We start from the raw sequence: 114,420 nt of genomic DNA, 5'->3' as shown, positions 1-114,420 counted from the left end.
TCTCACCGTTACCCTCTTTATCAACCGGCGTCACGTGGGAGGAAAACTCTCTCTCTCTCAGAGCACACGTGTCCACTATCCTTTTGTGAGAGAAATGCAGGGCGGTCCAATTGGGACCGGGGGGGACTTGAGTCTTGACACTCGTGATAATGAGAATGACTATATATATATATATATATATATATATATATATATATAATATGCCCTTTGATTGCAGAAAAGACGTAGATTATTCAGCTTAATTATTAAATTTTCCAAAATTGAAAAGGCAGTTACGTCCTGTACTTATGGTACCCTAAATTACGTTTTCCAAGCATAATCCATGATTGATTATCCGCATGATATATATTTAGATAAAAGTTAGAGGAATGTCACGTTCTTCTATCTCAAGTAATTGGGAAATGGTTGCCCCAAAGGGGATAGATTTGCTGTGAATTTAAAGAAACTTTTATTTGGAGGCAGATCAGGAAGCGGCCTAAAGATAAAAGAAAAAGAAAAGGGAACCAAAAAGATTCAAACACCGGACTTTTATATATATATATATATATATATATATAGCTGATTTTTATGTGTGTGTATGTATATGTATGCATGTGTGTATATATAGATACACATACACACGTAAAAGAGCGTTTTCATGAAGGGGTGGATGGCTTATTAAAAAAAACCCTATCTTTAGGAAACCGGCCAGCTGCATGCATGCATGCTTTGCCTTCAAAACATGATTTTAAGCCATGCATGCATTCACTGTCCCTTTCCTTTTCCTGTGGAAATCATATGCCGCCCTGTGTACCGCTAAAGATCAGAAACGTATGCATGCGGGAATATATAAAGATAACAAGATTAGGGTCTCTATCTATATATAAAGTAAGCGTGGAACGGAATATATATATATATATATATATTTATATATATATATATATCAGCTACTTGCATTGCAGCTTAATTCCCTATCATGTTAAAAAAAAAAAAAAATTCCCTATTGCATATTGCGTATCGTTGTGAATACCATATAATATCTATGCATATATGCAAGTCCATGAGTCTGAAGCAGCCCTTTCCTTTCCCTTCCAACCTGATCACAACCAAATTAACTTACTGCAAAGGCATTTTTCCTCTTCTCAATAGTCCAGCATGCGCAAGAAGTTTAGGCTGCTCTTCCATTTCATATGAGATGGATAGTTTTTTGGAGGAGCCCACGTACTGTTTTCATGAGATTACAGATCAATATGCACCTAAGCCAAAAAGCATGAATTAATGATCAAGGTCATCCATGCGAGGGAATCAAGCGCGCTGTACTTCCGGTCCGAAATCATCAAATTAACTTTTATTTTTCTTGATTTCCGATCGAGTGATCTAGCTAGTACTAAAGATATTATGCATGTTGCTCATGTCCCGTAATTAACAGAAGTATCATGCATCTTGTTTTAATTAGTGCAGTACCTGAGTCAATAATTAATAGCTAGCGCCAGTCTTCTTGTGATATGTTGTCAATTCAGTCGATCGATCCTAATATAAGATTAACGGTAGTGCATGCATGTTGATCATGTCATATACTGTAGTACAGCTAGATGTAATCAATTACTTTTGATGTGCAAGTGATTGATATTTAATAGTAGTTTCATGTTGCGCAAATCATGTATTTTCCATATATATATATCTATTGACTTCATCATCAGCATGAACTCCAATATTCCGCTGCATCGGTCACGTACCTATCTGATCTGTTGAATCATGATCAGTTGGAAATCCAATTCAAGCAATTGATCAGAAGAGATTCCCTGGCATTTGAAATTGATGATCACATGCATGCATGGTTAATTACATTAATAGTCACGAAATTAAGATCTTCGAACTGTTTCTTCCATTAGTATTGAAGCGTATTTATCCAGGAGCCACTATATATATATATATATATGAGGAAGTATGGTTATAAGTGGACTTGATATGCATGGCTTCTGGTTTGAATTTTTTTATTTTTTTATTATTAATTTTCATGCCGTGACGGTTTATATATATATTAATGCGGCCTTTTCCTAGAAAGTTTGCAATCTGCATGCCTTTTCGGGGAGAAAATGAATCTGATCTGCTAGCTAGGATGCATGGAGGAAATACGTCAATATTATATATTTATATGCACATATATAATTTCCGCACCAGACAATTAGTACTCAAGTTGAATAGATTTTGAAGAGTAAATAATTAGTGAAATTAATTATATTTTTTAGTTCCGAACTATGGAATTACTTCAATTCTTGATTGTTTGTTTTTTTCCTCTTAGTCTAATGATTGAATTCGTGGTCATTAATTTACGGCCATTTGGTGCACAAGAAATAGAGCCTGCGGTGATCTGTCTTGGGTGTATCTCTTCAATAAAATTTATGCATGATTCAATGTGGCAGAAGGTTAATGATCACTGATATTCTGGTTTTTACCTCATTAATTGCTAGTTGTTTGTTAAATATTGATTTAATCACTTTTCTTACCTTCAGTCACGTGTTTCACATTTAGAGATTAATGAGTTTTGGTAGTGAATGATCGATCATATTCAATATTATAATTCAGGATAGCTCTTAATAATTATTATCTAAAGCTCCAAATATAACATTCATTAATCTTTTTAGAGTATGACTCAAATGTGATTTGTATCTTCAATGGAGCGCTATAACGAAATTAATTAAGAACTGCAATCGTTACTAGGATAGACAATAAAATCTTACAAAATCATTTTTTTTCACTACAAGAAAACTGTTTATTTATCATGATCAGTTATTTATAGCGAAAATGATTATTTCCTATCAAAATAAATTTGTTTTTATCACAAATAATCGTTATCGTCGCAAATAATCCAGCACAAATATTTTTTTTTTCTTATAGTGCTTTCAATCTATATTAACACTAACTAGTAGCATCCGGCTCTCCATTAATGATTTGATACCGGATTCAAACAACTACTTACATCATTAGTGGGAGATCATTTGAAAACCACTTAATTTGATGGTTAAAAATGATCAAGTGATCAGTCTCTTTGATGCTGAGAATCAGGTTCACGTACGATTCAAGTGTGTGTGTATAACAACAAAGCTGGGAATTGGAGCTCATTACTTTCTCTAGAGAAACATTACCACCAAGCTAAACATTTTTTCCCCATTTGTTAAGAGAAGGGTACTATAAGAGAGATGGTTCCCAGGATATATAGTAATCCGAACTAATTAATTAGGTCTGCAAGCTAGCTAGGTTTTTGGAGAACCTGCATTCTAAGAGTACTGTCTAAGCTGTGCAATGCATGTGTGCTGCATGCATGGCTATGTAAACCTGGGAGACTGGCAAGAGGTGGAGACCCACAGGGCGAACCTGGACTTAGCTGAAAATTAGCATTCATGCTAGAAGTACATGCAGAAGAAGCAAACTATTCCCAATCCAAGAAATCTCATGACATCTTTTCATTGCTAGCAGCAAGTGTGTACACGAAATAATTGGACCCACAATTACTTTTGTAATCATGCTAGCTTCGGCTAGGCCTCCAGTTTTCTATTTGGTAGCAGCCGTTTGGATTAGAGGTAAATCTTAAAAATGATAAGCCTCTATCTGGTTTACAAACAGTTGAAAATATAATATAAATAATTGAATTTAGGAACTCTTTTATCATGAGATCAATTTTTAGAAATAAATAATAATTTTATATGATATCAGAATAGAGATTATAAATTTGAAATATGATATTACATTCTATCTATTTAATTAAATATTTCAAATATTAAATCTACTAATTGAAAGAATCTGATCTACACATAAAAAAATATTAAAAATAAATAATTAAATCTATCTCTTACTCTTAATTTAAACTATAGAAAGAGATTAAAAAAACCCACCATGTAAGTGATTGCCCCCATGTTACTTTTTTCATGCTTTCTTTGCAGAATTCTGTACTTCTTATAAGGGCCATTTTCTTGTCACTAAAACATTGCTACACCCTTTAATAATGATGTTTTTTAAGGGGGAGTATTGTCCCACCACCACAAAACTGCAATGATCTTTTGGTCTCTGGCCGCCCTTCATCATGTCTAGGTGTAATGCACCGCCCATGGTTTGCATTCCATGGACATGTCAGTTTGTCTGCACCATCATTTGATGTAATCTCATCCTCATGACTGGTTTGTTTTTGTCTTTATCTGATCAGGCTTTAATTTATTACTTCAATTCCCTCCTTTTGCTGTCTTACTCGTTTACCTATATATCAATGACTCGTTAGACCACTCACAAATCTTAAAACACTACAAAATATGGGAGTAGTTTCTATGGTGACGATGGTAGTGCGCGCTGTTTATCCGGATCGAATTTTTTTCGTATTAATCCGGAATCTATAAAACCAGATTTCAATTTCGAAAGTCGGAATTAGGATTGCAAAACTCGGATACACCCACTTTATATACAGGGTTGCGTTTTTTTTTTTTTTTTAATTTCCTTCAATTTGAATGTTTTGATTTTTTTTTTTTTTTTCCTTTCAATTCATATTCTGATTTGTAATGCATTGCTTGCTTGTGTCAAGGCTTGGCATTTGGAAGTGATCAGAGAAACAGCCAAGGCTCTTTACTTCTGTTTTCATGGTAGATACTAGCTAGCTATGTAATGTATATGTCAATACATTGTATTTTGTCTTATCTAATTACTAATGTGTTTTTATTATGTGATTAAATAAGGTGATGTGTGTTGGCTTGATCTCAACCGTTGAAGATGATAAAGCAGAATTATAAGAGGCATGTGAGAAGCTCGTGGCTTCATTCTTAAGGGTCTTACGCTAGCCCGTTGGATCACTACACGTGACAGCATCTATTGTAAGCTATAAATACATCCTTATGCAATGTAACCCTAGTAGAGTGATTCATTTCTGTTTTACGGCTGGCTTTGAGAGAGAGAACAGAGAAGGGAGTGATTATAGGATTTGTTAGGGTTTGCTTATAGAGAGAAGAAATCTGTGCGATTTCTTGTGATTTCAGTGAGGGCATTGTAACTCTAATGTACTGAAACTTCTCTGTGAAGTACTATACATCAATAAAGATCTCTGTGGCTTTTCTGAGGCCCTTCCTGCCGTGGATGTAGACCATTAGGATCGAACCACGTATATCGGTGTGTTCTTTCCTTATTTCTCTATATTTTCTTTTACTGAGTATATTTCTTTTATTCTTGCTTACTGTTTATGATTCTTGTTAAGTTCCATCCTTATGTTGTTCTATATTGTGATATATTAGTAATCTGTTCAAATCTTGTAATATTGGTATTTTTTTGGTTGTGATTAATATTAAACTGCGATCCTTGTGATTATATTATATTTTCTGTTTGGTTGAATAAAACTGGGAGTTTTATTTCTAAAGAAACAGAACGTTTTTTATCACAAAATATTGAAAGTTATTCTTTATAAAACAAATCCTTTTTATAACTTTTATAACAAGCTAGATAGGGGAATTTAAGATTGATAGCAGAAAGAAAGCATGTAGAAATGAGAGTTGCTTTTGCTTTACTTTGGATAAAACATTCAAACTGGAGGGAGGAAAAAAAGAAAAGAAAAAGGAATCTAGAATGGGTTTCGGCCCGAGTTTGAAACTCAGGTTCTCGGGCCGGAATCTGGATGAACAGTCCTAAATGATGACCCTGATTATTCAGAAAAATAATGGCAGTTGCAGAAGGTAAATATATTAGATTCAAATACATAATATACAAGTTTTGCATAAATATTTTGTAAAAATGTATACCTCACATTTTTTTACAAAGACTTGCGTGAGACTTATTTATTTGAGACATATACAAATCATTTTTCAAATATATATGAATACCTCTCATCATGCTACAGTATTGGCCAAATAATTCATTCTCCTGTTACGTTTGATACCCACAATTAAAATTGACATATTGCATACTTATTCAAGATGAATAAGAAAAGGGTGATGCAGTACAATCTTAGTGGTTAGATCTTAAGGAGGATTCAAAAGTGTCAATTTACGATAATTTAGTCATGATATAACATGTCGGTTTTGATAATTTAAATTACAAAGTAGTCCAAAATCTTAAATAGTTTGAGAGTAAAATATATTATCCAAACATACTTTGAACCTCACTTATAATGTTACCAAATTATAGGTGTTAATTGTACACAGGTTATATTAGCAACTAAAATCTTTTATTTTTTTTAGGACGATGCATATATAGTAGTAGGTCATTATTACAATAACAATGTTGGTCAGCATTATAAATTACCTCAATTATAGATGACATCCATCAAAGCTTATTTTCTTCAACAATTCTATGGGCAACTGGGGTGCGTCCCCGCTGCAACATTCGAGGCTGACGTGGCATGTGGCCGCACATCATTTTCGCTATTTATATAAAAAACAAAAAGCAGGAACCGAAATGAATATTTCATTCCCGAGCTTCGTCTTCGAGTTTTCTTCTCCCTCCCGAGCTTCATCTTCAACTAAACCCAACTTTGTCTTCGACTCGTCTTGTCCCAAAAATCTCATATTGTTTGGAGCTTCATCTTCTCCCCCGAGCTTCATCTCCTTCAAGATTTTGCACAAGTGCGTGCGTCTAGAGATAAACAAGAAGGAGACATACTCACCACTCATCGAGAGAGGATGAGAGGCCCGACGGGACAGTGAGCTGGACAATGATCGACGATGGTGAGCAGGGCGGCATGGCACAAGAAGACAGCCGAGAAGGGTGGAGGAGGGTTGGGCTTCCATGGTGGCGTGAAATCCTGTGGCTGGTTGCGTCAGTGGCCTACATGCAATGGCCATGCGACGGTTATTTGCATGATGGCGATGTCGCTATGGGTTAAGAAGGCAGGCTGTTCCAGTTCCACGTACACTTCGTCCTCCTTCGTTGCGAGACGTAAAAATAAGGCTTTGAAATGGTGCATCCTCTAGGTTGTGGCCATGCGTGGCTGAGAGAAAGTGTTTAGTACCTATTCAACTTGCTCTGTTCTTAGTTATGAAAACAGGGGATGGTTGGGGAGTGAGCGGAGATGGGTGGTACTAGGCTGTCCGTGGAGGCTGTGCCGAGTATGGTTTTTTTTTCTTTTCCCTGTGAGCCACAACGACCAATTTTTCATCAACGTGGGTCTTCGATGCCGTTGGCTAACAGTGGTTGTCATGGTTTAGTAGTGCTGCAGCTTGGAGCAACAGCGGGAAGAGGAAGCGTAGCTAGCGGCTTGCCGTGGGAATGAAACCACTTACGGTGGTGCATGTTTATGACAGGCGACAAGTGCATGCTCTGTTTTAGGTCATATAAAACAGGGCTTTCGTGGCTCAAGGTTCATGCTCTAGGGAAGGTTGGAGCGTTCTCTATTGTTTGGTTTGGCTCGAAAGCTGGTGGTGTTTGAGTCTGTTACGGATGCCTAATGCAGGCAGTGGAGAGGGACTAGAAGCAGGGATGCCCATAAGGGTTGGAATGACGCCGCGAAGCTACTGGGTGCTGCAAAACCGTGGGTTGTGAGCCTCGTTTGTCGTGAGAAGGGCTTTCTTGGGTTGGTCGTGCGGTGGGAATTTTCTGAGGTGAGCATCACTTTGTGATGACTTGGGCTGTTTTGTGGTTTCTGGGTTGTTTACGGCGAGATGAGTCCCGAGAATGAGAGGTTAAACAACGAATGTGATTTCCAAGTGAGCAACGTGGGAGAGATGGTGATAAGAGAGAGTCCATGGGGGATCGACGTGCATGGGCAATGGTTACTGAGTCATTTGCCCAATGGCCAAGGGGGTAGGTTAGGGTTTCGAGATGGGTATTGGCGAGAAGGAGAAGATTTGGTAAAGGGGAAAACTAAGGCATCGTGGCATGAAGAGGAAACAGACTTGTGAAACTTGAGGAGACAAAAACAGATCTTGATGAGGAAACTCAGAGGATTAGAGGAGATGCGGAGATCTAGAAGCTCAGAGGAGACGCGGAGATGGAGAAGATCAAAGGAGATGAACCTGACAAAGATGGAGATGGAGAAAATCAATTTTAGAGGAGGAAGGATACGAAGAGATCAGAATGAGAAGATGAAGGTGAAGGAAGGAGGGAAACGCTTTGTGGGAGAAAACTTTGTCTCTAGGCTACGAGGAATTGTCATCACAGAAACAAAACAAATCGTTCCATTATTTGAAATGAACCATTTCATTTAGCCTCCAGCTAGGACACGGTTACGTCCCCAAGCCGGTTGCATTCACCATTTTACTATTTTCTTATAGTGATTGGCATGTTCGAAAAGTTCATCAATTTCAAGAATAATATGCGTACTCAGTGGCACTATGGACAAGATTAATCTCTCTTCTAATTGTTTGCCTTTAAATATTCTACTGTAATGTATTTTATATATTAACAATGAAAATGTTGTTTTTTTTTTCAAATATGTTTAAAATTTTTAAAAAATAAAAAAAATATCAATATACTGAGAATTACTTACTTAACTGTTAAATAAAAAAATTTATATTTTTTTTAAATACATAAACAATTAAAATGAGAAGATAAAATAAGAGAGCATAATAATATTTTAATACCATATCCGGTTGATTAGGGAAAAAAATAAAATAGATATAATGTTAATATTTTTTTTGAAAATGACTTGGCCTTAATTTAGAAGGGTGGAGAATCAAATATAATTTTTACACGTGTTAACCAATCAGCAACCTAGCTTTTTCTGTCAGAAAAAGCTTTTCACAATGAGAGAGACGGCAGGATATGCAGGAAGCAAACAGCACCAGAGGTACACAGCCATCAGACTCAGCAGAGACTGAAAGAAGGAAGGAAAGTTCCCTCTTCTTTTTAGGAAGCCCACAACCTCACCCGTCGCCATTTCTCTCTGCCACCACCGGGGTCTAACTGACACTCCTCTCCTATAAACACTGACCGCCATGGATGTTGACTTCAGGGCTTCTTGGGTCCACCCTTTCAAGCACTTCTCTACCTTCCAAGCTGCGCGCATTCCCACTGGTTCATTTCTTCTTTTATCGCTTTTGATGTTTCTGGGTCTGATATAGTTATTTTGTGTTTGCAAAGGTTTCAACCTTTGTTCTGTTTCATTGTTTACGTTGCATAATGAAATGTTCGTCCAAAGTTTTGGGGTGGGTTGGAGGATCTCGTGGATGTTAAACTTAAGTTGTAATTTTTAACAAAACAGTAGCCTAACGTGAGAATTTTCAGGGAATGGGCTTTGAAGATTTTGAACAATTTTTATGAACATGACATTTTTTTATAGGTCATGTAGTTATCGGACAACATAAGAAGAAAGGTTTTATACATAGGCTGATGTTTTCAGGAAAAATTACAGATAAGATTCTAATTGTTTGTCTAATTATAACTCTAATTAAATTTCTTGATGATGCTGAATTTCTAATGATATTTATTTGTTTTTCACTTTTGAGACAATAAGCTGAAATACACGATTTTTTATTCTCAGCTATTAATACTGGAATAATCTCAATACTCTGCTTATTTGTTTTTACCTTATACGTCGGTGTTGTTACCGAGTTATAAGACCTTGAATCAGAGGCTTTAATCAATTACGGTGTAAGAAAGATTATTTAGGTTGGAGGCTAGTCATTCACTTGAAGTGATTTTGTTTTCCAAATTTCCCCAAGAATGACCGCAGTGAGATGAATCAAAATCGCAAAACGCAGTTAGAGGAGATGGAAATGATTTGTTAACACTTGAGAGGTCTATGAACCATCTAAGAACACATTGGTGATGTTGAAGAACAAAGAAACTACTACATCCAAGTGTTCTGGTTCTGACATACTTGAAATCAGCAGGAAGATGTGAATGATTAATATATTGACGAAATATATGAAGCTGTGAGAGCAAATCGCTTAATGATTTGGAAACACAAACTGATTTTATATGCACGTGTGATGAGTTCTTGAAGGAAAGATGATTGCTTCTTCCATAAATACTGTTTAGAGATCAACTAAGCTTGCATGTTTTCTCGATATTATTATTGGAAAGTGATTAGTAGTGATCGAGATGAGTCGTGCCTGTCCCAAGAAATAGTTTCTAGTTTGAATGATGAAGAATAAGCCAACAAAGTCCACTCTCTCTCTCTCTCTTTCTTTTTTTTTTTACATTTTCTTTGTCCGTATATACTTTATGTTTCTCTCATGCATCCATTGTATCTATTTGTGGAATTATGGGTTTTGTTGTCCTTTAAACATATCTCTTTAGTGGTCATTCATTGGTACTAGATTGCTTTATGTTATGTCTGACAGTTCCTCTCCTCATTCCCATTCCCAAACAGATAGTCAGTTAATATTGGATGATTCAGATGGGGAGGATGATGCAAGAGCTTGTATTCCATGCCCCTTCTGTTACGTGGACATTGGCTTGTCTATGCTCTGTAGCCACTTGCAAGAAGATCACTGCTTTGACTTAAAATGCGCAGTATGTGATTCTTTATCGTATGTGATTCTTTATCTGATTTTTATTTTTCGTGTATGCTCTCAGTCTCAACGCCTGGATGCTGCTTCCTACTTATCTGAAGTTAAAACTTGATATATTTACTTGATACAGTGCACTTATCCTTCATCCTGATTATCATACAAAATTAAAGCCATTCAGCATTAATAGCATTGGAAAAACAGAAATAAAAGTCTGGAGATTAAGAAATTGCTTGTGTTTCTTTTGATTTTGTTTTAAAATGATTCCACCTTGCTATTGCAGGTTTGTCCTTTGTGTGCTGCAAATCTTGGGAAAGATGTGATTGGGCATTTTATAGTGCAGCATGCAAGCTCCCTAAAGGTACTGTTAATTAATTATGTAAAATATCATTTTACAGAGATAGTATTCTTTAAAGCATATAATGTGTGTTGTAACCAGAAAATTATATTTTCTATTCTTTGCAGCGGAGGCAGAAATCTGAGAAATCCGGCTTCTTGAATGGCAATTCTGCAATGCTTGGCAAAAAGCTTCGAACAAATGCTGTGGTAAACAAACAAGAATTTGCACCTGATCCACTTCTCTCACAGTTTATCAATGGTATAAATGCTTTGGACCCTAAAGGTATCCAGCAAGATGAATGCTTTGGAGATGATGCTTTTGATGTGAAAAGGTATACTCCTTTCTGGTCAGAGTTTAGTATCAGGGGTTTTCAGTTCTTTTAGGAATTGCATTGTAAATACAATTTAAAGTCTAAGACATAACAATGAACGATGCTGATTAAGCACATCAGTGGTGCAAGTTATTGAAGTTCCTCCGTCTTGGGAATTGGGTTAGTCAGTAACTTAGTTGATTACAGTAGACTTCTTAACATATACTCCGTGGATTTTTTTCAGCTGTTATGACTGTTTTTTAATACAAACATATTTAAAACTATTATGATATGAGGTTCTAAGCTGTCTGTTGAACAGAGAAGAAAAATTCCTTATCAGGTGCTGTTTGTGACTGAAATCCCCCCAAATATATCTGTCTATATATATATATATATATATACAGGGTGGGGTGCACCGGGTCTTAGTGCAATGCATGGGTGACGCTCAAGAACCCTGGTAGCAAGCTACTGTGATGGGCTTTCCCCCTCAAAAAATTAATTTAATATCATGTGATCCAATGGGCCACATATATGTATGTTTGTATATGTGTTTGTGTGCACGCACGCTCTTGTGTGTGATTTAGTGCAGCTCTATAATGCAGTATTGAGAACTTTTTGCCTATTTCTTCTTCTCTGGTTGTTAACCTTGCTTTATTAGCTCAAAATGATATATAATTTACAAGTTACCCTTGCTTCATCTTGACTTAATCATTTTTTTCATCCGGTAACTATTGAGCTCTGTGTTTAGGAAGTGGCTCTTAAATTTTTGTGTCTGTCACTGCTAGGGCTTGAATAGACACAGTTCAATGTCTTTCACTTGATTGAAGAGTCCAATCGTTCACTTGTTTAGATTTTGTTCCTTTTGTTATGGTCAATCTCCTTTTTTCAAATTGGAGAATTAGGGAGCCATTTTCAAGCCTAGTTTTGTCATTTTCTGTTCTTCTTTAATGTGCTAGAATGGATATTAAAAAAAATGGCAATCCCTTGGTTGTGCCATACATGTGAATGAAAATGCATATTTTGTACATCATTATGTTTTTATTGAAGTCTCATCTGCAGTTTCATTCAAATGCTTTTAGGATTGACTTTTAACCTAGATTAGAACTACTCTCCCAGTTCCCGTTGATTCAGGAACTACTGTCTAGAGATGTGATGATTAGGAAATAAATTGTGATTGGTAAATAATCATATACGATTGTTTAGGAGAGTAAAAAAGTACATACTTGCATGTATGAGAATGCAATCCAACGTAGAATATTGCTGATGCTTTATGCTTGTGCAGCATTGAGCCATCTTCAATGGATGAAGGTCGCGAACAAGATATCGAAGAGCGAAGGCAGAAAGCAGCTTTCGTCCAACAGCTGATCCTGTCAACCATTTTCTGAGACCTATCCCCAAGTTCCTTGAAGCTCAGCAATTTCCAGAAGATGCAAACAAATTGCTTCACTCGACGATTGAACGAAATGTTTTCAACTGGTGTTGGGTTTCCATGTGGTGCATGGTTTTAAGTTGCTAGAATAGTTTGTAATTTGTGCTGTCTAAATATTTGGTCTGGAAATGGCAAACTAATTTAAGGCAGTGTGATAGTAAATATTGGTCTGGAGAATCAGCCTGTCCATGTACTAATGGGGCAGGAGCAAACGTTCTGGTTATGGAGCTGATTAAATCTAAATTCCAGGCACAAATTTCATGCAAAAATGGACTTTTATTTTTTGTACAAAACGATTAGATTTAGACTTTGGACAAAGAATCAGAAGAGGAACGCTGGTGGCTATTAAATTTGAGGTATCAACTTGTTAAGACACCTGACTAGGATTGCTGCTATATGTTTGATACTAACAAGTGACAACATCGACTCTTTGCCTTTACTTAATGAACATCCGAAGTGAAAAACAAAGAAAATTTTCATGTTCTTGCAGACCTAATGATGCTAAATTTGGACTTGGACTTGGACATGCTTATTTACATGGGATTATTGGGACCAGCTCAAACTTTTAGATAAATTGAAGACTTCTACAGGCTGGTTCATTTCCGCTTGTATTGAGGATATCTATTATCCTGGTTCAGTTCAATCAAAAGGTATTAGGTAAACCTTTTTTCGGCCCGGTTTATTTTGGGCTTTAAGCCCATCGTGCTCTTTAGGCTTGTGCGCCATTTTTTGAATTATCAAGTTAACCTATGGTTTGTTGAGTTTGTGGAGCTTGGTTTATTCTTATGACGATTCGATTTGATGACCCGATGTGATCAAGACTCATTACAATTTTTTTGTGAATTTTCAATGAGACTTGGGCTATGTAGTTCAGACAAAATATTCGCTCAACATTCGCGCTACTGATTGCTTGAGCAAAACTATGTCACTCAAGTGAACATCAGACAATGAGTTTGCTCGAAACTCACTCGAGCAAATAACTTGATAATTGAAAAATTAGGGCTTCCGCCATTTCATATATGCATTTATTATGAATGGTCAATCTGAAAATTATAATTTCGCTCCACAATGTACTTTGACATTGCTCAAGAGAATAAAATTACCTACAGTTCCATGAACATAGGCTTATTACCTAATCACATAAATATTTGTGTCGTGTCATTAATTTCTTGTTTTATTTTATTTTCTTGCATTGTTTTCGCAACATGGGTTGCAGTCTTCTAAAGCTGAGTTTCTTAAATGGCGAAAGCCGTTATCAGGTGTCATGCAAAGCCAACTTGATCTTCCTGCTCTGGTTCGAGGTCGTTCGAGGATGGAGAAGGGTGGGATTGCTTTACGTACGGTGCAAATAAAATTTCTACAAGATGTTTAGCCTATAAAGAAATTCTACAAAATAAAATTTATAATTTATATAATTTTATATAGTTCTTTAGACTATAAAATTATTTTTATTGTAAAACAAATATGACATCACACTAAACTATATTAATTTATATATTTTTAGAATTTCTCTAGAGAGCTATTACTTCTCAAATTTTGTTGCCGGACAGCCTTTGGAATACGGTTTGCTCTCATCTTAAAGAGTGGTTATTATATGATTTTCTTTTAGTGCATTGACATTGGATTAATCATCTCAATCTTCAAAATTTGACTAATATGTAACTTTTTTACTTTTAGCTAATCACTCAAAACTTGAAGTCTATATTAGATTAGCCATCACATTCTTTATATAATAAAATATTATTATTTTTTATTATTTATATTTCTTTAATTATTTTTTATTTTTATTTTCATAATCTCCAATAGCCTCTAACAATCATATTCATTTTCATCAATTGAATCCAACAATCTATAAAATTAGCATCTCTAGTTGACAGTTTTTGTAGATGTTAACAGAAAAAATTATTATGCGCATACAATCCCATATGCAGTCAACTAGAGAAACAGTTTTGGATGCACATTCATTTTTTATACATCCAATCTGTAGGCAGCAGCAACAGATGTGTGCATAATAAAAAATGTGTGCATAACCTGGATGTATAAGAATATGAAAAAAAGCATTAAGAAGCCCATTAAAGCATTAAGAAAAGGGCATCAAGCTATACATCCAAGTTAACAGCAACAGCTTCCTTGAAAGGGTTGAAAGAAGAATTGGGAGCTTATTTTAGAATTTTTTATGGGGTGGTAAAGGAGTTGAAAAAAAATTTCATTTAGTTAGTTGGAAGAAAGTTTGTCAATCGATTGATTGTGGTTGGTTGGGGATAAAAAATTTAAAATTGTTTAATAGAGCATTGTTTGGAAAATGACTTTCTTCCCTCTCTTTTCAGAATTGCAATGGATCAAAATGCAGCTGTAGGAAAGTTTTTCAGTTGCATTGACAATAATATTAAGTGGAATGTTATCTTTATCAGGGATGTTAATGACTGGAAGTGGATGATGTTGAGGCTTTTCTGGAAAGACTTTATAGTTCAAAGTTAATGCTAGGTAGGGAGGACATCATGTTGTGGATTTCTGCAGGAAATTCTAAGTTCTCAGCCTCCTATTTTTATAGAAAATTAACCAATCACAGAAGTTGTGAATTTCCCAGGAAAAACATATGGAAAGTGAAAGTTCCTTCCAAGGTTGCTTTTTTCTGTTGGGTGGTATTTTTGGACAAAGTGTTGACAACTGAAAATCTTGAAGGAGAGGTATGTACATTGCTGATTCGTGTGTCGTGCAAGAAAGATGGAGAACCTGTTAATCACCACTTTCTTCATTGTGAAGTTGTCAGGTTCTTGTGGAATGAAGGTTCTTGTGGAATGAGGTTTTGAATCAGACTGTTTACTTTGGGTAATGCCCAAGGAAGTGGTGGTTTTATTGGTAGGGTGGAAGGGTTTGAAGGGTAGCAAGAATGTTGTTCATGTTTGGAAGATGATTCCTTGTCTCATGTGGTGCCTATGGCTTGAAAAGAATGAGAGATGCTTCGAAAACAAAGAACGTTCATTGGGAGAACTTGGGGATTTTTTTCTTTAATACTTTGAGTTGGTGGGCTAAAGCTTTTGTAATGGAAGATAATTTCCAGAATCTGTTTTAGTTTTCCTTTCATTTTTGGAAAGTAGTAGGTATTTCCTTTGTACACGTTCTTTGTATTTGGGCGGGCTTATGCCTACCTCTTGGGAATACATCTTTTATTACTTATCAAAAATTAAAAAAAACCAGCAACAGCTTCCTCTTTATAAGAGCAAAAGCAGCCCAAAATCTGAAAAAACCACAAAAAAGCAACCAATAAAAAAGGTCTCATACCACCATAAACAGATTCTGTAACAGTAATGACATTTAAGCTGTAATGACATTGAAGCTGTAAAAACATAGTAATAACAAAGGGTGCAAAGTGAGAAGTGTTCTTAAGCCAATAAAAATTGTGAGAAGTGCAATGGAAATACAATAGAGCTGCAATGTGACAGTAATGAGCTGCAACAAAGAATCTGCACTTATATAAATGCCATTGAGAATCTTATATAATTCACATTTCTTATTAAATATATGGAATGGACATGGTAGATGTTCTGGCTTGAAAATACCTCTCGATGCTCTTGATGCCAATATATCAGATTTAACAGTATAATATATTTTTAAATGGCACTTAAAAGGAAATGGAAAGAAGCATTAGCATCTATTTCATTGCAACCAACAAGAACAAGGCACTTAAAAGTTAGTGCTTGGATTTATTAGCTTGAAAGAGACATCAATTTTCAGACAGATAACACAAGCATCAATTTCAGTGCACTATATAGACAGAGAGCACTATATAGGAATCTTTCTCAGTATACTATCTAGGTGTATGGTTCTTATATGGGTTGTTTGGTTGTAAATGATGAGACTGTTTTGTTGTGAATAGGAGTACGTGCCAGTGCATAATGGAGCCATAGTCAAGGCAAGGTGGGAGGTTGAGTTACCACAACAGCAGCAGCAACAACAGGTGGGGGGTTCAATGCCACTACTAGGGAGACGGAGAAGAAACTTTGACAAACATACAAAAAAAATATTTTGGGCATTTTTGTATGTTTCTTAGAAAGAAAGGCTTATATCCTGGGTACTTGGTTAAGTTTTAATCATTGTATTTTGAAGCTTGAATTGTGTAAAAAGATTATTAAAAACTAGCATGTAGAAGCATCCAGCTTTATTCTCTCCATTTGATGTTTATACGGAATATTTTCAGACACTAGCATCAATTTTCAGACATCAATGGCACAATTTTCAGACATCAAAGGCAAGAACAGAGATCCACTATCTATTGCAAAATAACACAAACCAAATCTATTGCACAGTGAAACGAAAATAACACCAACGAAAATAGCTCAAAGCAACACCAACCCATAGCTCATTCATCTATTGTAAAAAGACAGAAACCAAAATACCTCATTCTTCTTTCCTAACCCAAAGAAACCCAAAGATCTGACCAAAATAAAACCCAACGCTAATTCTCTCCCACATTTAGATATGACCAAAATAAAGCCCAAAGAAACCCAAAAATGGAGGAGAAGAAATTATAGAAATTTACCCTGTTGCTTCAGAAGACAGTTTCTGGAGAGAAGCTCCGAGGAGCTGCGGGAAAGAGCTGCCGATGACGTTGTTTATGGCGATGGGCACTTGTCTTCGATGGAGCTGTTTATGGCAACGGGGAGGAGCTGGAGAGAAAAAACACAGAGGGAAGGGAGAGAACGGTCGAGCCACGGGAAAGAAACGAGGGGTTTCGGGAAATAATAAAAAAAACAGATGACTTAGCTATAGTGCAACTCATATATGACTTAAGAAATGAATTTACTGTAGCTGATCTGTTGGATAACTTTCATTTAGCTAATTCAATGTGGCCTCAATTCTAGAGGAATTAGCTAAATTAATAGCTACACTGGCATTTGGCTAAGCCAATGCTAGTGCTCTTAGTCTATGATTAAAAGAAGGCGGGCCCAACCCTGGTCTCAATTCTAGTCGGTCAAATTCAAACCAGAATTGGCCTAAAGAATCTAAAATGTGCACATGGTTATGGAGTACACATTTATATGCACATTCTTTACCTAATATTAGCTTATTCTCATTAGATTGTCCAAGAACCACACCAGCATACACCTTTCTTGAAACCTGCACACAAACACATAGGCTGTCTTCAATTTCATGGTTGAGTAAATAACTCAAGAAACGAGCTACAGCCTTCCCACAGTCTTGAATGCATCCCTCACTTGAGACCTTGATTGGCCGTTCAACTATGCTTCTCCAAACTCTCACCTCAAGAAACTTTCTTTTAATCACATTTTGTTAATACAAACCCTAGCCGTAACGTGCAATAGAAAACCCTATGTGAGAGAGAGAACCGCAGCACTCGTGCTACCACCTCAGACCGGCAAGTGACCCCTCACCACCGGCACAGATAGGGTTGACGGACTTTGGCGACCCCGCTGAGGGTTGTCTGGCATAGGTCCTAGTGCCGGCGACCTGGTTTTCTTTTTCGCAAGTATTCTGTCATTTCTCGGAGATGACGTCTACCACCGGCGACCCCAACACCGTCCCAGACAAGGTCGATGGGCCTCGGTGATATTGTTGAGGGTCGTCCGGCGTAGGTACTGGTGCCGGTGACCTGCTTTTTTCACAATTGTCTCGGAGCCATTGACCACCGGCGAGTGAGTTCTCACCATCGGCCCAGACAAGGTCGACGGGCTCCGACGACTCTTTGTGGGCCTTCCGATGTCGGTTCTCCTCCGGCGACAGGGTTTTGAGTCGGCACAGTATTGGTTTTTCGAGTTGCGTTTGCCTGCAACCTGCTTTTGAATTGATCGACAGAATCCGTCGACCAGGAGTCCATTCTGTGGGCACAGATCTGTTTTTAACTTAAGAGGATGAAGCAGGAGCAGTAGGAAACAATCGGCACAGATCTACAGTGGGATTTGGCAATGACGACGCGCGATGTGGAGTCATCTCAGTTAGAAGGCGAGAGGTGGTTGATAGTGGAATAAAAAACTTTCATTTTTACGAAAGAGGGAGGAAATAATTTTCTTATTTCTGAACGTAGCAAAATGATAGCTAAGTTCATGTATCTAGGGGGAATGACAACTCCGTGGGTGGCTAAGGAGATTGAGGATTGTTTAGAACTTAACTGTCATGAAGGTTTCTCCAGAGAGCTAAGGATGGGTAATGGAATTTTTATCATTCAACATCATGCTAACGAAAAGGGCAGCTTTCTACAACTCTTAGAATTTCGGAATGGAAGGAGGAAAGGTTTATTGGTGATTCCGGAAGACACAAATGGCATTGGATGGATAGACTTTCTACAGTCCATTTGAAGTGTTACAGAGTCCAAAACCACTATTCCTAGTGGGGAGTTTGTGGATGGAAAAACAGTGGGAAGGTCGTCCTCAATCAAAGGTGCTTCGTACGCTACAGTGTTGAGGTCAATGGAGAGTAGTCCGACCGAGGTCAGCTCAGCAGCAAAAAGAAAGAGTAAAGCACTTGTAGGAGACAAAGACTGTCAGGTGATATTGGGAGAGGTGGAAGGGGTATTGTGGGATGTCAAAGCTCAATTGAAGGGAATTATGAAGTATGTGAGAGATCTATGATTAAAGTGGATAAGAGGTTGGACCTAGTCGTGGGTATTGGTGTGCCGGCAAAAGGTGTCTCAACACCGTCACAGATAGGGTCGTTGGACGCTGGCATCTTTGTCCATGACAGTAGGGGTGATAAACGGTCCGGTCGGACCGAACGAACCGACCGGACCGAGACTTAGATCGATCCGGTCCGGTCCACGGTCCAGGGTTATAATAATTGTACAATTAACAATATAAATTTTTAAATATATTATTAATACTTGTTAATATTTTATAAATTAACAATATTTTATATATATCTTCATCTAACTTATCACTATTAACAATATAAAATTTTAAATATGTTATTAACACTTGTTAATATTCTATAAATTAACTAATATATAATATCAATTAGTTAATTATATAGTAATTATATAAATTAATAATATAATTTTCATCTAACTTATTATCATTGACCATATAAAATATTTTTTTATTGAGTTTGTTACATAATCCACATTAATAAGTCACTTAATTTAATTTAGTATTTTTAATAATTTTTTTTATTAATTATTTAAAAAAAAAATAGGCTGGACCAACTGGTCCGGTCTGGTCCCTTTGGATGTTCAGTCCGGAAAAATGATGGATCGAGAATTCTGTCCATCGCCAGACCGGACTGGACCGGACCATTTGCAACCCTACATGACAGTGTCACTATGCCTCCTGAGGGACCTGTAGGGCTTCAGGCACCAAATGCAGCTGGGATTAGTACTTCTATCCAGGGCTCATCTTTAGTTGAAGACGGGGGTCCCTCCAGGGTCTCGAGTACTTTGGAAGAAACAATCAAGCCTTTTTTAGAAGATACAAATGGGGTTACAAAAGATGCAAACGGGGTCTAGAGTACTTTGGAAGAAACAGTCAAGCCTCTATCAAACGGGTTTACAATAAGGGTAGACAAAGTGACACGGTAAGGATCGTCGAGGGGGTGGTGCAAAGTCAAGCAATGGTGATGGAGGGGAGGAACCTTTAATGGTGACAGAAACAATGAACAATAACCATATAGCTGTCGAGCAAAAATATGGCGGGAAGGATACTGGCGGTTTGTCGTTGGTGTCTCATGTGGGGGAAGGTTTAGAATCGGGAGTGCAGTTGGGTACTATGGTTAGGGATAATGTCGTTCCCTTGGTTTCTCTTCCTCCTTTAAACGATATAGCGGGTTCAACATCGGATTGGGTTCTAAATAAGGTTAACGAGTTTCAACAAATCCTAGGGCTTTCATATGAAGAACATGGAGCATATGAAGACCAATTTAAAACTTTACTCATTGCGATTGAGGCAAGTCACACGCTTGAAACTAAATCACATTTTAAAAAAAGCAGAGAGTTAAAGCATCTTTCATGTGCAATCAACTACAACGCTAAGGGACGTAGCTCAAGTCGATGGAAGAATAAAGGAAGGGCATTATGAAGACGATCTCGTTGTGGGATGTTCGGGTAGAGGATTAGTTTTATGGAAACAAGGGGGGGAGGTGTTTTGGGCTTGATGTATTTTGGGTAGGTTTCATGAGGTTTTTGGGTCATTAGGGGCTTTCTTGTATGGGCTAGGTGTTTTCTTATATACATCCAGTGTACTTGTTTACTCTCTCTTTTTTTTTTTTTATCGGTAAACAAATTTTATTGATCAAAAGGGTGACAAAAAGAGCCCAAGTATACAGGACATATACATGAACACATCAATGTCTAGTTTACTCCTTTTTTGATAAGTCAGTGTACTTGTTTACTCCTATTGATAAATAATATTAAATATTATTACCTATAAAAAAAAAAAAAAAACTATGCTTCTCCAAAGCCTACCAATGTGAGAGCGTTCTTCAAACCTCACCAAAAACATTTCTTCCTTACATAACAGACTACATTTTCTTGAGACAAAAACAAAAGCGTAACCAGTGCAAATATAGAACCACAAAGAAACTCTCAAAGGGCTTTGTAGTCATTTGCCATCAATTTTCCTATAGCAAAATGATATACAACTCTATAGTCTGCACATAAATCATGAGCATGGTAACAACACTAGTCTTCAAGAAACATTACTAATTTAGGGGAAAACATACTTACAAATGTTTCCAGACCAACTCTAAGTAGTGACACTTTCACGCAGTTAATATGGCAAAGCGACCTGTTGCTCACTAAGTGGTACTTCAGGAGCAAATGATACACATCTTCCGAGCAAGTGATCCTGTAAATTCAAGACAAACAGCAACGCAGAGCTCACATGCAACAATGGCACTTTGCTTGTGTAGAGCATGACTGGGCAGAACCATCTCAGGTGTGGCTTATCAGGTTGTAGCTTCCAAAACAAAGTTGAAGGACAATAGGCGAGCCGTAAAGAGAAGCAGCGTTTTGTAGAGGGTTCAATGAAAGATTGAGAGATGTATAATCTTCAATCAATATCAAGAAGTAGTAAAAGCAACAATTCATTTTCATCCCCCATTATCAAGGTTGAAAATCAGCCTCAACTAAGAGAAGGGTGGCACAAAGCATCTGGCAATCAAAAGCAGATTCTGAAAATCATGTTATGTACTGTATCTGCCTCACTCCCGGCATTATAATACAAATGCAGGAGAAAATACAATGCCGGAAGGATTCAGATCTATGAAAATTCAACTGTAAAATGGACGTCATTAGATTATAAACAATTCCAAAAAAGGACCCATATCATTTGGTAAATGCAAACTATATTCCTAGCTCCCACTTATGTGCATTTCTCACTTCAGAACAGACATAATAGCAAGTACTTTCGGTAGCACGCAAGATGAAGAACAGAAAAAGCAAAAGTAACATTTGATCATCACAAAAATGTTATCCATTGATGCTAGATATCAGCATAAAGCAAAAGAAGCACAAGCCTAGAAGATATATGACATGGGACAGATCAAAGTTCAGTAAAATGGAAAAACTAATTGCATAAATTTGAGGATAAGATGTCATTTGCCACCACTCAAAAAAGTAACGGCATTTCCTATCAAGAATGCCAACGGCAAAAGCGTCCCAGTTTCACTCAATGATGGACTGGATAACACCAGCTCCAACAGTCTTCCCTCCTTCCCTGATAGCAAACCTCATTCCTTGTTCACATGCTACAGGCATTATGAGTTCCACAACCATCTTCACACGGTCGCCTGGCATGACCATCTTAGACTCCTCATCCTTATCATTCATAATTGAGGTCACCTTGCCCGTCACATCCGTAGTCCTCATGTAAAACTGCGGCCTATAACCCGCAAAAAAGGGCGAATGCCTACCACCCTCTTCCTTCTTTAACACATACACAATGGCAAGAAACTTAGTATGCGGGGTAATCGTGCCAGGCTTAGCCAAAACCATCCCTCTCTGTATATCAGCCTTCTGAACACCTCTAAGCAACAACCCCACGTTATCCCCGGCCAAAGCCTCATCAAGAATCTTCTGAAACATTTCCACACCAGTCACAGTAGTATTCCTAGTGTCCTTCAAACCCACAATCTCCACAGTTTCTCCAACCTTAACCGTACCCCTCTCGACACGGCCCGTGGCAACAGTTCCACGACCAGTAATCGAAAACACATCTTCAACAGCAAGCAAAAATGGGAGATCAGTTTGTCTCTGTGGGATTGGTATGTAACTATCCACAGAATCCATAAGTTCATAAATCTTATCAACCCATTGGTTGTCCCCGCGTTTAAGGCTAGGATTAGCCATTAAAGCCTCCAACGCTAACAAAGCGGAACCAGAAACAATGGGCACGTCATCCCCTGGGAATTCATAAGAGGAAAGCAATTCACGCACCTCCAATTCCACCAGCTGCAAGAGCTCCTCATCGTCGACCTGGTCCTGTTTGTTCAAGAACACCACCATGTTGGGCACACCCACTTGCTTAGCCAGCAGTATGTGCTCCTTCGTCTGTGGCATTGGGCCGTCCGCACCGGAAACGACGAGAATCGCACCGTCCATCTGGGCGGCACCGGTAATCATATTCTTGACGTAATCAGCGTGGCCGGGGCAGTCCACGTGGGCGTAGTGGCGGTTCTCCGTCTCGTACTCGACGGTGGCAGTGTTGATAGTGATTCCACGAGCCCGTTCTTCGGGGGCGGCGTCAATCTCGTCGTACTTCTTGGGTGCGCTGCCACCCAAGGAGGCCAAAGCCATGGTGAGCGCGGCGGTGAGGGTGGTCTTACCGTGGTCGACGTGGCCAATGGTGCCGATGTTGACGTGGGGCTTCTTGCGCTCGAATTTACCGCGGGCAGCTCGGACTGTGAAAAGGCGGCGGTGAAGATTCGTTTTGGTGGTAGAAGAAGAGGGAGAGAGGTGGAGGATGGTGGAGGGATTGAGGAAAGAGGAGGAGAGTTGGGATATGGCGGTGGGTCTAGTCAGTTTGGAGGTGGATTTGGGGTAGAACGTGAGGGAGGAAGTAGTTGGGGAGGGTGGGGAGGCATATGGGCAGGTGAGCTTGGAGGAAGCTGAGGCTGAAGCTGCTGCTGAGGAAATTGCAGCCATGACGAGAATGGCGCCGTTTGGGGAAGCGAGTGAAGAAGAAAGAAAGGGAACGGAGACTGGAGAATGTTATCTATTGGAAATTTGGAAGACGAAGGCGGTCCTCATATCATACCGAGGAGGGGTTTATCCAGACATTGCCCAAGGTGAGTGTTTTGGCCCTTTGGGTCGGGATTCCTAGTAATTTTATTTTTATTTTTATCCATATAGATAAAACATATAATTTTTATCATATTTATTAATATTATTTAGATAATATTTAATATTATAAAATCTATAAATTTTGTGTATCTCTTCTTGAGTTGTAAAAATTATTTGCACAAGAGAATCTTCAGCCTATTTTAAATGAACCAGTATGGTAATATTAGATGCATGCATCTATGTGCCTAGATTATGGATTTTCTGTGAAAATATATATCAAATGAAAAATGAAATTAGTTTTTGGTAAGTAATAAGAGTTTATTTAATTGAATGTAAGTTTTTTTTTTTTTTTTGTAAAAGTTCTAAATTTTTTAAAGAGAAATAAATTCTTTAGATTTTTTGTGGAAGTGAGAATCCATTAAAAAAATGTTGTAAATTCAAAAAAAAAAAAACTTTAAAATATATTTTTATTGGAGTTTAAAATTGTGATGAGATCAATCAAGATTCAGGGCTTATATTCTCTCCCCTTTGTGGTTGAAGTCATTCACAAGTAAGTGAAAGCATGATTTAAGAGAGGCTGAGTCCCACTTCCTTGACTACAGGTGTGGGCAGTCATGGTTTTAGGAAACCAGTAATCTATCTTTTTGTATTCAATAACACGTGATAATGTGATACATTTTACATATCTACTGCTTCAACAAAGATAAACAGAATTGAAACCAAGTAAATAATAATGCATATCTACAAGTATACACTGAATGTTGATTACTCGTATCAAACCGATTTCTCTAGGCATACTCAAATACAGGGCTAATCTGAGCAGTCTCACCTCATCAGCATCACTATGTCAATGTGCATGGATCAATTCTTTGAGCTAGCCCATCGCAAGTCACTCTTGAAAGTATACTTATTCAACAAAAATGATTCCCAGGCTTATAACTTTGCACATCATCGTCTCTCAATACAGCACCAATACCCGTAGTTTTATTCGGCATTCCCCTTAAACACAGTTGAAGTCTATTTTCAGACGCATCCAGCAGAACGATCTTGACGAAAATCACATATTTGCATCTGAGTAATCATGCTTCCTGAAGGATATTTGAGCTTCATGGAATATATAGTATCAACATGTGAAAGATGATTATACCTTCCAGACTTTCTCCGGCCTTCCAGGTATATGTGTTCCTTTGTGTGAAAAGTGAGTGGATTACCTAAACTTTCAATCAACGTCAAGCTGGGAAAGCGAGACAACACCACTCCCAATTTGTATAGGGCCTCAAATCTCTAAAATGCTAAGTATAGCTGTGTGTAGCACTGTGCATTTCGTTGTTGGAAATTTTCTGCTTACACATATTCAAGACCTTTTGATAGATCTCTGGAGGAAATCCCTCCATAAGATTTGATGTGGCCAATTCATGCTGCCTGTTCAATTCATTTAGCTCCCGTTGCTGCTGCTTTAACAGATTCTCAAGTTTTCCAGCAATTATCTTGATAGCTGCTGATTCAAAATAGTTCTCTTCAAATGGATAACCTCCATTGCTAGAATGTGAATCTGGATCTGCACTATTTTGCTTGCCCAATTGTAGGTCAACAAGTAAATTAGCTTTCTTCTCTTCACTATTATCATCCTCATCATCAGAAACACAGTCATCCTCAGGTTGTTCAAGTAAAGCACCAAAATTAGGATGGTCTCTGTCTTCATTAAGGTCAGGAGAGTTTTCATTATTGCCAGTCAAGCTAGCTCCAGCAGAGACTGAATCAACCAGCAAAGACAAGTTTGAAGGGCCACACTGCACTGGAGAGGTTTCACTAGGTGCCTTGGGCGAGTCAGACCAATACTTACGGCCTGAAGGCAATCTTTCCAATGCAAAACCACTTGAAGAAGGGGTAGGCTCATTCATGAGGGAAGAAGCGTCATCCTTGGCTTCAGAGGTACAGATATCAGGACTTGCAACCTCTCCACCAGAACTATCTCCAGAGAGTTCTCTTGGTGTCCAATGTGGGATGTGTGACCGAATTTCTGAGTCAATCATTTCAGCAATTGCTGAAACATCTTGATCTGTGAGGTCCAACTCCTCAACCATTTCACTTGCAACAGCAATTGCAGTGTCTGCCTCAATATCAAACGGGAAGTGGATGTTGCGATAATGACCTGCTCCAATATTGAGAAATTCCAACTTAATCCCTGTAAATGCTAATGAAAGTATCTTTTTCTTTGTTTAAAATTTGAAGAATTAATAATAAACAAAGAGAAGGATAGACAACCTGAGGAGTCTGCTATTCGTAGTTTCACAAATATGGTGTTCACATCTTTCCTCTGACCTTGAACTGTGAAGTCTCTTGTCTCCACAGCTGAATCCTTACCATCTCTAACAATATCAGACTGACCATGATTGCCTTCTGTCTTTGACAAGTTAAAATGAGAGGAAAAACATAAAGGCCTTTGATCTCTGTAGAAAATACTGAAACTTACCTGAATGATGGGTCTTGTGTCGTAGAGAACGACCTATACTTTCATTGTCCTCATCTGACTGGAGAAAAGGATCCATTAAAAGTTCCTTGGCGGACAAGCGTTCAGAGACATTTGCAATACATTTTTCTATAAATGCTCTAACTGCAGGGTCTTTTACTTTCGCCAATGATGCTGGCTTTCTTCCCTAGAAAGAAAAAGAACTGACATGAAAAGTTTACACACCAAAAGTGAAGTTTAATGGCGTTCCTAGCACTGAAATTCGAAAAACTGAGATTTGGGTTTCCAAACTCCAGTGCTTCAAGCCAGATTGCAAAATTTCACAAACATTTGCAGGTCCAAAAAATTAGAAATGTCAAATTGAAGTGCTGAGAAGATTTGAAACGATGAGCCTCATTAACTATCTATCTTTCATGTCAAAGAATGTAAACATGGAGATGCCACTTTCTTGCTTTAGAATGGGAACTTGAACTAACATAGATATCTTGCAGAAGCTGAACTTTCTAGAGAAACTACGGAGTCCAAAGAATCTGATCACCATACTATTAACCATTCCTTACAGGGCTTAGCTTTATCAAGACTACAAAAGCTTTCGAATATGAAATGGTGAAACAAGGTAAGAAAATAAATATATTTTAGAAAGAAATTGCAATAGAATAGTAATTGAAATGAGCCAAAGATTGCTAAGGCCATACCGATGTCACTTTCTTGTATATTTGAGCCGCATTGGCACATTCGGCATATGGGTACTCGAAGGTCACCAACTCTATCAAACACATGCCAAAGGCATAAATGTCTACAAGCTCATTGTATTCCTCCTCGTAAAGCTCTGGTGCCATGAACTCCGGAGTCCCTGAAGTCAAAATAAAAGTAACACCATCGCACTGGTAACTGAAGTTCCCATAAAAAATATGATCTCAGAGGAAAACAATGACAATATACTAGAATCCTCACCAATGACACTATGAGCTGAACGAGCGTGGCGAAGAATTGCAGCCAGGCCTAAGTCACCAATTTTCACCTCACCTTGATTTCCATTGACAAATATGTTATCACACTTCAAATCTCGATGAATAACTGGCGGGTCATGACTGTGAAGGTACAGAAGGCCCTCAAGAATCTGCCTAGACCATTTCTTCAATGCTCTTGTATCAACATATTTATGTTTTTTCCGGTACCTTCACAATATCCAGTGACAGACAAAGCCCTTAACAAAAAGCCAGAAAAGAAAAAAAGAAAAGAAAAGAGATAAATGAAAACCAAAAACCTGATAATAATAGCCTAGCAGAATATAGAACTCACTGTCGTAATGTTCCAGAGGTGAAAATCTCAGTAATGAAGTTAATATTCTCATTTTTGGTGTCGATCCACGAATTATAAAACTTAATTATGTTCTTATGCTTCAAAGTCTTGAGTAAATGAACTTCTGAATATAGACGCTCCAACTCTTCAGAGTTTCGCAATAGATCTGCCACCTTAACCTGATTCCAAGCTACTTCAATTCCCTCCCATTCATCAAATGCTCGATATCTGAAATTCCCACATTTTGATCAAGGACGCACAAATGTAGCCTTTACAATTCCAGTCTCAAAGTCATTTTAGTCACAGTGCAGCAGGTGGAAACTTGTGATCTATAATAGTATAAACTCAGGATTAATATAGCAAATTGAACAAAAGGATACACTTTCTTGAAAGCACCTTTTCCTAGAACCTCTTTATACTGCAAAAAAAACCACCATAAATTCAAACAAAAGCACAACCATTAATAGACATAGCAATTATACATATATGTATATGAAACAAAGTTTTCTTTTTTAACTAACATTATCCAGCGCGTCATTAATGAAAGAGACAAAAGAAAAGAGAAGGATTTACTATTTTCCTAATCTAAACTGAAAACCAACTGGAATCAGAATAAGAAGAAAACGAATAAAAATTAAATTACAAGCAGAAACTGAGAATTTCGGATGGAAAGTAGACGACTTTGTCGTTAAACTGACCCGACCATATCGACTAGTGGGATCAACCTCAACGAACTCGATGTCGGAATTGTCCGGGTCCTGTTCGAACAAAAAGTCCAGTGGCATTTCTCGTATCTAATATTCGAGCACACGCAAAACTTAATTCCCACCAAAATCTCAGATCAAATTCAGAAACCACACATCGAATTCGGAACGAGCCGAGTCGAATCCGGACCGGCGAAAGAGAAGCGGGATTGGGAGATTCAAATGATACCCAGAAACCAAAAGAGACACCTATGGGTCCTGAGAATAAATCAGAGGAAGAATAAGAGAAGCAGCAGCTTGTGAGAGAGAGGAATTTCGTGCAGGCGAATCGGCTTGAATGGCTGAGCGTATCGAACTGACTCAGCATGAACTCGTTTTTGTTTATCCGATTTTTGATTTCGTGTGTTTAAAAGGTCAGCCCTTCGGGCTTCATGGAATGGAGAGCGAGGGTGGGACCGACAGAAGCCGGCCAGTCTCCATCATCAGTAATTTACGTGGCATCATGTTTCAAGTTTTTTAATATTATAATTAATTGATGTTGTAATAATATTTATAATAAAATATTATTAAAATATTATTTTTAATATTATATTATTTATTATATTTTATAAATTATAATTATTAAATAAGATAAAATGAAATGAGTTAATGTATCCAAACAACTTCTAAAAAAGAGCAAACACTATGTGCACTATAACCATGAATTAGAGAGAAGCTCTTTGAAATTGTAATGGTTACACAGATGAGATGAGATGAGATGAAATAAAAGTTGAAAGTTGAATAAAATATTGTTAGAATATAATTTTTTTAATATAATTTTTATTTTAAGATTTGAAAAAATTAAATTATTTATTATATTTTGTGTGTGAGTTTAAAAAATTTGTAATGATTAGATGAAATAAGATGGAAATAATTTGTATAACTATACGAGAGCTTAGACTTGTACTATTATTTTTTTAATAATTTGTGAATAGCTTGATAAAGAGTATCTAATCTCACATACACAAAAATTATTTTCAAATATTTGATATTATATCATGAAATATAAAATGATAAAAGAATATACACAAAAATACATGTCAATTAATATAAATGAGAAAAAAAAAAAAGCAGTAACAATTTTAAAAAAAAAAACTATGCGACTTTAGTGCACTTTATAACCTGTTGCTTTGAGATTTATGGAAGATAATAAACACTTTTCTAGGATTTTAACATTGTCAAGAGATGATCAAAATATGGTAATAAAAAAATGATGAATTATACTTTAAAATAAGGGGGCCTTAACGTTATTATATCTTGTTTGTGTAATCACATGATGAAACCTTAAAGCAAGCAATTAAGCTAAATAGGTATCTTATAACATCCTTGATGACTTGATGACCATAACTTGTCCAATTTTCTGAACAGCTATTTATGTCATTTATTACATCAGCTAGAGCATCGCCTTAATTCAAAGATGGCCGAAGAAAATCTCATTTAATTCTTGGTATACTTCCATTCAGTGGCGGAACCAAAATTTATGGAAAATTCAAAATAGTCTTAAGATTCTAAGATTTTATTCTATATAATTTTTTAAATATAGAAAATGGTCCTCCCAAAAAATTTATAATCCCCATATACTTCTAAAACTTTTATAGAATTTCAATATACTTAGAAATATCTCTATCCAATTTTTTTTCTTATAGTTCCTAAATTTTGTATAATTTCTATATAATATCTATTTTCAAGGGATGTGGTGGTGGTCTCAACAAAATTAAATTAAAATTAATAAGAGAAATAATAAACTTATTAATTAATATGGATTCCAAAATTTTTTGTTATACAATAATAGGCTTCTTGCTTATTCAACAACTGGCCTGAAGCTAATTTCCCATATGATTCGAGCACTTGTTGTACTTTAATCCACTCAGTCACTTTTGATTTATCGAAGATAATGCAATCATCTGCAAACAACAGATGACTTATTTTTGTGCCTCACCTTGCTGCTGCGCGCTACACCCCTTAAGTCTCCATTTCTTTCGGCTGAATTGATTTATACCTCAAATGATCTTCATTTATGCCTCATAAAGTACTTTTTTAATTTGTTTTCAAACAAATGTAGCATGTTTAAAAATGCTTTATATGTATAATTACCAAACAGTAAATAATTTTTTAATAATAATAAGTTATATATAAGTTATAAGTTCTAAAAATATAAGTTATATTTTTTACCGTAATTTCAAATATTATATATATATATTATATACACGTGCATGTATGTGTATATATATATATATTAGTATGAATTATATTTTTGACAATTCAAGTACTACTCGTGTCATGACCAACCAGCTGTCTAGAGATCATTAACCAGCCCTAACAGCAGCACCTTCAACGCCAACCATTCAAGATATGACCATTAATTTTAAGTCAAATTGTTATGCATGCAGTCAAGATGTGTAGGAGGATTATAGTCCAATCGTTCCAGACAAAAGATAATGTTCATCGGAACAATGAATCCCATATTAATCCTTCATTAATTAATTTGTTTTATAGAAAGAAGCCAGAGAGGCCTGCATGCAGCCACGCATGATCATCGATCTGCATCATGTATATATATACATATATATATATATATATATATATATATATGCATGGCATGCACCCATTTCTGCACTAATATATAATATATATGTCAAGACGTTTCTACGCATTAATTTGTTTTTTAATTTTTCTTTTCCAAATAACTTTTGCAAATCCATTCAAACTACTTATTGCCAAACAGTTCCTAATTTTCATGTGGATAAAACTTTGACTGTACGTGATAACCGATCGAATTATATCCTATATATATTTTTCATGAAAATAAGTGTGTTTCCAAAATGCATTGGGTAACCCTATCCTAGCTCGCTCTTTATAACATTATACCTATTCCAATTGCAAGCTAGCTTAATTAAACCCGGCCCGGCCAGGCCATGAACAACAACCATCGAGTTGCATTAATTCTTCTTCCTATATATGATCTAAACATGAATTGAAGAAAAAAGCAATGAAAAATAGTTGACAACTCAAATTAGGAAAATCGACAATAATTATAAGATCTCGACACTATTTTTGAGCTTTAAATGCTATATATATATATATATATATATACTTACAAATGAGTTGCAAAATCATTTAATAATCACAGTACACAACGAAAAGGTTTATTTGGTGCAAATTAATTGCAACTTGCAAATTTCAATACACTAATCATGTAACCCCACTCATGCGGCCTTAACAAAGAAATTCAACGAATTATAATGATCTATCGCCTGATATATGATCAGTATCTATCACTTATATCTTTGCTCGCTCTTGATCCTCCTATATATATGCTAAGAACAATCGACCATCAGCAAAGCAAAGGACCCCAGGGCAACAAGTACAGGTCAGACGTCCACTTAATATTTGGTGCAGAAAACAGGGTTCTGCTGCTGCATGCTTTAGAAAGATCATATGCACATCGTGTCCATATCAAACTGCAGCTTATATATTCTACTTGATCATGTCTGCACTAAACAACATGATTGGTGATACATCTGTAAATTAACTAACTTTGAACATGATCACATGAAATTTAACAATTTTGCACTGTATCTGTCTCTTTGGAACCCTAGCCTCATCTCTTTCAACCTCCTCAACGAATTATAACCCTAGCCTCATCTCTTTCAACCCTAGATAAATATTATTGATATAAATGAAATAGACATAGTCCGTGTACACAAGAAATATACAGAAGAATGCCTAAATACATTCTAAGAGCAATAAATTAAAGACAAGAAATTATGAACATTGTTTCCATTTAGTACAATAACGAAAAACTAAAGCAGTAAATTAGTGTGGAGAAAAAAATTCTTCAACTCTACCATTGTGCATCCCTCAACATTCTGGAAACACCAAGAAAATATATATACCAAGAAAATTAGTACAGAAGTTAAAAGAGATATATATCCCAGCTTATCAAAGCAAGCCAGCCCCACCATTTTTTTTTCTGGTACATTAATTATTTGATCTCCCACTACCTATCAATCTGCTATATGATAATATTGCTTCTTAGATGAGTTCATTTTGTCCCTCAAACAGTAAAGATTGGCCCTCCTCACTTTCTAATTGGTGTACATGATGCAGTGCTTTTATATTGGTTGAATATATATCTGCAAAGCATTATATATCACCCTATCCTTTGGCCATTATTTGGAGACAGACAGGCATTATTAATTTAAAATACTAAAGATTTAAGATTAAATTATTATATTGAAAATAGACTTGTATTGATCAATATTTGGAGGTTCTGTCCTCTTTTTTTAAAAAAAGAAAAAATTACAAAGTAGATATAAATTACAAAAGAAAAGACACAAAATAATTACTACCTTTTTTTAAATATATTTCTATTTTCAGCTCGATCAACTATCAAAATGGAACTGATCAATGTTTTGATCTTAGATTCTGAAAACCCTCAATGAGTGAGTTTTTTCTAAATTTCACAACAATTTCTCGTCTGTATCCAACATCAAAGAGCTGTACGTGATCGATCAGTACTTAGAAACTGATCATCTGTGTCACATAAATTATCATAAGAAAAATTATCAAGTTTTTAAGAATTATATATTGAGTTTCCAAAGCCAACAAATAAAATATAATTTGGGCTCTACAAGAAAATAGTTATCAAGATTCATAGATCAGCTTTTGGAAAAGAGAAATTAAGTTTTAACGGGAGAAATTATAAAACTTTAAAAAATATCGTCAATTTAATTAACTAATTTAGTAAAATGATAGCCACCGGCCCACCAGTACCCAAGATTTTCTCTCGAAGTCTAATTAATTGAAGATCATTAATTACAAATTAATAAATGCTTAATTAATTTCACTGTCTCGTATTTTTTTTCTCTCTGCAGTCCTCCTATGCTGCTTATACATCCATTAATTGTGCATATGTTTTCTTCTTGATCTTGATCGATCTTCTCCTCGTTTTTTTTTTCTTCTGGTTTTGTTTCTGTTTTTTTTTTATAATTTCCTGATCAGAGCTAGCTAAGAGTACCTATAATACAGAATTAATCTCCTATTTTCGAAAGTTGTAATTAGATATATACATCACAATGCCATGCTACTGCTCCGGGATTATATATATATATATATATATATATGTAATTTATTACGTACACACCTTAATTATTACTAAAAATGACTGTTTTCACCATATATCGATCAGTTGTTGATTTAATGAAAAACATGCTGCATATATGCTTCTCATCATGTGGAAGGCCGTAACCAGTCAAATTGAAGGGCAATATTTGTAGTTTCATGTGATCAACCACACCAATTCATGGTGCACCGTAGTGGATCGATTTACATTCTCCCTGCATGGTGATGGTTTTGATCGATTTACCTTAAGTGTCAAGAGACGTCACATCTCATGTTTAACTCAATGATCAAAAGGTACTTGTGCTTCTTGTCAACTATTGCCTGTATTACTCTATAAAGAGAAATAATATTTGCAGTCGTGAGTGTACAAGTGTCGTGTAGTCACTTTGAAAAAAGTGAATAAATATGAGACCTACATGAAAAGAAATTAATTTTTTATAAGTGGATCTCACTCTTTTTCAAAGCGACTGTACGACGTTTGCACATTCCACAACTGTATGTAGCATTACTGCTCTATAAATAGCTAGGAAGTACTTTCTAAGTGTGCATAATTTGCACTCACTCAATTCTACTGTGATCAATTAATATATCAATATGTGGGACAAACACCCTAACGAAATTGTTACATACACCAACAATATTTAGTTAAAAAGAGATCAACAAGCTAGCTAGGAATTAGTCCGAAATACTTCTAATGAGTACTAGTACTACAACTTGCGGGAATAGAGATTGATCAACTTCGACCCCAGCCACTAGCTAGACTCCTCGCAGCTTTGAATCATGTAGTACTAATATTAATAAACCATCGTATATACTGATATTGATTGCTTGCATGCATGCATCTTGCTATAACAATGCCTACTTTCCAGAAATATTCATTAATCAGAATCTGTCTAGTTTTTTTCACAACATGACATCTCATTCTGTTAAGATATAAAATAAATAATAAAATTTACATATTTCCATCAACTTAAGTTTTTGAGACAAATGATGATTTCACATGATATCAAAGCAGAGATCATGAGTTCGAATATTGACTCTACATTCTATCTCATTTAATTAAATATTTTACATGATGGGTCACTCATTGAGGGTGAGTCTGACCCACACATGAGGGGAAGTGTTAAGATATAAAATAAATAATAAAATCTACATCTTCCTATCAATTTAAACAAAAAATTAAAAATTAAAAAATAAAATAAAAAATTCTAATGATAATACCAAGCAGTAAAAACTGGTGCTGAGAATATTATTTTTCTTAAAAGATTACAAAGAAAAAAGACACTACTGCCATAGTTGATTGCTTTTGGTGTGTTTTTTTTTAACTTTTTTTATATGTATTTTTTAATACTTTTAAATATATTTTTTTAAAAAATTATAATATTATTAAAAAAATACTTCTTTAATTACGAAGTAAAAAAAAAAAAAACAACAAAAGAACAAAAAAAAATAATAATAATAACGAACGGTGAGGCTAGCATTATTCCTAATTATCTGGAATTTGATATGAACATTCCACCACATGGTTCAAAGTAGAGAAAATATATATTGCAGCATACTGTGTGTTGCAGCCACAGCACACTCTACTGATTGAGTGTAAAAAAAAAAAATACAGAACGGGTGTACTGCGGCTACGGACTGATGCCCAGAATAACTCTTCAAAGTATATATATAGCAAGAAAACACAGGCTGCTTTGCAGCCTGGCTAGTAGTAGGGCCCAAGTACTCCAAGTAGCTCAAGCCCATGCATCAAGATGATCATAAAATAAAACATTTAATAAGGAAAATTCAAGTGACAATTAGTACTTGAATATTGATAAACACCAGCTGGTAAAAGAGTTCGAAACCTCATGCTGATGATTTATGTATTAATATATTTGAAGTCATGACTCATGGCCCTTGTAATTACCCGCGGATGCGTTTGATCAGCGGGAATACTTCACGCGTACGAGGGGATTAATATTGGATTGACATCCTATTCTTCAATTTTTTTTTTAAATTTTAATTAATATATAACTTTTTTACTTTTAACTAATTATTCAAAACTTAAAATCTATATTAGATTAGCATCACACTTTCTATAATAATAAAATATTATTATTTTTTATTTTTATATATTTTTGATTAATTTTTATTTTTTGATTAATTTTTTTTTAATAATCTCTAACAATTATATTCATTTTCATTTTCACAATCCAATAAAAAAATGAATATTATTATATACACGAAATGCTTTAAGGAAAAATGAGAACAATGTGAAAAACAATTTATACCATATCAACATCCAAATATAAAAGTTTCATCATTGCCCACAGTACAATATTTATATATAGTTAGTTGCTGCCCACATTCTCAAACACCCATATTTGTGATCCAAAATAACAAAAAGCCATAAAATAACATAGGCTACAACCCCAAAACAAATACAACCTCAAGATAAAAACAACCCCAAAACACTACACCAACAAAAGGTTACACATTTTCAAAAGATGAAAATAGAGATGGAGATGAAAATCGCTTCCTTGATTTCTTGAAAACCTCTTTTGAAGATTCAAGAAATACTCTTGCTGCATTTCATTCATGCCAGCAAGATCCATCTTCATTATCTCCATATCGATCTTCCTATTCTTCGTATCATTCGTCCTCTTTTTCACCACTAGTAATTTAGCCATATTAGCATCCAATTTATTGGTCGCTTCTCTTCTTTAAGACATGAAGACAGCTCTATCATTTGTCATGCAAGTTAAGGCCTCAATAAATTATGCATCTTAAGATTCTGCAGCCTTCATTTTTCTCTCCCTTTCTTTCTCAACCTTCTTGTCTAGAGGTCTCCAAAAAATGACCTTTATGTTGTCATCTATCGTGTTATCTCCTAGTGGAGTTGACTCTGCCATATCAGGGCATTTTCCATGTGGTTTCATTCTCATTGACAACATGGACACGTGTTGCTGCTATTTTGGTTGGTGTCTCAATAGACACCAATAATATTCCATGTTGTATGTGGCCTTCTCAGTCTCTCTATACATGGTTTTAGCTATTTCAATCTAAATATGCGAATGTAACAACAATGTGATAATAGAATTTCAGCAAGAAAATTTAGAATGAAATTTAGTTAGAAACACATAAAGAGAAGCAAAAGAGAAAGAAGAGAAAAAAAAAGTTAGAAGAATCCAAAGAAGGCAGAGACGCGAGAGAGAAAGAGTGAAGAAGAGAAGAAAAAAGAGAAGCTTGAGAGAAAGAGGGAAGAAGAAGAAAGAAGAAATCGCAGGAGAGGGGGCCGGAATTAATAAACAATCCATTTAGACTTAGTACAGTTCTTTTCATCTTTGAAAAAAAAGATCACATTACTGTAGATCAAATTACAGATGAAATGAGTTTGGCTAATTCAATGTGGGCCAACTATTGATAAAATTAGTTAAATTTGAAGTTGAAATGGACTTTGAAGAAGTCGATACGGATGCTCTAACTCAATAAGGGGGCCAGGTTGCTATAGATATAAAAATATTATATAAAAATAAATATATAAACTGACGAGATTTTATAGGATCTGTTAAATATACTTTATAATAAAATTAAATTTACAAATATCTCACGTATTAGATCAAGTCATATCAATTTATGATTTACTTTTATTTAATCTTTTTGTAGCTAAAATATTTTCCGTTCGGAAATCTCCAAGTGCTTGAAAGGTTTCTACCCTTGGCACTTCTGTAGTTGACAAAACAATTAGCACCAAAGCTGTCTATATATTCTGAGTAATGCTAGCTAATATTCATCATTTTATGATGTTGTATTAAATGATTAGAGAGTATTTATTATATTTTACTTGTAGACTTATAATACCACATAAAAAACGATTAAGAGAATAATGATAAAAATGATGATAAATAAATTTTGCCATTCCATAATATATTTATGAAGTTTTGCTACTTAGTTATCGTGAGATAAAAATATATAACAATAATAATAAATTTCAAAAAACATATATGTTTGTGTGCAACTTGATGTGATAAACTTGCATATCAAGAATGTGTTTGATTGGTAGCATTTTAATAATTTGTAAGGAAAAACTTTTATTATATTCATGATCTCTTTCAAGGACAAACCACATTGATTTAAGCTAGAGTATGATATTGTACTGTGATTACGAGTCTTTTTATCTCTGGAACAATCGAGTTCATGACGTAAAAATGCATCATTTTTATTCCCTCAATAGATAATTAATATACATTTGCCGAAATTAAAAACTTAGAAATGAATTAATTTATTATTATATATAAATAGTAAAATAATGATCTCCTTATAATTAACTATGATTATTTAACATTAAATCGTTCCAAAAAAAAAAAACTTATGTTTATTTACATATAATAATTTCTTTGCTACTGATTCTTTGGCCAAATAACACGGCCTCTGTCCATTTATTATTAAAAGTTTTTTGTTAATTAATAACGTTTTTGTTGCTGTTACTATTAAATAATGAAAATAATATTATAATATCCACGCATCTCATGTCACGTGTTTCTGTCACATATTTTAATTGGTACCAATATTTAAATATTCTTTTATTATTTTTGGAGTTTAAAAACTATATTGTCATGGACCCATTGTCTTTACCATTCGTCTTTGTCAATGATATCTTAATTTTTTTATTTTATTTTTACCTAGCATTTTTCTAAATTATCTTCTGATATCTATATATCAGATTATAAACCTCATGTAAATTAATTACTATATATTATAATTCTCTAATTCACCCAAAAGCACAATATATAAATAATTCATATATATAGTACGCCTATTAAAATTATAAATTATTGAAAAACACAACAAAAGATCAAGTTTGGATGCCCACAATTTCCTGAATTATTACTAAAGGAAATTAAAGGATTTGGAACTAATATAACTAATAAATCTAGCTTTAGCTTCTTTCATTATTTCCTTATGACTTATGTTATTAGACAAGAGCAATGCTATTGTCTATTTTAAATTTTATTATTTTTAATTGCGTTAATTAACATGTCATACTTTAAATGAGGCAATTAAATATGAAATATCTTAAAAGACAACACATCATGACTATAAATGCATACAAATGTGAAGAAAAACCTTTCCCTTACCGATAGACATTAGATAACTCATTAGTGTAAATAATCCTTTGGATCATATTTATGGTAAAAAGTCAACAATTTAACCAATTTCATATAGAAAAATTTTAGAGTTACAAGACCGGAGTTTACTCTGCAAGAATAGGTCTGAAGGGTTCCGCCTTGTAGAGGTTCCCGACATAATAAAAAAACAAAACATTAGACAACCATGCAACATTCTCCGATTTTCATGACCAATTGGACGTTGCTTCGTCCACAGAGAATTTCTCTACCGAACACTCGAACACTTTTTTTTATTTTATTTACTTTTTCTTTGATCATTTTTTAAACTACTTAGATATTTTTTTAAAATAAAAAAAAATCACATATTTATTTAAAAATACTTATTTAATCATTAAGTAAAAATATATATATATATATATAATTTCGGTCGGTAGAAATTTTCTGTAAGAATAGTATTTTCCATGACCAATGACCCATAACTTGGAAATGCAAATGGTCAAATCTCTGTAATTATTTTGCAACTAGCAGCTTTGTATCTTTTCTTTTTCTCACAATTTTTGAACTGGAAAGTCATTTTCATTGTTGATTCATGATTGATGAACTTTTTCCCGTTTAGGTTTTCGGAATTTCCTGCAAAATTGAGGGTTGCTGGTTCCTACAGCTATAAAATCTCATTGTCAACCAAACTCCAGAACACAGAGAATTGGACAAGATCTGCTGCTATAACCGTAGATTCCCGTCCTTCACATCTTTGAAGAAAAAGTACTTGAAAAGGTAGAAAGCTAATAAATAATAGGAAGACTACATTGGAGTACCAAACTCTTCAGCATCTCTTTCTCTGATCTAGTTTTGACTGGTCATCCTTTAACCCACTTCATGTGCTGTCATGGTCCAAGAGTCCAATGTACTGCTGTGTTTGTAGAAATCTATACACCAAATCTGGTGAAAAATGGATTCTCTGCTTTTAACCATCCATGGAAGTAAGTATTTTAAGTGTAGCAGAAGCAAAACCACCTCGGGTTCAAAAATCGTTATTCACAGGGATTAAAAAAAAAAAAAAAATAGAACAAAAGAAATGAGAAACAAGTATAATTAAAATCCAGGCAAGAGAGGTTGGGCAGAGGTGCAGATAAATTGAATATAAAAAGGGTTGTTCTTCGCTCACTCTCACTCACTGCCAGTCCATACGCCAGTTTGGAAATATTATTCTTATTCCATCAATGCTCTGGCAGCATCTCTGGCTCCATTCATCCTGTAAATAAGATCTCTCATAATCTCCATATATATGTTAGAGATCTCTCACTTCTTGCTCTAAACTGGGCTCTGCCCATTTACTAGTTAAAGATCTCACCCTCACCCATTGAAATCGACCATCTTTCAACAGCCATGCAAGACACTATTGGGATTCCTGCTTGCTTCTCATCCAGCCAGAAAATATCCGATGAACACACGGCTGTAACCAGGTCAGGTCAGAGTGTTTTCATGTCCATATACCGTACAAAGATCGCGGATCAGTGCTGCTTAATCACAATTACATGGTGCAAAAACTTGCTACTCCATGGCCTCTCAGTTTCAGTGCAGGGTCCGGACGGAGAAAGCCAGTATACCTGCAAAGTTGAGCTGAAGCCATGGTATTTCTGGAGAAAACAAGGTTCAAAACGCTTTATGGTTGAAAGTAAAGTTGTTGATGTCTTCTGGGACCTTAAGGCTGCAAAGTTCAATGGGGAAACGGAGCCAAACTCCGATTACTATGTTGCAGTCGTTTGTGATGAAGAGGTCGTGCTTCTTCTTGGGGATCTGAGGAAGGATGCCTACAAAAAGACCGGTTGTAGGCCAGCACTCATAGATCCCATATTGGTTTCAAAGAAGGAACACATATTTGGTAAGAAAAAGATCTCTACAAGAGTCAAATTCCAAGAGAAAAGTAGCTTCCATGAAATCTCAATCGAGTGCAAGAACAGTAGTGCTGGTGGTGGGAACATTAGCAATGGAAATCCTCCTTTCACTGGGATAGAGCCTGAGATGGAGATTAGAATTGATGGACTTTTAGTCATTCATGTCAAGCATCTTCATTGGAAATTTAGAGGTAATGAGTCAATACATATCAACAAAATGAGAGTAGAGGTATATTGGGATGTCCATGACTGGCTCTTTAGCCCAGGTTTAAGGCATGCATTGTTTATTTTTAAGCCAATTCTGTCATCCACATCTCTATCATCAGTATCATCTTCATCATCACCACCACTATCATCTTCATTAACATCAACACCATTGTCATCCCAAGCAGAGAGTTCTGGGTCATTAGAGGCGTTCAACAGTACAAGTGGGTCTTCTGAGTTTTGCTTGTTTCTTTATGCTTGGAAGGCTGAATGAGAGAATATTTCAGTAGCCGCCCCCATTGGTATATAGTGTTAAATCCTCATCAGAACAAGAAGAATAAGGTTGGAAAAGGAAATGGGTTTTCATGGTATGGGCCAGCATGGAATTGGGGTGATGCAGACTAGGTTGGAAGATTGGGTTGAGAGAGGAAAGTGGGGTCCAAGAGTGAGGTTGGAAGTTACTTACAGCTGGGGTTGAACTAGTGGGCATAATTGGACAAGACACATTATCTCATACATGCCACAATAATTCCCCCTTCTAGGCAGCCCCCATGATTTTTATTTTTATTCAAATTCTCTTTCCTCTCTCTTGATCTGATCTTGATAAGTGAACAATGTTTCTTTCGAGTTGCAACTACCAATATGTATTTTTCTACATGTAATGTACCTAAATGTTGATAATATAGATACTGGAAAAACTGCTGATGCATGTAAAAACGGGTGCTGATGATGAATTAAGATGAGGATGTAGTCATGATTAAGTGCAAGTAGTGTTGTCCACCTCATGCATGAATGTATGACTCTTCTTTTTTAGTAATGTTATATATAGTCGTAAATTGTGCAAGCGTCGTACAGTCGTTTTAAAAAAAGATAGAGTTCATTATTAAAAAATTAATTTTTTTCATATAAGTCTTATATTTATTCATTTTTTTAAAAATAATTATATAGCGCTTACACTGACTGTAACCATCATTTCTCTTCTAAAAATTCTGTGAGAGTTCAAATCCGAGTGGGATATATTGTACTTCCATATATAGATGTAAAAAGCAGTTTGCAACAAAAATCTTTTATAGAAATAAACAAAAAGACAAAAAAATAAAAATAAAAGAAAGTGGAGCACGGGCTAATGTCACGCCGAGAAGTATGGAGGCCCTTTGTTTCTATGCACATTTTTTTCCTGGAATAATGTTAGAGATCAATCTACTGTGCATTACACTCTCTACACATCTCATATAATTTTTTTTTTTTCAATCCAGCACGTTAGGTGTACTGGGGCTTTCACCAACAGTAGGTTGTGAAGAAGATTTTTTCTTTTTTCCTGATGATTTCAATTTATAAGTGACCGAACGAGGATAACGAAACACAATTTAAGGGTTGTTCAATTTTAGGCTGCGTTTAGATGTTAAATTAAATTAAGTTGAGTTGAATTGAGTTGAGATAATAAAATATTATTAGAATATTATTTTTTAATATTATTATTATTTTGAGATTTAAAAAAATTGAATTGTTTATTATATTTTGTGTTGAGATTTGAAAAAGTTGTAATGATGAATTAAGATGAGTTTACTTACTAAATTGAATGTCAAGCACCTATCTCAAATCAATTATTGATGAGACTCACTACTTTTTCAACTTTTAATAAAAAAGTTAAATTCATCTCAATCTACTTCATACATATAAATACATATCTCAACTTATTTACATTTAAATTAGAGATGTAATTTGTCTGGTCCGTGGGGGTCACAGACCGAAAATCTCAATCCATCATTTTTACTAGATCAGACCATTAGCTATAAGTACGGTTGGTCCATTCGGTCCATAAATATTTTTCTCCTCGTTTTTTTTATAGAAAAGTAATACAAAAAATTATTAAATTAGTAGAATTAAAATTAACTAATCTCTTTAACATTTTTATATAAGGTTATGAATATTAAATAAATTTATTGTATATATAATCAATGGTGATGATTCTTTAGATGAAAATTACATAATTAACTTATATAACCACTATATAAAATAATATATTATATATATAATATTTATATATATACACACATTTGGTCGGTTTCGCTCTTGGTTTTGGTCCGGTAAAAAAAAAAAATCACACCTCGAAATCGATCAATAAGACTATCGGATCGGATTGATAGACTTACACCCCAAATTAAAAAACATCTTAATAAAATTTATAAAATACTACTACTCATAAATCAATTCAAATTATCTGAAATTATCTTCACATCCAAATAAAGCTGAGTTCAACTGAGTGCAAATAATTGTTGGAACTCGGATGATGGGTCCTGTAATAATGACGTATTTAATGGTAAAAGTAGGCTACTAGAAAGTAACCTAGGCCTCATTCAAACATAAAGGTTTGTGTATAAAATTTATTCATGCCTTTATTCTTAGGGTCGTGCGACTTAAATACTGCATATAGCTTCCCTACAAGATCATTACATAACAAAAGAATAAACATGACAAGAGATAAATATGATACTCAATAACATCCTAGCTATATTCAAGAGATAAAGATGAATTTAAGCTACTGTGGATATAATCATCTTATTAACAAACTACTTTATTATATAAGACTCTAACTCTTGATTGTCAAAGACTTAACTTTTAATCCAAAAGCCATATGATTATTGTATATTAATTTGGTTAAACCCTTTTAACACTCAATATTATAATAAGACCTCGTTTGTTTTCACAATTATTCTCAATTCATATCGTCTCATCTAATCATTATAATTTTTTTAAATTCTCACATAAAATAAAATAAACAATTCAACTTTTTCAAATCTCAAAATAAAAATAATATTAAAAAAAATATATTCTAACAATATTTTATTCAATGTTTAATTTTAATCTCAACTCATCTTATTTCGTTCGCAAAAACAAATGCGCCCTTATTATGGTTTAAAAAATTCACTTAAAAAAATAAATATTGTAAGATGTATTTCAAGTGTCTATCTCTTTTATTCTAAGTCCTAAAAAGCCAATAATAAAGAGAAAAAAACTCCAAACAATTCAAATTCCAAATTACCTGAAAGTCAAATAATACATGGTTGCAACTTGCAACTTGTGCTGTCCGATTGGTGCATAAATTTGCTAAGAAAATAGTGTTGGGTCCGGCTTAATTATTGGGCCTAATTGAAAAACTCAATTACAGTCTTACAAAAGGAATAATAATGATGAAAGAGTTGAAGATGAATCGGCATGCACTTGCCTCAGTTTAAATCTTATTCCAATGAGATTTGATGAATAGGAAATCACGTTTTAAATTTCTGTTAGAAGAAGGATTGATCTTCATGATATATTATCTCGAAGAATAATGTTACTATGTCTTTTCAATTTATTTTATCATTTTGACTGCTTATATATTTAATTTTTTTTAATGATTAAGAAAGTGATTATTAGTATATTTATATATATTTTTATTTTTTAAAAATATTTAAATATGTTTAAAAAATATTTAAAATTAAAAAATATATAATTTATACTAGAAGTGAACACATGCAGAAGGTAGAGGACCACCACTCTATCTTGAATGGTAAGAGTGCACCTGTAATTATTCCCAAACAGAGAATTCCAATCATTGATCATCATTCCCCTTCCTTTTTTCTTTGATTCAAAGTTGAAAAGGAATTACAATCTCTTAAGAAACAAAAACATCGCAAGTCAAAACTGTGTTTGGTCCGCACACGATTTCTTTATTATAAAAGAAAGTAGGATATTAGTGACAAGAGGGGCCAACTTGTTCATGAAAACTGGCTTTTGGAAAAATCTTTGAAAGAAAAATCTGCAACTTGGTAATACTGTATAGTGTATTTTCCTGAACTGTAAATGGTCGTGCCGACGTGCCTTCATCCTAGTTGCTGAGTCCTGTTTGCGTACCCTTTCCAAGACAGTAGGGGACAAACCAAATCTAAAAAATATACAGTAATTGAAACAAAGAAGCGTAGAACTGGAAGCATAGAAAACTAATAATTAACAAAACAAAGTCAATGCTTAAAACTAAACCCCAAACACATCTTCAAATGCTTCTCTCTTCGATGTTAATCGTCAAGCACATACCGTAAAAAACTCCACCCCTTCGACATGTTCAGGAGCCATTTTCTTAAAATCTAAGCGCCAGCAAAACACTTTTGGACATTGACTTTTTCTGCTGATCACCTTTAAAAATAGAAAAGAAAGAAATATCCTCGTTGTTTGCTCGTAACCTTGATCTCTTGGGTCTCGTATATATATATAGGTGTACCCCAATTACCAGAGTAAATAGAATTAAAATCATATCCTTTTGCCTTCAGGGACTGACAGCTAATTTGTTTGAGACTCCAGAGCGAAGTATCCATGGCGGCAGAGCGTGCGGTTCTCTTAGCTTCTCTTCTTCTCTTCTGTTGCTTGGCAGCAACTTCCCATGGAATTGTGCTCTTGACTTCTCTACCAAGAACCCTTGAAGTCACTGCTTCATCCAAACAAGGACAAGGTACCGAACGCCCTCTCTCTCTAATAGCCACGTCAAGTTTTTCCCAGAAAATTATTCAACCAAACAAAATTCAAAACTTTTCTATCTGGTTCCCAATATTTTGAAATCTTCATTCATTGAAGTTCAAGAAATTAAATAGAATCGCCAATTAAGCTTCTCTTTCAAGTTTGAAACTTTAATTAGCATATAAAGATGAAGACTTTATTGATCAAATTTTGCAGTTCTGGAAGTTGGCGTAGATAAAATGACTGTAACATGGCGTCTAAACCAGAGCTTAGCAGCCGGGACTGACTCTACCTACAAGACCATAAAGGTCAAGCTGTGCTACGCGCCGGTGAGCCAGGTTGACCGCGCATGGAGGAAGACAGTGGATAACCTAGCCAAAGACAAGACCTGCCAGTTCAAGATCGTTTCTAGGCCGTACGATGCGTCGAACAGAACAGTGCAAAGGTTCGAGTGGACCATCGAGCGTGACGTGCCCACGGCCACCTACTTTGTACGCGCCATTGCCTACAACTCCGACGACGTCGAGGTGGGTTACGGTCAAACAACCGACGCCAAGAAGACCACAAACTTATTTGAGGTACAATCAATCACTGGACGCCACGTGTCACTCGATATTGCCTCGGTCTGCTTCAGTGCTTTCTCGGTCCTGTCCTTGCTTGGGTTCTTTGTTGCAGAGAAGAGAAAGACAAAACGGTCTGAAAGGACGTGAGATAGAAGTTAATATCCATCGGCTCTGAGTCAAAATTGTGGTACTAGTTGGAGTTGGTGAAACAGTTAGATGTACTTTGGTACGTTGGCTTTGGTTTAACAGATAGTTGATACCGTCTTTGAATGGATGGTTGGAGTTAAGAGTGAGGGGTTGGGTAGGTTTATGATTGTCAAAAATTTCAAAGAAACGTGGGTTATGTTATCTATCTTACTTGTTTTGATTATCACTATTTGAGTAACATCAAGACCTTCTTATGGTTTACTCAAATAAAACAACTTTAATGTTAGATTATGGTAATTTTTGCTTAATGTCATATGGTATTTTGTCTTGTATTAAATAGAGAAATTTTAATGTTAATAAGATATAATTACACATGTTAAGTGGTTGTTCATTTTAATGGTACGAAGAGTGATCTAGTTTCTTTCATGAACCTGTCATCAAATCACATCTGGGACGAGATGTTATGACATGAATTAGCAGTCAAATATTGGATGAGATTTGTTAGGTACAAGCAGTTTGATTCAATAATGGTATGCAGTTTGACGTTCGATTTTTTTCTTAAGGATTCCATCATACTCCCCCTATTTATATCAGTCCAGTTGAAATTTCTCGTGCTGAAAGAGTGACCGGCACAACTTGTTGGAATGATTCATTTTGAATCTAATTTCGGACATTTTGGTCTGTCTAGCCCATTCCGATTGGATTTCGATATTTTAGAAGAATATGAGTTTCGCCCGAAATTTATGGAAAAATCTAATTATAAGTAATTTTACGCACTAATACGTGCACTTAGTCAATATGATTGATCAGAAATTACATTTTATTGAAAACAATACTAATTTAAATTTAAAATATAAAGATAACAATATTAATATGTAAATTAATATGCAAATTTGTTTGCGCGTAATAAATCTCAAAATTTATATACAGGATTATTTTGAAAAATAAAGACAAATTAATAATTTACAAATTTTGTTTTGTACGACGCTCATTCTTTTCCACATTCCCGATGAACCGATGGCTCAATACCCTATAATCAAACTAGATATCTCTCTGTATGCTTTTTATGGATAGTTATAATACCTTTGTGAAATTTTACGAAGTAATAATTATTAAAAAAAAAAATAATAATTATAATAGTCAATATATAAATATTATAATTATTTTTAAAAAAATAAATAAATGATAGATTTATAATTTTTTAATAATAAATCTATTTTTTTTAAATAAATACATAATGCTTGTGTATAACAAACAAAAAAAATTGGCAAGATATATATCCCACAAACAAAATAATTAATTATTATTATTTTCAACAGAAATAAATTTGTGATTGTCAATTCTTTCTTTACTGGGAGTAATTATTACATAGAATTTAGTACAATATTAATTAAAAAAATAAGAAATATTATAGTTACAAAATAATCTCAAATTTAAAAATTAATTTAATTTTATATAATATATTAGATCTATTTTATAATAAGAGTAATTTTATAATCTAACCTTCATGTCAATTTGTGTATTTAATTTTATGAAATTTTTTTATAGTTAAAATATTTATCTTAAAAAATTATGGATTGTGGAATAGAAGACTGAAACTACTGGGTTGTGCCATTTGGCAAGGTTTCGAAAAATGTTTTGCCTGGTATTTGTTGATATTTTATTAAAATAATTATTTCTTACATGTTAATTTATTTTTTGGTATTTTAAAATCTAGTTTGTATAAATATATATTGATATATATATATATATAATTATTTATATAGCAATTATTTCAAACTTTGATTTATATCACCGGATAAGGCAGTCCAAAATGCAACATAATTAAAAATATATATATATATATATATATATATATATATATCCTCCTTTAATATAAAGGATGTGAATAATAATAAACAGTATACAGTGCTACAATAATTACAATAATAAACAGTACGAACAGTATGAATATGCTACAGTAATAAATAGTACCGAACAGTATTATAGTAATAAACAGTGTTTGTAAACAGTATAATAGTACTAAATAGTAAATATAATTGATAGAATTTTGTTAAATATTTTTAAGACAGTAAAATTATATAAATAATTATAATTTTTAATATAATTTAAATCTCATAATATTCTTAATTAACTAAAATTATTTAAATAAAATAATTTTCTACCATTATAATATTTTTAGAGTTTTTAAAATAGAAGAGACTTACTTTAATGATGAAAAAATATGAAAGCAATATAGAAATAAAATATTCTGTATTTTTTCAGTGCTTCCTAGATCATTGAGTATTGTGTTTGAATTTTACATAATTCATATATTTTGTTAAGAAAACTATTGTTAAAATATCTAAAATCTTTTAATTTTCATATTATTCATATTACTGTAACGTTTTGTTATCATTATGATATTTATTAAAATTTATTTTTCTGCTCCTGTGTATTAAATTATTAACTAATTAATTTAAAAAAATATATATATTATTTTTACACATTATATTATTTTTAGACACATTTTTAATTAGACAAATGGATAAACGTGGTTTGCACGTTATATAGCTGCTAATATATATATAAATTCACAACTTGAAGCAAGAAGTGTCAGCGTAGGTGGTCACGAGTAGGATACTCTGACACGTTATTTCTATATTTAAAAAAATAATAATCTTGATCATTCTTTTCTTATTTTTTAAGAAAAAATTATTAATAATTTACTTTAAATGTGACGTAGACTTTTATTTCTTTTTATTTATTCTTAGAGCCGATGAATAAAATATTTGATACATTTCCTACTCATTGGATATCATAATATCATGCGACTTCGAGAACACTTGATAAGACTACCATTAGCTAGTCAAGTTTGGTGGAATATAAACAAATGGCTCTAATTGATAAATTTTACAAACGTTGGGATTAAACCAATAAAATCTAAAATCTAATGAGTAAAGAGCCTTTCTGAAAAAAGGTGAAAGCCCAAACAAAGTCCAAAAAAAAAAAAAATGTAGTGCACAATTAAAACTTGATAAAATAAAAACCCGTTTTTCCTCACCAAACAATATGACATTTAATTCATAAGTTCTCATTCATTAATCATAACCCCCCCATTCAACACCCTCCTTATGGACATGATTCCCTGATTTCCCTGCGTCTCACTACAAACATAATCCTTTCAATTTTTGAAAAAATAAAAAATGATTTTGTGACTAACTCGAGGTTTCAAACTCCAGAACTTCATTTTAGAGGTTGAACATTATGTCAATCAAGCCACGACAAATGATTTCAAGACTTCCAACTATGATTATTTGGGGATTTTGATTTTTCCGTTATAAGATTTGTTTGGAAGAGGATAAATTCACTAGGGAGCATATTGTATCGACTATTCTATTACGGATTCAAAATGTGTTTGTGGTGTCAATGAAGTTCATGTCTTGTTCTACTAGGGACTAAGAGATATTGCAGAGCATTAGATGTCCTATCATTGTGCTGCGGGTTACTATAGCTAAAGCTTTTGCTTGGCAATCTCTTGATTGTAGTTATTGAAAATTAAATATAGATAGTTGTTCGCTTGGAAACCCCGACTTATCTGGTTGTGGTGGTGTGGTTCGTGATCATAGAAGATATTTATTTGTAGGTTTTTCTCACCACTATCAAACTCAGAACAATATTGTAGCTGAATTTTAGACTTTGAAAGATGACCTTAAACTTTGTAAAGATTTAGAATTATCGAATATAATAATTGAGATAGATTTTATGATAGTGCTTTCATGGATTCATCGTGGTCAATGTTTCCATTGGTACTTATGAGATTTTTGGGAAGAAGTGATTGAGCTTATTCGGTCTCTTTATTGTTGCATTTGTCATGTCTTTCGTGAATGCAATATGGTGGTTGATTTTTTTGCTAAAGAAAGAGCCCATAATTCTTGTATGGATTTTCATGGTCATAGTCTTATTCCTAGAAGACTTTAAAGATTTGTTGCGCCTTGATAAATGCTCTTTACCTTTTTTGAAATTGAAGTTTGCTTAGTTCGCAGGGGTCTGGTGCTGTGATTCTTCACTTCCATATTTGTTTTCTTATTATTATTCTTTGTTGAAGCTATTCGACAAGACCAATTTGGATTGTGCAGGTTTTATGCAAGATTTTAGTACACTATTCGGTTTTATGCAGATTTAGTTAGTGTATATATTTTTTTGATGCCTAGGTTTGGATTCTATGATTGTATGTAACCACTAGGCATCTGCTTGTAAACATGGTATTCCTCTGCTATGTTATAAATAAAATTAAAATACCGCCTTCTTCTTAAAAAAAAAAAAAAAAAAAATTCTAGACTACTAAAAAGTAGAGTCCGAAAGAAAGAAAGGGTTGAGATTTTTTGGCGACAACCAGAAAGTTGGCAGGGAAATGATGTCAGTACACTTGCAGCTATACAGAGTAAAGAGAACTAAAATTGCAATTTTATTCTCCCAATAAATCTAATACCGATCTAAGCTGTGATCATAGAAATTGAACAATTTGATTACTTTGTAGCCACCAAAATTATACAACAAAAAATCTGACGGTCAAGACTAATGCTTGAAGAGAAAAGACCCATTTGTGAAAAAGCAGCACTTTTTTATTATTATTGGGAGAGCTACCTTTTGCTCAGCTTAGTGACATTGAACTCCCGTTGCCATTAGCATGACGTATCTGATAGACAAGCTTCTCAGGCAATTGTTTCGTAGCCTATATAAAAGATGCAAAGGAGGTGAGCCTAAACACCCTAAACCCTGTACATTATTAGCGATATAGACAGTATTTCTTTCTCGAGAGCGTACCTGGAAGTGTCTCATGTGCAAAATTGGTTCGCACCCAACATCTGCAACTGATTTCCCATTTGGGGTTTTCAATTTAAATCTCTGAGCTTCATATGCTATAAGAACATTTTTCTCATCGGGCAGTTGGTAGCAAACTTCTAGGAGTGAGCTAAGAGAATTCATCTAGCGGATGACAGCAGACAGAATGAAAAGGGCAACTTCAGGCATCCATTTGGAAAAATGAAAAAAATAAAAATAAAAAAAGAACTAGAGATTAGATGTTTTTTTTACTACTGCACAAGTCTTCAAATGATACAAATCTTAGTAGAGCCGGCAAAGTTTTTCCTTGCTGAACTTATTGGATCGTATTTACTTGAGCATCAAACTGCCAAACCAAGACACTGTTCTCCAAACCCCTCGTTTTTGTAACATTGTAACACCCCCAACCGCCCCCCCACCCCGAGAATAAAAAGGAGAAGGTGCAACATGTCCGAAACTCGCTCAGATTTTAATGCATTTTCTGGAAACTTGCTAGGAAACTCTCAGGCACTTCCCTATGAGTTTCTCAGTTATAAAAACAACATTTTGCCTCACTTCTTAAGAGTCCTTAAGAGTAAGTGTAAACCACAAAACCCAGTACGTAAAAAGTATGGTGAGCATCTTGGACAGGCATGTAGTTGGGGGAGTATAGGTGTCATCAAATGCAAATTGCAAACGACATACATGCCTGCTGGCACATTGACGCATGCAGTGTAGTCTAGTTTAAAAATTAAAGAAGGATCAAAATCTATGTATTTATGGCACTAAAAACGTAAAGAACATGCTCACCTTCATGTATGGACAGGAGGCACAGCCTCCATGAATGGAACATCCCTCCCCACCAGCTACTCCAGGTATAACAGGCAGGATAACATCACCCAGTTTAACTGATGATTGTGATGATGTTCTTGTCATTGAGTCTGACGAGACTGGAAACACTATTTCAACCTTGATTTTTGCTAATCCAGAAGGGGAAATTCGAGAACCTAACAAATCACGAACTGCAGCAACAATTGCAGTCACCATTCCAGATTCTGTTCCCAATACAAATTGGAGATGGTCGTCAACATTTCTATCTAAAGCCTCTTGAACTCTCTGATTTATAAAATCTAGAATGTTTTGGGTGGAACCAACAACTCCCATTCCTCTTCTCTTTGCTTCCATAGCCAAAGAAAACATTTCTCCGGGGACTTCAAGATGAGCAGTCAGGAATGCATCACAGTACATTTCATTTATCTTCTCGACGACTTCATGTCCAAAAAGGTGATGCACAATGCATGTTCCATCCTGATACAAGAACATACAATCAGCAAATAAAATAAAATAAGTTTTACGGACACATCTGAGAAAGAAAGGTAAAATCAGAGAAGAAACAATATAAAGCTGATCACCAGCTATGTTTACAAATACAAAATAGGACCAGAAAAAAACTCCGAACCAAATACAAACTGGATGAAAAATGAAAAGGTATCCATTTAAAGGCAGTGAGAATGATCAAGCACATGAACTCTTAACAAGTATATATAAATGACTAAAAGTACCAAAAGGACAATGCACTTCAGTATATTCTGGTCTTCTGTTCTTTCCACCAACATATTTCTGCCCAACCCACCATTTTAATAGAGAAGTGTTATAGTCACAAGGAGATCCCACAAAAGATATACTCCAGTAGGACAATCCATCAATAGAGACTAACATGTAGTGAGAGCAAGCATCATGAAGCAGATCATCAGCAGGGATAAAACTTTGATATGATGCCCAATCAAATATTCTATAGTGTAGAAGAAGTGGTACTAGTAGCAGAAAGAAGAAGAAGAAGAAGATGATGATGATGATGAAAGTTCTTCATGGACACATAGTGTGGTGTTGGAATCAAGTTAATGTCAGAAGTATCACTTTGTCCAAGTCATAATGCCATTACTACAGATAAATTCTATTCCGCCCTAGCTCCCAAAAAGAAATAAAAAAAAATGTACCTGATAATAGTGCAGTTGAGGTAGTAATGATCTAATAGTCTCTCTACTATGTCCTGGATGTATTTCAGTGATTTCTTCATCAGTCATCTTACTCATCTGTTGGAACAACTCTTTAATATTTGCACCCATATAGGAATCGGGCCCATACCATATGTTTAAATCTGGCACTTGAGCAAAAGCCTGCAGAGAAAGATGTCACTTGAGTCAAATGAAGTAGAGACCTACAAGGTTTGAGACTTCAATATCACTTAATGCATTAATATAAGCATTGAAAACGCAAGTGGTGGATGACAATAACCTTGCAATACTACCAACCTGCAGAATGGTTTGCACGACATTTGAAGAAGTACAGGTAATGGTTGGTACAAGCTCATGAGCATATGCTTTTGTATCTAGTGAAGTATTGATGTAGATGACATGCAAAGAAGGAGGAGACATAGAAGCTGCCTCAAGATAATTCATATAAGAAGGGGAAGCTGCCGCATCTGCCAAAGAGCAACCAATGCGTTCATTTGACATCCTGAATACGCCAACCTGCACATAAATACACAAAAAGCCGAAAAAAAAAGAACTGTTACCCTATCTGTGGAACAAACACCAGAATAGAATGAAATGAAAGATTTTGAGACGCTTAATTTAATCCTAGCACAAAAGTTCATAGGTAGCAGTTTAAAATGAAGATTCTACATTCTGGTATCAGAACATCTAAAAATCAAATACTAGAGCACTCTTTTGTTGTGGACTAGGTAGTGGGTCCAGAACAAGAAAATTATGTAAAAAATATTCTAAACTTGCTTATGAATTTGGCACTATCAGGTCATCAATTCATATGGCATGAAAAGCGTCCTCATTTTGGTAGTTAAATCCTTGGCCTGTCCATTCTCAGATTCTAGTGCATGAGCATGATGCTGATTAATCATTGGACACAGAGACACACTCATATGTTGCCTACATCTACGTTCAATAAAGAAATGAGAATATGAACAAAAAAAAGGAGAAAGGAAATGAGGAAAGACGTACATCTACAAAGCCAGCCTGATCAAGGATTGCACGCACATTTTCTGACATAAAATCTACACCCAAAACTGTTATGAATTTGCATCCAGCTTTTGCCATCTTCAAAGCGGCATCTGCCATTACCAATGAATCAGAAATATAAATGTGTGGCCACTGTTTCTGAGCAGCAGTCAAGATGCCTTGGACCTCAGGATCCATGTAAAAATGTGCGACAACACCAATATTCTTTGCCTTTAGAACGTCGACAAGTTCTTTAACCTTGAACTCATCGGGCAGCAAATACTTTGCCTGCAATTAAACTAAAAAGGTACTTAGAATTTTAATACTGACTGCCAGGAAATTAATCATTTGACATAACACAAAGCAAATTAAACAAACACTTATTAGCAATTCAGATTCTAACCTTGCATCTTAAGGAAAGCGAATCATTGCAAAGCTCAAATGAAGATCTTATGTATGTCGTCACAATAAAGGTACTATCTTACCAGATGAGACATCCATGAAGTAAATCAAGTAAGAACTCTTTTTCCCCTTGTCTCAAATGTCCCACATGACATGAATTTTTCAATTTTTTTTACACTTAAAAAGCCCAAGAGTCTAGCATCAGCAATTAAGAAATTTAGCGATTTGGCTAGACCCGAAATCAGAACTTTTAAGACGTAAATTATGAGCTTCTTTACTGAATATAGCTTGTGTGCCCCATATAAAATAGCAAGGGGAACGTCCTTTTTTTTTCCTCTCATCCCAGACAGATTGGCATGCGTCCATCCTCATTTGACTCGAACCAAACATTTAAGCCCGTTAGCCAATAAAACAAAACAAAACAAAACAACTTCAATGATGTCATGCATGGGGACACAAGCAGATATGTGGTAGTGAGGAGATTTATGTAATTAACCATAAGGCGGCAGAATGAAATGTTATCCAAAAGCTCGGGCAACTTGATCACTTTCTTGTGAATTGAAAGAAAACAAACAATATAAACAATTTCAATCGTATAATCGAAATACATAAAGCATCACAAAATTTTCAGGGTTTTAAGATTTTTATTGTGCATCAAGGAACAGAAATTGACCGTTGATTTAACATATAGGTTACACATACAAAAAAGTTCCCTGCATGCACGCCAGATATTAGGACGAGCTAAATGAAAATTTCTATTTCAAGGAAGGGTATCAAGCTATAGTTGGGAAAACCAAACTCTTACAGTTTATTTTTATCACAATTTAATGCTTTCAAGGATCTTCCATTTCAAACTTTCAACATTAATGACTGGATGTTAGTAATATACCAATAATTTTGAAAAATGAGACCAGCATTTGCCTTTCTAGGATCACAATTACACTAAAACCAACTTCCCAACACAATAAGAAAAACAAACGAAATGAGAAAAAAAAAAAAAAAAAAAACAGAGACGAATTATCACAGACCTGAGCCTCAGCATAGCTTCCCTTCGCTTCTATCCCGTCCGCCGTCACCACCAGCGATGGGAACGGCTCGAAAGGTGGCTTCTTCCCTTCGCGTTCTGCCACCAACGCCTTTGTCCTCTTCTGCATACTAACGAGCACATTGTGCCAAGTATTCACTCTGGACCTCTCTCTTGCAGGCACTCCAACATTCAAATAAGCCAAATCCTCGGTCTTGACCTTCAGCACCTCCTCAGGGGCCGCACCATCGAGAACCCAAACCAGACAGGAGCAGAAACCCCTCGTAATCTCGGAATCGCTATCCGCCGCAAATCTCATCTTACCGTATTGGTCCAACTGGGCCTGGAGCCAAACCTGCGCCGTGCAGCCCATGACCCGGTTGGAGTCGTTCCGAGCGGATTCGTCCAACGGAGGGAGGAGCGTCGCGTAGTGGAGTAAACGCTTGACGCGGTCGACGGGCTCAGAGATGGACTGGAATTCGGAGACGAGGCGGTGGAGTTTGGAGGAGACGAGATCAGCGGTCTGCGAGGGAGAGAAGGTGACAGCGGAGCAGGCAAAAGGGGAGCTAGCGTTTTTGGGATGAATGGACTTCATGGGGTTGGAGTCGGGGGTTGAAGATTGAATGCATTTGAGAGACTTGAAGAACATGAATGAAGATTGGGGATTGCGGAGGTTGAAATTGAAAGGTACAGAGACGTAACCAGGTTTAGGGTTTGGACAATGAGATACGGAAAAGGCCGAAGCAGAAGAAAAGGAAGAAGAAGAAGATCTCAAGGCCATGGTTGAAGAGGAATCCATTAACCTGCTCTAGTTATTCGGAGTGTATGTGTTTGTGTTTGTGTTTGTGCGAGACCGGGGGGTGGGGGGGGGTTGGGGAAAACGGGGACGAAGAGCGAGCGGCGCAGAGGCCAACCAAAAAGGGATAGAGGGAAAGGAAACAACGCGCGAAGAAGCGGGGAAAAGACGTATATATTAAGAGAAGGAAGAAAAGAGAAACAAGGAAAGGAAAGAGGAGGGAAAGAAAGAAAACGAAACGGAAGCTCTTTAGGACCAAGAGGGATAGATGGATGAATTCTATTCATTACAATGAATGAAAAGTTCCAAGTCATTATGGACCTCCTTTCCGGTAGGTTCCCTCTCTTTTTCTTTTGTTTATTTATTCATTTTTTTAATTAAAAATAATAAAATTTTATTACTCATCATCTCATATACTACAATACAATATATTACACTTATTTTTAATTTTTCTTTAATTTTATTCTTCTTAAACTAATTAAATTATTTTATTCATCATCCATACACCACACATTTGATAAGAGAAAAAAATAAAAAAAAAAATAAAAGTTATATATGATGTGTAGTGTGTGATAGGGGTGTAATGGATTTGGTTTGATCTGGTTTTATATATTTTTTAGAATCGAACTCAGTATACACCGATTTTAAAAATTTAAGAACCGATACCGAATCGATTCACTATTGAAATTAAAACTTTTAATTTTTTGAATTTTAGTCCAGTTCAATCCATTTTTTTCGATTTTAAGGGATTATCTATGTTTATAAATAATATGATGTTTATATATACTAAACTATTAGTTTATTTATATTATATTATAAGTACATTATTTCATAATAGTTAACACATACTAGTATAATATTAAATTTAACTACAGTCTATATAAGTTCAAAACCTTTTATATGAGTATATATAATCAAATGTGTAAAAATGTATTATAAAAAGAATATATATTATAATTTATTATGCCAAAAATGTATTTATCCTTAATATATATGAAAAGTAAGTTTATATTGATAACTTAATATTAATGTTTATATTTAAGATTAAATTTTATGTTATATTACTTTTATATTATAAGATTAAGGGTAGGTTTGGGGTACAAGACAAAATATAAAATTTTTATATCATCTCATTTCATCATTACACATTTTTTAAATCTCCATACAAAATATAATAAACAATTCAAATTTTTCAAATCTCAATACACATTTTTCAAATTCCAAAACAATAATAATATTAAAACATAATATTTTAAATTTAAAAACAAAACATAAAATTTTCATCTCACCCCCAAAACCTGTCCTAAAATTTTTATGTTATAATATTAATAGACTTGAATAATAAAATTAGAATTTCATGTTATATTAATTAACAATTTAGCATATAATATATATCATATAATATAAACAATTATATATATATATATATATATTGGTTCGGTTCGGTTTAAATCGGTTTTCAAAATATAAAATTCGGTACCACACCGGTTTAGATTCTTAAGAATCGGTACCATACTGAATCGCTTACAAACAAGACTGAACGTACCTGTCGATTTAATCGATTTTACAAATTTTTTTTTTTCATCCCTAGTATATGAGTAGAATTTTTCAAAATGATAACATCGATCCACTTGAAACCACCCAACAGAGGGATATAGACGAAAACAGAAGCGCCATGCATTGCATCAAGTCGGGTTCAACCTATAGTTTACATCCCAGTAAATTCGATAAATATTTAGAGGATTAATACTGATAGTTTAAGCTAAATTAAATTAATAATTAAATTTAATAATAAATTTGCTTGTCAAATCTAACTGTTAAAATTGTTACATTTTTATCCATTTATTTTTTTAATTTAAAAAATACATTTTATCCATGTTTTATCTGGTTTTATAATACATTTTATCCATTTATTTGACAGAGAATAATACTATTAAGAGTTAGCACCTTTATATATAAACAAAACCAATGAAACCATTTATATAAACAAAAAATCAAATGATTCAACGATAGCCTTGAAACGTGTGTAATGTGTGTTGAACCCATGTTCACTAAATGGAATTTCCAAAAGAAAATTGTAGGAAAAAAAAAAAAGAATTATGTGAGGCGGACACGTTACAAAACAATAATTAAGAAAAAAAAAAAAGAAAAGAAAAAGGGAGGCCTCGAGAAGTTAGTGGTCAGGACTGAGAAGCAGCTTGTGTGATTGGACTGTTGCCCCCACAGAGTGTGGCTCTTGTCATACTAGCCCACTCGTAAGCAAAGTAGAAAACGTAACCCACCAAGTGGCATCGTACGTCCACTATATCTTGCCTTTTGTCCCTCTAATATTTATACTTTTTTTTATTTTATATTTTTTTAGTTGGCTTAGAGAATATATTTCATATTATTAATATGCCAAAATGTAGTTTTTAAGGATAATTTTAGTTTTAATATCAATTATATTTATAAATCAAATTTTAGCATGTCAGTAATATATATGAAATATAGTATTTTCCACTGACTTGCAACTAATATAATTCATAAATATGTGTGTTTATATATATATATATAATAAAAAAAATTTTAATCATAAAAAAATTTTATTAAAATAAATTTATAAACTGATTTAATTTGATATAATATATTAAATTATAAAATTAATTTTTTAATAAAATAAATTTAACATGTTATATAAATTTACGTCATTTTATGAATTTATTTTTCGTATAGCAATTGTCATATATCATATACTTTTTTTCGACTTTCTTGACCAGAAGACCACTGAATCAGGCACTGATCATAGACAATATAGAACGAGCAGTCAAATGTTGATGATAACATGTGGCACTTTATATCGACTTTGACCAAAACTGATCGATGTTATATTGGAAAATGCATTCATCATTGTCTCTAAACCTCATTGTAAACATCTTTTTGTGTGTATGGCCCAGTTTCTACTTTTTAGATTATTCTCTGAATCACGTCCTCTATTATTCTAGTATTTTTTTTCATTAGTTATTATTTATTATCACACACATTATGAAAAATATTCTTATATCTTTTAAAAATATATATATATATATATATAGAGTGTGATAATGAACAGTGACTGATGTATAAAATTTCTTTTTTAGTAATCTTGGTTTACATCTGAACATTACACTTTTGAGTCGGTGAATACATTAAGTTGAAAAACATTTTATTTTTTCTAGCAAATGTGTAAATTCATTAATTTTTAGAGTATTCTTGAATGAAGAGGAAATGTACCTTGAAGATCAAGTATAAGTGTATGCGAAAGTTATGCATGCATTTAGATTTTTTGCTTGAATTTGAGAAACTTAGACACATGAAGTATGGTTCTATTCAAGAATCTATTTCTCTCCAATGAGAGTACTCGAACTCACTCATGGCACGCATCTCATGAATCTTGACATAATGGTTACGGCATGCATCATGGTTCGAGATTGAAAGAAATTTTGATTAAGATAATGAAGGTTGATTTGATTTCTTAGTTCATAATGAAAATGAAAACAAACAATTATCAGGATTTTGGGGTGATGAAAATAAACAATTGGGATGACTTGGTTTCTTTGTTCTCTTAATAAACATGTTTTGCGGCATGCATGGCGTCATATATAGCCATCCATCGTCTACTTGCTAGATCTTGACTTATAAGATAAATCTCAAACATACGAGGCAACAAACCAAAATGAGTGGCTTTCAACCTGAGTACGTAGTTTTAGAATTGATATTTGTAATCTTAAAGTGTGTAAGTATCGTATATTTCTTTTAAAAAAATAGATAAATATGAGACTTACATTAAAAAATTTTAAAAAATAATAAACTTTACTCTTTTTTAAACGGAGTGAACGTGACTTGCATACTCTAAAATTGTATCTAATATTATTCAATTTTTAATATTTTCATTCATGCAAGTAATCATGGAAGCTAAATTTGGCTTGATTCTTATAATTAGGGACTATCATCAAAGATAACTCTCTCGATATCATCACGACTATTTAAAATTCTCAACATAATTATCCAAGGTTTGATTAAAAAAAAAAGTCGCATATATATCCAGTATATCCATTCTAAGATTAAAAACTATACATATATATATATATATATATCGGCCTCCCTCTCTCTCTCGATGTCATCACAACCTTATCAGATGGGCATATCTATGGATATTGAATAGAACATGCTTAAGCAGTACTGTTCTAACCTATGCTTCTTGCCAATCTTCGATCTTGTACACTCCCATGCATATCCTCCGATGGACCTATATATACTTGCATGGAATATGCAATATATATATATATGTGAAAAATGCTCTTACAACTCTGAATTTTTGTTCTTTTCTGGGCGAGTAAAGTTAAACCAGTGGGGCCATTTTTTTGGGTGTGTATGAGCTTAACTTTCATGTCTACAAAGCTAGCTGGTTCTAACAATAAATTGGATGTTCTTCATCTTTGGTCATTCCCAAGCCAACTTCACTTTCCAATTTTTATGTCACTCGCTTAGATCAGAATATTATGCTTATGAACCACTGAACCTGAGTCGTTAATTCCTATACATATTAGATATTATTCACTAATTAGTACCAGAATTAAGTAACTCCAAATTTCAAAACAACAGTTCCATTTTAGGCCTATATTAGATCTTTACAATGAGTCCGATGTCTAGCGGGAGCCCCCAACGGTAGCTCTAGTGTTACTCATATATAAATGTATAGATCAATCCAATTAATCAGGTTTTATATCTATATATATATCTATTTAAATATATAAGTTTTTAAAGTAAAAACTTTGTTCTTGTTGAACCACGTCATCTATGGAATAGCCACATTTAGATACAATGCAATTTTGGCATTCAAATGGACCGCAACTACAATCATGTGTGGCCATCACTAAATGCGTTGGCACCTATTTTATTTACTCATGTGTGGTTAATATATAATGACTCGACCTTTGGCCAAATGACGGAGACATCATGTTCAGCAAAAAATCTCAAGATTCTCAACCAACCATATTTTTCAAAAATTGGGATTCATGAAGATAAGTCTGGACAAGATACCCATGCCAGAAGGACACCATTAACTGTAAAATTGTGCTCATAAAAGGATAATACCATACTGAGCACCAAAATCGTGCCTTTGAAGGAGTCATGTCATGTTGAACACCTCAACCTTTATAAATAGACCACCATGTACTCTACGCCAAATGATTTATTTTTATTAAGAGAAGCTAATTTCTCACTGACTTAACTATCAGAGGCATCCACCACAGTGCCCATAAGTTCCAAAACCCTAAATTCTATCTCTTGGAGGAGGTATTACTAGATAAGGAGGGCCGTGAGGAATCAATAGAAGTAGCAGTTGAGAAGGAGGAAGGACCTGAGGTGGTTGAATTGCATAATAATCTAGAAAATCCAGAGATTTCATTACATGCCTTGACAGGCTCCCATAATTCCAAAACTATGAGATTAAAGTCCAGTGGATAACTATCTTGGTTGACATTGGTTCTACTTATAATTCCTTGGACCCAGTTTGGTCGAAAAGGCCAAATCACCCCTAGATTACACTGAAAAAGTTAAGGTAAGGGTAGCAAATGGTGAAATGTTAAATAATGAAAGGAAGTGTAAGGAGGTTAAAGTTAAAATCCTGGGTATCACTATGACCGTTGATGTACATTTATTGGTCTTGGGTATATGTGATATGGTGTTGGGTATACAATGGCTTTGAGAGTTGGGGAACATTCTATGAAATTTTGGAAGACTCAGTATGAAGTTTAATTTTGGGTAAAAATCTATGAAATTCCAAAGAGTGATTGCAACACAATTAATTGAGGAAGGCTCCTTTAATAAGCTTAATAAGTTGGAGAAGAGAGTTCTCTTATAAAGTAATAGAAGTAGAGATGGAAAGGAACCAAAATCTGGAAATAAAACTCCAGAAGCAGTTCAAGTGCTAGTATTCCAGTGTGCAAATGTGTTTTGTGGGCATAAAGGGCTGCTCCTTAGAACCCATGACCATGTTACCAATATAATTCCTGACACCAAGCCCATCTCAATTAGACGTTATAGATACCCATACTATCAAAAGGGTGAAATTGAAAAAAATAGTCAATGAGTAGTTGAACTCAGGGGTTATACAACCCAACCAAAGCCCCTATTCCTCTCCAATTCTACTAGTGAGGAAGGTTGATGGATCATGGAGGTTGCGTGGACTACTAGTGGTTAAGGAGTTGATGGGTGAATTACATGGTACTGTCGTTTTTTCAAAATTGGATTAAAAGTTGAGTTACTATCAAATTAGGATCAAACCTTCTAATGTGCATAAGATAGTATTCAGGACCCATGAAGGACACTACAAGTTCCTAGTCATGCCCTTTGGCATAACCAATGCACCCTCTACCTTTCAAAGGTTTATGAATGAGGTATTTCGTTCTTAGTTGAGAAAGTTCATACTTGTTTTTTATGACATTTTGGTTTACAACAAAACAGAAGGTGAGCATGTGGAGCACCTTAAACTGACCTTGGAGACCTAGAGACAACATCAATTGTATGCCAAACAGTCCAAGTGTCATTTTGGGTGTAAGGAGATTGCTTACATGAGCCATTTAATTTTGGCCCAAGGAGTAAGAGTTAACCTAGATAAGCTGCAATTTATGAAGGACTGACTCTTGCCTAACTCTCTAAAATTATTTAGAGGATTCTTGGGATTAATTGGAGACTATCGCAGGTTTATCATGAAGGGATTATTGCTCCATTGACCAGAACTCTCAAAAAGGATAGTTTCCAATAGTGTGAAGAGGCCAAGATTGCCTTCTGCAGGCTCATGAGAACGAGCTTTTTGATATTGTTTCAGTAGTGCTTAAGCGGAGGCCATACATTTTGGGGCAGACCTTTGTGGTTACAAATCGACCAACAGAGTCTCAAGTATTTGCTAGATCAGAAGGTGGGGACTCCTATGCAGTAAAGGTAGATCACCAAGTTATTGGGGTATGACTTCTTAGTAGAATACAAGAAATGTATTGAGAATAGGGTTGATGATGCCTTATCCAGAAAGGAGAAGGGGGAGGAAAGCATCCTGATGATAATTACATTTCCAACCATGGGGTGGGTGGAGGAACTAAAGGCAGCCTATGCCACAGATGGCAACTACAGACTCTTATCAACTTATTCCAAAAAAAATAAGTTGAGCTTAGAATACACTATAAGAGAGGAACTACTATTGTACAAGAACAAACTGTACATCCCTTAGTAGAAGGAGTTCAAGAAGAAATTGCTAGAACTCACCCACACTAGCCCTTGGAGAGGACATTCAGAGTATGATAAGTCAATTAATAGGATAAGAAGAGAATTCTATTGGTCGGGACTTAAGAATGATGTGAAGAGATTTATTCGAGATTGTAATCTATGCCAAAGGGTGAATGTGGACAATACTCACCCCAATGGGTTATTACAGCCTCTTCCCATACCTTTCCAACCATGGACTCACATCTCCATGAATTTCGTGGATTCCTAATTCAAATGGATTCAACAACCTCTGGGTGGTGGTGGTGGTGGATAGGCTCACCAAGTATAGCCATTTTACCACTCTTAAACATCTATATACAACCAAGAGTGTGGTTGAACTATTTCAAAAAAATATTTTCAAACTACATGGGTTGTCCCTTGCCATCATATCATATCGAGATAACACATTTACCAACCATTTTTTACAGGAGCTATTCAAACTACAAGGAGTTCAGCTAAACCTAAGCATTGCTTACTACCCACAATTAGATGGGCAGATAGAAGCAGTCAACATGACTATGAAAAATTACTTAAGATATTTGATATCCAAAGACCAAATCTCACTATTGCTATGCCACAATATGCAAAATGTCCAAGAACGCATGAAGAGGTACACTGATTTCTAAAGAAAAGAGCAAGAGTTTGAGGAGTGGGTATGCCTCAGATTGCAGCCTTACCAACAAACATCAATGAGCCACCACCGTAAGCTCAATTTATCCCCTATCCCCTAGATATTTTTGTCCCTTCTAGGTGCTGCACAGGGTGGGAACCGTCGACTACAAGTTTCATTTGCCCCCAACTTCCTGCATCCACCCCCCATTCCATTTATCCCAGTTGAAGAGAAATCTAGGCTCCAAGTTCACTGTCATTCCGTCTCTACCACCGGTAGATGACCAAGGAGTCCTCAAACCAGAGCTAGAAGAAATCCTAGGATGCTAAATGATGAAATTCGGGAATCGGGCGAAGGTGAAACTTTTGGTTCGATGGCAAGGACAAGGAAGAAATGACACAACTTGAGAGATGATTATAGTTGAAGGAGACATTTCCACACCTTGCGGGCAAGATGTTCTGAAGGAGGGGGAATTGTTACACGCCGAGTTCCAGGCTAGGGTTTGGAGGGGTGATGGCGGGTTTGTGGTAAAGTGGAGGGTTTTAGAGGTGAGAGTCAGTAGGAATTGCAGTTGGGAACTCAGTTTAGTTCAGGTCTTTAGTTAATGGTTGGCTAAGGCTGTAGCGGGCTTGGGTTCAGTAAGAATTCTGCTAGTGTGTGCTTATTTCCAAGTATGTAGTTGAGTAGGCCTTGGGCTTTACTGTTTAATTACTTTGTTGTTGCTGTAGTCGGGCCATGATCCATTTTATTACCTTAATACCTTGTCTACTGCTTTATTACCTTAGTGTTTAAGGATTTGTCAATATATGTAAGTGGGACAACACCTTTTTTTTTTTGAAGTGGGTGGAATCTCTACATTTATTAGAAGGCCTCACTCAGGTGGAGGGAAACCCCAACTACACACTAGTAATGGCATGAAAGATCTTAATCAAATTCTATATTTTCCCTCTTATAATCTTCTTCTTTCTTGCTGGAGGCGCTCCCCTCGAAGTGAGCTTACTGGTTCATCAACCGAAATCAAAGGGTGTGTTATATTTTGTGGTTTCCCCCTTATTGAAGGATCGGATTTTGAGGATGCAATAATTTAGTTATAATTAACAGTGGCTTTAATAGCATTAGAGTATAATTGAGGAACTCATTCGTAAATTGTAATGTAATAGTTTAATTTATTTATGATTTTAAAGCTTTTTAATGTTTAGGATCTTTTCGATTCCGATTAAAAAAAACTATCATTCATTTCTTGCCAGCATTTTATTTTATTTTGTTTTGGTTGTCAACAAAATTCACCCTTTCCTGCACCCAATTTTTATTTTTATTGTTTGGATGTTTATCCATCTTTTCTCAGCTATCCTGTGAGAAGTCTAACTGCTACTCAGAATCACATGTTCTATCTTCCAACTACCTATGCAACTCCAAAATTTCCTAAGATAAACTTATAAGAGTCCACACGGCTCAAGAGAATTTCCAGATCTGTTTCAAATTTTTAGTCTTCCCTCTTAACATTTAATCGTAGCTAAACTTTTTGTCAACAATAAAACTGGGATTTGATTCCAACAACTAAACTTCTTGACTTTTTTTTTTTTCACAGAAGGAGGACCGAACCTCTGGAGTTTATTAAAACCCTCACTTATGGCGGAGGAAAGAAACTTCTTGATTACTCAACAAAATTATCATTTCTACCGAGGGAACTTGCGAGGATCTTTTTCTCCAGTCATTCATGTACATTTTCTGATGGTCAGATTGATTTGCTGTAGTTGCCTGCAGAGATTTAGAGGGGTTTCTGAACGTGCAAAGCCTCCTAGAAGAAGCCCTGAATTTAATGAGGATGAAGATCCTGATGAATTCAAAATCAAGATACCTCTAAGATATGGTTGTAACTTGTTACAAAGAATGATCGTAAGGAACTAATGGTGTTTAAATTTGGAGTATCTCAATGAAATGACTTTTGGCTACTAATAAATCAGAACCATATGGATTCATTTTTTTCCCAAGACAACTTTACTTATTCTAACAATGTTTAGGTTGTGAATTGGATCTCCCTGAATATCCACGTTGCAGTCCTAGAGCAGTTATTTTTTTAGGAAAAGTATATTGTATCCACTATGAACTACAACACTCAGCTGAATTGATTTGTTTCTTAGAGTGCCTCTTTTTGCATCTATTGCTATGACGGCTATGGCTTCTGGGGTGGAGCTACTGCATCTTGAGGTAGGACTGGCAGCTCTTATGTGGCGAGTCAACAGATGAACTCAGAGACAGCAGCAGCAGACAATGTTATCTGGAAAAAGTGAAAAAGACCAAACATCTGGAAGTAGTGAAGACTGAGAGATTTTACCCTATTGGCAATTGGAGGGGGGTGGGGGGCGCTTTATCTTACATTTTTTTAGTGCAGAGTATACTCGAAGATGGATACTCTGAAGTTATTTTTCTTTAGTTTAATGGCTAGAGAGGCTAATAAGATAAGGTGCATGGAGAAGTTGAAGGAATTCATTGTATTTTGGTTGGATTGTGCTCACAAGTAACATGACCTGATGGTCCTTATTGAGGTATGTGATGTTCCTAGTCTGGTTCTGCATCAATATTCAATAGAAAAGCAAAGAAATTCTTGTAAATATTTTAAGGAAACCATTCTATTGTGATGAATTCTCATGAAAAATATTACAAAACGGATGATCATGTATTGCTCATTTAGGAGAATGCAATAATGGTACAAGGAGAAGTGGTGTTTTCTTGCCAATTATTGGCCTATACATGTCACTCATGTCCAATTGCTCCAAAGTTGCACCATCTGGCAACTCCCAGTCAAACCAGTACAAGAGATTAGCCAACACATATTCAGCTTCTATGATAGCGAATGCTATCCCGGGGCAGCCCCTGCGCCCCATACCAAACGGAATGAACTCATCATGATGGCCTTTGAAATCAATCGGGTTGTTTATAAACCTCTCTGGGAGAAACTCCTCCGGCCTGTCCCATAACTTGGGATCCCTTTGAATTGTCCATGTGTTGACCAAGATGGTTGTTCCGGGAGGAATATCATAACCTTCAACTTTGGCACTTGCAGATGATTTGCGAGAAATCATAACAGGAGCATGTAATCTCAGAGTTTCTTTGACAACACACTTTAAGTAGTCCATCTGATCTATATCAGCCTCATCTACCTTTGCTTTTTTTACTTTTCCCACAACGGCTCTGACCTCTTCTTGGGCTTTCCTCATCACACTAGGATTTTTTACAAGCTCTGCCATTGCCCATTCCATGGTTGATGCAGTGGTATCAGTTCCTCCCATAAACATGTCCTGCAATAAGGAAAAAGAAAGATTTAGTTTTAGTCATGCTTGTGTGAATGAATGAGCAAGGCATGAGAGAAATACCAGAAGGATCGCTTTGATGTTTTCTTTTGTGAGATCGATTTCAAGCATGCCATTCTTCTGAAGATAGAGAAGAATATCCACAAAGTCTTTCCTATCAGATTGGTCGGTATCACCTCTTTTCTCATGTTCTTCAATTATTTGATCAAGGGCTGTATTAATTGCTTTAGAAGTGGTTCTTAATCTTCTAGAAAATCCAGTTAGAACATCAATCCATCCCAAAGAAGGAAAGAAATCTCCAAAGCAAAATGCTCCTACAAGCCCCATTGCCTTCCTTAATAAATGTTCAAAACTCATGCTACCTTCTTCTCCTTCATACTTTTGACCAAGGGAAGATCTACAAGTTATGTTGTTTGAGATAGTAACAAACATCTCACCAAGATCAATTGCTGCTCCATTCTTACATGAGCGTTGAATCTTCTCAACCATTTCCCCAGTTTCTTCTTCCCTCACAAATTGAAATCCTTGGACTCTTCTTTGGCTTAAAATCTCAAGAACACAAATTTTCTTTGCATGTCTCCAATACTCACCATAGGGACAAAATGCAATGTCAGTGCATCCATAGAAAAGGACATTTGTTGCCCTTGTTTGGGGCCTGTCTGAGAAAACTGTATCATGGCCCTTCAAGACTTCCCTAGCTATCTCGGAGGATGAAACTACAAGAAATGGGGTATTGCCCACTTGTAAGAGCACTAAAGGGCCATATTTCTCAGAGATAGCATGGAGTGATCGGTGGAGGAGTGACCCTAGCTGGTGAAGGTTTCCAATTATTGGCAGTTTTGGAGGAGAGGGAGGTAAGTTGAGCTTGGCACCTCTGGAAAGCTTAAGGAAATACAGCAAGGAGAACAGAAGAAGCAGAGAGAAGAGAAAGCTGGGATTCAACGGGATGCTTATATGCAGCTCTTGCCACCATTTATGCAACAAGAAGGTCATTGGATCCATGCTGCCTTAAGCCCTTCTTTCTACCACAAAGATTATGAACTAAATTAGGAGTCTAGATAATTATAACAAGGATCTGAGTAAAATAGTTTATAGCATGATGACACAAGGACCGACAGTAGTTTATAGCATGGAGACAGGTCTTTTGGATTCTGGTTAACCGATTGTATAGGACTAGTCATTTACTACTAAAATATATAATCAATTATAAGAATATTCTAGGCTCTGATCTTGGTATCCTAAAGTCTGAAGAAGATAAGACTTTGGGCAACCTTCTGCTTTAAAGTCTTCTCGCAACATAAATATCAAATAATCAAGAGTAAAATAACTTTTTTCATGCTTCTGGGAAGAAATAAAAAAGAATCAATGATTTTAAATTTTTAATCCAATTTTTGTTTCTATGGCCTCATTTACTAGTCTTATCCAGTCTTGCAGCTGCATATGCTCTGGCGAATCTTTTAAGAATATTATTATACTTTGGTGATGCATCGTGTAGATCATCGAGATGTATTAATTGTCTATTGAGTTTTGTAAAGATAGTTGATAATTTTTAATGTTATTTTTTAAAAAATATGCTTTATATATATTGGGATTGTGAGTAAAGAGCTAAAATTAAAGAGTTTTGGCACTTTGGGTGATCCAAGGATGAAGCAGGATTTATGTAAAGGGGCGTAAGATATATAAAAGTTTGTATATAATAAAAATTAAAAGATTATTTAAAATCGTGTATCAGTATACAAGAAATTTTAAGTTTGAAGGTAAAATAAAAAATAAAAATATTTAACTTGTCAATTGAACTCAATGTTCTTTCAACAAATAAAGATCATTATATAATGATCATCACATTCATTCTCAATATTAGAGACAAACAAATAATTTATAAAAAAAAAATCATTTACTTTGTTTTAAAACCTTATATCAACAATATTAAAAATTGAAAAAGTTCGTTCAATTTATTTTTATTTTAAAACCTAATTTTAACAATATTTATGATTTAAAGTTTTTGATTTGTCCATATTGTTCAACTTAAGTTTTCAAAATAAAAGGCAAACAAAATGACCAATGGAAAAACATATTATGATATTCAAAACGAATTTAAACATACATATATCATATATACAACATAATAAATCAAATTAAAAAATTTGGATTTACATGATTAATCAACGAGCCTATTATATATGATTTATGGAGAGAATAAAACATATTTAACATTAAAAAAATTCACATCTAAGACTTTTTTTTTTTTTTTAAAATTTTTTACGTAAGTTTAGATTAAATTAAATTTATTAATTTCAGAAGTTTGGAATGCACTACTCTTACTGATGACATGCTTTAAATGCACTAGAAGCAATATTCTACGTACTTTGAAACTACAAGTAGCAAGGAAGCCAATTCTATTGAACATTACGTCTCCAAAATTATTAAAGTTGAAGTCCCCTTAAATTAATTTCAATCCAATAATGCCAGTACAAATTTTACTACACAGACTTTACAAACTGGCCTGTCACCATTAATAAAAGTTTATATAAAACGTTAGTTAGATCAATATTTAATACATAGGCTATGTGTAACATTCTGTCCCAAAAGTTCAGGGAGTTAGCTCCTGTCACCTAAATTCATCTCCCATAGCGCAAATTATATATACTCTAGAGACTCCATAAATATAAATTTACTTGTTCAAACCAAATATATATGTTCATCCACAAGAACACCAAAAATAGACCTCAACATAACAAACTAAAATCTCCATCAAGACTAAAAAATATTCACGTCTCAAAATACTCAAATCAATATAAAATAATAAATCTACTGAATATGACTCTCTAATAATTACTTGTACCCTTTGACACTTATTCCTCTACGATCATCTAATCTTGGTCATGCTTCATACTCTTGATTTCCATCTGAACCATCAAAATTATCTGAAAATATTGTGGAGATAATGAGTAAGTTATCAATAACTCAGTAAGCAGAGAATATATACTAGTGTGTAAACATGAGCTAGTAATAGAATGCAAAACCAAAACATATTATTTATCAAAACATGTTAGCACGAGAAAACTCACCGAGAAGGCCATTTGGTGCTTTTATTTTTATTTTTTTCATATCCTTAAACATTTAAAACAAACTTCATAACATCATTAAAAAATACTTAGCTAATCACTAAGTTAAAAAAAAACTGATGGAATCCACTCTCTGGACCCCAAGCATTTTTTAAAGTAATTACTCAGAACAAACTTTATTGTTTCACAAGAAGACTACACGGTAGAAAGGCTTAGTGTCACTTTTGTTAATAACTAAGGTTTTAGACAATGTAAGGGGATTTTTCCCACTGCCTAAAGTCCACTAGACCTAGGCCCAATACCCGACCCAAGGGCCCCTAGTCTGCTTAGGGGTTGGAGTGTCTGCCAAGAAGGGGGGCCGAATAGTTGACAAGACATATCAGCCTGACAGTCTTGAGCCGCTTTCAAAGCCCAAAGACTTGCGCAGAGTGCAACGGGAAATATGAAAGGCCATCGATCCAATCGACATCAAATCATCTACGGTTTGTAGGGAGCGGACACGAAGTCAGGGAACTGCACCGTATTAATGACACCGTTGCTAAGTTACACGTCACATTTATGGAGTTGATGCAGAGCCATGCCGCATTAAAGAAAGTCTGACAGTAGAAACAGAAAAGAAGGTACGGATTTTGTGGAGACAAAGACAATCTGCACCCCTCTACCACAATATAAATAGCCAGCTCTAAGTACGAAGAACTATCTCTGATCTCTAGACTCCCTTACTTATTTACAAACTTCCAAGAATATTGACTGACTTTGGTATCAGATGTTACTCGGCCCCAAAGCTGCTCTCTTCAAGTTGCACTTCTCTCCATCTTTTGTAGGCTCATTTATGAAAACCTGAGTTGTCGGAGCCTGGCCCAAAGACGTGCGAATCACAACGTTAACAGACATGCTAGACCCAAAGGAAGTAAAAGCCTTGAAGACCCCATGCAATTATGAGAAAAACAGATCCACTGGAGAAATGAATTGAGAGACAGGAACTTACTAGGGAATAATCGTCGTGATGAAAACTCACCGAGAAAGAGGCAATGAGCAGTGAAATGGTGGTTGGGCTGAGGTCGACAGTGGAGCACGACGGTAGTGCACTGTGAGGGAGAGAGAATCACGTAGCAAGAGAGAGAGTTGCGATCGGCTTATCGAGAGGGGACAATGGCCTTGACTCATAGTGGCAGCTCTAGGCAGTGGAGGCTAACCACAGTGGTTCTAACGTAGGGTGGCCCAATCTTTTTCTATGTTGGACGGCTGAAGAGTGTTACTGTTTGCTAGTTTGCCGTGCTTGGAGGAAGAATAGCCGTGCTCTATTTAGGTGTAGGGAAAATAGGGGACGTGGAGGCTTGCTAGGTTGTTGGGACACGTCAGCTAGGTTGTTTTCATGGTGGTTCGTGGCTGGTTATGGTGGTTGAAAATAGGTTACCAGTAGTTTTGTTGGTTGTCCACAACGGTTAGACGTGGGGCTTTCATGGTGCACTTTCCTTACGATGCCGTGGAGTGCTTGGTTGTCTCATGGTGTAGCGGTGAGGGTCGTCTTGGAGGCTGCTGTTTCGTGCTATAGGGGGTTGAGGGGAGGCCATAAGGGTGAAAAGTCATGGTATGCGTGGGCTTCTTTGGCCGTGATGAGAGGCTGAATGGTGGGTTGGTTTCATTTCTCTCAACCCGACCAGGTGCTAAGGTGGAGGAGTGTGGGTTAACAAAAACATGGGGCCTAGGTAGGGCTTAATATATACCAGAGTGTTGTCGTGTGATCCGTGTGCTTGGTAGAATGGGCAGGCATGGCTTAGTTTTGGTTTGGGGCGTGGTCTCTTGGTGGTTTTGTTGCGGCTTGTGGTTGTTGTGAAATGAAGGAGTTTTGGTGTGGGAGGATGCTACGACTTGCGGTTTGGGTTGGCATGAAGGAGAGAATGCGACGTGGGGCTTTGGTTTTTGATTATCTGAACGTGGAGGAAGGGTGCTTCAATCCTAGCTTTTGATGAGGAAGATGAGTATACGTACATGGCTTGAAAATTTATACACAAACTGGTCTTGGCCTAATGGATTTGGGTCCATTTTATGGGCTTGACCCATGGATCCTAGTGTTTTTCTGTTGGGTCTATAGTTTGGGCTCCAGGAAATAGGTTGGCCCATTATATTCCAGAGCTTGCCTAAAATTTTCATGGGCCTAGTATTCAATAAATTTCCATGGGCCTCAAATTCTAAAATAATCCAACTCGTCCAATAAATTTTTCGGGTCAATTACCAAATAAACAAATTTCACTTAGATCATAAAATATTAAAAGGCTTTAAACTAATTATCAAGTTTAATAAAAATCCATATTCCGCCATAGTAATATATATTTTGGGCCCAAGAAATATTCAAATTACTTGATAAATCTCAAATAGGCTTCCTATAAATATTAACCTAAAAAACAATTTATAGAACTCGACTTGGTCTAGGCTCGGTCCTGGGCTCGAGTGTTACATGATGTGTCTTCAATTTTATAAAATACCTAAGATTTGTTTGTTGCAAGTGTAGCATTTTTCATTATATGACAACCTTTCATTTCATTAAGAAAAAACAATAAATTTTAGAGATTTGTTTGGAAAGTGAGATAATCTCATCTCATTTCAAAACTTTTTATAATTTCATTCCCAAACATATCATTGAAATATATCATTTTTCAATTTGAAATTTTTAATTTTTTCATCTAATTATTACCTAATCATTACAAATTTTTCAAATTTTCAAATAAAATATAAAAAACAATACAACTTTTTCAAATTTCAAAACAAACATAATATTGAAAAATTATATTCTTACAATATTTTAACTTTACAATATTTTTATTCAATATTTTCTTTATTCTTTCCCAACACTCAGTAAAACATCCTTAATTAAAATAATTTTACTATTATTTATAAACTATTTCATTATTATTCACATACTATTTTATTATTATTCACAAATTCTCATATGATCCTAAATAGATGAGGCAAATCACCTCAGGAAAAGTCATATCATGAACATAACTCGTGAATCTGATCTGGATGTATCATGGGGAGTACAATATTGGTACAAGATGAAGAGGAAATTTCTTAGTCACAACAAGTGAGTAGTTAACTTCCCTCATGTCCAAGTCATCTTCCCCCTGCGCAATTGGACTAGGCAACCTCCAGTCAAACCAACACAAGAGGTTGGCAATCACATACTCAATTGTAGTAACACCGAATGTCAACCCTGGGCATCCCCTTCTCCCACCTCCAAATGGGATGAATTCAAAGTCTTGACCTTTAAAATCAACTGGGTTGTTTATAAATCTCTCAGGAAGGAACTCTTCTGGCTTATCCCATACGGAAGAGTCCATTTGGATTGCCCATGTATTGACAAATACCTTGGCTTTTGGCGGAATATAATAACCTCCTAATATCACACTTGATGATGTTTCTCGAGGTACCGAAAGAGGAGCTGGTGGATGTACTCTGAGAGTTTCCTTCAAGATACATTTCAAGTAATTCATTTGATTGATGTCATTCACATCTATTTTTGACTTCATTCCCACCACTCTTCTCACCTCTTCTTGTGCTTTTTTCATGATATTTGGATTCTTTATGAGCTCTGCCATTAACCATTCTAAAGTTGTTGAAGTCGTATCACTTCCTGCGACAAACATGTCCTGAGTTTTGAAAAGAGAAACATTAGCTAGACTTATGTGCAGTACTTAATTTGTGTGGGTGTGTTTGGTATTTGTAGCATACACTTACATATAGAGACTGGGGAGGGAGAGAGAGAGAGAAAATAGAGAGGAGAGAAATTAATGACCAGTAAGATTCCTTTGAGGTTGTCTTCGGTGAACTCAAATTCGAGCATTCCATCCCTTTGAAGTTGAAGAAGAATATCTACGAAATCTTTCGTATAAGGCCGGTCATCATTACAATTCCTTGTCTTGTGTTCTTCAATCACTTGAGCAAAAAATACATCTAATTCTCTAAAAGTAGCTTTGAGATTCGGGATGAACCCCGTAAGAACATCAATCCATCCCAAATAAGGGAAAAAGTCACCCAAACAAAATGATGTCAATAGTGCCAGTATCCTTCTTGATAGATCTTCAAAACTTCTCTTACCATTTTCTTCTTCAAACTTCCGTCCAAATACACATCTTGAGACTATGTTTTTTGAGGTTGCAATGATCATCTCACTAAGATTAACATGAGTCTGTTTGATGCACGACTCGTGTATCTTTTTCATTAATGAATCAACTTCTTCTTCCCTTACATACTGAAACGATTGCACTCTTTTAAGGCTCAAAAGCTCAAGAACACAAATCTTCCTAACTTGTCTCCAATACTCACCATAGGGTGCGAACCCAACGTCAGTGCAACCATAGAGTAAGGTGTTGGCGGCTGTAGTTTGGGGCCGGTTTGAGAAAACAATATCATGCGAGTTCATGACTTCTCTGGCTATATCGGCAGATGACACTATCAAGGTTGGAGTATGACCCAAGTGTAAGAGTATTATGGGGCCATACTTCTCAGAAAGGGCTCGAAAAGAGCGGTGTGAGAGCTTGCGAAGCTGGTGAAGGTTGCCTATAATTGGAAGCTTTGGTGGGGATGGAGGCAAATTGAGTTTGGTGGTTTTAAATATACGTTTACAAAAACGCTGAAATGAAAAGAGAAAGAGTAGAGATAGGAGGAGATAGACGGGTACTTTGTGTAGCTCTTTCCATGATTGTATCAACCATTGTTGCAGGGCCATTTCCTCAGTGTTCTGCACTTGGCTACGCGGCTTTTTCAGTTGTATATAATGCGTGTGTTAATTTTTCGACACTTCACACACACACACATATATATATATATATACACAAGTAACAAGCGGCAGAATCTTGGCTTCTTGAATTTGGCCATCAGACTCAGATGATCAGCTTGCGCCAGCTCTTGTCGGATTGTTGGGGAAAAGTTCATTACATTTTCAAGAACCTGTCTTCTCTCCGATCTCTCCTCGGATCCTCTATCTCTATCTTCTCTCTCTCTCTCTCTCTCTCTCTCTCTATTTCTCATTCCATGTGGCATTGCTGAAGCTTTGCAGCGAGACACCACCATGCATGCGTGGATTCCTCCACACCATGACACGTTGTCTCTCCCTCCGCCATTTTCTTCAAAACCAAGCCGGCCATCTTTTTCATAACTTGTAGCTCTCGTCTTACGCACGCACTTTCACCATACTGTCATATCGGCTTGTGATCTGTGTACAGGGCAGTACAGGCAATATCTGTCTTGTTAGGAAGTACGTACTGTTCTCTTAGAAATTTGTGGGAGAAAAGAAAGAAGGAAAAAGAGTCTTCTATTTGGATAGGTACTGTACGTGTTCCTTAACAACTATACGTAAGACTCTTACGGTAAGAGGATAATGATATTTTATTATTTTCTATATCACTTAATTTTTATTAAAGTTTTTTTTAACTTAACGATTAAGAAAATGATTATTAGATAAATTATATATTTTTTATCAATTTTTTTAATGATTACGAATGTTAAAAAATATTTAAAATAAAATAAATTAAAATAAAAATTTCAAATACACTATAAAATAATAAAATGATGGTAAGAGGATAGTAAGCATATCATTATCCTACGTAAGAACCAAGCAGTGTTCGGAAATAAATTTTATTTAATCTAATCTTATTTTATATTCTTTCTAAATATCATTTAAATATTTCAAATTAATTATTACAACTTTTTTAAACTAATCATTACAATTTTTTCAAACTAATTATTACAACTTTTTCAATTTTTTAAGAGAAAATAAAAAATAATTCAAAATTCTCAAATCTCAAATCTCAAAATAAAACTAATATTAAAAAAATTAGATTCTAATAATATTTTAATTTTATAATATTTTTTATTCAAAATTTTCTCTTTCCTTTTCCAAAACTCAATAAATACTTAACTCAAACTATCTTAATATTATTCACATACCATCTTATTATTATTTACAAAATTCTCATCTCATTTCATTATCCAAGCATCATCTAATTAAGTCCCTCAAATAGTGCAACAACCAATATCTTTTTTCATTGTTTATTTATTTAGTTATATATATATATATATATATATATATATATACACGCCTCTTACAATCTTAAATAATTAATTTGAAATGCCTATATGCTAGCTAGATTCTAACGCCTCGTAGGGTTGGACGATTACTACTTGTCACTTATAAATATGTCTCCTAACACATCTAAAATCTCCAAAGATTTCATAAACAGTAAACAATATCATATTTTTCAAATAAACACATTATAACCTCCACAAGTCATCACTACAATAATAATATAAATCAAGGGGTCCATAATCTCCTAGTAGTCTCAACATAATAAATCGATAAATCTTTAAGTCTCAATAGATCCAAATAACATAAAGAACTCCAAATAATCAAAGTAAACCCTTCTATTAACAATGGTGCCCTTAGGTACTTGACCCTCTATCCACAGTTAGCCAAGCTCTAATTTTTATTCTTGACCCCCAACTGGTTCATCAATATCATTTGAAAAATATTGTAAAGATAATGGGTGAGTTATCAACAACTCAGTAAGCAAAGAACATACAATAGTATGTAAACACGAGCATTTTCAGAAAGTTCAGTATGTAGAGACAACATTTCATTTTCATATGCACATCTCAAAAACGTGTTATCAGAAAATTATAGCGACTTTTTAATCTTTTTACATTCATAAACCATTTTCATATTCAAAAACCATTTTTATATTAAAAAATGCTTTGACATAACATAACATAACTGAACATCTTCATCTTATCATATCATATACCATATTTAACTCCTGTAGTAGGGTTGTGTTTTCCCCGATAACCAAACCAGACGGTATCATATTATGAAACATTCAATTTTTCAATCTCGGAGTTCTGAGTGTGTACAAAGGAAAGAACACATAAAAGATCACTTTATTTCCAAAGTGGGTGTACTCATATCATATCATATCATGTTCGTACCAACCATATCATGTGAACAGTATCATCATATCAGAACCATATTCAGAATCAGAATCAGAATCAAAACAGATAAGTATGCTAAACGTTTTTCATATCCATATAATATCAAACCACGTGCAGAACACATTCATATCATTTTCAGATGATCAATAACAGATTCAAAACATTTCATATCACATGTATAAAAATCTCAATTTTCATATTCGCTCTTTTGTACATTTCAGAAATATGTCAAATATTGCTCATGTGATCTACACTATTCATGTTAAAAAGCATTTTTCTCTTTCATATAGATTTTCATGAGTGAATGCAAAACACATATATTGAAGTTGTTTTCACGTTTTCTTTTAAAAACATATCATGCACATTCTACAACCCAACCTCAGTTCATTTATTTTTATACAAATCTAGCATATAAACCCCACTTACCTGACTTCCGTGTATTATCTATGCCTTGAGTCTGAACTTTAACAGTATCACCACCTAGTCAAAACATATAACAAACATTTAATAAACCAATCCAGTAAGCTACTAATTATTGAGTAACAACCCAAACCAGCCCCTTTTTAACTCAATACCCATCCATCATAAAATTAAACCCGACCCTCCTCAAACCATTAGCATTTAAACCCCAACACAGACACTAAAATCTCCACCCAACAACCAAACACAACCCATACAACTTACCTCTTACCAACATGCATTTAATCAAAGACAACCAACACCAATACAACGCTCCACCCTTGGTCACCACCATTCCCAACCAGCCATGCAATTATAAATCCCACACAGCCACCACATCAACTACACATTATCCGCATTTCAGTCCAACCACGCAATTCCAATTATACCATACTTACTAAACAACTAAAACAACCGTTTTCAAATAAAAATTTTAAAAAATACATATAATAATATCTAGTAAAAAAAACGATACTATTGCTATAGATTAACTAACCTAAATTCGTGAGTTTAGTATGATGAAAACGAAATCGAGCAGACGCTGCCTAAAGATTATATCAATGCTCTGTGACACAATGTTGCAGTGTTACTTGATTTTACACTTGTAGTTAATGAACATCACTATCTAATGTTTCATAAAGGCATTACCTAATAATGTCTCAAACAACTTCGCACAACCCCAATTCAAAGCAACCGCAAAACTCACTGAAATCAAGTGAAAGAGATAGTGATATGCACAACGAGAGATTAAGTGGTTTGAGTATGTTCACGATGAACCAAAATAGAGAGGGTGTGTGAGACTAGGTAAGATTTCGTTTGTGTGCAAAAGCTGTTGTCGTGGGTGTGTGCGTGAAAAATTAGAAGAAATGAGAATCTGTGCTTGCATGAAAAATAGAGGGAAAGAAAAAAAAATGAGAGTGAGATAAGATAGTGGGAAGAGAGATTTACCACCGTTAGGAGTTCCAGTAAGAGGGCTCAACGGCAACCCAAAATCGGCATGAGGAGCTTCGGACCAAAATCAGATTTTCACCCAAAAATGCAGCACTAACAGACACTTTCAGCAACAATCTCTAAGGGTAGAAAAATCGAAGGAGGGTGACAGTGTGAGGGTTAGTTTGTTTTGAGAAAATGAGGGTGAGGGAAAAAAATCGAATGTATAACTAATAGGGGAGTGGGAGTATGTATCGGGGATGAGAGATGTGGAAAAATATTGGGGAATAACCGAATAGGAGGGAGCAGATACGAGAGAACAGAAAACTAAGAGAAAGAAGAAAAACTCACCAAAACGGCACCGGTTCGAAAGCAAATTTCAGGGGCTGGGCTTCATTCACGAGCCTAGGTTTCACATAGATGTACCACAAATTTTACTAAATAGACTTTGCAAACTTATGAGCAAACATGAACAAAGTTAAAACAAAAAAAAAATATTCAAAGTAATTATATTAATATACGTGTTGCCAATCATATGTGGTAAATAAGATTTTTGTGGTAAAAGCTGTTGTGAGCTTTAGCATAGCATCCATATTCCATTTCAATAAGATCTAAAATAGATCAAGAGGTGAACAACCTCAAGAAAAGTCATATTACGAACACTGTGAATCTGATCTTAATGGATGATCATGGAGAGTACAATATTGGTACCAGATGAAGAGGAGTTTTCTTGGTCACAACCAGGGCGTTAACTTCACTCATGTCCAAGTGATCTTTCCCCCGCGAGTCCAGTGATTGGTGTAGACAACTTCTAGTCAAACCAACACATGAGGTTGGCAATCACAAATTCAACTGTAGCAACATTGAATAATATCAATTCATGAGGGCACCCCTTCTCTAGGAACTCTTATGGAGGAATTCAAAATATTTTCCTTGAAAATCAATTGGGTTGTCTATGAATCTCTCAAGGAGGAACTCTTCTATGGCCTCTCCCATACACTAGGGTCTCTTTGGATTGCCCATGTATTGACAAATACTTTTGTTTTTGGTGGAATATCATAGCCTCCTCCTAGTATCACACTTGCTGATCATGTTTCTCGAGGTAGTGTGTTGAAGAAAGCCTTGCTCTGTATTTTCATTTATGATATTTTGATTACAATCGATCATTTTATATACAACCTGAAAGAATTTTCTACAAAGAATAGAATCTTCTAGACCTAAATATAGGTTGTTATAGAGAGTGCACACTGATCATGCAACAGGGGCACATGCAGCAGGTGCACATGCAGAGGGTTGTTACGTGATAGCACTCGGGTCCTTTGGCTGTGAGTTGTATTTTGGTGTAGAGTCGGTATTACCCTTAACATCCCCCCTCAAGTCTAGCGGCAAGTGCTGGAGGCGCAGACTTGAACACAAAGTAGTAAACCGTGCAAATGAAAGTGGTTTTGTTAGAGCATCAACAATATGATATTTTCCTTAGATGAATGCTACATTCAGAGATTTATTAAGGAACCGATCACGTACAAAATGAAAGTCGATCTCGACATGCTTCGCTCTTGCATGAAAAACCAGGTTTGAGGAAAGGTAAGTGGCGCCCATGTTGTCACAATAGATCAAAGGAACTTGAGCTAGATTAACACCCAGGTCTCGGCAAAGGTGCTGAATCCAAATGACTTTAGCAGTTGCATTAGCAAATGCTTTGAATTCTACCTCAGTGGAGGAACGGGCGATCGTAGGCTGCTTCTTTGAAGACCAAGAAATCAAGTTGTTGCCAAGTAAAACATAGAAGCCACTAGTAGAACGCCGATCATCGGGACACCTAACCCAATCGGCGTCGAAAAAAGCAGTGATATTGAAGGTTAAAGAGGAGAAAGTTGAAGACCAACTATGGAGGTATGTTTAAGGTATCGCAAGATACGCTTAACCGCTTGCCGGTGAGGTACATGAGGGGCATGCTTGTATTGACATTACCATTGAAAGCACTCACTTTCTTAGAGGTGGCCATAAGAGTCTTTACTGGTTTGATAAGATGCATATTGGCCCTTATGAGCAGATCTGTGATGTATTTTTGCTGAGTTAAGAGCAGACCATTGGAGTTGGGAGTGGCTTCAATACCGAGAAAGAAGCTTAACTTGTTGAGATCAGTGATGGGGAAGTCAGTGCGCAATGCTGTTATAAGCTTAGAGATTTGTTGAAGTGATGAGCCTGTGACCAAGAGGTCATCAAAGTACACTAACGCAAAGGTGGTGCTGGACTCAGTTGATCTTAAAAATAAGGAAGGATCGACTGATAAGATTTTGAAGCGAAGACCGATCAATTGGCAGCTCAATCTAGAGTACCATGCACGGGGCGATTGTCGGAGGCCATAGATGGCTTTATGGAACCTGCAAACATGAGAGGGAAACTTGGGGTGAGAAAATCCTGGCGGTTGGGTCATGAACACAATTTTATGCAACGGACAATGCAAAAATGCATTTTGCACGTCATATTAACGAATAGGCCACTGGTGAGACACGACAAGAGCAAGAACAAGCCGAATAGTATTGGCCTTCACAACTGGGCTAAATGTCTCCTCAAAGTCGATACCAGATTGTTGAAGAAATCCTTTAGCTACGAGATAGGCCTTTCATCGTTCTATCGAACCATTTGCAAATCGTTTTGTGCGAAAGACCCACTTACAGGTAACATTATTTGAGGCATGAGAGGATGGAACTAAGGACCAAGTGTGGTTTGCAAGCGGAGCATTGAATTCCTTGGCCATGGCCTCGCACCATTCAAGGTGTTGTTGAGCAACAGTGTAACTTGAAGGTGTTTTGGGAACATAGTGTATGTCACTTATAAGAGCTTGGGCAAGAGGCCATTTAACTGTTCCATCAGTAAGTTGGTGAGGCCGAAGAGAGCCTGTGCGAGAACATGTCACCATTGAATGTGTATGTTGCTGAGGAACCGGTGGTGGAGTGCGTGTTTGGTGATGGTAGGGAAGAAGATTAAGGAGGTGGGCCCAAAATTGAAGAGGAAGGAGTTACGATGGTCTGGTTTAAATTAAACTGTGGCAAGGCCACGTGAGTGGGTAATGAAATGGTCTGGGCTTTTGGTAAGTGAGCAAACGGGAAAGAAGACTCATTAAATTTGACATCGTTGGATGTATTTGACTGGCCCGTGGGAATATGGTAACCAGTAAAGCCCTTGTGGGCTGGACTAAGGCCCATAAATACACATTCTAGTGAGCGATAGGAAACTTTATGAGCATTGTATGGAGCTGTGAGAGGCCAACAAGCACAGCTGAATACCCTTAATGATTTGTAATCTAGATGTAATGAAGGAGAAAATAAGGAGCGGAATTTTGAAAAGACAGAGATGGTAGAATACTGATTAAGTATACAGCATGGATAAATGCTTGTGGCCAAAATTTAAAAGGAACTGGATGCATGGGCAAGGAGGGATAAGCCTGTGTCTACAATGTAGCGATGTTTCCTTTCGACAATATCATTTTTTGTATGATTATGTGGGCAAGTTACTCGATGGATGATGCCACAAGATTATAAAAATTGAGAGAAAGGTCTAAATTCACACCCCCAATCCGATTGGAATTGTTTAATTTTAGTTTGGAATTGAAGTTCAACTTATGATTTAAACTTGACAAAAGTATCAAATGCATGAGATTTTGTTTTAAGAGGGAACAACCAAGTGTAGCGAGAGTAAGTATCCACAAAACTAATATAAAACCGATATCCATCAGGAGATACATGAGGGGAAGGTCCCCATAAATCTAAGAAAACTAATTGAAAAGGTGCGGCTGATTTGTGAGGCCTTGAATGAGCAGCCTATGGGACTTGGCCTTAGCACATGCTTCACAAAATGATGGAATTATTGCAGGATCATATGGCAGATTGTGTTGCTATAGAATTGAATGAACAAGTTTGAGAGAAGAGTGGCCAAGCCGAGAGTGCCAAGTTGGAACTGAGAGAGAGGTGGTCAAAGCTGATGAAGATGGTGGTGAGAAGGAGTAGAGTCCGTTATGGGTGGTTCCCTGAAGTAGTGGTTTCCCTGAGTGGCAGTCCTTAACACAAAAAGAGTCAGAGAAAGATTCAAAGAACACGTTATTATCGGTGCAAAATTGACTGACAGAAATGAGGTTTTTTTTTTTTAAATGAAGGAACGCATAAAATCTTATTGAGGAGAAAAGTAGTAGAATAAGAGGAGAAGGAAGCTGAACTAGAGTGGGAAATACGAACGGTGGAACCATCACCAACACGCAGCTGATCTGTGATAGTCAGCAACTTGCAGATTCAACTTAGCCAAGTCACTAGTGATGTGATTTGTGGTGGCGGTATCTGGATACCAACTTGTATCCGAGATGTTGTTGGAGGAAGAATAATTTGTAAATGCTGGTAAAGGAGTTTTGTAGGCTTGACTAAACCGATATATGCAAGCGAGAGTAGAGTGCCCTTGGCAATTGCATGCCTGAAAAATTAAGTGGTTGTCAGTGGGCATATGGGAACTGATACCAACATTACCTGCAGGAGCACCACGACCCCAAAAGTTGTTGCGAACACCACGACCTCTAAAGTTGTTACGGCCCCAGCGAAATCCTCGACCACGCTGTGCAAGTTGGTTTTTGGAAGTGAAATGCGCAGATGCCTCATTTGGGAAAGTAGTAGTATCAAAGTGATGTTGGAGATGAGCTTCATGTGCCAATAGGTGACTGAGCAGTTCATCAGAAGTGATAGGCTCAAGGCGAGTACTCACTGAGGAAACCAAAGCATCGTAGTTAGACCTGAGATATAGAATGAACTCGACAGAAGGCAGAGGATGTCCTGCAACAACCATGGTGTCAGCCAATGTTTTGGCTCAACGAAAATTATTGAGATAGAATCTCCCCTTTCTTTAGAGAGGCAAGTTGGAGTTGGGTTTGAAGAACTCATGCTCGAGAAATCGGAGCAGAGGTAGACTCAAGGAAGAGCCATACAGCTCGGGTAGAGGCACAACCGACAACCTGAGCAATGAGAGGCTCTGAAAGTGAAGAAATGAGAGTCGACATAACAAGTTGATCTTGCTGCACCCAACTGTCATAGGTTGGGTGCAGCTGAGTCTAGCAGCTGCTTAACTATCATTTCTATTTTATCTTTATGAAAATAGGGGTAGCAATAGGTTCATACAGAAATGGGGTTGGTTCCTAGCTAAAGGTTAATTGAATGGTCCTGTAACGCCCCGTACTTGGAGAGTTAGGGAGTTATTTCCTGCTTCTTAAAATCACAATACAACATCCATAATATTCTTTAAAGACAGGAAGTTTCTTTATAAGAAGTAAAAACTCATTTATTTCAAAAAACAATTTCCTTCATAACAACGCTCCAAGTATAAAGTTATTCAAGAAACGAAACTCCACAAGTCTCAAATAATGCACTATATATTAACTCATAACACTAACATAGGGAAAAATTAAGTAATTCAATAATTAATCCAAATATCCAATGGTCCCTGGTACCCTTTGGCACTTATTCAAAACTGGTAATCACTTGTACATCTCAAGCACTTATTCCTCTACGCTCAACTAGTCCCAACCATGCTTTCTATTCCTAATCTTTAACTGGCACCTTAGAGGGATTTGAAAAATATTAGTGATAAGTATTAATTTATCAACAACTCAGTAAACAGTAATCCTATACTAACATGTAAACATGAGCCATTTATAAAATGCAATAGACTGACAACTATCAAAATGGTTGAAATATTACCAGAAACACCTCATTTCAGTGATCATTATATGCATATATAATACTAGGAGACCTTCAGTGTAAGGATACTGAACAACCTCATAACTAGAACATAGGTCGTGTTTACCCCCGTGGTAGGGTTATGCATTCTTCAGATAACAAACAGAACATAAATCACTAAGTGAGCAAAGGGATTGCACTCACAAATTAGAGGTCACAATTTTTACACTCGTGGCAAGGTCAAACATCAGAGGCCACCATTCTACACCCGTGACGAGGTCAGACATTAGATAAAATCATATGTAATGCAATAATAGGAATAGTATACTGATAAAATAATATCATTTAATCGAACAAATATTTTAGAAATTCATATTCACAGTTTATGCCGTAGAAAATCATCGTGCAAAAATCTACTGATGTCTACACCAGTCATAATAAAATGTTAGATTTTAAAGTTCATAAATAGAGACTAGTGCAGAAAATCACCAAGGTTGTTTTTATAACAAAACATGTAGGGTTTTTACAAAGTCAACCTCAATCAATTTATAGCAAAATCTAGTATAGAAATACCGCTTACCTCATTCTTGTAGCGTATTGTCTAAATCTTGAGTCTGAATTCTAGTAATCTCAACACCTATACCAAAGAATAAGGGACATATTAATACCCTACGCAAACACTAAACTCACTTAAATACAACTACTACCATAATCTAATGGTGGATTAACATAAGCCCAAAATTAGTAGTAAGTTCATTATACACCCATTGAGCAAAACCACCACATCTTCAAGCCAAACAACCAACTCCCGACATGTCAAATAACCCACCAGCCATGATTATTACGTCACACGCACATCAAGCATAACAACCACATTTTCCAGCAATTAAAACAACCCAACCAGCCACTCCTAGTTACACGGTATGCATAACAACTCAGCCAACCATACACGTCAAAACTAACAATCAAACCTTAGCCCGGACAGCCACATATCAACCTAATATCAACCAAATAGTCCACCCATTCCCTCTTCTGACCATGACATTGTAATTCACCTTCAAGAATTTCCATATGCCTCAACCAAGACATCAAGTCGGTGAGTCCAAAAACACAATAGTAGACATAAAGATGACACAAATAGAGGACAACTGCATGAGTAAAGCAAAAGATTATCTTACCCATAACTCAGAGTGGTAGTCAATTGGTAGAGAGGTGTGGATTGGAAAAGAAATGCAGAGGCACAGACGGGGAGTAGTTCGGCGTAGGGGCTTGGTATGACGGGCTTGGAGTACTTATCGCCTACAAGTGACCGAATGAAGACAGGGGTAGACGGAGTGGAGTGCTATGAAGGCAGGGGTAGACGGAGTGGAGTGCTATGAAGGTAAGAAAAAAATAAAACATAGAGAGAGAGAAAGAGAGAGAGAGAGAGAGAGAGAGAGAGAGAGAGAGAGAGAGAGAGAGCTATTGGGACTTACTGGCATCAGAAGTTTCAGTGAGGGAGAGGCAAGCAACTGGGACCCGAGGTGGAGGTCGAAATCTTAGTAAGGGTTGGCGCGACAACAAGATGGTGACAAGAACTGGGGTAGTGAAGAGAAAGAGGGAGTCATTTTGGGGGGGGGGGTGTGTGCAGGAGGGGAAATAGAGTGGGGTAGGGCATCATGGGTTGGGGAAAGAAGAATGGGAAAGGGAAAGGGGATTTAACCAGACGATATATTTTGAACCTCTTTTTTTTTTTTTTTTTGGTCTTACTGGTCGTGTTCTTGCAGGTGGTAAGCTGGTTAGGGACGAAAACAATATTAGAATACTAATCTAGTAATTGCTGGATGGCTGGGGAATTTTTGAACTTGTTACCCTTGTGGACTACTCCATCAAATGCAACAACACCCCTTTATTCTCCATTTTATGAAGCATGCTGACAGTGCCTTCCTTAATCTAGGTAGTCACACTTAACCCCTTCAACTTCACTAGTTTTTGCTTATGAGAAAACTGCATAGTGAGTTCTTTAAAACTCCATAGAATGGAACCCAGATTTTGAAGCCATTGCACACCAAGCACTGTGTCACAACCTACTAAAACCAACACAAACATATCAACTGTGAAATTAACTCCATGTATGTGTACATTGACCCCCACTACCTTTCCTTCACTGTCCATATCTTTTCCATTTGCCACCTTAATCCTTACTTTTTCAGAGACTCGATTTAGTATAGCAAGGTCCACAAAGTTGTGCGTACTACCTGAGTCTATAAGAATGATGACCCATTGGCTACCAATTTTACCCTTAACCCTCATAGTCCTAGGGTTTAAGGAGCTTGTAATTTCATGCAACGATATTTCTAGTGGATTTTCTGGGTACAACAGTTTGAGTTGTTCTTGTTGTTCAACCCCCATTTCAGTATCTTCCCCACTTCCCTCTACAACATCCTTCACTTTTTCAATCAAATAAGTTTAGGACTGTGGCATTTGGCTCAGATTCCATTTGGAATCATAATAGTAACAAAGGCCCCTCTCTAATATGTTTTTCATTTGAGCTTGACTAATTTTCTACACAAGGACAACTGCCTTGCTTTGTTTTATTGTTTGGGTTTGGTGGTTGATGGGTGGGATGGAATTTAAAGGAGGCTGGTTCAATGGGCTGGGTATTAAAGGTACGGGTAGGTAGTTTTTTGTGTTGGTTGACATTCTCTTCTTGGATTTTGGCTAGGCAATGGTCAAATTGGAGGGGTTAAACATACAGACATGTAGCCTAATGTCATCTATTAATCCACTTAGAAAGCAACTAAGCTTATACCCCTCTGACAATCCTTTTAGCCTGTTTGATAAAAACTCAAAGCTGGACTTGTATGCTTCCACAGTACCCGTTTGTCTAAGGCAAGTTAATTGTTCCATAGAATCATCATAGCTGCTAGGGACAAATTGAACCAATAGAGCCCTCACAAACTCATCCCAACCTGTCAAAGCTCCAGACTCATCCAAGTCTTGAAACCACACGAGGGCTTGATCCTCCATATGAAATGATATAAGCCTCAGTCTATGTTGTGGTGGTGTGTTGTGGAAGTTGAAGAACTGATTTACCTTATGTGGTGGTCTTGTTCATTTTTTTTTTGTTACATTTAAAAAAAAAGGAACGGCACCCCAATTTTATTGACTGCCCTCACTTATAGAGGAGGAAAACCGTGGTTATAACATGATACCTGGGGTTACATATAATCCGAAGGTCCAAAACCAGGTATCAAAATGCTTTGCAAAAACCAAAATAACAGGAACCACTAACCATACTAAACAAAGAACACACGTCAAATAAAAAAGACAAGGGTGCATGCTACCAAAACCTGCAAGACAAAAGTAATAACAAACCTGCAAGCAAAGTGTTATCGATATCGTATAACTGGTAAACCAGTTTGATCCATTCGAATAGCTCCCCTAATGCCTTTGGAAAGATTGTCTCTCGTGTTGAATAAAAGCTCTATACCTCTAGTGCCCAATTTGGCTAATATGTCTGCAAAGTGGTTGGTTTCCCTAAAGGAATGATAAATATGTATCACCATTGAATGAGCCATCTCTCTAGCCTCTTTCCAGTGTTTTTGACTTCGCCAAGGAAATTGCCCACCTTTCTCCCACCAATTAACCACAAGCTTAGAATCCATTTCAACCTTTATGTGATTAATATTCATTTTCGCACATAAACTAAGCCCATTAGCTAGGGCTTTTATCTCCGCAATATTATTAAAATTAATACCACAGAACCAAAAAAAGGCAAAAATCATATGACCATCTTCATCTCGAAGAATCCTTCTACCTCCACTTCGACTTGGGTTACCAAGGCTACTACCATCAACGTTAAGTTTAGCAAATCCCTGAGTCTGGCGCATCCACTTCAAAATCTGCATAGCCTTTGTCTGGATCGATGGGCATCTTCATTAAACTAAGTTGCTGTAGAGTGACCCCATCTGAGCATCTGGTGAAGGGTTTATTCATTTTGGTGTTCAGGAGCTGAACTAAAAGATTCTTGATCTTGTAGCACACTTGCTCCCTAGTTTGACTAACCCCCTCCATTCTAGCTTTGCATCTGTATAACCACAGGAACTAGCTTATTAATGAAGGGAGGATGCAAATTGCAACGTTGATTTGCGAAACCGCTTGAGCCTTGGATAGCCATTGATGAATTTTACCACGCCATGTATTGGTAGGTACAATATTCAGACCCAGTGCTGACTCAAAAAAAAAATCCAAACAAAGGCTAGAATCTCGCCTAAAAGTAATGAATGATTCAAAGATTGACAATCAGCCTCTTGACAACATTCACATTTAGAGGCCATAGGAATCTGTTTTGTTACCCTCGAATATTCTTTTTTATGTTACCCTCAAATATGAGAGAGAGTAGTGTTAGATTTGAAGATATATGATACCTTAGAATCTGTAACATTTTTTCTATAAGTTTGTATTTTTTTTTAATGTATGCCATACTCTAATCTCTTGTAGACTACAACAGTACAAGTTGACTGAGATGAAACTTCTAGTTCAGCAAAGGCATTTTGAGGTGGGTGCTCTTATGAAATTTTAGCTATCTCTGCAAATGACGTGGGCACTCGAATTTGACTTGACTCATTGAGTTTCATGTTTTTATTCTCTAATATTGTTCATAGTTATAATGGAGGAGAAGTCAGTAGCCTATGTTAGACTAAAATTGTGCTAATAAACTGGAGTTTGATTGTTGCATACAATTATTGCGTATAGCTGCAAATATTTATGTAGATGCCTCTCTAGATTAGAATATTGTTGATTTTTTAGGGAACTGCACGGTGGAGCTATTATCTTTAGATAAAATGGTTTAGATGTCATCTCAATATGATCAACGACCTAAACTTTTTCTAACTTATTTGTATGTTGAGGAGGTAGAACATAAACTATTTAATTGAAAACAATGATTAGGATTTTAAGAGCAGTAGCTGCATGTTATCTGATAATTTAACGGTTATGGGCTGTGGATAAATAAATATCCACGCTGCTATATATATAAGTAGCTGATGGCCGGATAGATTACCCTATGTACTGAATATATATATATTATTGCCTTTGCCTTTTAGGTTGTTCCCAAAATATGATCGGAGTTTCTAAAATCGAAAGAATTTACTAATTAACTGTAATTTGAATTCTTGTTTTTTTTTTTTTTAAAGTTAATCCCACCTTTCTTGACATATCTAAGGACACATTAGAATGTGTAGTACTGGTTTTAACCTCTTGTTTATTTTGAGACAGATCAGGGATTAGTTTTTACTTTAGGCCCGCGGCAAATGCAGGAGAAATTTCAGCTCATTAATTAAATTAATGGTCATTGAGACTGATTTTAAAGAGAATGATCATGAGAAGCATGCCAATCCATTCCCTCTCCGTCCTTTTGATCTGTTAGGTTTTTCTGATTTCATGTTGATGATTGTAAACCATTCGTATTATTAATGCCTTTTTTTTTTTTTTTTTTGAATGATGATATTCTGACCTTGAATGATGATTTTAGTTGATAATCACATTTTGAAACAAAGATTAAGTATCTCATGTGATCTGCATTCGATGTACCTGAGAATCTGCTTCTTCCAAACATCTTCTTCTTGGAGTTAAGAATATTCATGAAGAAGTATTATTAGGTTATGGCTGTCAGACAAAGTAACATATGCAAGAATGGAATGGATTCTTTTTCTTGAGGGGTGATGTGATATTTTTTTCACTTCTGCTTACCTATAAAAAATATATTATTATTTTTACTTGGGCTTGGTTTAGTTTGTCTATGGTTCAGCCCTCTGGTTTATGTAGAAGTGAAAGCCTAAATTAATAATTCAATAATAATAGTTGGGGCTTTTCCAATGACTATACTCTGATTATGTAATAGTTGCATTTGTAATTGCATTAAACTGTTACATGTCTCCCAAATATATAGATTAAGTAAATGCAATTACAAATGTTGTTCTTGTCTTGGTTTTGCTCCTCTTTTCGAATTGTGGCATTTATGTTTTGACTTATTAACATAATTTTGAGTGGTTCCACTATATATCTTGACCTAAGCAGCAAAAAACCCATCATCAGCTTTTTATGCTATTTTAGAGAGATCAATTGATAAGTCAAAATATAAAATAGAGTCGAAGTTGTTTTATGTTAGCTTTGACGACAAACCAATGAAATTCAAGTTATGCTAGTGCAGGAAAAAAAACAAAAAGACAAAAGGGCCACATTCACCTGGATAAAATCTAAGTAGTCCCTCTCCTTGGATGGGTGAGGTTTTCTCTCTAGGCTAGTTTTCTATTTTGAAGAGGGTGCTATGGAGGAGGAGTTGACAAAACGATGGGAATGATTAAGCCTCACAGACCAGGAAAAAAAGGTGGTGGTGCTGCCATCTACCACCATGGAGAAGGCAGTGCAACAAGGGAGAGTCTATTTGGTGGCAATGATAATAGCAGACAATGCAATGCAACATGGGAGAGTCTATTTGGGGAAAGTTTATGAGAATAAGAGTGGAGATTGACATTACTAAAGCCTTAATGAAGGGCACCTTCCTAACCTTTGATGGGAAGAAAACATGGGTGAATTTCAAGTATGAGAGGCTACCTAACTTTTGCCTCGGATGTGGAGTGATTAAACACTCTCATAAGTCATGCCCTTCTAAATGAAGGAAGCCAACCACAATATGGTGTATGGCTACAGGCTCTTTGCTGCAAAAGATAGTGAGATTAACCAGAAAAGGTATGGAGGTAAAGAAGGTCACCCTGCAAAGGAAGAAAGTCATGCATAGAGGGTTGGTGATCGTGACAAGGATGGAGTTCAAAAAGGAAAGCCTTAAAATCGGGAGGAAATTAAGGAAACTAAAAAGGGAAGCGATGAGTAGAAGGAAGGAATAGCAAATATGGAAGGAATGCAGGAACTAAGGGTCAAAGCAGATCCAAATTGTTTTTCAAATAAGGGAAGAGAGGGAATTAGAAATATGGAAACTGCCAAAATTTTCTCATCAAAATAAAGGAGGAGTTTAATGCCTAACCAAGGTGATACTGCTATCAAAAGAGAAGATCCTGCCAATGGGAAAACATATGCTTTCCATATCAAGCACAATAGCTCTGCTAGGGACCTCGATATAGAAATTGATTTGATCTCCAAAGTAATCTCTCTTGACAAATTCTTGACATATTAGTTTCAAAGAAAAAGGCTAGTTGGAAAAGGAGAGCAAGGGACAAGTGCTTTGCAACATTAGTTAATGAAACTAGTCAGAAGGGTGAAAGGACTGAGAATAGAAAAAGAAGTTGTGGGGTATACTTAGATGACGTGGGTTTTACAAAAGAAACAAGAAAAATAAAAAACTAAGGACATGGAAACTATGGACTCAAACACAGAAGAATTGGTGGTGACACCAAATGCAATGAGTTGCCTAAGTTGAAACTGCTGAGGGTTTGAAAACACTCGGACAGTCAGTGATCTGCACCTCTTGGTGAAGAGTAAGCTCCCATCCTTTGTTTTCTTGATGGAAACAAAGTGTAGAAGGAATACTATAGAACCTATTGAAAGGAGATTGACATTTGAAAACAGTTTTGTGGTAGACTGTAAAGGTCTTAGTGGGGGATTGCATTTTTATGGAAGGATGGTGTGGAAGCTAAAGTGGAATCCTACACTCAAAATCATATATCACTTAGTATAAAAGATGTCAATGAAGGAAAAAACTGGATCCTCACTGGTTTTTATGGTAATCCTTTAATTGCTAAGAGACATGAAAGCTGACAGCTCTTTAAAGCTCTGAAACCTAAGAATGCATTGGGGTGGCTATATGTTGGGGACTTCAATGAGATTCTCAATAACAGTGAGAAATATGGAGGTGCTCTAAGATCCTATATTTAGATGGAGACATTTCGAATAATAGTGGAAACATGTGGTCTAAGTGATATGGGTTTTGTTGGGAATAAATTCACTTGGTCTAATAACATGTTTGGAGAGGCTTTTGCCAAAGAGAGGTTTGATCGAGCCTTTACTAATAATGTCTGGATAGAGATTTTTCCTAGCTCTAAAGCCTATGTACTACCTGCTCAAAATTTTAACCACATTCCAATCTACATCACAATGAAAAGAACTAATTCTGATATGGGCAGGGTTTTAAAACCCTTCAGGTTTGAAGCTAGTAGGACAGACATAGATGGATGTTATAAAATAGTGGAGGATCAGTGAAAGAAACCAAGAACGGCAGATAACAAGCTCAGCTTCACCACCGAAGGTCTTAAAAGGTGTCAACAACAATTAATGCAATGGAGTAAAAGGAAGATTGGCAACTCAAAGAGAGAGATCAACTCCAATCTTGCACATATCTCAAACTTGAAGAAACTTAATAAGGGGCACATGAATGACAGAATTAGGTCCCTGCAAAAGGAAGTATATAGATTACTTGAAGAAGAGCATACAAAGTGGAAGCAATGAGCTAAACAAAGGTGGCTGAATGAAGGGGACAGAAACACTAAGTTCTTTCATCAGTGTGCATCCCAAAGAAGAAAAACCAACACAATAAAAAGATTGCTAGATGATACTGGTTAGGAAGTAAACATTAAAGAAGGCATATGCGAGCAGTTTCAAAATTTCTTTCAGGAACTTTTTTCCACCTCTAAACCTAGCAACATAGGAGAATTCCTAGCTACTATGGAACCTCAAGTCAATGAAGAAATGAATCAAGTGCTAATCAAGCCATACACTTACAAGGAGGTTGAAGATGCCTTATTTCAAATGAATGGACTCAACTCACCAGGTCCAGATGGCTTCCTAGCAGCCTTTTACTAGTAGCATTGGAGCATAGTGGGGGATCGGGTTAGTGAGGTTGTGTTATATGTTCTTAATTCTAATGGGTGTATTGGTGATATAAATAACATATTTATCACTCTCATTCCTAAGAAGAAATCCCCTTCTAAACTATTTGATTTCAGACCTATATCCCTTCGTAATGTTATGTTCAAGCTTATTTCAAAAGTTGTAGTAAACAGGTTGAAGAAGATCTTGCTAAACATTATATCACAAAACCAGTCAGCCTTTGTATCCAACAGATTAATCACTTACAATATCATTGTGGCTTGAGGCTATGCACACAATGAAATACAAAATGACAAGCAAATAAGGTTGCATGGCTTTGAAGCTTGACATCAGCAAGGCATATAAGAGGATTGAGTGGAGTTTTCTCATATCTGTTTTGTGCAAAATGGGTTTTAACCAAAGTTGGGTAGAGTTGGTGATGAAGTGCATTGAATCAAAATCCCATTCAATTTTGGTTAATGGTGTCCCTAAAAAATCGTTTAATCCATCTAGGGGCATAAGACAAGGTGATCCATTATCACCTTATTTTTTTATTTTGTGTGCTGAGGCCTTGAGTAATTTGATTAGGAATGCTGAAGGTAAAGGATTGATTCATGGGGTTCCAATTGCAACAGGCCAAATTAAACTCACTCATCAATTTTTTGCTGATGACAAACTTTTATTTTGCAAGGTTAACTTGATTGAATGGAGCCAGTTGTTCAGTTTATTGAGAGTTTTTGAGACAGCTTCTGGACAAAGATTGAACCTTGAGAAGACTTCTATCATTTTTAGCAAAAATACTTATCAGGCAGCCCAAGACTTCATACTTTCTAGTGCTGGTGCAAGAATTGCTATGCCATATGAGAAGTATCTTGGTTTGCCAACTGTGGTTGGTAGAGCTCGAGAAAAATCTTTCAGGAGTATTCTGGATAAGTTGAGGATGAGAATTAGCAATCATAGAGTGAAAACACTATCTCAAGCTAGGAAGGAAATCTTTATCAAGGCAGTAGTTCAAGCTCTTCCAACATACAAAATGAGTGTTTTCAAGATGCCAAACAATTTGCTTAGAAATATGAATGGTGTTATACAGAATTTTTGGTGGGGGCAACAAGAGAAAGAGAAGAAAATTCATTGGGTTTCTTGGAGCACCATGGGGAAGGCCAAATCTGCTGGGTGCATGGGGTTTAGAGAATTGGAATGTTTTAATCATGCAATGCTAGCTAAAAAATGTTGGAGATTGATTCAACCTGAATCTTTAGCTTCTTGGGTTATGAAAGCAAAGTACTATCGTGGAACTTCTTTCCTGAATGCCAAACTGGGTCAAATGACATCCTATGTATGGAGAAGTTTAATAGCTGCTAGTCACCTTATTGAAGCAGGATCTTTTGGAAAGTTGGTACTAGCGAGGAAGTCAAGATTTGGCATGATAAATGGCTCACTCACTCTACACTAGCCAAAGTTATAAGCCTTGTGAAGTTTCTGGACAACAATGTGAAAGTCCACGAATTGATTAACACTCATACAAAGCAGTGGAAGATTGAATTGGTGGAACAAATTTTTGAAAAGGAGGAGGCAGAGATTATTGTTAAGACTCCAATTAGTACCTCGAGCAGCACTGATGATTAGCTTGGAAGGGTATTCAAAGTGATTGTTTTACTGTTAGAAGTGCATATCACATGCAAAAGGATATGGCAGTGACAACAAAGGGGCAGATATCTAGCAGCAACAAGTTCCAGAAAGTATGGTGACATATTTGGGGCCTAAAAACCACCACTAGGGACAAGGTCTTTCTATGGAGGGCATGCTTTGAAGCTCTACCTACTCAATCCAATTTATTCAAGAAATAGATTGTTGAACATTCCCTGTGCCCTATATGTAACACTAGGAAGAAACCATTACTCATGCAATTTGGAACTGTGTCTACTAAAGATGTGTGGAGCCAATGTTCAAATAGACTACAGAAGTGTCACTTTTCACATAAGTCTATGCTGGAACTTATAGAGAAATTGTTGAAGTCTATGGAAGTTGAGGTGCTGCAGGAATTTGCATTAGTGGCAAGGAAGATATGGTGGAGAAGGAACAATCTCATTTTCAATAAAGAATATACACATCCTAATAACATGTGAAGGAAGAATGATACAATTTAGACGATATTTCTCCTGGCAAAAATTAACCATGGTTATCTACTTTTTTCGACAATATTTCTGATTTTAACTACGAGTTACGGAAAAGCTCTATTATTTCCTATTATTCCACATTCTCACCAAGATTAGGCAATTTGCGTGCAGCAATTGCGGCGAGCATTTTATAATCGAAAATGTTCTTTTTCAGCGTCATTTTTCTTGTAGTATAAGTGTGCACCAGCCCGTTTGCTCAAATCCACCGAAGGGCCTGTAACTTTACACTAGACTTTCCTGGCCTCTTTCTTTTCTCTTTCGACCAATTGAGTAACTGCGGTATACATGGTGGACTGTTGATCGATTGGGCTATTGTTGATTGAGGCAAGTACTCGGCCCTTAGTCTTTTAGCCATAAACTTAGCTAGTTTCGAGGAACATTAGATTTGCAATAAACGTTATAGATCCCCGGGCCCGTTTCATGTGTTTATTTTTCTTTCACTTGAAACCCTCAAGTTCTGGGTGGATTTAATTGGTCCGCAACTGAATCTTTATTTTCAGTATTTATCTCTGTCTCTTGGAGGTACGTAAGACCATCTTCATATTAAATAAAAATAATATGTGCAATCTAGGGCGTATATATGTGAGTCATGCATGCATGCACATTAAACCTAGTAATATAATAGAAATATCTTACACAAACATTTTAATTCCTATTGACTTTATAAATAATTATTCATAATATTGAATTAAAACATGACTCTACACCTCCTAGTTGATCTAATTAAACATACAATCTCTTTCACAATTCATATATACCATATGTTATCCTCGTGGACCATTTCCAAAGGTACGTGATCGAGGAGCCAGGGAATATTAGGAATTCTGTCGATAGGATCTCAGTGATAGGGTTTTATTTTATAATTATTTAAATAATATAATATTAATATTGCTACTGGCACTACAAGAAAACTGCTTATTTGTGACTAGTTATTTCCTGCCAAAATGACTATTTCCTATTAAATTGAGTCTGTTTTCATCGTAAATAGTCATTTTCGTCACAAATAATCCGTCACAAATGCCTGTTTTTCTTGTACTGTGGTCCATGGATCATGGGACATTAAAAAACTTGTATTTACATGTCGTTGAAACTTATGATAGCAAGGCAGGAATTAAAAAAGGGAAATGCTAGCTATTTTCCACTATAAATTTCGGCATCTCCAATCTCATGCATGCATGTGACCTGTTATTAATTAATTGCTAATTATATGGCTGACGCATGAAACTATTAAAAATGTGCTGCATTGAGAAAAATATGATTAAAAATTATATAATTAATGGCATGAAATATGCAGGAATATCGCGTGATCGATCCTCATCGAGATTTAAGTAAAACAATATTGACACTCACGCTGGCTACAAGAAAAATAAGAATTTATAATAGATTATTTACGACAATAACGACTATTTATGATAAAAATGGACTCATTTTGACATGAAATAATTATTTTTACTAGAAATAACTGATCACAATTAAATAATTTTCTTGTAGTTATATATATATATATTATGCATGTGCGCGCTCTTGATTATACCGACTGTCCTTTAATTTATTCCCATGATTAATTGTAGTACTGTTGAATGTAGACAAAAATCTTTATTTGGTCCCAAAAATTATATATATAAACAAAATCATATTGATCATGTTTATAAATATCATGACCTGATATTATTGCCGAGGATCGAAGAGGGCATCAGATCATATATATATATATAAAATGAATGATTGTCCGGCCGATCGAGATTAGGACAAATAGGCATTAATTAATCATAGGCTGCATAGTGATTCAATAATATCCCAATTGCGCTTACCAAGGAAGCTGTCATGTTGTGCCAGTGAACTAAAAGTCGCCAAAGGTTATAAGACGCAAGTACACTGTTAATTTAGAACAAGGGCTGGCGTAGCATTGAAGCATCGGTGCATATATATTACTGACTGATCTCAATAAAATTAATAAAAGTTAGCTGTAAACCAGTTTGCAACAAGCTCGAAAGTACTGCAGACTGCGCAGTGAGCTGCATGCAGGACCAGGAGGAGTGATAATATTTATATTATCTGGCATCTTCATAAAGGCATAATGGTACTACGCATTTTATCATCGTTATGATGAGCAGAATCGTACTTTATTGTGAGGATTACTGGGCTATGCTTCCTAGAAAGCGCAGTACGGAGAGAACGGTACTGTGGGACTGTGCGAGAGTACTGGTGAAGAATCTGAAGATTGCTGATGACTGGTAACTTTGTAGGGGATGGGGGTAGATTCGACACATACAATGATACAATGACTGGTACGCTAGCTTTGTTGAGTGTACACAAAATACATTTTTACAATACATTTTATAATAATATTATAAGATAAAGATATTTTTATAAAATTATTCTTCATTTAACATATTATTTTGAAATATATTGTGAAAAATATTTTGTATAAATCATTTTCTATTTAAATTTGCTTTGCCCCTTTTGAAACCGAGAGAATCTTGGAGAATAATACATGTATATTTTCTCTATGTATAAATTAAAATGTACAAATTTGGCCTATATATAATTGAATATGGCCAAAGTAAATAAGGAAATATAATAGAAAAGGAAATATTCTAATCTAGAGTAGGTATTACCATATTATTCTAAGAATATTAGGTATAAATATCTAAGATATATATATATATATATATATATATATATATATTTATAGACACACACACTAGCTAGCTACCAGCCCCTTTTAATAATACGTTTGAAAACACAGGGACATGATAAGAAACGAAACCCTAGGGATAAGAGGAGATTGACAGATTGACGGGTAGTTTCAGCTATCAGCTCTTGCCATGGTGGTTGCAGCAATGGTGGCTGCAATCATATATATGTCGAGAAAATGGCCAACTGTGAGAGCATTAAAAGGCTATATCCTTCTTAGAAAGTGCATGAAGAGAACGTATGGTGTGGGAGTATGCCAAACTTGTGAAGATTGCCGATGACTGGTAGCTTTAATGGGGATGGGGGTAGATTCAGGGCCGTTTGTTTTCAGAGATGAGATGAGATGAGTTGAGATTAAAGTTAAAAAGTTGAATAAAATATTATTAAAATATATTTTTTAATATTATTATTGTTTTGAGATTTAAAAAAGTTGAATTGTTTATTTTATTTTGTGTGGGAATTTAAGAAAGTTGTAATGATGAGGTGAGATGAGATGAGATGAGATGTTTTTAGAAAACAAACAAGCCCTCAAATTTGCTTTGCCCCTTCTTTTTTCTCAACAAATATTAATAGGTTTGAAAATACAAAGAAATGAGAAGAGACACAAAAGTAGGGACAAGAGGCCGAGATTGACAGATTGACGGGTAGTTTCATCTAGCACCTCTTGTCATGATGGTTGCAACTATGGCAAATGTTAAATTGATGAAAATAGTTAGATTTAATTATTTATATTATATTTTTAATAAAAAAAAAATTTGAGAAGAGACACAAAAGTACTAGGGATTAGAGGAGAATGACAGATTGACGGGTGGTTTCTTCTAGCAGCTTTTGTCATGATGGTTGCAACTATGGTAGTGTGAACCATATAAGTACCATTTGTGTCCCAAAAGGTTAAACTGATAAAAAGAATTATATTTAATTATTTGTCTCACGTCTAGGCTAAAATCCACTCAACAAGTAAGTTCAACACTAAAAATATTTAATTAAATTGATAGTGTTTTGAGCAATGTTTTAAAATTCTGTTTTGGTGATGGATTATTCCAGTTTAAATATTAGAATATTGAAATATTTCAGTACCGGTGCATTTTGTTGTACTGTTTTAAAATTATATATGTATATATATGTTTGTGTGTGGAAGAGTTGAAGATTCCTAAAATGAATATACATTTGAATTAACATTAAGAAACAAAAAGTAGAGGCATTGATGTCAAAAGATAATATTAAAAAAATACAAACTTGATATTTAAAGTTACAAAAAACTAATTATATTTATTAAAAGAGCCGAGAACTTATTAAAAATAATGAGATTTAGAAAATGATGAGACATATTTAAAGTTACAAAAAATTTAAATTATATAAATCCCTTTTAGATTTTAAAATAATTATATGAATGCCTACGTCTAGATTTGAGATTTATAAAAATGCCACCAAACAAAAGAAAATTAAAAAAAAAAGAAAAATTTTGCTTGCAACCGAGCTGCGGCATCCTCGCGTCATCGCGGTCCGACGTGGCAGTATGAGGAACGACGTCGTTCTAATATGAGAAGAGCAGTTTGCGTCCTTGCCCCCATCGAAGCGCTTCATCTAAGTTCCATTAAAATCCTTCTTCTTCTCCCCATTAAAACCTCCATCCCCATCGTCTTCTCCCCATCGAAAGTCCCATATTCGTCTTTTCCCTATCGAAGCCTCCATCATCTTCGTCTTCTCCATTAAAGTCGCCAGTTCACTAACATCAAATAGAACGTCTAAAATGAGAAATATGTATATGTGCAGGGGCAGGAGTTGACAAATATAATTTTTCGTACAAACCCAGTTCGCCAACATCAAATTTCTCGATTTTTAGGAACAAACATCAAGTTTCTTAAGAAGAATTTGAAAACCATCACTTTAGAATTTCTCGATCGTCCAATCGGATAATGATTTCTCACCTATACCACACAGATTCTTCCACAATCACAATAGAGAATTTCTCCTCACTTTTTCATTAAAAGCTTGCAGATTTCTTTAAAAAAACCACTCAAATCTTTTGAAAATGTATCTCAAAACATGAATTTTTTTTTTTATAAGTTCTGCAAAACAAGCTGGAATTAACACTAAAAAAATGGGTAAAACCATACTGGTACCCTATGATTCACACATGGAGATGACGCAGTGAGGAAGGAAACAGAGCTATGATTCACACATGGGAGACCCAAAAACGACGACGATGCAGTGAGGAACGGAGCTGTTCTTCATGTTTTCTTTTACTGTATTCATATGCTTTTCTTCATATGCTTTTCTCCCTTTTTTTTTGTTTTTTTTGTTTTTTTTATATATATATATATATATAAATATGCTCACGTGGCCAGCCGGTTGCCCAAAGGTTGTATGAGCCGGTGGTATATAGAAGAACTGAAAAAAAAATCCATTAAAACAGTCCAAAATGGAAAGATCGGAATTGGCCGAAAGGGGCGCCAAAACATGGAACAAAACAGAATGGCCATGTATAGTATTGTACTGGGTACTACATCGGAATGGAGAATTTCGGCCGTTCCATAACAGAACTCAAAGCTATGGTATATAGTCAGGATTCGAACTCAGGACCTCTATTTTAATATCATATAAAATCATCACTTGTTCTAAAAATTTAAGTCAATAAGAAGAAATAAATTTAATTATTTGTATTATATACATAGCTGCAATCATATGTGGAGAACAGGGCCCAAATTTGCTGAAGTGGGGAAGATGACTGGTAGCTTTGGTGGGGATGGGGTTAGGTTCATATTTGCTTTGCCGGCCCTTCTAACAATACGTTTGAGAACACAGAAATGAGAAGACCCAAAAGAGTAGGGCTAAGAGGAGATTGACAGATTGACGAATAGATTCAATTATTTGAATTATTTGTATTATATGTAGCTACAATCATATCATGTCGAGATCATGGCCCAACTGTAAGAGATCATTAAAAGGCTATGCTTCTTCGAAAGTGCTTGAAGAGATCAGTGTATGGCGTGGGACTGTGCCAAACTGGTGAAGATTGCCGATGACTGGTAGTTTAGGTGGGGATGGTGGTAGGTTCAAATTTGCTTGGCCCTTTCTAATATTACGTTTGAAAACACAAAGAAACGAGAAGAGACGAAAATGTAGGCATAAGAGGAGATTGCAGATTGAAGGGTAGTTTCAGCAGGCAGCTCCTGCCATGATGGCTGCAACTATGACAGTGTGAAATTACTATTTGTTTCAAAAATTAAATTTGATGAGAATATCTAGATTTAATTATCTATATTATATTCTTAACAACTTCTACTCACATATGGATTAAATTTTTTCTCAATAAATGTGCTCAATATATGAAATTTTTAATTAAATGGATGGAGGGCAAAATTAGAGTTCAAACTCAAGACTTGTGATGTATTTATATATCTGAAATTAACATTTGTCTCAAAAATTTAAACCGATAAAAATGAGAATGGGTTGATTTAATTCTTTTTATTATAATTTTAACAGGAAGATGCAATCATATGCTGAACATGGCCCAACTATAAGAGCATTAAAAGGCTATATATGCTTCTTATAGAATTAAAGTGTTTGAAGAGAACGTACGGTGTGCGTGGGAGTGTGCCAAACTGGTAAAGATTGCCGATGACTGGTAGCTTTGGTGGGGATGGGGTAGATTCAAATTTGCTTGGCCCCTTCTGATATTGCGTTTGAAAACACAAAGAGATGAGAAGAGACAAAAAATTAGTAGGGATAAGATCCGGAGACTGACAGATTGACGGGCAGTTTCAGCTAGCAGCTCTTGCCATGGTGCAGGTTGAGTAGCTGAGCCATTTCCACGCTAGTCACGTTGGTCCACAAAACCCATGCAGCTCATGTTCACTAATATATAATAAATCCTCCTCAAATGTATCAACGTCTCAGCTTTACGTTGTATGCTAAAAAGAATTAGTACGTAGAATAAGGAGCAGAATTGTTTATCATTATTTGGGAATCTTGAATATCTATCTATTGCATGCATACATGCACAGCTCACATGGACATATGTTAAGAGAACTGCACGCGAAGTACTGCTACTGTTATCTGGACACTAGTCTAGCTTCCGTTTGGTTATTAAATTTATATAAATTTAATTGATCAGTTTAGTCTAATTTTAAATTAAATTTAACATTTAAATATCTAACTCTTGAATTACTAAACTCATTTTAACTTAAAATCTCTTTACACGTGAAATTTATAATATTTTTTAATTCAATAATTATTTACGCATAATTAGACTTACAATCTTTTTTAACTTTTCATAAATACATATAAACTAATCTTAACATTTAAATACATTTAAACTCATTTTAAGTAAACCTTTTAAAATTTATTCAATTATCTCAATTAATTATTATTTATAAAAAAATTCAATTCATTTGAATTCAACTCAATGTCGAAATACATTCTTAATATTACGTACGAATACCAATGCTAGGTATAACAGAGTATGACGTACAATACTCTGTCCTCCTTTGACTATATTCACATTGGTAGTTGAAGCCAAACACATAAGACTTGCAATAGTTTGGCTAAAAGTTAAAGTTTAGGCTAAATTTAAAGTCAACGAAGATATTAATTCATATTAAATTATTCATCTTATAGGTAAAATAATAATATAATATTATATATTTTAATAATATTTCTTTATATATTTTATAAATACACTTTATATATTAATTAATAATTTAATTTTTAATTAATTAAAATTATTATTTTCCAACTATTTTTTTTATATCAACTTAATTATCTAACATAATATAGCATTGTTTACAAAAATATATTACCTAAAAAATCTAGATATAATATAGCATTGTTTACTAATGAAAGTTTTAAAAAGACTTAATAAAACCTTATTGATTATTTGTGAATAAAATATAAGTTTGATGGGTGCATGATCAGAAGTGACTCTCCTAACTTTTAAAATTACTTTAGAGTTACTGTAACTCAAAGTCTAAGTTAAAGTTTTTTAATTAGTCCATATTTGGCTAGTCCAATATTACCAGTGCTTTAAGTACACATGATACACATAGAATATCCTAATTACCCATCTTGGATCTAGTTTCGTCTTAAATATTTAATGCTCATCCCTCCTTTGGGAATTAAAGATTTGATATTGATTGCATTAAATATTCTTGATTTTTGATGTTTGAGATCAGAATATATTTGCGTAAATAATTAATATATACTTCTCGTCGTCATGATCACTGCAAAGGAGCTTACCATGCTGATCTTTATTTATAACCTGATCGAGAAATGGATCTATTTCTTCTTCTACATGAGAACAACGATCTACTAACCGCACAAAATAGACAGACTGGATTCTGTGTCCTATGACGTCGATCTAAGATATATAATTGTATGTAAAGAATATATATTTGAGATTATCACTGCATGCAGATGTGGTAAGTTGAGGATCAGGCTGCTCATGTTGATAATTTCTCCAGAAATCAACTCTCCGTTGAACCTTTATGTCTAATCCTTTATGTCTAATCCTTTATGCATTCTACAAGTCATACTTATTAATCCTAATTACGAGCTGGTTGCTCATGTTTCGAACAATGAAATATTCTTATATAATTAGTAATATATAATTAATAAGCGAGTGCTTGGTTTTGAGTTTGAAAGTTTATAAAGTATCTTTTTAACATTTTAAAAGCTCATTTATAGGAAAACTGCATGATATGCTTGGTAAATCCATACAAAGTGCTATAAACATCTAAAATAAATAAATCTAAAAATCTATTTTTTTAAAAGGCATCAAATTGAACAATTAATAAAGCTGATCGTCAATATTAGATTCTTTTAATAAAACTCTATAATAAAAAAAACTCTATTATGATCTACAGCAGTAGTGATCTTAAACAGACATTAAATTTCAAAATTGATGAAACTCATATCTTAGCTAGACTCAATATATACTTTCCTAAATATTTCTGAAACTGTACGTATAATGAAATTTCTTAAAGAGGTTTTATTTTATTGGTATTATGCATGTGGAAGAGGTGAAGCTCTTAGAAAATATGTTTGATCGAGTTCATAAATTTTGAGACATTATATATAATAATGTATAATCCTATGTGCCTTCTACAAGTCTTATATTAATTCCTAATTAAGGTAGTTAGTAGTACTGTTTCCAACGATGAAATACTCTTGGTATATTAAGTGTTTGTTTGGCTTTGAGTTTATTATAGGAAAAATGGTATGTTTAGAAAAAATATATAAAAAGTGCTTTAAGTTTCTAAAAAAACTAAAAACCTACTTTTAAAAAGTATCAAGTTGAATTTTTTTGTTGAAAAGCTCATCATGTAGATATTGTAAAAGATATCACAACTAACTATACAAGTGCTTCATTAAGGCGTATGTTTATCAACTTATAAGTAAACAACGATTCATTAATAGTAGATTTAAAAAAAAATGATGACACTCATATATATGTTAGATTGGCTATAACTTTCCTAATTAATATTTCAGAAATTACCGTAGAATGAGTTTTCCTGGAGGGATCTTATATAAATATATATATATATATATATATATATATATATATTGTGGAGATGTGACGCTCTTAACTATTTAAAGAGAAATGCTACTTATCATCCCATTGCACATATTAATATGTGATTTGTCGTTTTTGTTATTCTATTTAAATACATATATTTATATATCAATATATGTGCATTTAAATAGAATGACAAAAATGATAAATCACATATCGGTATGTGGTGTAAGAGATGATAAGTAGAATTTTTATAATTTAAAATATGTATGAGCAAGTTCATATAATTTGAGATATTCTTATTGGGGTTTGTAGAAGTAATGGACCTATTAGGAACAATTTGAAAATTGTTAATTATGGTTTTGCCTTTTTTATGCCCACTCAAAGAAGATGAATGATTAATTAGATTATAATATTAGTTTTTAAAGGATGAATATATAATTGTTTTCATATTTAAAACATGCATGCTTAAATTGAAAGTGATTATAAAGGTAATATTTCAAATATAACTACATAAATTCCAGAAATCTGGACCAATATCGATCGGAAGTACTAGAAGATCATGCAAGATAACTGGAGTAATAGGATTTTTTGGGCGGCAAAACCGCTAATAGTACATGAGAAAATAGAAATAGTAACTACGCAAACAGTGAGTTGCACGGAGCAGTACTAAGCAACCATACTATCTGCAGCTAGGATGGCAAAACAGACTACGTACTTATTAACATTATTGTCATACAATGATAAATTTTCTGCTCCTTATTGTGAAAACTCAAGGCAGAAAGTAAAAAGAGTACTGAAGCCCCCGGCCGTTCATTTATTTCGCCAGTAGTAACATGATTATGAGCACAACCCCGAATCTGATATTGATGCATGGATCGATCGATCAAGCTGAGTACAGCGTTGGTATCGCATAAAGATGATGTTTCTTAGGCACTGTGAGCCCGTAAATTTCATCCATGTCCAAGTCTTCCGGCTTTACATTATCACCAGGCAACCTCCAATCAAACCAACATAAGAGGTTGGCAATCAGATAATCAAGGGAAGCAGCAGCAAATGCCAATCCAGGGCATTTCCTTCTCCCTCCTCCAAATGGGTGGAATTCAAAATCTTGGCCTCTGAAATCAAATGGACTATTTATGAATCTCTCTGGGATGAACTCTTCCGGGTTCTCCCATACTGCCGGATCCCTATGGATTGCCCATGTATTCACAAATACAGTTGTTTTCGGTGGAATATCATAACCTGCGAATTTCACCGTTTTTGCTGTTTCTCGAGGTGTTAAAAGAGTAGTTGGTGGATGTAGCCTTAGAGATTCGTTGATAACACACTTCAGATAGTCCATTTTACTGATATCATCCAGATCCATTTGTGACTTCTTACCCACAATTCCTCTGATCTCATCTTGTGCTTTCTTCATGATCTTTGGGTTTTTTATGAGCTCCGCCATTATCCATTCCAAAGCTGTCGAAGTAGTGTCAGCTCCTCCTAAAAACATGTCCTGAAATTGTTGGAAAAGAAAACATTAGATGTGCGGGAGAGTGAATGAATATTGTAGACTATTTCACGCATATAATACATATATATATATATATATATATAGAGAGAGAGAGAGAGAGAGAGAGAGAGAGAGAGAGAGATACCAATAAAATTGCTTTGAGGTTATCTTTTGTGAAGGCAAAGTCGAGCATGCCATCCCTTTGAAGGTGGAGGAGAATATCAACGAAATCTTTCTTATTAGACTGAGCAACAACACCACTTTCCATTATAGTCTTGTGGTCTTCAATCACTTGATCAAAGAATGTATCTAATTCTTTGAAAGTGCCTTTCACACTGGATATGAATCCCGTAAGAACATCAACCCATGCCAAATAAGGGAAAAAATCACCCAAACAGAATTTCATCAATTGCACCATCACCTGTCTTGATAGTTGTCCAAAGGTCATCTTACCATCTTCTTCTTCAATCTTCTGTCCAAGTGTACTTCTAGAGATTATGTTGTCTGAGACTTCAATCAACATTTCGCTTAGATTAACAGGGGTTTGAGTAACGCATGCCTTCCGTATCTTATCTCCAAGTACGGCAATTTCTTCTTCCCTTATATGCTGGAATGATTGCACTCTTTTGATGCTCAAAAGTTCGAGGACACAGATTTTCTTAGCTTGCCTCCAATACTCACCATAGTGCGCGAACCCTATGTCTGTGCAACCATAGAGCAAGATTTTGGCTGCTGTGTTCTGAGGCCGGTTTGCGAAATCAATATCTTGCGCCTTCATCAATTGTCTGGCCATATCTACAGATGAAACCACAAGGGTGTTGACATGGCCCAACTCTAAGAGCATGACAGGGCCATACTTCTTAGAAAGTGCTCGAAGAGATCGGTGTGGAAGTGAGCCAAATTGGTGAAGATTGCCAATGATTGGTAGCTTTGGTGGGGATGGGGGTAAATGATATTTGGGTTTGCCTCTTCTAAGAAGTTTGAAAATAAAAAGAATTGAGAAGAGGCAGAAAAGTAGAGAAAAGAGGGAATTCATGGGTAATTCGTATAGCTCTTGCCACATTCGTTGCAACCATTGTAGCTGAGCCATTTCCTCTCTTAAGTGTGTTGCACTATACTGAACTACGTACCCAGCAGCTCTTTCGTTGTATATATAGAGAGCTGAGTGCGGGCATTTACATCATGTCACGTGGTATATATGTTGATGACGATGTGCCAGCTACCATTATTCAACGCTTCACCTAACACAGTTAGTTAAAACCAGGTGGTTGTATACCTGTGTGCTCTGATTTTTACGAATCTGGCCTCTGATTCTGTCTCTAATTAACACTCTTTGGCATCCGCGCGCTCCATTCTGATCGACTCAGTAAAATTGGAGCCCTTGCATCTGCATCTTTCTTTTTGATGTGTGGATTATTTACCATTTAAGGGTTTTTTTTAAGCATTTCATCTTCGCATCTTCATCTTCGCATCCCTAGAAATTTAATTTTTAGGGACATGATAAATCCTTTTCGAACTAGACTTTTTGGGACAAAATCAAGCATCCCAAGAAAGAAATTTGTTTGGATGTACTGAAATCCATTCAAACAGTATTGTAATTTACGTTCGAATGCTGAGTTAATTGTTCGAATAATAGTTCTGGCAGGAAAGCACAAAAAATTGTGGCAGGAGAAAGTCAGAAACCGTTCGAATGCTATATTTATTGATTCGAACATATTTTTTAGTGGGAAGATATAAATAATTCTGGTGGGATGGTTGCTATACTGTTCGAATGGTAATTTTAAGTTCGAACGTATTTATAAACCATTCGAATACAAAATACCGGAGTTTGAACGGAAGCATAATCTATGTAAATTTAATTATAGAAATTTATTGGAAGAAATTCAGTTATTTATTGAAATAATTAGCATTTTGAAAAGATGACAAGTTTACCTATATGAATTAATTATTATTTATGGTAAATTAAAATATGCTACATATGTCGTTCTAGAAATTTTATAGAATTAATTTAAAAATTTTATATGTCAAATAGTAAGTAAAATAAGAAAATTGATTTTTGATAAGAAATAAGCTAACTATATTTAACAAATAAAAATGATATAGTAATAAAGTGACAATGTTCGACAAAAAACAAAAAGACAGAGAGGTAAGTAAAACTATTGTCTCAGACTATCCGGTCCTCCTAGATCACAATAATGCGTCCCTCAATCTCTTGCAGTCGAATCATGATGGGCGCCATGATCATCTCCATGTCCTGGATCAAAAGTGTGCGATGCTCCTCGAGTATCGATCACATCTCCTGGGTAGTAGCCCCTGCAACCTCTCTATCAAAACAGGCATCCCTAGAAGCTGGTTCATGCTTCGTGCCACTACCTTGTGCCATTGTAACATTAACGCGTGCCTTCCGCAAGTGACCATCTCTCTTACTAAAAGCTAGTGATCTCTTTAAAGGGCCCGATTTGTGGTTATCGCCGCTCTGTCATTAACACTTCAACTCCCGAATCAACTAGGAGGTTAGAGAGAATCAATGCATACGGTATACTACCTCCAGTCGAATACCATGGCTTAAATCAGATGCACATGAGAAAGTATAGAGGTAGATCAATCGGCTTTTCTTGTGCTATTTGTAACATAAATTGAGCTCGTTCGATGCTGAAGTCAGTCTTATGTTTCCTCGGATCAATATTATGAGATACAATCAAATTCAACATACAAAAGCAATCAACCTGTTTGATTACCTTGCTGCCATCAAACGGAGGAGCCAAATCGTGATGCATCAACTGGAGAATCTCATCGTGCATTGGACCGTCGTCTGCTGGAGTCTCATCCTCGCTGGCATCTTCACCATCTGTCATTGCAGCTGCTTGTTGTGTAGGGTATGCACCAAAGTCACGAGGGATGCCAATAAAGTCAGCTATACTGTCTACTGATATAGTAATAGTCACACCCCGAATAACGAACGAGAATGAATCCTCATTAGGATCTATTTGACCCATAGACCAATAAAACTCTATGACCATATCAGGATAGGCCACCCCTTGCCGTTGAAAAATTGGGTCCCATCCTCTATTACTAATAGAAAATAGGCTTATTCCATCTCAAACAAAATCGCAGAAGTCTTCTATACTTATCTTCCGCTCAACCAAGATCGGCCTCCTCGGATGATCACTAGCTTCACCGCTAGGTTAACCCTCCCTCCCACGTTTTCTTTCAACATTGGCCATTAATTCACTGTTTGAAAACAAAATGAATATAAATAAAATGACAAGTTGTAAAAGGACAATTATATATTTTTTTTTTCTGACCATTGTTGAAAGAACCAGGTAGACTATTCGAACTACAAAGAATATTGTACAAACATAATTGAACACAATTCGAACGATTTATGTTCATTCAAACAAAACAGAATTACTGTTCGAATGGACTATACACATTCAAACAAATAAACATACATTTCTCTTGTTGAACTTAACGTTCGAACATGTTTATAAATTTGAACATTCCTCAAGCAAGTTCGAACTAATTATTTATGTTCGACCAAAAACCAAGTTGTTCGAACAAAAGTAAAGCGCTTGAACACTGCCTTCATTCGAAGAGGCTCAAATAAATTCATCTCGTTCAAATTAAATTTTCATGACGCCTGAACAGATACCCGACTGTTCAAATAGATTTTTTTCCTTTTCAAACAGTATATTGGGAAGAAACTGTTTTGTCACAAAAAAAATTCCGTTCAAACGGGTTTGAATGGGTCAGCCACATTTCATCCCTAAAAGTATCTTTTTGAGATGAAAAAAATTTCGTTTCCCAATACTTTTTGAGACAGATGTTTTGAGATGAATTTTTGTTTGTCTCTAATTTTATTTTGGGACGAAATTTTGGTCTTTTGGGATGAAATTTTTCGTCCTAAAAAATATATTTTCTTGTAGTGAATATCACAACCTTAGCTTAAGTTATGTTTGGTTGCTGTGATCACTACAACACAATTGCTTTTTAGTGACGGTTGGGAAATTGTGACAGTCCCTAGACCGTCACTAAAAGGCATTTTTTGTGACAGTTTTTGGAAACCGTCACTAAAGATAGAATGAGATTTTTTTACATTCGAACGTATGAGAAATATGCGTTCGAACGTCACATATACGTTCGAACGTTATGTCTGTTTACGTTGAAACGTAAAATGTTTTGGCGCAACCGTTCGAATGTTATTAATTTTACGTTCGATCGTAAAATGTTTGCACCAATGTTCGAACGTTAAGTAATAACATTCGAACGTTCATTGTAAATTTAAATTAAATGACTTTAATTTAAAAATTATGTATTTTTATTGTGCATAATTTGTGAACAAGTCTAAAAAATTGAATTGTATATATTTATATATACACACTTTGTAATATATAAGTATATATTATTGATTTATATATATTTGAAATGCAGTGATTTAGTATTAAAGTTGAAAACTATAACATCAAAGAAGATTAAAAATTGAAATGAAAAAAGGATAAAAATATTCCATAATATTTTTCGTTACAAATATTAAAAATAAAATACAAAAATTGATAGAACGTAGTAAACAACAGTCAGATGATAACGTTATCCGCAAAAGTCGAACTCCGTACTTCCTCAGTCAAGGTATCAACCTTGTCGTTGAGGATAGTTACACGATGGGTGAGTTCGGCAACAGACGCCGATATAGCCTCGAGCGATCGATCGATCTTATGATCAATATGCGCAGTCAGCTGTGAGATGACCGCATCAACCCAAGCAGGCCGCACATCTCCTGCAGATGTACTCGGCGTATGCTGACTACTACTCCCGACATGACCTGGCTCAGGCTGCGTCGGAGGAACTAGATCCTCTACAGGGGGTGGCTGACGTCCCCTCGCCTGTCCAATGCTACGCCGATGCGTGGTCATGTCGAGGGGGCTCATCTGATCTTTGACCCGCTCCTCTGGCTGGGTCGGCACTCCCCGTGCAAGTAATAGTCGGCTGATGAGGACACCATATGGGAGATTATCCGTGGAGACGATGCTCGCCTCGTAACGGATCCTCTCAAAAATGTGCAGTGGCAAATCTATAGGATCTCCACGTGCCACTCGTATCAAAAATTGTGCCCGAAGCCGACTAAATATGGTTTTATGAGCCACAGGATCAACATTTGTTGCAACAATAAGGTGCAACATGCGGAAGAAATGCAGCAGATGGTTCTGGTTGAAGGCGTTCTTCCGCTCGATCTGCATGCGATCCCTCCCGGTGAGGATGTAGAAATCTTCGTCTCGGTCATCATCCCGAGCCTCGACGCCAGTATCCTCATCCTCTGACTGGCCTGCATCATCGGCTGATGCTGGCTCACATCCCCGGCCAGTAGATGATGCAGAAGTGCCTACATCCTCACGGGGTGTTGAGTGTGTAAATGTCTGAGCACCTCGATGAATCCCGAGGTGCTCGCCGATGACATCTGCCGATACCTCAATGGAAACACCGCGTACAGTCACGGTGTGAGAGGATGCATCCGGAGGCATGTCACACATCCCCATATAGAATTCTTGAACCATTGAGGGGTATACCTTCCCCCTCAATGTGCAGATATTTCCCCAGCCTCTACTGAGGAAAACATCTCTTAGGTTCGTCTGCTGCCAACAGAGTTCGTCGAACTCATTAATTAAGACCTCTCTCTCTACCATAACAGTACGAGCTCCGATACGGGCAGTGTCCGACGTGGCTCCTTCCCTCCCTCGTTTTCGTGTATGCAGTGGAAGAGCCATATCCTGAAAATAGAAAAGGAAAAAAAAATTATTTAGAATAATGCATTTTTTTGTATTAATTTTAAGATGCTCTGGATTAACGTTCGAACGTTTTATCTTTAACGTTCGAACGTTAAAGATAAAAACGTTCGGACGTTAACTTATACGTTCGCACGTAAAATAATGTAAATAAATTTACGTTCAAACGTAAAACAAATACGTTCGAATGTACAGATGTACGTTCGAACTTAAGCAGTAAACAAATACGTTCGAATTTAAGTTCGAACGTATTTGTTTTACGTGTGAACGTAAATATGAACGTCCGAACGTCGAAGCATGAATAATGTAGAAAATCACTACGTTCGTATTTGACCCACTTTTTTTTTTAAAAAAAATTTGTGAGCTTTTAAATTTCAATTTTCTCAACATTACAATCTAAATTAATTAAACTTTTGATTATAACAAGAAATACAACTAAATAAAACAAGTAACATAATAACATGCATTCAAAAATTAAAAAGAAAGTCCTATTGCAATAGAAACGACGCCGTATTGTATAGTAGTATACTAACTAATATAAATCTATTTTATATATTATATATATATGAAAATTTATAAAAAAAAATATATGATATATATTATTATATATGAATATTAAAAAAAAAGCACCGAAATATTAATAATAAACTAATATACTTGATATATATATATATTAAATCTCTAATCTCTTATACTTGATATATATATTATATAAATATTAGTTATACTAATAATTATATTAGTATTAGTTATAGTGATTTAGTATAATTATATAATATATTAGTATAAGTTATAATACTATAAGTTATAACTGTAGTCTATATTAGTATTAGTATTAGTTATAGCGATTAGCATAACTATATATTAATATTTGCTATAGTGATTTTAATTTAGTATAACTATATAATAGTATTAGTATAAATATTATTATATTACACTAGCTATATCACTGATAGTATTAGTATACTAATGTCTAATACTAATATATCACTATAGTTAATAGTATCACATAGTAATATAGTATTAGTAATTAATACTATAGTGCTTTATATAGTAATTTATATATAGGCTTAAAGTGGTTTACTAATAGTATTAGTATTAGGCCATAAATCTAATTATTATACTAATGTATATTAGAATTACTAATATATTTATCAAAATGAATATGTTGAGAATTTATTAGGTCAAAAAATATAATTAATACAAGATATTGTTATATAAAATTGATATGAATAATACTTTAGTTATTATACATTAGTATTATATGTTATTATAAATTTATAGATTAGTGTTTATCCATTAGTATATGTATTACAATATTACATGTTGATGTTATTATGCATCTTAGTGTTTATAGTATATTATATATACATTAGTATTACATGCTATTATATTTATACATTAGTAATTTAGAACAACATGGTAGTAATATTGTAAATTTTTAGTAGTATGATATTTACATATAGTCATATACTAAACTATTATTAGTAAATTTAGTCTTAATATTATAGTATAAATATATTATTTAACTAGTATAAATATAAGTAATTTAGAAAAACACATATTTTGTGCATAATATATAAATTATATTATGCACAAAATACTATACAATGTAGTATATATATTATATTATAAGTTAAGTATAGTAGGAATCTTACGTTCGAACGTTTGAAGTTAACGTTCGAACGTTAAACTAAGAGGCGAGAATTTTCCCGCTCGATGTTTAATATTTGTGTGATTATTTAGACGTAAGGACGTTTATACTATACGTTCGAACATCAAATCCGTCAACGTTCGAACGTTAGTCAAATTAGTGCGGGAGATTTCCCGATCAAATATGGTAACACTTTCATGAAATGTACGTTCGGACGTTTAAGTAGTATGTTCGAACGTTTATCTATAAATCTACGAACGTTCGAACGAGAAATTGTGATACATTCGAACATATATGAGGAAAGTGCGGGAACTTTCCCGCTAGATTTCATGTTATATCATAAGAAGGGTACGTTCGAACGTGTATTTTAAACGTCCGAACGTTCTGGGCGGGAATAATTTTAGAATTAACGTTCGGACGTTTAAAGTTAACGTTCGAACGTTTAAACTAATAATTTTAGAACTTAATCAGTACGCGCACGGGAGGATGCCCATTATTTCTTCTTCTCCCGTGCGCGCAACAGAAAGAGAAAGAGAGAGAGAGAGAGAGAGAGAGAGAGATTTCGACGAGAGAGAGAGAGAGTTAGAGAGAGAGAGAGAGAGTTAGAGTGAGAGAGAGTTGAGTTAGAGAGTGAGAGAGAGTTGAGTTTTGGTAAGATAATATTTTTATTTCTTGTCTTTATTTAAATTTTATGATATTTATAGAATGTGTTTTTGTTATAGAATATTTCTAATAAGTTTGTGTTGTATTTTTTTGAAGGATTGCTTGTTTTGGGAAGTTTGAAGATTTTGATTTGTAAGAGGATATTGTGAGTGCTAGGTATATTTCTAAACTTTATCAATATGTTGTTGTGATTTGATGCTTACTCTTTATCATATTGTGATTATTGTTTGTATAGTTTGTAAATAGTTTGTGAGTTATTCTAAATATGTTGTGATATAAATTTGAAATATTGTGTTTATTATTAAAAATATATTGTCATTAGGCTTTGTTAATACATGTTTATTGCTTACTCAAGTTTAGAAATATGTTAATACATGTGGCATGTTATTTTGTGAATATATTGTGAGTTATCACTTTTATATGTTGTGATATGGATTTGATATATTTTGATAATAATATTTGAAATTAAGTAATAACAAGCATAAA

The 114,420-nt window shown here is 35.2% G+C and overlaps 9 protein-coding genes across 9 annotated transcripts; 3 read left to right on the top strand and 6 right to left on the bottom strand.

Moving 5' to 3' along the window:
* Positions 1-8,660: 8,660 nt before the first annotated feature.
* Positions 8,661-12,748, top strand: LOC109005547 (protein DEHYDRATION-INDUCED 19 homolog 6-like). The gene is made up of 5 exons (XM_018984541.2): positions 8,661-8,961; positions 10,262-10,404; positions 10,684-10,761; positions 10,866-11,071; positions 12,333-12,748. Exons 1-5 carry the CDS (start codon positions 8,883-8,885, stop codon positions 12,433-12,435), a joined length of 609 nt encoding a protein of 202 aa, XP_018840086.1. The 5' UTR covers positions 8,661-8,882; the 3' UTR covers positions 12,436-12,748.
* Positions 12,749-21,848: 9,100 nt separating this feature from the next.
* On the bottom strand, positions 21,849-23,746 carry LOC109005546 (elongation factor Tu, chloroplastic-like). The gene has a single exon (XM_018984540.2). The coding sequence runs from the start codon at positions 23,566-23,568 to the stop codon at positions 22,090-22,092; it is 1,479 nt and encodes a 492-aa protein (XP_018840085.1). The 5' UTR covers positions 23,569-23,746; the 3' UTR covers positions 21,849-22,089.
* Positions 23,747-24,299: 553 nt separating this feature from the next.
* On the bottom strand, positions 24,300-28,556 carry LOC109005549 (probable serine/threonine-protein kinase WNK3). The gene is made up of 8 exons (XM_018984544.2): positions 28,177-28,556; positions 27,859-27,896; positions 27,479-27,706; positions 27,131-27,354; positions 26,872-27,029; positions 26,180-26,363; positions 25,972-26,106; positions 24,300-25,858 (listed from the first exon to the last, which is right to left on the bottom strand). The coding sequence occupies exons 1-8, from the start codon at positions 28,261-28,263 to the stop codon at positions 24,999-25,001; spliced, it is 1,914 nt and encodes a 637-aa protein (XP_018840089.1). The 5' UTR covers positions 28,264-28,556; the 3' UTR covers positions 24,300-24,998.
* An 11,286-nt stretch (positions 28,557-39,842) lies between these two features.
* On the top strand, positions 39,843-40,829 carry LOC109005550. Its single transcript, XM_035687340.1, has one exon. It carries the CDS (start codon positions 39,843-39,845, stop codon positions 40,827-40,829), a length of 987 nt encoding a protein of 328 aa, XP_035543233.1.
* A 3,754-nt stretch (positions 40,830-44,583) lies between these two features.
* On the top strand, positions 44,584-46,053 carry LOC109005551 (high-affinity nitrate transporter 3.2-like). The gene is made up of 2 exons (XM_018984549.2): positions 44,584-45,041; positions 45,263-46,053. Exons 1-2 carry the CDS (start codon positions 44,906-44,908, stop codon positions 45,754-45,756), a joined length of 630 nt encoding a protein of 209 aa, XP_018840094.2. The 5' UTR covers positions 44,584-44,905; the 3' UTR covers positions 45,757-46,053.
* Positions 46,054-50,180: 4,127 nt separating this feature from the next.
* LOC109005552 (quinolinate synthase, chloroplastic) lies at positions 50,181-56,013 on the bottom strand. The gene is made up of 7 exons (XM_018984550.2): positions 55,004-56,013; positions 53,577-53,861; positions 52,872-53,090; positions 52,557-52,736; positions 51,370-51,867; positions 50,563-50,724; positions 50,181-50,470 (listed from the first exon to the last, which is right to left on the bottom strand). Exons 1-7 carry the CDS (start codon positions 55,796-55,798, stop codon positions 50,390-50,392), a joined length of 2,220 nt encoding a protein of 739 aa, XP_018840095.2. The 5' UTR covers positions 55,799-56,013; the 3' UTR covers positions 50,181-50,389.
* A 10,284-nt stretch (positions 56,014-66,297) lies between these two features.
* On the bottom strand, positions 66,298-68,090 carry LOC109005538 (cytochrome P450 71A1-like). Its single transcript, XM_018984528.2, has 2 exons — positions 67,058-68,090; positions 66,298-66,982 (listed from the first exon to the last, which is right to left on the bottom strand). Exons 1-2 carry the CDS (start codon positions 67,994-67,996, stop codon positions 66,368-66,370), a joined length of 1,554 nt encoding a protein of 517 aa, XP_018840073.2. The 5' UTR covers positions 67,997-68,090; the 3' UTR covers positions 66,298-66,367.
* A 4,932-nt stretch (positions 68,091-73,022) lies between these two features.
* On the bottom strand, positions 73,023-74,845 carry LOC109005537 (cytochrome P450 71A1-like). The gene is made up of 2 exons (XM_018984527.2): positions 73,856-74,845; positions 73,023-73,709 (listed from the first exon to the last, which is right to left on the bottom strand). Exons 1-2 carry the CDS (start codon positions 74,786-74,788, stop codon positions 73,089-73,091), a joined length of 1,554 nt encoding a protein of 517 aa, XP_018840072.1. The 5' UTR covers positions 74,789-74,845; the 3' UTR covers positions 73,023-73,088.
* Positions 74,846-104,902: 30,057 nt separating this feature from the next.
* Positions 104,903-107,001, bottom strand: LOC108986005 (cytochrome P450 71A1-like). The gene is made up of 2 exons (XM_035687001.1): positions 105,986-107,001; positions 104,903-105,843 (listed from the first exon to the last, which is right to left on the bottom strand). The coding sequence occupies exons 1-2, from the start codon at positions 106,928-106,930 to the stop codon at positions 105,229-105,231; spliced, it is 1,560 nt and encodes a 519-aa protein (XP_035542894.1). The 5' UTR covers positions 106,931-107,001; the 3' UTR covers positions 104,903-105,228.
* Positions 107,002-114,420: the final 7,419 nt, after the last annotated feature.

The sequence above is a fragment of the Juglans regia genome, chromosome 2, assembly GCF_001411555.2.
Source record: "Juglans regia cultivar Chandler chromosome 2, Walnut 2.0, whole genome shotgun sequence".
NCBI lineage: Eukaryota > Viridiplantae > Streptophyta > Magnoliopsida > Fagales > Juglandaceae > Juglans > Juglans regia.
The sequence above is the reverse complement of the archived record's forward strand: the minus strand, read 5'-3'. Positions and strand labels throughout refer to the sequence as shown.

What these genes read in the sequence shown, in the direction of transcription:
- LOC109005547 (XM_018984541.2), top strand. Translation starts at nt 8,883, where the DNA reads ATGGATGTTGACTTCAGGGCTTCTTGGGTCCACCCTTTCAAGCACTTC. An exon ending in GCTTTGACTTAAAATGCGCA is followed by an intron (nt 10,405 to 10,683) that starts GTATGTGATTCT and finishes TTGCTATTGCAG; the next exon opens with GTTTGTCCTTTGTGTGCTGC. An exon ending in AGCATGCAAGCTCCCTAAAG is followed by an intron (nt 10,762 to 10,865) that starts GTACTGTTAATT and finishes TATTCTTTGCAG; the next exon opens with CGGAGGCAGAAATCTGAGAA.
- LOC109005546 (XM_018984540.2), bottom strand. Translation starts at nt 23,568, where the DNA reads ATGGCTGCAATTTCCTCAGCAGCAGCTTCAGCCTCAGCTTCCTCCAAG.
- LOC109005549 (XM_018984544.2), bottom strand. Translation starts at nt 28,263, where the DNA reads ATGCCACTGGACTTTTTGTTCGAACAGGACCCGGACAATTCCGACATC. An exon ending in ACCTCTGGAACATTACGACA is followed by an intron (nt 27,355 to 27,478) that starts GTGAGTTCTATA and finishes GATATTGTGAAG; the next exon opens with GTACCGGAAAAAACATAAAT. An exon ending in TTCAGCTCATAGTGTCATTG is followed by an intron (nt 27,030 to 27,130) that starts GTGAGGATTCTA and finishes TTTTGACTTCAG; the next exon opens with GGACTCCGGAGTTCATGGCA.
- LOC109005550 (XM_035687340.1), top strand. Translation starts at nt 39,843, where the DNA reads ATGCAAGACACTATTGGGATTCCTGCTTGCTTCTCATCCAGCCAGAAA.
- LOC109005551 (XM_018984549.2), top strand. Translation starts at nt 44,906, where the DNA reads ATGGCGGCAGAGCGTGCGGTTCTCTTAGCTTCTCTTCTTCTCTTCTGT. An exon ending in TTCATCCAAACAAGGACAAG is followed by an intron (nt 45,042 to 45,262) that starts GTACCGAACGCC and finishes CAAATTTTGCAG; the next exon opens with TTCTGGAAGTTGGCGTAGAT.
- LOC109005552 (XM_018984550.2), bottom strand. Translation starts at nt 55,798, where the DNA reads ATGGATTCCTCTTCAACCATGGCCTTGAGATCTTCTTCTTCTTCCTTT. An exon ending in ATCAGGCTGGCTTTGTAGAT is followed by an intron (nt 53,091 to 53,576) that starts GTACGTCTTTCC and finishes ATTTATGTGCAG; the next exon opens with GTTGGCGTATTCAGGATGTC. An exon ending in CCTCCTGTCCATACATGAAG is followed by an intron (nt 50,725 to 51,369) that starts GTGAGCATGTTC and finishes GTCATCCGCTAG; the next exon opens with ATGAATTCTCTTAGCTCACT.
- LOC109005538 (XM_018984528.2), bottom strand. Translation starts at nt 67,996, where the DNA reads ATGGATCCAATGACCTTCTTGTTGCATAAATGGTGGCAAGAGCTGCAT. An exon ending in ACATCAAAGCGATCCTTCTG is followed by an intron (nt 66,983 to 67,057) that starts GTATTTCTCTCA and finishes TCCTTATTGCAG; the next exon opens with GACATGTTTATGGGAGGAAC.
- LOC109005537 (XM_018984527.2), bottom strand. Translation starts at nt 74,788, where the DNA reads ATGGCCCTGCAACAATGGTTGATACAATCATGGAAAGAGCTACACAAA. An exon ending in ACCTCAAAGGAATCTTACTG is followed by an intron (nt 73,710 to 73,855) that starts GTCATTAATTTC and finishes TTCAAAACTCAG; the next exon opens with GACATGTTTGTCGCAGGAAG.
- LOC108986005 (XM_035687001.1), bottom strand. Translation starts at nt 106,930, where the DNA reads ATGGCTCAGCTACAATGGTTGCAACGAATGTGGCAAGAGCTATACGAA. An exon ending in ACCTCAAAGCAATTTTATTG is followed by an intron (nt 105,844 to 105,985) that starts GTATCTCTCTCT and finishes CAACAATTTCAG; the next exon opens with GACATGTTTTTAGGAGGAGC.